At 37.9% G+C, this 144,179-nt stretch overlaps 6 protein-coding genes and 1 pseudogene across 14 annotated transcripts; 3 read left to right on the top strand and 4 right to left on the bottom strand.

Moving 5' to 3' along the window:
* Positions 1–4,584, bottom strand: part of LOC109106368 — a 142,162-nt pseudogene extending 137,578 nt beyond the window's left edge.
* Positions 4,585–13,061: 8,477 nt separating this feature from the next.
* soga3a (SOGA family member 3a) lies at positions 13,062–24,413 on the bottom strand. Its single transcript, XM_042740434.1, has 7 exons — positions 23,408–24,413; positions 23,137–23,304; positions 19,040–19,294; positions 17,445–17,903; positions 17,099–17,178; positions 15,513–17,010; positions 13,062–13,778 (listed from the first exon to the last, which is right to left on the bottom strand). The coding sequence occupies exons 1-7, from the start codon at positions 23,732–23,734 to the stop codon at positions 13,569–13,571; spliced, it is 2,997 nt and encodes a 998-aa protein (XP_042596368.1). The 5' UTR covers positions 23,735–24,413; the 3' UTR covers positions 13,062–13,568.
* A 1,310-nt stretch (positions 24,414–25,723) lies between these two features.
* LOC109078048 (protein SOGA3-like) lies at positions 25,724–40,233 on the bottom strand. Of its 2 annotated transcripts, none has more exons than XM_042740436.1 (7): positions 40,123–40,233; positions 37,586–38,266; positions 30,261–30,485; positions 29,909–30,067; positions 29,519–29,587; positions 27,023–28,210; positions 25,724–25,838 (listed from the first exon to the last, which is right to left on the bottom strand). In XM_042740436.1, exons 2-7 carry the CDS (start codon positions 38,231–38,233, stop codon positions 25,749–25,751), a joined length of 2,379 nt encoding a protein of 792 aa, XP_042596370.1. In that variant the 5' UTR covers positions 38,234–38,266; positions 40,123–40,233; the 3' UTR covers positions 25,724–25,748. The 2 variants fall into 2 exon arrangements, with proteins under 2 accessions (XP_042596370.1, XP_042596369.1); XM_042740435.1 differs by lacking the exon at positions 25,724–25,838 and adding an exon at positions 25,911–26,049.
* A 5,512-nt stretch (positions 40,234–45,745) lies between these two features.
* Positions 45,746–56,218, bottom strand: LOC109078047 (elongation of very long chain fatty acids protein 4-like). 3 transcript variants are annotated; one of them, XM_042740429.1, is made up of 8 exons: positions 56,157–56,218; positions 54,816–55,075; positions 54,478–54,665; positions 51,916–52,103; positions 50,772–50,852; positions 47,650–47,821; positions 47,430–47,557; positions 45,746–46,454 (listed from the first exon to the last, which is right to left on the bottom strand). In XM_042740429.1, the coding sequence occupies exons 3-8, from the start codon at positions 54,542–54,544 to the stop codon at positions 46,158–46,160; spliced, it is 933 nt and encodes a 310-aa protein (XP_042596363.1). In that variant the 5' UTR covers positions 54,545–54,665; positions 54,816–55,075; positions 56,157–56,218; the 3' UTR covers positions 45,746–46,157. The 3 variants fall into 3 exon arrangements, with proteins under 3 accessions (XP_042596363.1, XP_042596362.1, XP_042596365.1); XM_042740428.1 differs by having other exon boundaries at positions 54,478–54,568; XM_042740431.1 differs by lacking the exon at positions 54,816–55,075 and having other exon boundaries at positions 54,478–54,568; positions 56,157–56,199.
* A 22-nt stretch (positions 56,219–56,240) lies between these two features.
* Positions 56,241–59,263, top strand: LOC109078052 (dynactin subunit 3-like). Of its 2 annotated transcripts, none has more exons than XM_042740433.1 (7): positions 56,241–56,371; positions 57,462–57,546; positions 57,624–57,710; positions 58,347–58,430; positions 58,521–58,576; positions 58,666–58,725; positions 58,848–59,263. In XM_042740433.1, the coding sequence occupies exons 1-7, from the start codon at positions 56,270–56,272 to the stop codon at positions 58,932–58,934; spliced, it is 561 nt and encodes a 186-aa protein (XP_042596367.1). In that variant the 5' UTR covers positions 56,241–56,269; the 3' UTR covers positions 58,935–59,263. The 2 variants fall into 2 exon arrangements, with proteins under 2 accessions (XP_042596367.1, XP_042596366.1); XM_042740432.1 differs by having other exon boundaries at positions 58,518–58,576.
* Positions 59,264–59,925: 662 nt separating this feature from the next.
* Positions 59,926–73,805, top strand: LOC109048509 (dual specificity protein kinase Ttk-like). Of its 5 annotated transcripts, none has more exons than XM_042740426.1 (25): positions 59,926–60,071; positions 60,607–60,703; positions 60,964–61,186; positions 61,452–61,558; positions 61,650–61,793; positions 62,016–62,112; positions 62,623–62,704; positions 62,789–62,898; positions 64,750–64,846; positions 64,974–65,079; positions 65,233–65,452; positions 65,531–65,637; positions 65,988–66,131; positions 67,005–67,144; positions 67,242–67,372; positions 67,455–67,584; positions 69,120–69,212; positions 69,286–69,443; positions 69,522–69,673; positions 70,718–70,842; positions 70,926–70,997; positions 71,086–71,262; positions 72,920–73,010; positions 73,116–73,198; positions 73,376–73,805. In XM_042740426.1, exons 2-25 carry the CDS (start codon positions 60,616–60,618, stop codon positions 73,457–73,459), a joined length of 2,961 nt encoding a protein of 986 aa, XP_042596360.1. In that variant the 5' UTR covers positions 59,926–60,071; positions 60,607–60,615; the 3' UTR covers positions 73,460–73,805. The 5 variants fall into 5 exon arrangements, with proteins under 5 accessions (XP_042596360.1, XP_042596359.1, XP_042596358.1 ...); XM_042740425.1 differs by having other exon boundaries at positions 73,113–73,198; XM_042740424.1 differs by having other exon boundaries at positions 62,605–62,704.
* A 723-nt stretch (positions 73,806–74,528) lies between these two features.
* On the top strand, positions 74,529–143,410 carry bckdhb (branched chain keto acid dehydrogenase E1 subunit beta). The gene is made up of 11 exons (XM_042740427.1): positions 74,529–74,766; positions 75,531–75,608; positions 75,692–75,760; positions 80,078–80,211; positions 80,620–80,775; positions 83,319–83,427; positions 96,918–97,015; positions 100,808–100,918; positions 135,274–135,360; positions 141,353–141,500; positions 143,110–143,410. The coding sequence occupies exons 1-10, from the start codon at positions 74,574–74,576 to the stop codon at positions 141,491–141,493; spliced, it is 1,176 nt and encodes a 391-aa protein (XP_042596361.1). The 5' UTR covers positions 74,529–74,573; the 3' UTR covers positions 141,494–141,500; positions 143,110–143,410.
* Positions 143,411–144,179: the final 769 nt, after the last annotated feature.

Here is a 144,179-nt window from a genome sequence, read left to right as displayed (position 1 = left end):
TCAGGTTTATAATTAGATATGCAATCATAGGAAATAAAGAACATACAGTAAGTGTTTATCATCTGAATCAGCACATTCTCTGTAATCCTAATGTCCAAAACAAAAAATGATGTGTGAGACACATTACGTTGTACTGTATTTTTGTTTCCAATTTGTTTGCTCAGGTATGTTTTTGAATTGAAACCATTTTGAATTCAAATGTTTAAAATTAGTGGGTGCAAATGGAAATGAATGGGATTTTGTTTTTTGCAGATTTACTAATTTATTCAAAAATGGAAAACATACAAGGACTTTATACAAATTCTATAATAAATAAAATTTCAGTCAAAAAATAGGCATAACTCAAAAATACCAGGGCCCGGTTCCCCAAAACGTTCTTATCGCTAAGTAGTTCTTAACCTATTCCTTAACCTCTCTCTTAACGTTATGGCACGATTCCCGATACGTTCGTTCGCTAAGTATATCTTCTGTAAGTCACACTTTCGTAAGGTTGGTCCAGACCATTACGCTGTAATGTCATTTGTAATGACATTAAAGCGTTTAAATTGGCAATCACTTTTGATAATTAAAATCTGGCAAACAATTTGGCTCTAAATGGCTAAGATCTATAAATGGGTAAGCATGGTGGTGTCCAGTAAGTGACTAACTATGGCAGCGATCCAACGCGTCCTTGTACTGAATCAAAGACGGCGCCGGCCGCGGAGCTGTTTAGTCCATGTCAATTTCTTTTATTCGCCAAAACTTAAGCCCTTTTGACATTTTGCCTGACGTGGCTATATTAAAAAAATTTCGCCTCCCAAGACAACTCATTATGGAGCTGCTGGACCTTCTCAGACCTGTGCTTGCCAGGCTAACGCGGCGGAATTTGCTTTAAGCCCTGAAGTCCAGCTGCTTGCAACGCTAAGGTTTTTTGCTACAGGGATCTTCATCGAGGTCGTGGGAGAGGGCTATGGCCTAAGCAAGACCTCGGTGTGGAGGTGCGTCCACACTGCCACCAACGCCCTTCTGCGCCATGCCGGGGATTACATCCGGCTGCCGGCAACACGTCAGGAGGTCCAGGAGGTGCACCAGGGCTGTCATGCCATTGCTGGCATCCCCAGAGTCTTGGGCCTGGTGGATGGCACACTCATCCCTATCGCCAATCCATCAGTGATTGATCAGGCGTACATATCGCGAAAGGGATACGCGGCCATAAACGTGCAGGTTATAGTGGACCATAGGGGTGTGATCTCCGACCTGTTGGGAAGGTGGCCAGGCAGCACCCACGACAGTTTTGTCTGGGCCAATTCTGCCATGGGTGAACAAGCGGAGAGAGAGGGGTTTGGTCAGAGCCTGTTCCTCGGGGATAGTGGATACCCTCTGAGAACATACTTATTCACACAAGTGGCACAACGGGATAAGGAGGGTGGATGATTAGCGAGGGATACCCGTCACAACATATCATGTGAACATATTACTGAAAATTTGATAATTTAATTAATAGTCTATATTTTACGGATAACTTAAACTATGTTAAAATAAATGTTACTGTAATAATTTGAGGAATGTTTCATTTGCATAGAACGTGTTGTCTTTCTTAACGCCGTAATGCACCTTCGCGTGAAGTTGAAAATCTATTCCTGAGCAATCGATGCCAACTAATTCAGCACCTTCACTTGGGACAGCGCCTTTGTAACGTCGGACGTAAGAGGCAGCGTGTTAAGAAGCTTCCTAAGGGACACGTCAGGGAACACACTTAGGAACATAAACAACTTTGGTATGATATATCTTTTGAGTCTTCTTAGCGCGCTAAGAGTGAGCGTTATCAGGGAACCGGGCCCAGGTTCGTAAAACCCTCCTAGTTGCTGAAAGGAGTATTGAGGAGTTTGGCATAATCAGAGCAAATAAGCGTTTCATTTTTTTATTTTTTATTTTTTTTAATAGATAAACAAATCTGCCAAATCAAACAATGGTTGGTGCTGTACAAGCATGCAGGGGGGGAAAACGTGAATTATTGAATGATATCAGAGAGATGACCTCTGAAGGTTGTGTCACGGTCAGTAAGTCTCTAAAAATGTCCAATAATTTGACCTTTTTCTGACAAGGCAAGGAACCACATGACATTCAGCTACTGCTACTGAAGGTCAATCAAGACAAAAAATGCATCAGCAACCACTGAATATCATGGAGGGAAAACAAACTGCAGAAAACATATTGAAAGCAGAGTGAATTCATCCTCCTGCTTGATAAGAAACCCTGACACAATCACAATGTTTCTGACCTTTAAAGGAAAGTGAACTCCTCACATTACTCAGATGGGTTAGTCAACTGACCTGTGTGTTAAAGTTAGGCTAACCGAGAGTAAATGATTAACCACAGCACTGGCCAAGCCTGTCAGCAATATCTAACACATTTTCATAACAGCTGCATTATAATGTAGAACTATGTAAAACCAGTGTGAGATAAAACTTCATCCCTGTCATGTACATACTGTAGAGCACCAGTTCAATGAGAAATAAACCTCAATGTTTAACAAAACACCACTAACACCAGCTCTAGATATCGCAAAAGCTCCAGTTTAGGGCAAATCCACATGCAAACAAACACACGGTGAGATATGATGCTTGCGTAAACATGAAGATGCGTCATATAAAGACCTGTCTTTGTTTAAAGACCATGAAGGACTGAAAACGCTGAGGAAATGAGATGTAAATGAGCTCTAGCTCCCTATTACCCTGAGACCAGTCATCCCAAAAGTCTTGCAATGAATATTCACGTCATTGAACTCATAACAAGCTATTTTTAATATGAACAAGACTTAATACAGTATGTTGTCATAAGAACAAACAATTGTAGAAGTTAAGTATGAGCACAAAGCCATTCATTCTGGTTTACATGAATAAGTGTATAGTCAGAAATGTGCATAAAGCTGAAAGGCCCAGTTCACATAACAGCTATGAAAACGTCATTAGTGATAGATCGATCTTATCATGGATCATAGTGCACACGCTTCTTACCTTCAAGAATTGACTTACTGGACCTCAGTCAACATGAAAATGATAGCTGGTGTAAAGATAGTTCCTACTAATTATAGTTAAGGCAGGCCTACGTAGCAGTCCAGGGTGCACAGATGTATATCTGATATAGAGCAGGAACTCTTTACCTACTGGTTACTTATATGGATGTTAACTGAGTCATCAGGTGTCTCATAATCTGAGTTATGACAGCCCCACCGTCTCATCACAGCAGATAGTGATGCATGACTGACAGAAGTATATAAGATGAATTCAGACTCACACTTAACGGATTTGAGGAGCGAGATGTTTCTACTAACACACACATATGGAACAGAACGTAGCATAATATTATTTTGAGTGACTGGTATTCTGACACGTTCCTCTGATTTTTCAATTATTTATATTGTATTGCAATGCAATTATTACATGATGCAAGCTAAACAAACAATAAAATACAACTATTTTAATATTTATTGTGTGAAAATGATTCATATAAATATTGCACAAATTATGTCCCACGGACATGTCATCATTTTCAGCATAGACAAAAATGTAGCTCTTTGTAACTGTTTGTCTTGTTAGCATCACTTACTTGTTTAGCAAGGACGAAACAAAATATGACATATTATGCATTAAGAAAACAGAACAATTAAGGTTAATATGAATTTAAGAGTTTGCCACAGCAACTCTAATTTAGTCAAATTATCCAAAAGTGTGGTTTTCAATATTGTTAAGAATATATACTGTATATATATGTATGTATATATATATAAACTAGCAAGAATGTAAAAAAAATAATAATAATAATTATTAAAATGTCATTTCCAAAACCATTATTTCCAATGTTGGAAATGAGATTGCAATGTTCATGGTGGCACAAAGACTTCTTTTATGGTGTGTTTATGAATTGATGGACAGTGTTAGTGGACAAATCAACTAGTGAGAGTATGAAAAGTGAATTTTAAGGGTGTTTCTAAAGGTCCACAGGACCAAAAGTGCCCATTCCTGGTAATGCAGATGCGCTGATGCATGAAGGCAACACTGATGTATCACATCTGAAATAAAACAATCTGAGAATAAGAATTATGCCTCTGACTGATGAGAGCTGAAGGAAACCATCCGCAATATTTGTAACACAGACAATTAAGAAATTACAGCTATGCACTCGTATTTTCGTATTTACGTCACTACATTTAAGCCAGTTATAATTCAAGTCACTGAGCCCTTAATAACTTTTCGAATAGCTTTGATTATTAGGACATAGCCTACAATAGCTTTGTAGACAATATGCATCAGCTGACTAAACCACTGCAGAACAGACCAGACTGAACATCTGTCCGTGAACACGCACCACTCTGTCTTCGTCCGTCATCGAAACATGATGTGCAAAAAAAACATTAAACATCACATGAACTGAATCACAATAAAGATATTTTGTAATGTAATCTACCGTATGTGCGGCTGCAGCTCCCGCGGCACTGACGCTCGCGCTTTACCGGGAATTACCGAGATCCATGCGCGGTAACAACAGTCAGTCTGGCGCAGAAAGAAGAGCTGAAACACAGAAACTGCAGTGCTGTGCGGCGTCCACACACACACACACCAGCACACACACACACACAGCCGCTGTAACGTCAGCGATCAATGATTAACCCGAGGAAAACAGCGACCCGCTGCGCCAGAAGCGCTGCCGTGTGGGTGAACGGTACCGGTTCGATTCCGCTGCAGTGGACTCAGACCTTCTCATGATGACCAGCCACTTCAGTCCATTGTCCAGATCGGACGGGGTTTAACGACAAATGGTTGCATTAAAGAGACACGAGGAGAGAGGGACTGCAGGTGTGTGACTGGTGTAAGTTTGAGTTAACAAAATAATATCAAACACGAAATATCAGTAAATGAGGTGTTCTCTGAGTCATTTATCTGTGATGTATTATGCTTTCTGTTTTACAACACGCGTCTGTTCATGTTCATCTGCTCAAGCAAGATGTCACCATACTGTAACAATTATTTGGCTATGAATTGTATATTAACAGACAGACAGACTCTGAATTGAATAGATAGATAGATAGATAGATAGATAGATAGATAGATAGATAGATAGATAGATAGATAGATAGATAGATAGATAGATAGATAGATAGATAGATAGATAGATAGATAGATAGATAGATAGAACAGAGTCCACAAGCTGGGGGCCGGTTGCATAAACTGTTTATATTCTTAAAAAGTTAGTCATCTAATTTGTTTTCTTAAAGACTGGTTCATAACTGTTTAAAGTTTACATTTAATTACCCCTTCACAGATTTTGACTCACATATGAAACACCTGCAATTCACAGTTAGCTGCTAATGCACTCACATTCGTGTAAATTAGCCTTTTTGACAAGTTTGTGTGAGTCAGATCAAAACTCACAAGATCTAGTACCTTCAGTGTGCTGATATCACTTCTTTTACAGCAGAAATAAACTGCGCCGGATAAAGTTATGTGCCATGCTAAATGTAACGAGTGACTGCATTACTCATCACAGATGTACTGGAGTATAGAGTACATACTTATTCAAGAAGAGAGTAAAAGTTACCAATATATTTGATACTCAGTAAAACTACAGAGTAGCCAAAAAGATACTTAAGTACAGTAACTATTTACTTTTACTAAAAAAACTTTACACCACTGTAATGTGGACAAATTGGATTAAGAGGTTAAGAATGTTAGGGGAATAATTTATTAACTTAAATTTAACTTAAAATCTTAAAAAGTATGTAAACGTAACAGAACATTCTAGTCTCATAAAAGAAAACTTTACTGGCTAAACGAAAGTAAACCTTAAAATGTGTGATTTGGAAATGTTCTGGGAACCAAAAAGTAACATTTCCAGAACCAGATGGGTATCTGAATGGTACATTCATACAAATGTATCCTGGGACACTTTTAAACCCTATTGGAGGTGTTGCTGTACATTTTAAGTTTTTCCGCTCAATCGGCTCACATTTAAAAATAATAATAATAATAATAATTTCGTTTGTAAAGTTTTTTTTTTTTTTTTTTTTTTTTTTTTTTTTATTCGTTTTGTAAAGAAATGGATATGTAAGCACTAGGCACAATACTTTACAATACCTTATTACCACGGTGACGGGCCAAGTTTCTGATCACCCAATAGGATGAGGCCAATCACACGAAGCACGGTTCTTCACTGAATATCATTATGAAAAATATGAAGACTTTAAAAACAATTACACGGCTATGAAAGCTCGGTAGGACTGCTGGAAAGAATAAAAAAACATCTGACAGTATCAATGCAAGTGAGTTCATAATGAGACATGGTGATGCTCACCTTCAAATGCTAAACATCATGGATACAGGACAACTGAAAACGTGAACATTGTGTTTGATTCACCTTTGATTAGCCAATATTGCTTTATTTTATCCTCAGGTTTATGCAGAAATAAGATAAAATTGTACACTATGGCAAAGGATGCCATTAATAAACGGACTGCAAGACTGTGCAGAAATTCTTGCAATGACAAAACTCAAAAAAATTATATTAATTTAGTAATATGTGCGTGTGACATAAACTCCGCAAAACATGCAGTCTGGCTGCCAATACTAACTAGTCTTGCAACTCCTCTCCATCCAGGAACCAAACCCCTGTGTTTACGGACAAACTGGATAACACCATCAGACGTCATCAACCTGGAAATGGAAATAAAATGTGACATTCTGCTATTAAAGTACAATTTAAAGGGGTAATTTCATCAGGAATTTTCTTTGATATTTTGAAATAAAATGATTTGTTGAAACGCACTGTAGCGTTCAGGATACAAACCTCAAACAGACAAAAAAATATTTTCTAACATTATCCCAGGCGGGGAAAAAAGTGCACTCCCATAATGTACTTAAATTTTCCCACACTAATTTTGCATTGAATATACTAGAAATTATTCTTAAGAACATCTAAGTGTACTCAAATGTGCTATTTTGAGACACCGTGAATTAAAAAAAAATGTATTTAGTTCCCACTTGTAGTACACTTGAACCCACTAATGTACGAAAGATGGGTTCAAGTGTTAAAAGCACATTTTAGTTCATATTCACGGTCTCAAAATAGCACATTTGAGTACACTTACATGTTCTTAAGAAGTACTAAAGAATCATTTTTAGTATATTTAGTACAAAATCAGTGCATGAAAATAGAGCACTTTAAGTGCATTATGGAAGTGCACTTTTTTCCACCTGGGATGGACTGCAAGGAGTAAAAATAACAATAATATGACTCCTTTAAACAATTCAGTAAGTCAAAACTGGTGTTGTCTTTGAACCTGAAGTCGCAGGCAGTGGTGCGCTCTGCTCCTCCACTAGTGCTGCTGAGATGAGTGGCAGCCTACCTGGAAAAACACCACACAACACGGGAGAAATCAATGGATCTGCACAGGTGTGAAATTGGATGATCGTGTTTTCTTCGTGTAATGGAAGTAATTACAGCCACAGTTTTGAACATGTCCATTTTAACTCATCATTTGATCAGACTGACATCTTTACACAAAACTGAAATAAAACAGAAAATTAGACATTTATTTTCAGAATGGTAATTAGACACCTCTCACATGGTCACATTAATAACAATGCAGCATACTAGCCTTTAAAATATGCATCTTTCTAAAGGAGGGACAGGAGCTGAATTTCATGGTGTGGCAAAGATTCTCTACTTTCTTTAAATTTTGCTCAAAAATATTTTTACAGTATTGACCCCTGGTGTCTTGATTGCTCTGATCTGCTCTTTTCTTCAGAAAGACTCTCACTGTGACCCTATGATAGTAAAGTTAGACAAGGTTTTATTTTTGTGCAAATGCGGGCATAATATACAGTAGTTTGCCTGAGTTTGTTAGTTCTAAAAGTTGCAATATGTTCTCGTGGTACAATTACATTTTGTATCTCAGCTGATAGTGTAATGAAAATGTAACTTTATCTGTTCACTGTATAACAGGTGTTCTCACGTGTGGGTTTGCTATAGCTCTGACTGCATTGAGATCCGATCCAGAGCAGAAGGTTCCAGCAGCTCCCTGCACAATCACAGCTTTCCCTTCTGTGCAGGTCTCCAGTTCACACACCCGCTGCTCCAGTTCATGCATCATGCTGCCTGGAAAAACACATGTGAAACCAATACAACTGCCAAACAACAAATCATCTCAAATCAACTTTAGCCACTTTTATGTCCCATGGGCCTTTTTTACATTTACAAATTGAATTTTCTTTTAAGAAGATATGAAGGTTTCATTATAGCTGCGCTGGAAACTTTTCTTGAAACCATGCTTTTCATAAATGCATTCACTTTTTTTCAGATGTCCAGATTTATGTACAGATTTTATTTGATCATTTAACTCCAGATCCAGATTATCAATCTTAAAAAATGAAAGTTCAGAAAAACATGAATTACTACATTTAAATGATATGATAATATGATAAATATGATAATCTCACAAAAAGAATGAAATAAACATAAACCAAGTTTCACAGATTTTAATTTATAGAGTGTAAAAATATGGTGTCATATCCACCACATCCATAGTTTTTCCCAAACAATATTTTTTTTCGAATTCAAAATTTGAGATGAAAAATGAAATATATCATGAATGAAGAAAATATTAAAATATGATTAAATATTATTGTCACAAGTCGGTCAGGTTCATCACCCTCAGCGCACTCCCTCACTCAAGCACTCATCTCCTGCACCTGTACACCATTCAATCACCAATCTTCCCCAGCACTATATAAGCACACACCTCGGATCATCAGTGGTCCGATCTCGTGACTGATCAGCGGAACATTTCCCTGCTAAGTTACTTGAATTGACTCATACTAATACTTACCTCTTGTGGTTACCTTCTCTCCAAGCGATCTGCTTCTCTTCCCCGTGACTCCTGTTACTCTCCTGTGTTGCTTCGATCAAGTACCTCTACTACTCACCATCGCTGAGGTGTGTGCTTACCATCCTCCACTCTGGTCATCCCATCCGGCAAGGGTCTTTCTTGTAGGATCTTTTATATTGGTTTATTTTAATGCATGTATTTAAATGTTTGCCATCATTTCAGAAGTGAGGGGGACGGAAATGTTATAAATATATATAAACATTCCAATATAACATTTCTGTAATCTATATAACCTTATCAGTCAACAATTTTTGAACAGTAAGATTTTTGATGTTTTATAAAGTCTCTTCTGCTTACCAAACCTGCATTTATTTGATCCAAAGTACAGCACAAGCAGTAATGTTGTGAAATATTTTTTAAAATAACTGCTTTCTATGTGAATATATTGTAAAATGTAATTTTATTCCTGTGATGCGCAGCTGAATTTTCAGCATCATTACCCCAGTCTTCAGTGTCACATGTTCTTCAGAAATCAATCTAATATGCTGATTTGCTGCCCAAGAAACCTTTTTAAATTATTATTATTATTATTATTATTATTATTATTATCATCAATATTTAAAACAGTTGATTACACTTTTTTCAGGATCAATAGAAAAACATAAATATACAAATAACAAAATATACCTTAAATTAAAAGAATTCATAACATTATAAACTATAAAATATGAAAGCTTAGAGTCAGTATAATTTTTTTTTTTTTAAATAGATTACAGAAATTAATACTTTTATTTAGAAAGGATGCTTAAAAATTTATCCAAAAGTTATGATAAAGACATTTATAATGTTACAAAAGATTTCTATTTCAGATAAATGCTGTTCTTCTAAACTTTCTATTCTTCAAAAGAAACCTGAAAAAACATCTAATCTGTTTTCAAAATAATAACATCATAATAAATGTTTTTTGAGCAGTAAATCAGAATATCAGAATGATTTCTGAAGGTTCATGTGACTGGAGTAATAATGCTAAAAATTAGCTTTGAAATCACAATAAATTGCATTTTAAATGTGCAGAGACCGCAAGTGCGGGTATTTGGACAAGGCATATCTGTTTTGAGAACTTTAAAAACGGTCCTGAAAGAAACAAAGTATTGAAATATAGACCCGCCTTATTGTAGCCTCACATTCCTGAATAAAGCTACTGCTATTTGCACTGAGACTGTTGAAGAAAATCACAAATATATAAAAGCAGACGAAATATCCACCAAAGACACCGATAGGTTTATTCAAACTCTTTTTCTAAGAAATGCTTTAAATGACCACAAGGGAGCGCTGTTCCTCAATGCACCACCTACATAGACAGAGAATATACTGTACAGCAGCTGAACTACAGGTCAGAAGATTTTTAAAGTTCTGCTCAACAAGAATGCATTTATTTGATCCAAAATACAGCAAAAGCAGTGACATTGTGGAATATTTTCTATTGAAAATAACTGCTTTGTGTTTGAATATATTTTAAAATGTAATTCATTACTCCAGTCTTCAGAGTCACATGATCTTCAGAAATCATTCTAATATGCTGATTTACTTTTCGAGAAACATTTTTATTGTTATCAATATTAAAAACAGTTGAGTATTTTTTTCAGGACTCTTTGATGAATAGAAAGATCCAAAAATCAGCGTTTCTTAAATAAAAAGCTTTGGTAACATACACTATACAATTCAAAAGCTTGGAGTCAGTATATATATATATATATAAAATAAATTATAGAGGTAATACTTTTATATAGCAAGAATGATTTAAATTGATTAAAAAAATGATGATAAAGACATTAATAATGTTACAAAGATTTCTATTAACTGCTGTTCTTCTGAACTTTCTATTCATTAAAGAAACCTGAAAAAAAAAAATCTACTCAGCTGTTTTCAACAATAATAATAATAATAAATAAATGTATTTTGAGCAGCAAATCATCATATTAGAATGATTTCTGAAAATCATGTGACTGAAGACTGGAGTAATGATGCAGAAAATACAGCTGCACATCACAGAAATAAATTACACTTTAACTGATATTCAAATAGAAAACAGTTATTTTAAATAGTAAAAATATTTTACAATAATACACCTTATCATAAAATACCTATCAAATAAATGCAGGCTTGGTGACCAGAAGAGAATTCTTAAAAAACAAACAAACAAAAAAAAACATTAAAAATCTTACTGTTCAAAAACTTTTGGTAGTGTATATGCACATTTAATTAAAAGGGTAGAATACATAAAAAAAGATATAACTATTAACATCAATGGTATAAGATGTTAAAATCGCATATTGCATGCTGTTACAGGTCTGAAGACCATAAACATGTCATGGTATATGGTACTGTAAGGTTAATGTGGTATTAAATTAAGATATTCCAACAACTGATCTGTTTTATAGCCTGAAATTGAATGTCATGTCATATGTCTGTTGTCAGTTTTGTGCATTTTAAAGTTGAAGTTGACATTACAAACAATTAACCATATGATGCTAGCTAAGTTGGACGTTTCTGCAGTGAGATATGACATTTGATATGACAAAAACTACAAAAATTAGATGTTTACTTTTAGATGTTTTAGGCTAGATGAAAAATACTTTTAGATGTTTTAGGCTAGATGAAAATATCAACATTGCACCATGTTTGACTTGTAAGTGCCGAAATAAATAGCTTTAGCCCCCTTAACAACATCAGACCAATCAGATTCACTCTGCTGTGATTGGACACTAACTTTGTAAGACACGTAACCTTATCTGACCTTTCACCTGATGACCCAAACTAACACCCTACAACATCACTAATTTATGATTACAGTTTTATCTCTAATTCTGCATTCTATACAGTTCTACACCACAGCCTGGTTGACATTACGGTTTTAATTTTTTATCAGATAATATTTATAGGTTATAGCCCTTTAAGGTTTTAGGTTACAGCGTCACCGCGGGACAGACTTCGCGCGTATTTTTATCTGGCGCCAAACAGACTCTCACGAAGAGTGCTTCGTCTGAGGAGACAAACATAGCAAGAGTAAGCTGTCATTATTATTATTCACTTCATTTTATCTTTACACACCTTTAAAAAAGCTGGCGTTTTGTTTAAAAAGATTGCGCGTTTTAAGATGTTGTCACTGACTGTCTTTCCACAGATTGTTGCCGGTTCAAGTTCGCTACACTTAAAATCGCATTCATTCATTTACTTATGTATGTGTTTAAAAAGTACCTCCAACATAAAATATACAATATATATATATATACACCCTGCCAAGGCATTATGTACATATTATAACCAGAAACAATGGTACAATATAAAATAATGTCTAGTCAAAGTAGTAAACCCAAAAGAGCGCAGGAACAAACACGTGGAGCCTTTCTTTGAGAGTCAAGCATCATCATATTTCAGATTTCTCAGTGACAGGTCGACAGATGCTCCATCTTTCTGTGTCGGGCCTCTGGCTTCCTGTCGGGGAAGATCATGTTCGAGTGAAGCGGAATAAATGTGGACAAGGATGAGCTGATTTGCGCCAGGGGAAGGTGATCTTTGTCCTGGCATGCCGGCTAAGGTTTTCTGATGCTGCAGCTGAGAAAACATTTTCTGACTCAATTCTGTATGTGACTAAAGACAGCAAGGTTGGAGTCTAAATGTCTACACTAGCTGACTAAAATAGAGTTTCAGATCCAGGAATGTGAGGTACAAGGCATGCAAAATGAACTGTACTTTGGACGTTGTATTCAAAGTGGTGTTTTTAGGGGCACATTTAGCCCTCGTGGCTACTGGGACAAGATTTAGCAGAACAGCGGGTTTAGTCCTCAGTGTATTGCTAGTGTTTGTGCCTTTAATCCAAAGCATTCTTCTGCTTTTATTTACAAAATCGTAGATGTTGTAGACAGGGTTTTGTCTTGCTGTGTTATTTCATGATATCACATAGAAATAAGGAGAAATGTTTACCTTTTTTTACAGCCAGGGGTTACTGCTGTCAGTGTCCATTGTGTCTTCATTCATTCTTAAGATCATGAATACTTCTTCAAAGCAAGACATTTACTTAAAATAATAAAGTCATTTAATTAAATGCAAAAACAAACAAACACACAACATCCAAAACACCAGTTTTGAAAAGAAAAGACCAAATAGATTATGAATAAAACACATCTACATCTAGAAATGAGTGTCAATATTTTATTCTATAAATGCTGTATACAGTTTCATTCATGATATTAATTATCAAGAGAAAGGACTGCAAAGGCATTGTCTAAATGATATGTCTCAGATCAGATAAGCACGTAAACTGAGCGCAGTTAGTTTCTGTAATAACACTAACTACAATAAGTCAGTGGTTTTGGTAAAGTTGGTAAAAGATATTCTCAATCAGACATCAGACCTCACACACGAACGAGGCCACATATGAACCACGGACAGAAAACAGGTCTACGTTCGCAGCTTTAAAATATGACCACAGATTAATACTGGTTTAAGAAAACAACAAGTCACATTGTAAGTCACGCTGGCAGAAATGAAATGTACATGTAAACCAGTCTTTGAGAAAAAAATAAAATGAAAAGGCAGTTTGATTTCATGGTTATAGAAATGTAAACAACAAAAGTGGACAGTCATTGTTGGTATTTACACAGGTAATCAGGCAACATGTACAGCTGTAAAGGCATTGGGCCGTTTAGATGACGGTCTCTGTGTGAAAGGTGGAGTAGGTGAGTGTTTGTCTCTGGGTGAAGACTGTGGGTGGTGTTGTAGTTGGTGGCGGTGAGGGAGTCGATGCAGATGATACGGACGAGCGGCTAGCCCAACGAGAGGGCAAACGTCTCTTTGCCGGACATGCAGGTCGTGAAAAGCTCTTCTTGATCGCTACAGAGGACTCTTTGCATTGCTGTCGAGACAAATATTTTAATGAAATCTCACTGGATTTAAATATTCCTGGCAACAGCACAATAACCTACATTAGCTCGGTGTGCTTGCATGTAAGGATCTATCGCAGAGCGTGTGCGTGAATCTCACAAGAACTGTTACGATGTTTATATCATATACTATTCAAATCAAATTATACTTCGCATTAATAAAAGAGAAGCCTAATTGGAATTATTCTCATTTATGTAATTCAATCTATGATGCAAACCTATAGTCTATAATAGAAAGAAATTATAGATTATTTAAATTGGGATGTAAGCTGATTAAACTTAATTTGATACAACAGGATGATTTTTATAAATGCAAAAAAAAAAAAAGCAAAATATAGTTTATTGTATTTTTCTTTCAATGCCATTGCGTTTAAAGGCAATGACTGAACTTTTGTCTCCTGCACATGTTCTCCATTTTAGAAGTAAGTGAAATAAAAGAACTGATTCAATCTCTCTAATGCTTTCTGACTCATCTGACAATCATTTTGAGTCATTTTGTTGTGTAATTTACAAAGCAGGCAGTCCGTGCAGAGGACTAGTTTCACTAGACTCCTGGCCACGCTACATGTTTCTGTAATTACACCACATACCTTGGCCTCCTATAAAGAACAGTTAATTTAGTTTTTCTAAAGAGCTAGACATGAAAGATGCAAATTAAACTTTGGTGCCACTATTTTTTATTTATTTTTTTATTTCAAGCCTTAATCCAACAATAAGAAGCTTCTGGGCTCCTCGCTTTGAGCAATCTGCCAATATTTTCTGACAGAAATTCAACTTAAGGAATTTTAATTGTGTTGCTTAGATGGTTTTGTGGGAATGAGGTATTTTAACAATAAATTCTAAATATTTCCAGAATCTTTCTAAGCAATGTCTAATGTTACTGTTATTTAGCACTGAGAAAAATCTCAGATCACACACATTCACTAGTTACTGTGTGTAAGAGCACTTATAGAGACAACCTATTAATTTATGTCTAACATAAAATGTTTTAATGAAAATTAGTGCTCTTAATATTTTTATTATACAGCCACAATTTTTACCTGTATGTCACAGCTGAAGAAGTTTGCAAGTGCTCCAGCACTCTTTAACCATGTGTATATTCACAATACAACACAGGCTCTCAGACATTTTAGCAAATGCATTGGGAACAAAGTGACCTCTTGTATTATATAAAATGCTACTTAAGACCAAAGTATACTATACTTTACTTTTTACATGTACGCGTGGGAAAGCGTACAGTGCACAACATCAAATTGAGTCAAATGGAGTTTTGCACACGTACAAAAACGAAGTATAGCTTCTTTGGGCTTTAAAGTGATAGTTCACCCAAAAATTAAAATCTGTTGTCATTTACTCACTCTCCACTGGACGGTAGCCACGGACTTCCATAGTATGAAAGAAAATACTACGGAAGTCAATGGCTACCGTCACATGTTTGGTTACCAGTATTCTTCACAATATATTCTTTTGTGTTCAACAGAAGAAAGAAATTCATACAGGTTTGAGGATGTGTAAATGATGACCGAGTTTTCATGTTTGGGTGAACTATCCCTTTAATACACCGCACTCATCTACACTTGCACCTCATACACTTCTCCGACTGAGTCATTTAGCATGTACTTGAATGTTTGCAGTTCGGGTGAAAGTGTGTGCTTTTGTGGCTTGAATGGTGTGGGTCTATGTTCGGGAGTGTCCGCAGTACTGACCTGCACTGTTACATGTGTTTCTTTGTGGGCTATGGCCTGGTGGTGCGGTGTGTGTGCTAGTCTCTGACTGGATCTAGGCTCATGTTGCATATCCAACATTTTCAAGAGGTCCACGAGGTCTTCCTTCTTTCCTGGACTGAGCTGTGACTGCTGATGCTGCTCATGAGATCTCTCCAAATCCTCGTAATTTTTGAGAATCCTCTCAACAGCTCCATAGTTGGACCTAGACTCCATCGGACGAGGATAGGCCGCTAGCGTAGACGGCTTCCATGGATTTTCATCTAGAATCCGAGACCTGGTGCAACATGTGTCCTTTTTTGTCTGTTTGGGTTTTTTGTCTGCTTGCTGTTGGTCTGCACCAACGTCCAGAACTTTGCTGGACCTTTCCAACTGGGTTTGCCGTTGTGGTGGACTTACACTCAGTTCAAAGCGTTTTTCTCCAACTCTTGTGACAAGATGGTCAACTGAAATTGGTGAAGCCGATAGAGGCTTAACTTCACTGTCTTGCTTTAGACTAAATTCCTGCTGCAGAGATGAAGACTTCGTGACTAGGTCTTTTGTTTCCTTCCTTCTTCCCTCCTCTTTTGGGCACTGTGCCACAAGATCCGAGAGCAAATCGTTTGGATTGTCTTCAATGTGCCTCGAAGGACTGTCTATAAACATGTCCTTTGATATGACCTCTGGAAGACTGTGAAAAGAATCAGTGGATACATTCATGGAAATGTCCTCATCACACCGAACGCCCATCCCTGCCTGGAAGAGTGCACGGTTGAACTCTGCAGTTTTCTGCTCAAGTCTCTCGTTTCTGGGAGTTGCTGTAGCACTGGGATATGGCTGAATAAAGTCTAGCGATGCAACAGAATCGGTAGGCATGCTCATGGGATGATATGAACCCTTGTTTTGTTCATCTATTTGGTTTAGACTGCGATCTGAGGCTGCAGCTACAATGTCCACGTTTGAGAGACATCTCTTAACAGGTACGTATCTGGATGACTTGTTGCTGCCAAATCTACTTCCATCGCAGGACCAGCGGCTCTGGCAGCAGCTGATATTGCACTTGGAATCAACAGACACGGTGCAGGCTACATTCCCAGAGTCTGTCAGAATTTTCCCCTCATTTTCTTGAAGCATTGCTTCAAATTTTCGTACAATTGCGGGGCTTGTGTACTTTCTGTCTGGGTGGGTTCCTGGCCGTTGACACCCTTGCTCTGTACAAGTGGACTCTGTTTCTGAAGCTGAAGGACTGCTTAGGTACCAAGATGTACTTCGGGCCGGTATGGGTGGGGCTTGTTGTCTTATGTTGTATTGTGGCTTAGCCTCACTTTGCCGCGATTCCATTTTACAACCTTCCCAATTTGTCCAGTATTGCTCATCGAGGGATTTAAGGTCTTCACTCATGTTTTTTAAGAACAAAACTGTGTCTTCCATTTCCAAATTGTCCTTTACCCTCTCCACCAACTCATCCTCTCTTGGAAAAAACATTGACTCACTGCGGCTTCTAAGAAGGAAAACCAAACAAAGTGATTATAAAGCACTGATCTGATTTGTTTGTGATGCATGCAGCAACTGTTTGCAGCAAGGTTTACCTCTTAATATCAGGCCACTTCCTTGTTTCATCCTGGTAGCTACAGAGTTCTTCACTCACACAAGCAATTTCCTTAAGTGCCTACAAAATGTTGATGAATAAGAGGACTTAGATGCAAACCTCAGATCATACAATAAAATAAAGCACATCTCTAGACCCACATAGCAGCCTAACCTGGAATATAATGGATTATAAGTAAATGTACTGTGGATTTACAGCTACCTAGTTTTTGTGTTTCCATTAAGGAATAGTTGGCAAAAATGTATAGCAAGAGTAAAATAGTAAATCCTGAAAGATGACCTAGTATTTGTACCACTGTTAGAGTGGTATGAACAACAAATTCTCACCGCATTAAGGGCAGTACTGTTCTTCTTTTTGTCACTTCCACACCATATTTCCATGCTCTGAAATCTTTTGAAAGGGTTAAGGAGGTCATCTTGTCCAGTGAAGCATGACTTGTTCCCAGTTTTCTTTTTCAAACAGCTTTCCAGGATTTCTTCCAGCTCTGCAGTGTCTATAGCCTGTTGTTCAGCAGCACCTTGCTGATTTAATAGTTCGCTTTGATCGCTGTTGCACTGGTCGCTGGAATCACTGGCGTGACTGAGTTGACTTGGTTGGGAGTCGATGCTGACATTGCTTTGCTGGGTTAAACCCTCAGAATATTCATTGCTCTGGGCATCTGAGGTATAGGTTACAGCACTCGACAACGTGCTGGCAGAACATGAGCTGAGCCTTAGTGCATTTTGTCCATCAGTAATTGGTCTCAGAGAACTTCCCGTACGGTGGGCCCTCACTTCATTGTACAACTAGAAAAGACAAAACAATTATGTAGTCCTTGGTACATCTTCCAAAACTAAGACATCTGTCACTTGACAAGAGTAGGGTTGTTCAATCCTGCTCCTGGAGGGTCAACGTCCTGCAGATTTTAGCTCCAACACACTTGCCTGAAAGTTTCTAGTGAGTCTGAAGACCTTGATTAACTGGTTCAGGTGTATTTAATTAGGGTTGGTGCTAAACTCTGCAGGACGTTGACCCTCCAGGAGCAGGTTGGGCCATCCCTGCAGTACAGCATTTCGCTCGCAATGGCAATATTGTGGGTTCAATTCCCAGATAATGCATGAAATTATAAAATATATACTACGAATATGGCATAAATTGTTTTGGATAAAAGTGTCTGCCAAAATGCATATGTAACCACATACCAAAAATCTAAGTCATGGTTCAAGCCCTCAATGCAGCCCTAGAGGGCCATTGCCTTGTTGAGTTTAGCTGCAGGCCTAATCAAAGACACGTGAACAAGCTAATCAAGGTGTTCAGAGTTACTTGTAACTAAAATCACAGGTTTGATCAGGGTTTGAGCCAAGCTCTGCATGCCAGTGGTCCTCCAGGGCTGAATTAGAGGAATCCTGGTCTAGAACTAAGCATTTGGAAGTCAAGCTGTATGGGATTACACTTTGACAGACTTGGATGGAAAAGAATGGATGGAAAAGGTTAGTTTATGGAAAGGTTCACAATTGGACCTAAGAAATACAGCTCAAACGGTAGAGAATAGAACAATAGCAACACCTAGGTTCTTGGTTTGATTTTGAAGGATTGCCCATACTGATAAGATGTATAGCTTAAATGCACTTTTATTGAAACATCGGCCAAGTGCATACATGTTTGCACTTTCACTGCCACTAACTTCAAACTTTCAGCTTCTGTCTGATGATTTCCAGTCACCACCGAGCTAAACTTCCTTTGGCAGTCACTTGCAATTCCAAGGTTTATATAATGTGACTTCACCGCTTCCAATTTTAGGTGTTACCATTATCCATCAAGGCTTACTTGCAGAGCGCTCATTTAGCATGGAAGTAAACAGGAGTACTTAGGGAATCAGTCTGAAACAAGATACCGTTCTCTCAGCTGAGCTGTGGGGAGTGGCGCACATCCGCAGACTCACCTCCTCAATCCTCCGCTGCATGTCCATGAGCTGGTTCTCCCACTCCTTCCTCTCAGCCTCAAAGCGTTCCAGCAGCTCAGATTTCTCCTTCACCCAGCCCTTCTCACTGTTCTCCAGCCTGCAGCAGAGGTCCATGGCTGTACTGTGAGTGTCTGCCAGCAGCTTCTTTTGTTCTGCTCTCTCCCGTTTTAGAGTGTCCCCTAGTTCTGGACTTCTCACGGTCTCCACCACCAAACTACATCCCCGGGCTTCTAACTGTGGGGGAAGAGAGGCAGGGATTTGCTGACCACCAATTAGGAAATGAGTGTATAGGACAGATGTACAGAGAAAAGCAAGCATTTGAACAGGAAAGAGGAGTTTAGGGAAACCTATCGCCAATAGTCCTCACCAAGGCCTCATCGGATGCCCAACCTAAGCCTACTCACACAAACAGCTCAGACTAGTGCCGAGAGTTTTGTATGTAATGGAGAAGCCACGTCGGTATGCTGACCCCCCGATGATCCTGGAGAGAGAGCTCACTAGACAGCAGACACTAAAACCATATTTATCACTGAGCTTGATTGAACCCTGCAGCTGACAGATGCTGTTGATGTCATTGAGACCTACATATAATTTAGCTTGTTGTGTTTCATGATTTTTTTTTTCATGCTATACACTACAGTTTAAAAGTTTTTTAAGAACACTTTTAGCTAGGATGCATTCAATTGGTCGAAGGTGAGAGTAAAGGCATTTATAATGTTGCAAAAGCTTTCTCTTTCAAATAAATGCTGTTCTTTTGCTCTTTCTATTCATTAAAGAATCTTGAAAATAAAATGCATCACAGTTTCCACAAAAACATGAAGCAGCACGACTGTTTCCAACATTGATAATCAGAAATGTTTCTTGATCAGCAAATCAGAATATTATAATGATTTCTAAAGATCATGTGACACTGAAGACTGGAGTAATGATGCTGAAAATACAGCTGCAGATCACAGAAATAAATTACAGTTTAATAGATATTCACATAGAAAACAGTTATTTTAAATTGTAATAATATTTCACAATATTACTGCTTTTACTGTATTTTTTATCAAATCAATGCAGTCTTGCTGAGCATAAGAAATATTTCAAGAGCATTAAAAAAAAAATCGTACCCACCCCAAACTTTCAAATGATAGTGTATATTAAAAATCTCTTCTCTTTTAAAATAGATGATAACTCAGTTGTGATGTTTTAAAGTCTTGCTTGGACTAAACCTGCAAGTGCCACTATCTGTGCAACCGCCAAGACAAAAATAGGTGAATCATATTTATGCTTCTCATAGCAACGAACCAGAGTGAAGCAGTGTTTGCATAAACAGCACGCTCCTATAGCACTAAAATGTGCTGGCGCAGTCATTGAACCTATGCGTTCTCCTGGGTGCGCTAGCAGTCTGTGTTTACAAGCAGAGGGCATGTGAAACACTGATGTGCCATGTAACCATAGCTGACAGTGGTTGGGTGCTGCTGTAGTTTTAAGACTAAAATATAATGACCGCGGTTGCTGTGCACTCTGTGTCTGGGTAACAATGTCACAGAAACAGCTCTCTATTAATAGACAGCAAGACCAATCCTTTAGCATCTCACATTCCTGAGGATGGGGCCCTGGAGGAACTCATCTCTGTTTTAAAGATCACAAATATGCTCAGAAATATGCTGGCACATACCCTGCTGTGAATGCCTAGCGGTAAACCTAAGAAATCCACTGGGACAAAAGTATGTGTTGTGGTAGGATGTGGAAGGCAAAGAAAACCAGTTTTTACAGTCTAGCTTGACCCCTCCCTGAATTCTGTTCTCTGCACCAACTAATACTTTGGGTGGATTTGTGTGGCTAAACCCAAATTGTTTTCTGAATTCAAACAAGTGCAGTTGCGGTGAAGTCCGCAGAGTCACTAAACAGCGGCACACCATTATAAGGCCATTCTTTTGTAAGTCTTTATAGTTTTTTTAACTTAGACCAAGCATGATGGCGTCTCGTCTGTCTAATAATGCTTTGTGTGTAGTATAATGTCCTGAGGTGCAGTTCGTCACAAGATACGGCATCACACAACCATTCAAAGCTCCTCTACTCTTCATCTCATGTGCAATGCTGTCTGTGCTACTGTATTGGAAGATGTGTCCGATGCACTCATTCACACTCACAATAATGTATAAAACCCTAATCTTCTCTCACCGTGGACCGTGAACACAAGACGATCTGGACTGTGTCTTTATAAGGATGTCATAAACATAAACCATTCGAGAGGAAGAATGCGCTAAGGTGAAAACTAATCAGAAGTGGGTGCTATTTTTAGTTTGGTAACATAGTTTCCACACATTACTCCTACATCTTACCGTGAAATGTCAAATTACTTTTCCGTTCTTTGTAGATAGGATCTAATAGCTGGTCTTGTGTGGCTGCTTACCCACAAAGCTGCTGTTGACAGGATATATTTGCACTTGATCGTGTTTGTGTTACACAAAGCCTATACAGTCTCCGAGTTATGCTTAATGACAAGCATTTGAAAACCAGCAAATAATTAAAGCATCTGTGTGCATTATCCACATGCCAGCGGAGACTGGTGTCCTTTTTAGCATTTTAATTTTTAAACAAAAACTTAAAAACAAGGAGTTTTTTCCATAAATGTGTCATTTTTTTACTTTTTTATGTGCTGTTATTTTGTTTATTGAATGACATGTTATTTGTGTTTCTGTCGGCCAAAACTAAAATGTAAAAAAAAAAAATAATAATAATTATATATATATATATAAAATAGTATATATATATATATATATATATATATATACTCTTTTTTTTTCTAAATTGGTTTGTGCTTTATAATGGTTCTTTTTTTTCTGAAAAACATTAAATATTGTATAATGCATGCAGTGGAATACTAATACTATATATATATATAATATATATATATTACCTTATATTTATTTTATACAATAGCTTTATTGCATATGCCATATTTAACTTAAATCAATTCACATCAAGTTCACATTGTGACAACTTACCGCACATAGTGTGACAACATGCCTATAGTCTGTGTTCAATTAACAGTATTTTTTTCCCCTGGGAAATTACCGTTCACATATTGAATAGCTTTTATGTTTCCATCCAAAGATTCGAATTAAACTTATGCGCAAAACTGGAATATCGCATAAAACATGCGAATAAAGCACCGTTTCCCTCCAACGAGTCAAAAAAGAGAACAAAATCGTCACTTCCTGGTAAACGGTGGCACTAAATATCACTAAGAATATAGGAGAAGCCACTGAATATAATACTTTTATATATATAATGAATTACTTGCACCTCAGAGCTAGCAGACGAAACACAGTGAATGCGGTCGATGCTTTCGGAGGTGGATGCTGCTGTTTGGGAACGCAGTTCTGGGAGGCAATTATACAGAAATACTTTGATAACAGACTTTGCTCAGGCATTTCCAAATGACCATAACAACATTTCAGATGCTGTGGAACAAGATCGGTCTGCTGGTTAGTCAGGATTTACCATCCCAGAGCGCAAAGTCACATGACTTTTTGATGCGCTTGGAGGAATTTATTCGCACAATGCATTTCCATCTCCCGTTATTCGCACAAGTCAAAAACCACCTCAAGCGAGCGTAAAAACTTTTCAGCGTTTCCATCACCTCGATTCTGATGCGATACTTCAAAATGCGCATAAAAGCAGGGTGATGAAACCCAGCTATAGATGCTGTGAACGACATCGGTCCGCTGCTAGTCAGGTTATCCGTCTCATAGCGCAAAGTCACATGGCTTTTTCGATGCGCGTGGAGGAATTTATTCGGTAAATGTGTTTCCATCGTAGTTTATGCTCATTTTTCTTAACGGATAAAAAGTTTATCCTTCTCAAATGTGTTGTTTTTATGCGCATTTTTAGAATTTATGCGCATCTTTGCGTTTCCATGTAGCGTTTTTTATGCAATATTCCAAAATGCGCATAAAAATAAGTGGATGGAAACTGACTTTCACAAATAAACCCACTCTGAGAAGCACTCACTGGAGTAAAACTGCTATCAAAGACGGCAGGCCTATCAATACATCATAAAAAGATGTGCATTTTCATACCTGAGTAATGCGACTTTTCAGCTCCGACCTCTCCAGTTCCCACGCGCATCGATCCTTCATGTACTGCAGCTCCAGCTCACCCCGTTTACTCTCTTCACGCTTCACCCCCGACTGCACCTCCTCTAAAACACACTTCAGATCCAACAGCATCCTCCTGTTCTCTCCACCCTGCAAATACAACGCAGAATAAGATAGACGACGTCGGCATTTTATTGCACACCGTTGTTTGGTCAAATCCACTCAGTTTTCGCACGCATGCATCTGTTTGTACTTGTATATCAGCCACTTGTCTCAAAAGCATTTCCTTCTCCATTCTCCACTCCTCCTTCTCCTGGTCGAAGCGCTTCTTTAATTCCTCGAGTTTCTTTTTTGTGCGCGTGTGTGGCTCCTGATTTGGAGTTTGTCCTCCAGTCGCATCGGATGCAGGAGCAGCAGAAGGTCCAGGTGGAAGCTCCAGAAGGTGGCTCGGGAAAGACCGAACCCTGGCGGGACTCTGGAGCTTCTTCCCGGGCCTCTCCAGACGCGAGCACGGGAGGAACTCCCAGCCTTGCGCCTTGCTCACATACCCGCCCGATCCATTTCCAAACGCATTCCACATCTTTCAGTCACAACTAAACACGAATCACAGGCTCTTTTTAACTATTTGCAGTTGCAGTCCCCTTATAACATACACTCATTATTATCCGAACCCAGCCATCTCTGCCCTCTCCTCCGCTGCGCTCTCTGCGCCGCGCGCATTTGTTGCTTCCATGTCAATAAAGGACGACAAGGTCAGCCTGCCATTCTCTGGCGCCGACTTCACAGTTTAAATAGTATGGTCCTCTCAGTCTATAAATTCTCAACTTACATTATTGTATCCTTAATGAAATAATCTAGTGAACTGCAGAATGAAGTTGTCCATTAGCTTACTCTGCTTCAGACTGAAAACGACACCGATATACTCCGAGTCAAGAGCCCAAAATACTCTGAGATCACCGATGTAAGAGTTCACATGTATTTTTACCTCTGTCACTAGGCCTGTCTGTTGGACACGAGTCACTCACAATCCTATGCACATGGAAACTTCAACTTTAACTTATGCATTGACACCTTACAGTGATTTCACATTTTACAGTAGGCTATGGTGTGTTTAAAAAATCTTTAAAATGACCATAACGTAATAGTAATAAAACAATAGTAAAAATGAGTAACACTTTATTTTGAGCCCACTTTAGATATTCTACTAACTGAGTAACTTTGCAACTACATGTCAGCTATCAGTCATTAGAGTATTAGTAGACTGTCTGCTTAATATCACTTTATTTTGTTGCATCCACAACATACAACATACTGACTATGAGAAACTTTGCAAGTATATCTCAACTTATTCTACTAACCCTAAACCTAACAGTCTACTCACAGTTAGCAGACATGTAGTTGAAAAGTTACTTAGTAGAATACTAAGAATATGGTATGCATCCATATTTTAGTTAAATATATATTTTTTTAAACGGCAATATTACACTCCATGTTCAATATATTTTTACATTTATTTCTAATCAGAATTAACAAGTAGCATTTTAGCCAAGTTCATCAACATACGGTGGCGATCGACTTTGCTTTATTTTAAAATGTGGCCTACATTCCCGGTTTCAGATGTTTAGAAAAAAAAAAGTTAAATAAATATAAATAAAATGTGTAAATATGAATAAATATGAAGTATGTCATTTCTGCACCACTGGTGCCACCGAACAGGATTGTAAGTAAAATCAAATAGCTTTCCAAATACAATTATACTCCTCCACCAACCAGTCCCGTCAGATTAGAGTCGCTCAAAACAAATTGGGGAATTTTCATAGCAACGCGTGCAAATATGATAACTCTCCAGAAGATTAGACTATGAATGGCTTACTTATCGCCCTGATTAGGTCACACTAACAAAGTTACATTTCAAAGGTTAGGTCAGGTAGAAGAGATCCTAAAAATAAAAACTGCACATATCCGCTTTTAGAGTGTATTTTACACTTTTCACTAGATTTGTACAGTTTAAAATACTTATGCGCTCCATTCACTCGTGTCATACTGACAATAACTATGAGAATCAGAACAAACATCTCAACAAAAACAGTCAAAAAGCCACATTTTGGAGTAGTGCACAAACCAGTGTTATAAAAGAAGAAAATAAAACAGCTGCCAGTATTCACAGTTTTCAGTGTAAAGCAGATCATCAACCTTTAAAACTAAATGTTATATATACACACCACACATTCTTTATTTTGAAAGTGCAGTCTTCATAATGAAGGTTTTAAATGGGTTTTACATCCTGATTTTTAAATCTCCAAATAACCACATGGCCAACTGGGTTCTTGAATGAACAAGGAGAATATAAATAAGATAACATTCAGCAGAAATCAATGACTTATTATTTTTTCTTTAATGTACAATGCACATATTGTATTATTGTTTGCAAAACATGTTTTACAGTCAATAAAAAGAAGTTTTCATGTTCTGTATAAATATTCAAATAATTCGGACTTAATGCAAAAGCATAATATAAACTATATTAATTGTTACACGCTAATGAAATACACACAAATACTCACCAAATGTATGCAATCAGTGAAGCGCAGCCGTCATCGCTGTTTTTGAACGGAAGCTCGTGTTTGATTGTGTGACTGTATTCTGTGCCTGAAACGATGATCACTTCCTGTACCTTTCGTAACCTTAATGACATGTCCAAAATCAATATGATAAATTAAGAAAGCAGAAAAAAAGAAAAGGAGGAAATCAACAAAACTGTAAGTGTAAATTAAAAATGAACGTTTACAGAACAAAGAAAAGAGTGAAAAGAAAGACTAGTTTGAAAATAGTGGCATATGATAAAGATGAAAATAAGACGAGGATGAGAATAAGCAAAATAATAGGTTGAAACATCTGGGTTGATATCAGAATGGAGGAGTGAATATAAGAGAGAAAGGAACAATTAGTCTAAAGAGAAGCAGAACAGTGAAATATTCATTACATTTGTTCAAGATTAGAAAATATCAAATTTATCCAAGCAACAAACCATAAGATATTAAAGGAAAAGTCCATATTTACTCACGCTTGCTCCAAACCCATATGCTGTTTTGGTAACACTTTAGTTTAGGGACCAATTCTCACTATTAACTAGTCACTTATTAGCATGCATATTGCTAGCATATTGGCTGTTTATTAGAAATTATAAAGCACATAGTAATACTTTATTCTGCATGACCATAATCTGGATCCCTTTATCCTAACCTAACCCTCACTAACTATTAATAAATATCAAATTAGAATCTCACTGAGGCAAACATCATAGTTTATTGTGAGAATGGGTTCCCAAACTAAAGATTAACCGCTGGTTTTATTTTATTTATTTTTATTTTAAGAGTTAATAAATGTTTATACAGTCGTTCCAAGCCTTCTGAAGTCATACAATGGCCTATCTGACAAACAGACCAAAACGGAAGCCATTGTTTTCTAAAAATTCTCTATTCTCCACCATAGCTGTCCAATCAAAATGCCATGTTCAATATCAATGACATCCGCAAACATCATGCAATTTGCAAACAATATCCCTGAGGTCAAACCTGATGCTATATTTCATTTCATGGCCGAATGCAAAGATTTGCAGTGAATATGAACTACTTAAATTCAGTCTGTTCACAAAATTACTTAAAAATGAATATGAATACTCAAGTTACTCATTTTTAGTGTAATTGTAATGCGATGAAAACAAACCTTTAGTATTATTCTTAAAAATATCTCCTTTATTGAAAAAAAAAAGCCATTTAGGGCCACAATGAGAATTGTTAAATAAAGACTGAATGTTCATTTCAGGTCAACTATTTCTTGGGTAAGTCTTGCGTTTATTTGCACTTACTGACAGAGGCTCTTCAGTTTCTCGGTCTTCTGGTTTCGGGACTTCCAGGCGGTCGATGAAGTTCTGCAGCTCCTTCCTGAAGGCTTTCATCTGAGCATTGATGCGGTAAAGCAGCTCGTGCTCTCGTATCCGACCGCCCTCGTCATCGTCATCCATTCTTCCGAACAGCTCTCCGTTGGTGGCGTAGACACGAGCCTCTGCGATGATGGTGCTGGTATCAGCGATGAGTCTGTCGATGGTCCTGCTCAATCTCTCCGCCTCCATGCGGATATCGATCATCTGCTGGCGGTCTTTGAAACCTCTGGATAAAAACCGTCCCTCTGGGGTGTAAAGCGTGCGAGTGGGAGTCAGGCACCGGATGTTGAGGACTTCATCGGAGTCGCTTTCTCCGCCGACGGGACCTTCACGTTTGCGATGCGGCGTAAGCCGAGAGCAGTCGTCGTCACTTTCCCTGCGGCCGCAGTCGCTCTCTGCGTCGCTGTCTCTCGGGCTGCTGCGGATGCCGAGATGAGACGCCAGATCGTATCGCTGCATGTTGGACAGCAGCACACGGTTTTCATACTGCAGCTGCATCACTTTCCCGCTCAGTTCGTTGATCTGCAGCCTAGCGGCTTTCAGCTCTTCCTGCAGCGCTTCAGATTTCGCTCCATCTACCGCTCCGCTGCTAAAGCGCGATCCCTCGTGTGACCCGGCCTTGAATTTGAGCTTGTTGAGCTCGTTGGTCATCTTCTTATTCTGCTCTTCCACGTCAGCCAAATTGCGGCGCAGAAGCTCAGCCTCGTCCTCCACTAACTGCAGCTGCTGCCGGAGTTCGGACAGTGCCTCGCTCTGCTCTCTGGACGAGGGGTCCACCGTTCCTCCAGACAGCTCATCCCCGCGCATGTTGTCCAGCTCCGCCTTCAGCCCACGGTTTTCCACTTCCAGCTCCACGATTTTGCGGCCTAATATATTGGCTTCTTCTTCCACCAGCCGCAGACGCAGCTTCAGCTCGGACTCTCTGGTGGTTGGAGGACCTCCAGCCTCACCTTTAGGGAGAGGACTGTCTACATCACCGTAAAAGGAGCGGTACTTCTGCAGCTCCTGCTCTAAACGGTCCTTCTCTTTGTCTATCTTAGCCATCTTCTTCCGCATTAAGATAGCCTCCTCTTTGATGAAGGCCAACTGGCATTTCAGATCCTCATTTTCCTCCTATGGAAGAAAACATGGTTTTGAAATGGTGTTTAATTTACTTTCAAGCAACCAAAGTGTTGAAGCAAACCAAAGAGTGCTATGCTCATTTACAATTACGCATTTGCTGCCAAGTCTGCGGTTTTCCTGCAGAACTGGGCTACTTTAACACTGTTGCTGCGGGTTGTTTTTCTTGTCAGTGGGTTTAAGCGACCCCAATAACGTGATATTTAGCCCCTAAAATGTGAATTTTACCCCACCTCGAAACACGATTGAGCTAGTTTTGGGCTAGGTTTGAGTAGCAATTGGACAGGTTTTGTTATAAAAATCTGGCAACCCTGCTTACACTGCATCCAAGGTCAGCATTGCCAGATTGGGAGGATTTCCACCCAAATGGGCCGTTTTGAATTTGATTGTGCTGGTCAAAATTGCTTTGGTTGGGTGGACAAAATTTGGGGTTACATAATACGATTACTTTTCCAAGTAACCAATAAAGTAACGCATTACTTTTAAAGTTACTTCTTCAAATAAGTAAGGCCAGTTACTTTGTTTTCCAGTTAATTCAGTGACAGCTCTCCTGTCCCCATGTTGAGAGGAATTGGGAGTAAGAGGCAGAGACACCCACTTCACAAAGAAACACAAAAATAACACAATCAATTAAAAAGGGCCTTTACAGATGCCAAAAATATAACTTTTTTTTTTTTTTTTTATGCATTACTTTCCATTAAAGTAACTAAATTACGCAAATAGTTACTTTTTAATGGAGTAACGCAATATTGTAAAGCATTACTTTTAAAAGTAACTTCACCCAAACAGTGGTTTTAAAATTTACACTAACGAACCGACTATGCTAAAGTGGCATAAATATAAGTTGTACTACAAAGTGGAGAGTGAACCCAACTTTTGTTCTGTTTGAAGTTAAAGCGCAACATGAAGGTAAGACTATTATTATTGTTGTTGTTAATTTTTTTTAAACACAAATGAGACACATATTCAGCACTTTTGGTGTGTGCATGACCCAAAAAGTTAGCTTGTTGCACTAATTATGTTGCTTATTCCAATCACTTATACTGAGCTTTTTTGTCTTCATTTGATTTGGCTTGATTTTGCTGTTGAAAACGATGCAGGTGTGTTTAGAAGAGTTAAGGTCTGTGAACGCTTTGGGCTGGAAATGGTCAACCTAGTGTGTCAACACTGTTCAAGGTACACACATGTTGTCAGTCCTTGCGTTCCCTGGGAATCAAACCCATGACCTCGGCGTGGCTACAGCACCGTGCTCTACTGTTTGAGCTACAGAAAGGCTCTGGATGCAAACAGCATTGCTCTTACCTCTGATGGTGTTTGTGGAGTCCTCTTCTCTGATTTCTGTGCATCTTTTCCTCTTCGTTTCAGAGAGAGCTGACAGAAATATGATTGCATGTTCAGAATTTGCAATATACTGGAAATACAAACGATGGAACTTCATTATTTATTCAGAAAGTGTCTGTATCCTCAAAACAAATGATGCTTGATGTGTCTGTGCATATGTTAAATGAGTATACAGAGAAGTTTTTTTGAAGTTGTAAATAAAACAAAGAAAATACTATGTCAGTCTTTCTGCTAAAAGATGTCATAATTCAGTAATCAGTATTTGTAATTTTAATGTGAAAATTGTTTAAAAAGGCTCATTCAATACCATTTTTCTCACAGTGCACTGAAAGTTTTTCGAGATGCTCTCACCTCTTTGGTCTTTTCCAGCTCATTTTGTAAAGCCTGTTTGGTCACCTCCACTTCAATCAGCTGTTGCCTCAGTCTTTCATTCTCTTCTTCTGTTTTCGTTCGTTTCTCCTCCACATTCTCCAGTTCATTGTGCAGACGCACAGACACATCCTTGGCCACCTGGCAGAGGAATGAACATTACAGAGATGTTGTAGTCTGTTTACTGTCACTGTCTCATTCATTCTTGTTTTGTGATTGTGGTTTTTAGACTTTTTTGACACTAATTTGTACAGTCTAGCATCAAAGTGTCATATCTGACCTGTGCATTATTTGTTTACATGCATTATAGTTTGCCTTAAGGATTTGACTCTACCTTTAGGTCTTGCTCCAGGTATCTCAGGAGTTCCTCGTCAAATTCACCGGTTTCTGCGTATCGCATTCTCTTCCTCTCTGCCTTTCGCAGGCGATACTGAAGGATCCTGCAGTTCTTATTGGCTCTCTCCAGCTCACGCCGCATGTCCTGCAGCTGACAGGCGTCTTCCTCGTAGAACGTGTCCCTCATTTCATCCATCTCTGCTCGCATTTCTTCAATTTCATGCTAATAAATCACAAGTTCACGTCAGTCAGGTTTGCTTACAAAAATATGCATAACTATATTTAATACGTATAATGTTATGTTGGTCAGTGACAAATAATGGTGGAACATTTAAAAATCTAGTTAAATTGCCAATGTTTGCAGTGTTCCTGCATGGCTTTGACCAACAGATGTCACTAGCGTGCTGTCACTCTTGCATTGTGCCTATTTATAAGCCTATTAGCATAAAAACAATGAACTATAAGCCTGTGATTAAAATATAAACACTGCAGTCATCAATAAAAATCAATGAAATAAAAAGCTTTCGCCCATTTCAAGCACCGACTTTCAGAAGCAACCTGTTTAACAGGAAATACGTTTCTTCTCTCTCCTTTTTTTTTTTTCTTCATGATATATGGGCTACCATAGGTGGAGCGTGTGTAAGGCTGGGCAAGCGTCTGGAAGTTAAATGCTTAGTCAGGAGGCCAATTACACAGCAGCCTTTATGGTTACAGAACCATAGGTTACAGGGGAAACAAACACTTTGTCCATTGTTAGATGCTAGTTTAATGATGCTATGGCGTGACATGGCGTACGTAAAAATGTATGTAAGCCAAGATTTAAAAAAAAGCTTTAAAAGTATTATGTATAAGCTAACATTTTGTGACACCAGGGGCATAGCCATCATTTCAGAAGTGACAGAAATTTCAAATACAATAATGTATGTATGTATTATTGTAATTATTATTTTACATTTTTTTTTACAAGGAATTATTTTTCTTATCTATTACTTTGAATTTGCTATAAGAAATCAAATACACTGCTGGACAATAATCAATCATTTGTAATCTATAATTGTTTCCTAATGGCAATTTTATGATTGTATATATCAATTAGCACGGCATCATTCATAAATTTTATTTAATTATTGTGTTTTTTTCTTAACGTTTCATCAGTTCATTCTGCTTTTTATTCAGCTTAGCTGCAGATATCTGGCTCGTCTAAGATCACTGCAAAAACATCTTTATCTCATTTTCATAAAATAAAATGCTATAGTATTTAACTTTTCCTCTCCATCAGTGAATGATGATTCTGGAAGAAAATGCGCCTGATGTCTGTTTCTATAACAACGAATGCTACTTTCATGCATGCATTGTTAAAACACATTTATCATTCAATGGAACTGTGCGTATGCTTTAAACATATTTTTGCTCCGTCCATGCAATAAATGCGCAGCCTTCGATTACTCGGGTAATTACATCAATGAAGCCTTTCTTTTCACTGTTCAAGGTCTCCATTAATTCATGCTTGTAGTAATTTAATGTGTATATATTTTGAAAGCATTGAATTCATTAGATTCTTAGCGTTTTAAATCGATTACTGAAATCGGCGATTCACAATTCAAAAATCATGTTTCAAGATCAATGCATCGATAAAACGAGTGAATCGTTACATCCCTACTGTTTGAATAACCGTGAAAATGAAAGCTTTATAATTAGTAACTTACAATGTTTTAATTAAATTATATCACATTATATACAAATTCAGTCGTATTAAAACTATTTTGAGACATGACGCCCATATCTGGTATTTATAGAAGCCTTTTTACACCACTGTCACTGAATTAAAAAAGTCATTGGACAGATTAGTCAGGATTATCTGAGATATAAACTCACGATTGTGATTGTCATTGATATGATCGAAACGGTTTCAAAATGGCACCGAAGAAGTTAAGTGATGTGGCTGAGGAAATTGATGACTCTAAAGTTACGTTGGACTTCCTCAAAACACAGCTCACGGAGGTGAAGGAGCAACAGATCCGTATTTTGGATTTGGTGAAGGAGGTCCGGTCTCTTTGCATCCAGAATACGGAGAAGGACACGAAAAAGCTCAAAGAAACAAATGTTTATATCAATGAGCACCTCACAGAGTACAATGCAGACATCGCAAAGAAAGCCAGGTACTTGAGAAAAATGAAGAAAATACAACATACATGGATTGCCAACTGTAAAGTGTTTATAAAATTAAATGGAAGCCCAGAAGATGCGAAGGTATTGGTGGTGAGGAGTATGGAAGAATTGACTGAGTATGAGTAATCAAGGTTGTCAGGCTACTGGAATACGAGGTAAGCCGACGGACACACATACTCAAATAAGACATTCATCTGAAGCAGAAGATATAACCAGTTGGGAGTTGCAAATATTTGAATATACTGATTACATAAGTTTCGATATGGAACATGATATTGATCCGGACAAGAATTTTTTTACTTGTGCAAACAAAAACTGTGGCTACTATACAGATGAAATGCACAATCAAATCAATAAAGATGGTAGACTCTCCGTCATACACTCATCTGAAAGGATTATTAGGAACACCTGTTCAATTTCTCATTAATGCAATTATCTAATCAACCAATCACATGGCAGTTGCTTCAATGCATTTAGGGGTGTGGTCCTGGTCAAGACAATCTCCTGAACTCCAAACTGAATGTCAGAATGGGAAAGAAAGGTGATTTAAGCAATTTTGAGCGTGGCATGGTTGTTGGTGCCAGACGGGCCGGTCTGAGTATTTCACAATCTGCTCAGTTTCTGGGATTTTCACGCACAACCATTTCTAGGGTTTACAAAGAATGGTGTGAAAAGGGAAAACATCCAGTATGCGGCAGTCCTGTGGGCGAAAATGCCTTGTTGATGCTAGAGGTCAGAGGACAATGGGCCGACTGATTCAAGCTGATAGAAGAGCAACTTTGACTGAAATAACCACTCGTTACAACCGAGGTATGCAGCAAAGCATTTGTGAAGCCACAACACGCACAACCTTGAGGCGGATGGGCTACAACAGCAGAAGACCCCACCGGGTACCACTCATCTCCACTACAAATAGGAAAAAAGAGGCTATAATTTGCACGAGCTCACCAAAATTGGACAGTTGAAGACTGGAAAAATGTTGCCTGGTCTGATGAGTCTCGATTTCTGTTAAGACATTCAGATGGTAGAGTCAGAATTTGGCGTAAACAGAATGAGAACATGGATCCATCATGCCTTGTTACCACTGTGCAGGCTGATGGTGGTGGTGTAATGGTCTGGGGGATGTTTTCTTGGCACACTTCAGGCCCCTTAGTGCCAATTGGGCATCGTTTAAATGCCACGGCCTACCTGAGCATTGTTTCTGACCATGTCCATCCCTTTATGACCACCATGTACCCATCCTCTGATGGCTACTTCCAGCAGGATAATGCACCATGTCACAAAGCTCGAATCATTTCAAATTGGTTTCTTGAACATGACAATGAGTTCACTGTACTAAAATGGCCCCCACAGTCACCAGATCTCAACCCAATAGAGTATCTTTGGGATGTGGTGGAACGGGAGCTTCGTGCCCTGGATGTGCATCCCACAAATCTCCATAAACTGCAAGATGCTATCCTATCAATATGGGCCAACGTTTCTAAAGAATGCTTTCAGCACCTTGTTGAATCAATGCCACGTAGAATTAAGGCAGTTCTGAAGGCGAAAGGGGGTCAAACACAGTATTAGAATGGTGTTCCTAATAATCCTTTAGGTGAGTGTACATATAAATAGTAGAAGTCTCTATGCAAACTTTGAAAACATTAAGAACTATTTGCATAGTTTGGCACAACCATTCAGTATAATTGCTTTATCTGAAACATGGATGCATAAGGAAAAAAAAGAAAATTTTGAGTTGGATGGATATGATTTTGTACACATGGACCGAAAGCATGAAGCAGGAGGAGGTGTTACATTATTTGTGGACACTAACTTGAGATACAGTATAATGTTGATGTGTGGAGGATATGAGTTTCATTGTTGAAAATATATTTGAATGTTTAACAATTGAGTTTCACAGAGAACATAGGAATAATGTGATTCTAAGTTGTATTTATAGAAAACCAGGCTCATGTGTTGAAAAATTTAGTGATTATATGGAGGACATGTATACCAAAAAAGCTAGTAAAACAATCATTGTTTGTGGTGACTTCAACATAGACATGCTAAATCCAAATAACCATAAATTGACAGACAATTTCATTAACACAATCTAGTGTTTGTACCCTAAAATCACTAGACCGACGAGGATAACGACCCATAGTGCCACATTAATTGATAATATTCTAACAAATGAATCTTTAGTGATGCAATAAGTGGAATATTAATAAGTGATATTAGTGATCATTTGCCTGTATTTACAGTGTTTGAGAGCGATTGTAAGCCTCATCAGGAACAATTAAGCAAATTCAAAAGATTAAGATCAGAAGAATCCTTGAATGTTTTTAAGAACGATTTATTGGTACAAAATTGGGATGGTGTATATGATAAGAGCAATGTACATGATGCCTATGATGAGTTTATGAGAATATTTAAAAAACTACATGATAAAAATTGCCCATTGAAGAAAATATGTACAAGTTCAAAGAAAAAAGGACATCCCTGGATTACAAGGGGACTGAAAAATGCAATTAAAAAGAAGAATTTGCTTTATAAGGAGAAATAAAAAAAAAGAACCAAAAAATAAGAAAAATAAATACAAAAAAAAAAAAAATAAAATTACTAATAAAACTAAAAAAGATTAAAAAAGATTGTTACAATAAATTAATGGAAAGTAAGAAATCCTGATGTGAGGGAAATGTGGAAAATATTGAATAAAGTAATAAAAAAATCTTCTGGTCAGTTAAGTTATCCTAAATATTTTAATATGGGAGACAAAGACACTTATAATATGACAGAGGTGGCAAATACTTTCAGTGCATTTTTTTTTAATATTGGGGAAAAGCTGGCTTATGGTTATTGTTTCATTGAAAGAAATGTAAATTCAATGTTCCTTTCTCCGGTAGAGAAAAATTGAGATAATTCAAATTGTTTTAAAATGTAAGAATTAAACTTCAAATGATTGTAACAATGTTGATATGGAGGTGGTAAGAAGTGTTATTGAGGCCATTTCAAAACCTCTTACCTATATTTACAATTCATCATTTCAATCCGGCACATTTCCTAATCAAATGAAAACAGCAAAATTTACATCAATTTACAAACTATAGACTGGTTTCTCTGCTTCCACAATTTTCAAAAATTCTAGAAAAACTTTTTATCACTCATCTTGACAACTTTTTGGAAAAAAAGTAATATATTAAATGAATGCCAGTATGGATTTAGAGCAAAAAGGGCAACATCACTTGCATTATTAGACTTTATGGAAGAAATAATAAGTTCAGTAGATAATAAAATGCATACTATAGGAATATTTATTGATCTATATAAGGCATTTGATACCATCAATCATGAAATTTTGTTAGGAAAATTAGAGCGATATGGGATCCGAGGAAAGGTATTACATTGGATAAAAAGTTATTTGACTCAGAGAAAGCAGTTTGTGAAACTGGGAGATTATTTTTCTGATTGTCTGGAAATTTCTTGTGGAGTCCCACAGGGGGCTGTGTTAGGCCCGAAATTGTTTCTTATTTACATTAATGATTTATATCAAGTGTCAGAAGCACTGAAATTGGTGTTCGCTGATGACACTAATATTTGTTGTTCAAGCAGTGATCTTCAGTTGCTAGTGCAGGAGATGAATAAGGAATTAGAGAAGATTAAATTATGGTTTGATACAAACAAACAAACTATCACTAAATTAAAAAAAAAAAAAAAAATTATGATGTTTGGTAATGGTTGAAATAATTTGCAAATTGAAATAAAGCTGGATGGAGTGAACACTGGAAAGGTTAATGAAATACATTTTTTAGGAGTCATAATTGACAATAAAGTGAATTGGAAACCTCACATTCGTCATGTTAGGAGTATAGCAATCATTGGTAGAGCGAGGCAAGTTTTATATCAGAAGTCTTTACGTATGCTCTATTGTTCATTAGTTTTGCCATATTTTACTTATTGTGTAGAAATGTGGGGAAACAATTATACAACAACAGTTCAGCCACTTGTCATTCTACAGAAGAGAGTTTTAAGGATCATTCATGGGGCGGGTTATAGGGAACATACCAATATATTTTTTATGGAGTCCAAATTATTAAAATGAAAGATTTGGTGGATTTACAGACTGTGCAAATTCCATATAGGGCAAAGTGTAATGATTTACCTCAAAATGTACAAAAGTTATTTACTCGGAGAGAAGGAGGGTATGTGTTGAGAGGAAAACTAAATTTCATATTACCAATGGTACACAGCAGGAAGAAAAGTGTTTCCATACAAGGGGTGAAACTGTGGAACAATTTAAATGAGAAACTTAAGGAATGTTCAAAAATAAAACAATTCAGAAAAAAGATTTAAATAAATTATTTTTGAACGTTATAAAGAAGAAGGGAAATGAGTTGGTTAAGCAAGAAATTTTGTTGCTAACAGATTGTATAAATGTACGAAGATATATGTGCTTGTGTTTTGGAAAAAAAGTGGATAATACTAAAGGAAGTAAACTAATGTATTAAGAAGTTTGAAAGAGGGGGTGGGAATAAACAAGTGTTAAACTTCATCGCACTCCTTTTCAAGCAGAGGTGAATTTTAGTTGTTTGATTATCAATTTTCTTTCAATTATTGTATTATGTTCTACATATTGTACACTTTTTATTGTATGCTTGAAATAAATTTAAAAAAAAAGAAGTGATAAAAAGTCACAATTACTGTGTATTATTTTTATTCAGTAGGTAGGCCTACCATATGTGCTTGCCTTAAAGACATGCATGTTAATAGGATTACACTAACATTAGGCAAATTTTAGCCTTGCCCTGGAGTTGTTTAACCCTTCGCCAATGCGGGCTACAATAGAAATATTTAGGGAATAAATTAAAACAGTCAGGTGTATACTGTTATCAGCATACGTTGAAGTAGATTGGTCTCTCGTCGTCTCTGAGAGGATATGCACATCAGATGCTGAAAGCTCCGTCATTCTGTTTTTACTTTCACTTTCTGCAGTTGACTGAGATTAAGACATTCACTTAGGCCTACGTGATATCCATTGGCTCGCCTTCATTGTTTAAAACAGAACGTAAGCAATTACCCCCCCGCCCCCCGTATCGAAAACATACCGAACTGTGATAACCCCTTTGTCTTATCGAACCGTGAACTTTGTGAACCATTAACACCCCTACATCCTACCTTCAGGTATTCATTCTCGTCCTCCAGTCTCTCGATCTCCTCCTGCAGCTCCAGGTTTGGTGGAGGTGAGGCCTCTGGGGGCCGGTTTGCGTCGGCGGGCGTCAGCTGCGGCTCTGTTAGCGGTGAGCTCTGCGTCTTTGCCGGCAGGCCGCTTTCTTTCTTCAGGCTCTTGTTCATGTGAAACTGTATGAGCTCAGACTGCAAGCATCCCTCCCTCCAGAAGCCCGGGCCGCAGCCTACAGCGCTCTTGGCCGTCTTGCCTCCATCGGCTCTCGCCGTCTCTCTCTTGCCCTGAGAGGATTTGGTGGAGCTCGGCTGATCGGACACCACCCCCAGGCCCGGCTCGTCGGTGGCGTAGGGCTCCTCGGAGGAGCTGCTGCGCTCCTCGATGCTCTTGCTCTTCTCCGCGCGTCTCAGAGTCGGGCTTTCGGCTCCGCTGCCGTGGACAGCTGCCGCGCCTCGGGCCGTATGCCGGTCTTTGCTGGTGACCGGAGAATTACTGCGGCTGCTCTTACCGCCGCTCTTTGACGCGCCGCCGGAGGCTTTGCCAGACGTGCTTTTAGAAGCCGCTTTGGATGGCGACTCTTTGGATCCGGCTGGCGAGGACGCACGCTGCTGCTTCATGCTGTTGTTTTCCACAGAGTCCATTCTGTCATCTGTGCGAATAATCCATCTGTGACCCTGGAGCACAAAAGCCGTTATAAGTAGCACAGGTATATTTGCAGCAATAGCCAACAACACATTGTACGGGTCAAAATTATCGATTCTTCTTTTATGGCAAAAATTATTAGGATATTAAAGGGTTAGTTCACCCAAAAATGAAGATTCTGTCATTAATTACTCACCCTCGTGTCGTTCCAAACCCGTAAGACCTTCGTTCATCTTTAGAACACAAATTAAGATATTTTTGATGAAATCCGAGAGCTTTGTGGTGCTCTTGATAGTGTCAGAAGATGGGATTTAGAGAAGAATTGTTGAATAAAGAATAAAGTTATTTTTGTTTTCTTTGTGCACAAAAAGTATCCTCATAGCTTCGTAAACTATGGTTGAACCACTGATATCGCGTGGAATATTTCATCCTTACTACGTTTCTGGGTCTGGGAACATTCCAGTTGTGTTGCAGTCTATGGAGGGTCACAGAGCTCTCGGATTTCATCAAAAATATCTTAATTTGTGTTCTGAAGATGAACAAAGGTCTTACGGGTTTGGAACGACACGAGGGTGAGTAATTAATGACAGAATCTTCATTTTTGGGTGAACTAACCCTTTAAGTAAAGATCATGTTACATGAAGATATTTTGTACATTTTCTACCGTAAATATATCAAAACGTAATTTGTGATTAGAAATATACATTGCTAAGAACTTAATTTGGACAACTTTAAAGGTGATTTTCTCAATATTTAGATTTTTTTGCACCCTCAGATTCCAGATTTTCAAATAGTTGTATCTCAGACAAATATTGTGCTCTCCTAACAAACCATACATCAATGGAGAGATTATTTATTATGTTTAATAATCAATTAAAAAATCGTGCATGCAGCTGAGAGGGAAAACGTCTCAGTATTTTAATCATTATAATGGATAGCCGCGTAACAACCAAAATGGAATTTTATTTCATTATTAACTTAAAACTGTTCTTCCAGATACAATGACCAGCATGGAGCAGGTACAGAAGAAACCAGCTATAACGGATTTCCCAGCAGTGGGCCCAACCCATCACCCAACAGCCTAATCCACTTTAATACAGACATTAATGGGGATATGTCTTTGTCTCGTATTATTTTGTTCAAAAAAGGTTTGAAGAATGTCACTGCGTCTGATTGCCCTCACGAAAATTAACCATGGTTTCACTGCAAATTAAACCAAAAAGAAAAACATGGTTACTATAATAAAACCAAAAAACATGGTTACTACACTTTTACTACAATAAAACCATGGTTAATTTAAGGTAATTTAAGGGTGATTCAGGATGATATGATGGCATCATTCAGTGATGGTGGGGCTCAGACAGGCCTAGTGTTTTTCACCTGAACATTTACAGTAAGTATGATAAAATCAAGACTATTATATCAGCTCCTCGTCTTTTTAATAAACAATTTCTTTCACTGTTCCGATTATCTTCCTATGGGCCCGATAACGAGTCATGGACGGGAAAATTAATATAAAATAAAGACATCGATCATGTGGCAGCAGATGAGATTCAAATATAAGTGAGAAGCATCATATTTTATTATATGCAGAGACAACGCAAAGCAGCGGACTCATTCATTACTGTTACATTAATTCAGTTAGCCTAAGGCTATTGTTGAAATTTTCATTTTAAGATTCCACAGCCTCGTGTCCATGTAAACAAGACTTTATTTCTGTCATTCTTACACCGGCCGGGTTTTAACGTTGTCGTCGCGGCGAGGTGTTTTCTTATAACCTTTGCAAGGTGAATGAATCTTTGAAGCCTTTCTTTGTAACCAGCCGAGCAACAGACGCGCTGACAACATGCTTAACCATCCCATAATAACAGACGAACACCAGTCTTACCTTTTAACATCTCATCTTCTCATCCTCATGATGCGGGGAAAAAATAATGGCAGCGAAGAGCGTCTAAAACCACCATGAAACCTGATCAATAGTCACACGGTGACGTCACCGCGGGGCGGGGCCTGGAGCATCAGCGGCGTTTGACGCTACAGCAGCGCGTGCTTATCTATCTATCTATCTATATGTCTGTCTATCTATCTTTCTATATGTCTGTCTGTCTAGATCCTGTTGTTTGTTCACCTTAAAAAAGTAAATGTAATGTTTTAAATAACAGGCCTAAGAAAAGGCTAATTGTATTTAGCTCAATTTCTGATAGTAAGTAATTAGATGATGTCTTAAACTTTAAGGCTGGTATTACAGACAGGGCTTAGACTAAACCAGGATTAGACCATAGTTCAGTTATTGTTTTTTTGAGATCAATCAGTGCAAGTTTCTTTCAGTTGAAACAGCTCAGACTTATATTTTAGTCTGGGATTAGGCTTAAGCCTTGTCTGTGAAACTGGGGGTATATGTATAACCTTAAATTTAAACCCAGCTGCAAAATTTTAGCTTCTGATCTACATTCATTATTAGGGTTTGGTATATAGAAAATACCACTTGTGTGTGTGTGTGTGTATGTGCAGGGTGTGCGTGCGTGTTAGTGTGCAGGTCGGGGTGGACAGACGTGACCCTCTCTGTCCAGCTGGTATCTGAATGCAGGCCCTGCAGCAGCTGGGAAATGTAAGGCAAGGTTTCTAATTGCTGCCATTAGCAGAACGCATCAGCGACGAGTCTATTCAGTGTAGTGGATGGGTGTTACACAGCTGGGAGTCTGTAATGATGAAGTGTGTAAGCATATGACAGAGAATAGTGTATTTAATTTGGGCATAAAGTCACCTATATGGACTGAAACAAACCCCAGCCTTAAAGGGATAGTGTCACTGTTTACTCACCCATGAATTTCTTTCTTCTGATGAACACAAAAGAAGATTTTTTGTTACCAAATAGTTTCTGGTCCCCATTTATTTCCATTCATTTTTTCCATACTATGAAAGTCAGTGGGGACCATCAAATGTTTGGTTACTGACATTTCTTAATATATCTTCTTCTGCGCACAGCAGACGACAGAAACTCATACAGGTTTAAAACGAACTGATGGTTAGTAAATGAGTTTTCACTGTTTTTTTTTGGAGAAGTATTGTAACTTGTCCTGCACTGTTTCTGCTACAGACATGAGCGATTCACATCAGATCACAGCAACACCCTGGGTTATGTGTCACTTCCGTTTCAATGTTTAAAAAAAACAGTAACATTGTTTTCTATATGAATATACAGTATGTTAAACTGTAATTTATTTCTGTGATGCACAGCTGTATTTTCAGCATCATTACTCCAGTCTTCAGTGTCACATGATCTTCAGAAATCATAATAATATGATCAATATCCTCACAATAAAAAATTCTGATTATTATCAGTTGAAAACAGATGTACTGCTTCATATTTTTCTGAAAACTGTGGAACATTTTATTTTTCGGGATTCTTTGATAAATAGAACGTTCAAAAGAATAGCATTTATTTGAAATAACAATCTTTTGTAACATAACTGTGTTTACTGTTGATTTCGATTAATGTGAAGCAACCTTGCTAAATGAAAATATCAATTTACTTTAATAAAATCTCACTGACCCCACAGTAGAGCATTTTTACTTTATGTCTGTATACATGTGTGTGTGTGATCTTCTTCTCTCTTTGTTTTCTGCATCCTGCAGTAGTTTGCTGGCTGAACTGAACGAGGTCTTTCTGATGGGAGGAATAAAAAACAAAGATGATCTGAGTGTCCGGCAGGCAGGAAGATGATTGCATTAGTGGGCTCCGTGGAGAATCAGAGCGAGAGCTGCAGGGAAGAGCTTCCTCAGTCACATGAGGAGCCAGCTCTGATAGAGTCCAGACGCTTGGCTTGCCTTCTAGACAGTGCTTATGTTTTGTCTGTGAAATGGGTGTTTGTTTGGAAAGGGGACATTTCCATGATTTTAAAAATTCTGTCAGACAAGAATCTTTAATTCTGTAAATCATAATAAATGTCATTGCTCTTCCTTGTTCCTCCTATATTTAGTCAGTATAGAACTGTCTCGTCACGTGTCATAATCCCTTCTTCTGACTGCAGCTGAATGAAATGTGTCACATTAAAGCATCAGACACTCGTTAGGAAGAGCAGATGGTGAATCCCATCAGTCAGAGAGCAGGTGTGTACCGTTACCATGGAAACCTTTGTCTTTGCCGTGGAGGAGGAGAGGCTGCGCTCTGATTGGTCCTCTGTGAATGAATGAGCGAGGGGGCGGAGCTCACACCGGAAACAGCAGAGGCCTCTGCGCTGCTGCGGCTGAACAGAAGAGGCCTCCTCATGGGACAAAACAACAAAAATAAAGAACTCATAGAAACACACTGATCTTTCTACTGAGAGTGTTTATGATTATCATATGTGGGTTGATAATATACATAAACTTGCTTTGAAAAGAAATGTGTTTGCATATATATATATATATATATATATATATATATATATATATATATATACACACACACACACACACACATATAGCCTATATATTATACTCTACTCACTAGACTAAGATTTCTTAAAGAGATACTCCACCCCAAAATGAAGATTTAGTCACTAATTATGTCGTTCCAAACCCGTAAAAGCTCCATTTGTCTTCGGAACACAATTTAAGATATTTTGGATGAAAACCTGGAGGCTTGTGACTGTCCCATAGACTGCCAAATAAATAACAGTGTCAAGGTCCAGGAAAGATATGAAAGTCGTCTTCAGAATACTCCATGTAACATCAGACGTGCAATCTGGGTTATATGAAGCGACGGGAACACTTTTTGTAAGCGAAGAAACCAAAAATAATGACTTTATTCAACAATTCCTTTGTCAACTGTCTCCTCTGTGTCTCTCCATATCACTGTGTGCTGCATATGCTCTTCTGAATCATCCGCGCCACAGTGCATCCTTGTGGCACGGATGATTCAGAAGAGCATATGCAGCATACGGTGATATGGACAGACACAGAAGTGTTCCCGTCGCTTCATATATTCTGATGACGACTTTAATACTTTTCTGGACCTTGACACTGTTATTTATTTGGCAGTCTATGGGACAGTAACAAGCCTCCCGGTTTTCATCCAAAATATCTTAAATTGTGTTCTGAAGACGAACAAAGCTTTTACGGGTTTGGAACGACATGGAGATAAGTGATTAATGACAACATTTTCATTTCGGGGTGGAGTATCCCTTTAACAGTAATACTGTGAAATAGTCTTACAGTTTAATACAGCTGTTTTCTATGTGAATCTCTGTTAAACTGTAATTTATTTCTGTGATGCGCAGCTGTATTTTCAGCATCATTACTCCAGTCTTCAGTGTCACATGATCTTCAGAAATCATTCTAATGTGCTAAATTCTAAATTTGCTGCTCAAGAAACATTTCTGATTATTATCAATGTTTAAAACAGTTGTGCTGCACAATATTTATTTCTGGGAAATGACGCGTCTGATAACAGTGACTACGCATTGGCATTTAGTTTATTTTTATATACAGCACTGTTTATCTGTCATTTGAAAAGAAAAAATGAGCAGTTGATGATCAATGCGTTTTCCAAAAGCACAATGTACAAAACTGCACCGAATATACAACATTATAAAAATTCAAGACAAAACACATGATATATTTCAGGAACTATTCGAAACGAAACACAACAGCGTGGAGCTTAAGACTTTATTTATACACAATACAGTACGGTAGCTACAAACATATTTCCCAACCCTGTTCAGTTCAGTTTATGAGATGTAGTCATTTCCCAATCAAACTAAAAGCCTTTTTATCCTGTGAGACACTTGATCATTCAAATGCTGATGCATGATGCATCCGTCCTAGCCAATATCAGTTGCTAAATGATCGGTTCTGGTCTGATTCATCCGATAATGGAAGCAGATATTTGATCCGTTTCAAAGCCACAGAACTGATGTTCATCTTTCCATCATTCACACTGGAGCTTTGACTGATTCTGAACACTGTTTCTGAAACAACAGACAACACAACAGAACTGTATATTCTCAGTGATTGGTCTCGGACAGTTGCATCCCTAATTCTGAGAGAAGCTGGAGCTGCATGATGTGTGTTTTAAAGCACAGGACCGATGGTAATACATCCCGCCAGCAGCTGAACAACTGACATGAAACATGAACGCTTCAAATAAACAGACACTTAAATATGCTTTACAAGATATTGACATACAGTGAGGTCCAAAAGTCTGTAAAATGAAGATGAAACATTTCAGACTGTGCACTATTTCTATGTGACTACTCAAATGTAAGTAAACGAGTGTCACTGATCATGTGACTCTTTGTACAGATGGCCAGATCTTCTTCTTCCAAAAGCGTTTGGATCTCAAATCATGCTGGAGACACTTTTTCATAATAGAATCAGTGAAGAAATCTCACTAGTTGACTTTTGGATCCCACCGTAATAAATGAGGAAAAACCCATTGATATCATGAATTCTTTCTCTATAATCATCGAACACTGACGAGACGCGGGTCTTTTCTGGCATTCGGACAGCAATGTAAAAAGGGCAGACACTTAAAATAATGTGCCAAACTTAAAGGGACAGTCCACCAAAAATGACAACTCTTTTATCATTTACTCTCCTCAACCGGTCGACGGTAGCCATTGACTTCCACATAGGGCTGCATGATAAGTCACGATAAATCACAATCGATATTAGGCAAAAGCAGCGATATCCATGCGTGCATCTTGTCAGTGAAGCACGGTTCTGTGATCAGTAGGAAATCTCCATCCGAAGACAGAAGATTCAACTGCTTTCACTGATTTAACATGAATAATAAACACAGGAGTGTTTTCTTGTAATAAATTATATTTGTCCCTGGAGCACAAAACCAGTGTTAAGTCTCTGGGGTATATTTGTAGCAATAGCCAAAAATACATTGTATGAGTCAAAATCATCAGTTTTTCTTTTATGCCAAAAATCATTAGGATATTAAGTAAAGATCATGTTCCATGATGATATTTTGTACATTTCCTACCGTAAATATATCAAAACTTAATTTTTGATTAGTAATATGCATTGCTAAGAACTTCATTTGGACAACTTTAAAGATGATTTTCTCAGTGTTTAGATTTTTTTGCTCCCTCAGATTCCAGATTTTCAAATAGTTGTATCTCAGACAAATATTGTCCTCCTAACAAACCATACATCAATAGAAAGATTATTTATTTATTCAGCTTTCAGATGATGTATCAATCTCAATTTCAAAATTGACACTTAAGACAGGTTTTGTGGTCCAGGGTCACATATAACAATGCAGTGTCTTTATCATACTATGAAATATGTTGCATGCTTTATTCTGTGTAAGACGTCACATCATCTCACAGAAGGGTTTATTTCAAACACTCGACTGACGTTACAAAGTGAGTTAAGAGTAAAAACATGTTATTAAATGTGGTATTTTCAGATGAAGCAGCATTTACTACAGAGCCATGGTTCACTGAGAAGCTACGCAAACAGCTGTCATTATCACAGAATGGTTTCATAATTTCGATGTATTATTTTTATTTTTGTTTTTGCATAGCTCTGTGTATTAAATGCTGCTCCATCTGAAAGCATGTGATGGAGATTTACTACTAATCACAGAACCGGTTCTACTGACAATAATCACATGCGATTTATCGCGCAGCACTACTTCTGTAGTATTTGTTTCCATATTATGGAAGTCAATGGCTACCGTCAGTTGTTTGTTTTAATAACATTCTTCAAAACATCTTTTTTTTTTGTGTAACGTAAGAAAGAAACTCGTACAGGTTTGGAACAACTTGAGGGTGAGTAAATGATTTTAAGGTGAATTGTCCCTTTAAGGAGGACGGAAAGGAAAGATATTGTTCAGTCTCTCTACATCTAGGCTCGTTTCTCTCTCTCTCTGCAGTCATACTGTTTGTTTGTCAACAGCTCCTGACCTTTAACCTGTCAGCCGTTTTAATCGCGCTTCGCTCGGCCCTTCCTCTTTCTCCTGCCGCTCTCGGCCGGTTTCTCGTCCGTCTTTCCGTTACTGGAGCTCAGGGCTCCGTTGGCGGCTCCGTTATGAAGGGCTTTGCCGGGTTTGGCCGTGGTCTCGCGGCGGGGCTGGCGGCGGTACGTCTGGTAATAGAAATTCCCGAAGAGGATGATGAAGGTGAGGGCGTATCCGATCAGACACCAGTGCATCCACTTGGGGAACGGACAGTCGGAGTACAGCGACAGAGCCGTGTGGCCGATGGTGACGTGAAACTGGATCTGAGGAAGAACATAACCGATCAGCTCTCAGAGAAATTAAACGTATTCAGCATACACTACCATTAAACAGCTTGGGGATGGTTTGTGTTTAAGGCTCGTCTATCAAATCAAAAATACAGTGAAAACAATAACAGTAAAATCTAAAATAACTGTTTTCTATGTGGATCTACTGCAAACTGTTCCAGCATCATTACTGCAGTCTTCAGTGTCACATGATTGTTCAGAAATCATTCTCATATGCTGCTCAAGAAACATTTCTGATTATTATTAATGTTGAAAACAGTTGTGCTGCACAATATTTTTGTGCAAATTGTTATACTTTTTTTTTATTCACTCATTTCATTCTTCAATGAATAGAAAGTTCAGCATTTATTTGGAATATATATTTTTTGTAACATTATAAATGTCTTTATAACAATTTAAATATAAAAAAAATCCATAAATTAAAAAATAAATACTAATTTCTAAACTGTTAGTTCTGAATGAATGATTAGTAACATGTCAAATATAATAAAGCTGGTTAAATTAAATTATTATTTCTGATGTTTAAACTGTTATTCTGCATAAATGTTTTTGGGAAAACAGAATTGTTTCATACAATTCTTTATAGTACGATGCTAATGACAGCAGTATTGAAGACAGCAGTGTTTTTCTGTTTTTAATATGCATACTCTAAATACCAAATAAATGGAAAATATGTATTTTATGTTGTGCAAAGACAACACCTTTTATAAAACACTTTTTATAAATGTGTTATCTGGTTGGCAGAAAATCAAAAAATAGAGAGATTCTGGAAATTGATAAAGTAGACATTTTGATATAATTGATATAACACTTTGAAATAAAAGGTTACTTTAAAATCGGAATCATATTTATTTCTAAAGTTCCCCTGTCTGCAGAATCACCCTTTAATTCCACATCATTCTCAATTTTGCTCTTTTTTTTCACAAATGCTTGTAAAACGTCAGCATTTACCATTTGGATGATGGTCAGATACTTCTTCCACCACAGATATTTCTGTATTTTCGGGCCGAATGCGGCCAGCCCATAATACAAGTACATCAGGACATGGATGGCTGCATTCATATGAGCCCCGAAGAAGGCTGCGGAAGAGAGAGTGTGTTTCTGTATCAGTCTGAAGGGGAGTATGACAGAATTCATTCCTGTGCTCAGTGTTCATGTATTTGATACATACACTGTCCCCCGGCGACCCATTTGATGCCGATCCACCACAGAGTGAACATGGTGCAGTGGTGATAGACGTGCAGGAAGCTGATCTGGCTGAACTTCTTGCGTAAGATGAAGAACACAGTGTCGAGGTACTCCACACCTTTAGAAATAAAGTACCACCACAGAGCTGCTGCCACCTGCCATCACAAGAGGATATAAACGTCTCTTTATTCCAGTCTGTTTCAGACTTGTAGATTCACTTGTAGATAAAAACACTGAAAGAAATTATACGTTTAGACCTCTGAACTTACATACTTTAAACTTAAAATTATTACAATCAAATGCATTGGTTTTTCTAAAAAAAATAAAAAAAAAAAAAGTTTCAAACCCTACATTTTAATTTAATATTAATAAAAAAAAAAATTCTAGTAGATTTTACATTTTAGAGAATTCCATTAATTAAAAGCAAAGAAATCAAGTTTAGAAGAGAAACACAATTTTGTTGTGTAGATCACAAATAATATGATTGATCAGACAATAAATCTGTAAATCACACAATCTGTTTTCCCATTTTTAATTGTAACTTTTTTAGACCCAAGCCATAATGTCACTTAATACATACATACATACATACACACACACACACACACACACACACACACACACACATATATATATATATATATATATATATATATATATATATATATATATATATATATATATATATATGGGTCAAAGACGAAAAAGTGTTTAAGCATAAAAAAGTGTAATACTGCTTTAAACTGTTGTAGTTTTTCCCCAAAAAATGCAAAAAGTTTTCTGTTTTATTTAATTGCAATTTTGTTTTTGTTTTTCTGAGCAAAAAATAAATATCATACATTTTCCCCAGAATACAACAAGAAAAATACCAAACAGTCAAACAATCTAACAATCCAAACATACAAAAAAAATCAATTTATGACATATTAAAAAAATAAAAAGACTAATTACTAATGAGTTGTAATTTTACATTTTTAACATTCGCCACTATCCTAGGTTTTGCCCATTTGTCAGTAAGAATTTTTTACTAATTTAAAACAAATAAAATTTAGCATGCTCCATTATTCTTTTAGGTATTTTAATATGTGCTCATCAGAATAAGCATGTTGTTTGAATTTTTGCATAAATATTGTGTTACACTGAATGACAATGTAACATTATTTCAACCAAATTTTGACATTTTATTCTACAAAAACTTATCTGAAACCTTAAAAGTAGACATTTTACTTACATTTAATGTGCTTTCTATGGACACAAAATCACTTTTGTACATTTCTTTTCATTTACACATCAAAAAAACCTCAACCCACACACACACACTCACACTTAATTTCACAATAAATAAAAGCTAAATTAACTATAATATGGAAGTAGAATTTTCACTTGAAATAAATCTCATTGTCTGATTTAGGTAACTTACTATAAACAAAGACAACGACGAAACACCTTAACAGTTTATTTTTAAACTTTCTTTTTAAAATATGCACCATATTTTCTATTATATACTAAGCAATAACAATCATAAATTAATATTAATATTATATATTTTTTTTTTTTTTTTTTCTGTGGGGAGAAGACAGTTCAGTTAGACTGATATAAAAATGCACTTTAAGGTGGTCATGAACTGCATTTATTATTGTTATTTTTTTAATATTTCATAATGTTTCCTGTGGTGCACTTATAATGTTAGCATGACTTTTCCATCTAAAACTGGCAAATAAATAAATAAAAGCTGTTTTTGGACTAATGAGGAGGTTTTGCGTTCTGAAACGTACAGGAAGTGTTTATAGGAAACTGACCTCTTACATGTCCAAAGATCAAGGTTCATTCGATTTCTCAAGTTATGACCCCTTTAAACACATGACACAGTCATTAGACTTTTTTCAGTGCATATGGCTGAAGATTCCGCTGTTTTCAATCATCTGTGTCCTCACGCAATTATGAATTAATATTTGCACATTGAGATTGAAATCAGAACGTAAGAACTAGCTCGCTCTCAGTTCATGCATGTGTTTCAATGATGTAGTATCAAACTAAAAAAAGAATTAGGCTGCATAAATGCATCTTAATTAAAAAAAAATCACCACTCATGTTCAGTATTAGGATTTTCCTATAAAGTTATTGTAGTGTTGTACTAATTTTGACATGTAGGCGATTTAGAAAGTATAGTTTTGTTAAATCTTGAGTATTATAGTCATGAGAGAGAGAGATATCAGGGCAAAATAAAGAGACTGAGAAGGAAAATGGAAGTGAAGGTGCAGTTCAGGAGAGAACTTTTAATTATTTTTCATGTCCCGAACATAAAGATTTAACCCTTTTTTATGTGAGGTCCATACAAAAAATAGGGTTATCCATGTTTCAGAATTTGCTGTGGGTGTATGAGTGTGAGATTTCCCGGCCTGAGATTATTTCCCAGTGCGGCCCTCGTGGAAATCAGTGGTGCCTCAATATATGAGTACATGAACACATACACATAATCTCTAGAACTGCTCTGAGGCACTTCATGAGCATTTTACTTGTTTTGAGAAAACTATTGTCCATGTTTCAAAAAGACACCAATGTTTCAGGAGTTTAGTACACAGAATAAAACGTATGCTTATTAGATAACCGTATTTAAGTTGATGTATATGCTTTTATTTAGCATTATTTTTTATTTAACAATTTTTTTTCCAAACCATTGTTAGATGCAGTGTTTCCTTTGGTTTCAAAAACAGTATCAGTAAACAATTTCTTATGATTTTAAATCTGCACTGAACTTCAGATCAATCTCAAAGTAAAAGGCGGTACTAAAGTCTGGTTTTGTGGTGGATGTGTTCAGATTTGATCATCTTAATTCAGGTGATGAAGGATTGTGAAAGTCTGACAGTGTTGAGCTCTACTGTGAGGTTAACCCTGCGTGGTGCAAATGTTTGAAAATTATTAACAGTTGCAAATAAACATTATTTAGAAATTTAGAAAAGTAACCAAAAAGTAATCAGTAGTAATCAGTTAAATTACTTTAATAAAGTAATTGAAAAAGTTACACTACTATTACATTTTAGATAGGGTAACTTGTGACCTGTAAGCTGTTCAGCACTGCTCTCAGTCTGTGACCGGCTCACTCACCCTCACTTCATTAGGATCGTCTGAGTAGTCCACAGGCTGACAGATGTAGCTGTAGTTGGCCGCTCGGGCTGCGAGGAAGAGCTGAAACACAGAGACGTTTGGACGATTTATATGGTTGGTATAAAGAACAATCCCTCATCATTAGCTTCTTCATCTTATGCATAAAACAGACAGCAACTCTGCCATATGGAAAGATAAAGACTATCACTGAAAAAAGATGCATGTTGAAGGAATGGTCACCAAAAAATTTTAATTTGCAGACAATGTCCTCACTCTCAGGATCATCTGAGATTAGGATGAGTTTGTTTCTTCATCAGATTTGGAGAAAAGTAGCATTGCATCATTGTCTCATCAATGGATGCTCTGCAGTGAATGGGTGCCGTCAGAATGAGAGTCCAAACAGCTGATAAAAACAGCACAATAATCCGTTTGTTAACAGATGTTAACTGATGGACTGGAGTGCTGTGGATTATTGTGATGTTTTTATCAGCTGTTTGGACTCTCATTCTGACGGCACCCATTCACTGCAGAGCATCCATTGATGAGACAATGATGCAATGCTACATTTCCACAAACCTGATGAAGAAACACACTCACCTACTTTATATAGTTGGCTAGAATGATTTCATTCATTTCTCAGTTCTGACTTCTGTCCAAATGAAGTCGATGTTGCTGAATCATAAATACCCGGACTGATGGCTGCTTCAGCTTACTGCTAAATATAGCAGCAGTGGTGTATTTATAGCACATTTAATGGACAGCACTGTGCTGAAGTTATCTGCTGTGGATTTTGATTATAGACAGATATAGGAGATGAAAACTTACAGGCTACACTGAAAAAAATGGTCAAGTCAAGTCATCTTTATTTGTACAGCGCTTTTACCAACGCAGATTGAATCAAAGCAGCTGTACAGCATTAAATGGACACAAACAGTGCGTCAATAACGCAAAAGAACAATAGTAAACACTCAATTTTCAGTGACGTCATCGTCCAGGTCAGCATTTAGACGGTAAGATCTAAATGCACTGTTTTTATTTATGATAAAAGAAATAACTTAAATGTTTATATGAGCTATAAAAACTAGGAAAACCTAGGTGGGATTTAAAAAGACAAGAACTAGTGCCATGTCCAGGGTGCGCTCACCTCTTTGAATATGAAGAAGTTAAGGACGAGCATGCTGAAGTTGTAGAGGATGAGGGTCTTCCTCAGCTGGAGGGGCTCCCGGCCCTGCATGTACTTGGGCCCCAGCCAGAGGAACAGCAGGTACGAGGAGCTGATGGCCAGCGTGGGGAGCGGAGAGTCCATCAACGGCCATTTCTCCACTCGCTTGTCTACACACACACATCATCACGCTTTCTACTGGATTCTACAAACGCACTTTCATTGCACTGGCTTCAGTATATCCTGGCAAAACATTTCAGATGATGTTCTTCAAGTACAGTAAGCATAAATCAACACAGTGCTTTCAGAAAGTTTTTGTTGTTTTTTTAATTTGTGCAGATCCAGATCCAGAATCCATCCTGCTTTAGAGAGCTTTTAATGCGGCGGACATCAAAACAGAACGTTATCATCTGTCGGACGCTAATATAGTTATCATTATGAGTTTATTTGACATAATGAGAGCAATACAGCTGCATCTTTACATCTTCTGTGTCAAGTTGCTTTAACTTATTTCCATCGTGGTCCTTGATTTTAGAAACTGTTTGCATGTATCTCTTTAACAGTAGTTCACAAAATTCACACAAAATAAAATAACTTGACGATTATGCACATACACAACCAAAAATGGAAAATCAATTCTATTCAGACAACCTACCTAAAAACAGTATAAATAATAGCAGGCGCGCAAAAAAACCAACACTTAAAATATAGACCCCTTAATCGCCTACGTCACTGTGACGTCACCGCTCTAGCTGGAGGCAAAACATAATGAAGAACTCATAGCAGGCGCGCTAAAAGTTTAAGGTTTTGACTTTAAAATGTCGTCTTGTTGTGTTTTTGGCTGCCAGAATAGAAGGAACAGCACTTTTGGTTCAAAACTAAAGTTTCACCGGATCCCGGCCGACATTCCTTCACAGAAATCAAGAAGACAATTGTGGTTGAATGCAATACGGCGTACAGACTAGACAGAGACGATCATAAATAATGCTCGTGTTTGCAGTGCACACTTCATATTAGGTAAAATAATCTATGCATATGTACTGGTGTGTTGGTTTTATCTAGTACAAATCAGCAAGTTTATGTTTTATAGGTGAAAAGTCGCCAACCTTCAGCGCACTAGCTAGCTTAAATGTTAAACAAACATACAGCGATAGATGTGTGTGCCATCCTTTGAATGGTCTCTTAAAATAATCCACATTGCTAATCATAGTTAGCCCAGCCATAGGTTACATTAGACAATAAGCCTTGACAAAATTCCCCAAACCACCCGAAAGTAATTCATATGTTGTCTAGGAAATATCCAAAACCTGGTTAAAATGTTTCCAATGAAAACAAGATACAAGAACTACACCAGGCTTAGCTAAAAATAAATAAATAAATACATTAGGCTACTGTAATGTTATCCACTCGTCATTATATTTTGGTCAGATAACCAGTTTGGTCAGTGAACTGAGTGATCAACTGAATTAATTGATAAATGTATGCTAACTCCCACTTTTTTTACTATTATTTTTTTTTTGTCACGGTCCCGCAGAGTCAGTGACTGTACATATTCGGACAGTTCCGAACCTTCTTCTGCATCCATGTTTAATAAATCCCTCCTAAAACGTGCTAGTTTACGCTTGTCAACATTGCATCCGCGTCTAAAGGAAAAAATAAAATAAAAATAATAATAATAGGATATAACATGAACTCTCGCTATCATTACTGATCAAAACAAAACCAACACTGAATATATACAGTATTGTTATCATCCTCAGTGTGAACCTGCCTCAAGATTATATTGTTATCATCCTCAGTGTGAACCTGCCTCAAGATTTGGATTTATAAAGCAGTAAAAATTAAAAAATGTATTTGTTGGCTTTACATAATAATTAAAAATAAATCAATATTAATTGAAAAGGGACACTTTTATCCAAATAGAGCATGAAGTATTGTGATTTTTAAGTTCTTGATTAGAGACTGTGTTTAGGATGATAAACAGCAACCAGATATTAGTCTAATAACTCCTGATTATCGTGTATTACTGTAATAGTAGGTAGAGGCTAAGTTTAGGTGTTGGGTTTAAAGATTAAGAGATCTAAAACATGCTCATGCAGAATAAAGGGCATGCATTTACTGAGATGTAAACATGAACAGGTTGCACATCAGTGAACACAACAATAGCACTCATCATGTCTGGAAAAAGGGCTTATTTTTTATTTTTTGGAGTCTTTTTCTTCTTCATCATGTTCTAGACGCAAAGTCGAACGAACGTCACGAAAAGTGCTTTATAAGTACTAATAAACAGCCAATCTGCTAGTTATATACGTGCTCATAAACAACTAGTTAATACTGAGATTCGGCCCCTAAACTAAACTGATCTGGGCTCCTCATCGAACAGTTTTTTTTCTTAATGTGAAGAACATTTCAATCATCTAAAGAACCTTTATCCGCTCATAAAGAGCGTATTGTGGACCGGAGAGGTTCTGTGAATGTTAAAGGCTCCATCAGTGATAGAAACCAAAACAGATGTTATCAGGACACGGGGTCAAGAGCAGTTACCTGCGATGCTGAGACTCCATCTGTAGAGATCGACTGTGTGGCTGAGTGTGTGCTTTATAATCTCCATCACCGAGACTCAAACCCTGAGGGTCTGAGAAGAAGAGGAGAGAATAAGAAGAGAGAAGAGAAGAAGAAGAGAGAAGAGAAGAGAGGTGAGGGGTCAGGTGCTGTGACAGAGGGATGGTGGGCTTGAGGAGGAGACAGCACAGCACAAATCTGAATTATGATCATATTACTGATGAAGGGATGCTCTCACAGCCAGCATCAGAAGAGCACAGTCCTCACACAATATCACAGACGTAGCGTTAAACTCGACACAGCGACGATTCCATTCTTACCGTAGCGCGATTGAAACCCGTTTCTAATGACATTCAGCGCAAGGTCGCGGGATCCGTTACTCCGCGCTGAGGAAACACCTTCGTCCCGGACTGAACCGGATCCGCTCACAGGCCCGGGGCTGAAGCAGACGGTACTAAACCCATCCGTGTGTGGAGCGCGTTACAGGGACACTAGCATCACTGCGGCTGTCGGGTCGCGCCCTCAGCGATACTGCGCATGCGCCAGAACAGGTGCGCGCTCCCCTCCAAACCCGCGTGCCCTGCGCGGGACAAGACGCTGTAATAAATACTCTTTATCTTTTCCTGACTGTCATCCTTACAATTTTATATATATATATATATATATATATATATATATATATATATATATATATATATATATATATATATATATATATATATATTGTTTTTGAGTTTTCTTTCATTTTTGTGTAAAATAGTGTTCAGATGACTAATACAATGGTTTGTTTATGGATTGTTACACTGATCTGATGATGAAATTGACTCTCTATTTGGAAAAATCATGCATAAAGTAACATAAAATACATGTATAGGCCTATATAAGCGATACTGCGCATGCGCCAGAACAGGTGCGCGCTCCCCTCCAAACCCGCGTGCCCTGCGCGGGACAAGACGCTGTATTAAATACTCTTTATCTTTTCCTGACTGTCATCCTTACAATTATATATATATATATATATATATATATGTTTTTTTTTTGTTTTTTTTTTTTTACTAGTTACTTAGCAAATACTACTTAGGATGTAAGTTTCACATGTTTTTTCAGTAAAGCCTACATCATTCATTTTGCTTTTAAGTTTCATTTGTTTTTGAGTTTTCTTTCATTTTTGTGTACAATAGTGTTCAGATGACTAATACAATGGTTTGTTTATGGATTGTTACACTGATCTGAGGATGAAATTGACACTCTATTTGGAAATATCATGCATAAAGTAACATAAAATACATGTATAGGCCTATATAAGAATTCTAAGACTTCTAATTAGGCTGAAATATGACTGGTTTTTATTGTAAGATGTGAGAAGAATATCTATGAGAATATACATATAGGCTATTTGGATTTTTTTTTTTTTTTTAACTGCTGGAGCCTCAGTAAAAAAAGCAAATTAAGGCATTAAAGACTCCGAGACTGAATCAGAATATTAAAAATATTAGGTGACGTAATGCTTTGTTTTCTTTAAGTGTCAAAATAGCGTAATATGAACATTCTGTTTGTGAAACAATACCGTGAGTAAAACACTTTCTAACATTAAAACCAGCATCCAGTGTAAAAAGGACTTTGATATGTGATGATCTCTGCTCAAGTGTAAAATATTTCACCGTTTTAGTCGAATGTTGGTGGAGCTGGAGGACCGTGGCAGCGGACGCGCAGAAGAAGACGCTCTCCGAGGCGTCACTTCCGGTTTAGAGGAGAGCCACCGGAGACAACAACAATGGAAGGGAGGAACAGTGTCGATGATCTGGACACTCGCCTTCAGCTTCTCGAACAACGCGTTTATGGCGAAAGAGGAGGAAAACCCAATAAACCAGTGAAGGTGATTCGCCTTCTGTGTGTGTGTGTGTGTGTGTGTGTGCGCGCGCGTGTGTGCGCGTGTGTGTGCGCGTGTGTGCGTGTGTATGCGTGTGTGAGAGTGTGTGCGTGTGTAAGAGTGTGTGTGTGGTTTATTGATGTTGATTTGACAGACAGATGATATTTATATGATGACATCAGTGAGTGTGCTGTTCTTCTAGTGTGCACTAGCTGTGTCTGAAGCTGCTGGTGTTTGAGGCAGTACCGCGGGTGTGGCAGCAGCGCTCGTGACACACAGACTCTGTTATCTAACCAGTACACTAACTAGTGCACATTAAACGTCTCTGAGTTCCTTTAATCACATGTGCATGAGTTAAATTTTAATTGTGAAGATTGTAATAAATTGTAGCACTTATTTGTGTGTGTGTGTGTAATTATAAGTGACATAAATACATGATTTGATTGTGTGTGTGTGTGTGAATGAATGAATGCCTGATGGAAACAACTGCTCTAATTATAATCACTAACATGAATAGAATACTTGCTAATTATAAGTGACATAAATACATGATTTGATTATGGATTGCAATATAATCATAAGTGCATGCACAATCATTTTCATGAGTTTGCACAATCATTTTTGTGCTTAAAAGTAGTATATTCAGTAATGAACAGATCAGACTTATCCTTTTTAACGATTAATCGCCTACAAAAATATTTTATATTATATTTTTATTATATTTATATATAATATTTTTGTCTACATAATATTTGTGTGTTCTGTGTATATTTATTATGTATGTTAATACACACACAGTTTATATTTTGAAAATATTTACATGTTTGTTTATATTCATAAATAAATATATTTAATATATGAACATAACATATTTTTCTGAAATGTGTACATGCGTGTGTGTGTGTGTGTGTGTGTGTTTATACATACATAATAAATCTAAACAGCATACATGCATATATTGTGTGAACAAAAACTGTTATTTTAGATGTGATTAATCGTTTGACAGCACTACTGAAATCTCTTCCAACATCTTTATGTTAGTTTAGCAGTGTGTGTATGTTTTGCTGGATTTGTGATCTGTGTTTCCGTCCCTCAGTGTGCTGAGTCCCTCACGAGGATCAGTGCTGCTCTGGCAAACACCGCAAACAAGAGAGAGCGAGTCAAGATCCTTCACAAGAAAAGTGAGCGCCTCCCAGTTTACTTTTGGTATCAAAATACTGCTGATGTTTTAATGTTTCCTCATTTTTTTTTCCGTCAGTTGAAGATTTGCTGAAGTATTTGGACCCCCAGTTCACAGACTTCATCTGTGTGCCGGACGCAATGAAACTAGAGTTCATTCTAGCGGGTCAGTGCTCTGATTTCCACACGTGTCGACACTGATCAAATCAGTCCTGAAGATCAAACTATTAACTACACAGGCCCAACAATATAGTTATTAACATGACATAGGATGAGAAAGTCTGCAATAATCCACTGCACAAAACATGTTATATTTGACACAAACCATCATAGCAGTCGAACCTCTATTTAGTCTGAATTGTGTTTTTTTTTTTCTATCTTTTATAACCTCGTGTAGTTTTGTTCATGGTTTGTAAGAATAAGATAACATGCTGGCAAGCAGCAGATGAATCTGCACAAAAACACACACTTTTTCTTGCAATTGCATGTTATAAACTAATTGTGAGTTTACATTTCACAGTTCAGTTCACAATTCACAATGCTTTTATTTCTGTCACAGTCTAAAAAAGGTATTCTGACTTAAGAGAATTAAGGACTTAATCAGGATTGCATGGAAAAAAAATGCAGAACTGTGAGATAAATAGTCAAAGATATCAGAAAAAAAGTTTCTATAGTAAAGAACTGCATGCAACCCATTATTTAGATTCATTTATTTATTTTTGAGCTGTGCTTCACCAGTTGAGAACCACTACAACACATCCTGATCTAAACAGTGCATAAGCTCCTCACTCTTTATCCACAGAGGAAGACTTTCTGCGGTCTCAGGCCACGTTACTGGAGCAGGTGCACAATCTGCAGCCTCTTCTGGACAGCAGCCACATTAAAGGTCAAACACGGACTCAAACGAGCCTTTTCTTTACTTATGACTGCAGTTATCTGGTTATAACAACACTGCTTTTCCCTCACATCACAGCGGTTCCAGAGCTGAGCACTAAAGTGCAGCGGTTGTCACAGATTCACATTCAACAGCAGGTGACACAAATACTGCTAATAAACACTCTCACTTGATGAGAACGTGTCCTGAAGCTCTCTGACTTGTCTTCCTGTATAAACTTCCGCAGGACCAGAATGAAGAGTTATCTGCTGAAGTGAAGAAGCTGTTTGAAGAATACAACAAAATGGTATCCTTGCTTGCGGTGAACGACTCGTATTTAATTCTTGCGCTGCTTGCCATGTGTTGAGAGCTCCCTGCGGCTGAAATGTGTTCACATGAATGCCTTACTGTCCTTAACGTCCTCCACAGATGTTTCTCTTATCAAAGCAGTTTTCTCAGTGGGATGAAGCTCTCCGGAAGCTGGAAGGACCCAAGCAAGGCCAGCAGATAGACTAGGATGCTAATGCTTAGATTCGTCATCGCAGATATGATTAATAAGACAGCACTGTCATTCATAAACACACCTGGTTTATACTGTAAGTTAGTGTTGTTAAAGGTCTTCGATCTGCCGTTGATCTAAATTATGTACCAGTATGGTCAATATTTTAAGTGATTATATACTCATTACATTTCTCTGATTGGAAAATGTATTCTAATCATTCAGTAAACTCATTTTGCTTTTTAATTTATGTATTCCAGCTATTGTAAGGAATGATGTGTATGAGGTTGTTTTTGTTTACTGTCTTTAGAAAACTCACAACACCAAAAAAAAACAAAAAAAAAAGCCCCTCTATATTTTGTTCTCCTCTTATATTATATATATATATTTACAAAAAAAAAACTAGTCTAGTTTTTACATTTTTATGGGTGACTGCTAAACATAACTAAACCTTTTTTTAACAATATTACAGCACCAATATTACTGGAGACATCTTTTAGACCAAGTTTTTATGGTAAACTAAAATAAAAAATATATATATATTTTTTTATCAGTGTTTAAAAACTACATTTAAATGGATTGAATCAAGCTTATTTTATGGTACGTATGTGTAACTCTACATAATAATAATAATAATAATAATATTAATTATATAAAAAATGCTTTATATTGTCCACATCTCATTTAAACTGAAAAACAGCCTGTCATTATATTAATTCCAGTTTTTTTTTAATATCCTATCAGTTCTACACATCTTTACATCTACATAGGAAGTATTGAACTACTAGTCTAAAACATGAATTCTGTTATTATATATGACACGTTTTGTTACGTCATCCGCGGTTCTTTATTTATTTATTTATTTATTTAATTCAAAAATAGGACATACAGCAGGAAAACAACATCTTCTGTACATCAATAAAGTCTATGGACAGTCATCCGCGGTTCTCCAAATCTCTCCGAGAGAAGGAATGACGAATGAAAGTAAGAAGCTGCCGGGAAGCCCCGCCCCTTAAATGCGAACTGGTCACGTGAAATACAAATGGACCAATAGGAACGCGCGTCTTGGCGGAAGTCGCGGATTTTGAAACGGTTTTTCAACAAAACATACGATCGATCCCAGCGTCACATTTACCTGCTTTCTCCCTCTCTCTGTAAGTATACTGCTTTAAAATACTCTGTAACATCTTCCAAAATGCAAACGATGCGATTTAGTGCGTCACTGTTTAGATTGGCAATGCTTAAATTAAAAATACACGATTGTCAACGAGGAATTTTCTGCTGTGAAGTGAGTTTAGCCGGATGGCTAACTGAAGTTAGCAAGAATCCGGCCACGGTGGATCTGTTAGCTTAATAATCTCAGCAAGTTAACAAATATCCCGTCATATGATACATCTGATGAGAGTTAAGCTCTAACGTTAGTTAGGTGGATAAACAACTAGCTCAGATGCTGAAAGGGCCCCAGACATTTACATTCAGGTTAAGTTAGTGTAATATCATCAAAACAAGCTTTGAATGTTGTCTTGGCAAAGCCTGGGCCTAACGTTAGCTGTTTAGGTTTGTGCACTTTAAATATATTTTAGGACCTATTAAGAATTAAGTGTTCTGTGAGACATGGACTGAACTATTCTGTCATCTTTCCAGAGAGGTCATTGCAGTACAGTAACTGAAGTGTGTTGTGTTGTTCAGTGTGCAGAGATGGATGAAGAAGAGAGCACAGAGCGACAGATGCAGATCGCCATGCTGTGTCAGCGGCTGGCCAAGATGAAGAAGTTATACACCGATGGTAAGAACTTCCAGATTTGGGTTATACATACACTAACTCGTATCCCGCACTTTGATAAATCAGGGAACTCCAGACCTGGGAATGTTACGGAAATGCATACAATCTTGAAAAGACACGAGCATTCCCGTAGCTCCGATATAAATGTTTGTCTGAAATCTTAATCTTCTAGTGATCAATCTCTGAAACAGTCCTGATGCAGTAATCAGTCCTGTGTTGTTAGTCGAGCAGAGCAGAACATCTTCATCTTTTCTTCCGCACAGATGATACAGACTACATCAACAAGGCCATCAGCTCGAACTCACCAGACACCTGCCGGACGCTCCTGACCAGTCTGGAGAGGAAGGGCAATCCTCAGACGGACCCCGGCCTGCTCTCTAAACTCATCGACGGCTACACGCTTGTCTTCTCCAGCATGCCGCTGGGCAAGTACGGTCAGAGTGAGAGCTACGCCAAGATGCTGGTCAGATTTGCAGAGTTAAAAGCGTAAGTCTCTGTTTCACTGCGATTCGAAGTGATTTCTAACAGTCTTGCATCATCATGGAAATTCTGTAAATAATGATCTATACAGAATAGTTCACCTAAGTTAATATCACTATTATATGCTACTTTTTTATCCATTATGAAATATACTTAATATGCTTTGAAATCTTGTGAGGGGGAGAAAACAAACAGATTTTAGGTGAACTTTATTAAATCAACTGCTAAATATTTGAATGCATTATTTAATTTAGTTTCTCTTTGTCAACAGCATCCAAGATGTAAATGATGCACAGGCTAGTTTTGACATCGCGAGATCCCACTGTAAGGATTTTGCCTTTGTTCACATTGCTTATGCTCAGTTTGAGCTTTTGCAAGGTAAGGAGACTTCAAAATCTAAGGCATGTAATCAGAGATGTTTGCTGATTGAGAAGAGCACAAAGTCATTGGTTGCTTTCATTCTCTCCAGGGAACATTAAGAAGTGCACTTCGATTCTTCAGAAGGCTTTTGAAATGAATGCTAAACCCAGGCGCGTTCTGGAGGCTGCCGTGAGGAATCTCAACGCAGGCAAAGGCCAGCTCCTCTCGCATGAAGATAAGGAGAACTTAACAGGTTAGTTCACATCATGTCGGCTACTGAAAAGTGAAAAAATTAGTAAAAAAAAACGTGACAGTAGAGAGTCAGTAATAGAGGTTGGAACTTGGAACAACATGAGGGTGCATAAATCATAATTTGAAGGTTTTCTGTAAATGTGTTCGTTATATTTTATTGAAATCATTTAATGTATACATTTTGCTTTTCATTAATTAAACGCGTCTTTTAAATGCCTTGTAGTGTCTGCACATGACGATGCACACGAGTCTGTGAGAAGCGGCTCCAGAAGATCTGATGGAGCATGTGACCCGCAGAGCAGCAGCACTTTTCACCTCGGGTATGATGAGTCCTGTTCTTTCATCGGGAATTCATGACAAGTTTGCAGGGCAGATCAAATCAAGCAAATATATTGAATATCATTAAAGGCTAAGACTAACCACATATAGTTCAAAAAATAAGGTTAGGTCAGTACAATTGTTTTCTTTTCTTCAGAAAGGATGCATTAAATTAATCAAAAGTAACATTTATAATGTTACAAAAGATTTCTATTTGAAAAAAATTATGAAGTATGAAGCAGCGTGACTGTTTTCGGCATTGATGATAATAATAATCAGGAATGTTTCTTGAGCAGAAAACCAGCAATTTATTTGCTTTATGCTCACATAGAAGTTATTTTAAATTGTAATAGTATTTCACAACATTACTGTATTTTTGAACGAGTAGCCCCAGGCTTGGTGAGCAGAAGAGTGATTCAAAAAATCCACCACAAACTTTAAACCGTTTTATATATAGCCCTAATGCACAGTATTTACAGTCTGTTGTGTGTAAGGAATATTCTGCATTCCAGGAGTGATCAGAAGTTCAGTCCACCAGAGAACATGAACATGCCTGTGTGGAGAGCTGGGTCACAACAAAGAAGAACAGCCACGGTAAGAGGAGAGAGGACGCCAGTCCATCAGCAAACCACACTCCAGAGTGGAAATTGATGTGTTTGCTTGTGCTCCTTGCTGCAGGCAGAAAGAGTTCCCATGGTGCCTCTCTCTATCCCTGAAAACGAGAGCAGTGACTGGGACGGTGCTCAGAGACCAGAAGCTCCTGCTGCACACGGCAGTGGTTTCTCCAGGTGAGAGATGGGGACCTGTGCAGGGCCGAAAATAAATCTCAGTCATTTGAGTTACACTGAACAAAATTATAAACGCAACAATTTTCTTTTTGCTCCCTTTTCTCATGAGCTGAACTCAGAGATCTAAGACTTTTTTTATGTACACAAAAGGCCTATTTCTCTCAAATATTGTTCACAAATCTGTCTAAATCTGTGTTAGTGAGCCGAGATAATCCATCCACCTCACAGGTGTGGCGTATCAAGATGCTGATTAGACAGCATGATTATTGCACAGGTGTGCCTTAGGCTGTCCACAATAAAAGGCCACTCTAATAATGTGCAGTTTTATCACACAGTACAATGCCACAGATGTTGCAAGTTTTGAGGGAGCGTGCAATTGGCATGCTGACTGCAGGAATGTCTACCAGAGCTGTTGCCCGTGAACTGAATGTTCGTTTCTCTACCATAAGCTGTCTCCAAAGGCATTTCAGAGAATTTGGCAGTACATCCAACCGGCCTCACAACCACAGACCACGTGTAACCACACCAGCCCAGGACCTCCACATCCAGCATCTTCACCTCCAAGATCGTCTGAGACCAGCCACCCAGACAGCTGCTGCAACAATCGGTTTGCATAACCAAAGAATTTCTGCACAAACTGTCAGAAACCGTCTCAGGGAAGCTCACCTGTATGCTCGTCGTCCTCATTGGGGTCTCGACCTGACTGTAGTTCATTCTCATAACCGACTTGAGTGGGCAATGCTCACATTGGTTGGCGTCTGGGACTTTGGAGAGGTGTTCTCTTCACAGATGAATCCCAGTTTTCACTGTACAGGGCAGATGGCAGACAGCGTGTATGGCATTGAGTGGGTGAGCGGTTTGCTGATGTCAGTGTTGTGGATCGAGTGGCCCATGGTGGCGGGGTTATGGTATGGACAGGCGTATGTTATGGACAATGAACAGAGGTGCATTTTATTGATGGCATTTTGAATGCACAGAGATACCGTGATGAGATCCTGAGGCCCATTGTTTTGCCATTCATCTACGACCATCACCTCATATTGCAGCATGATAATGCACGGCCCCATGTTGCAAGGATCTGTACACAATTCCTGGAAGCTGAAAACATCCCAGTTCTTGCATGGCCAGCACACTCACCGGACATGTCACCCACTGAGCATGTTTGGGATGCTCTGGATTGGCGTATACGACAGCGTGTTCCACTTCCTGCCAATATCCAGCAACTTTACACAGCCATTGAAGAGGAGTGGACCAACATCCCACAATCAACAACCTGATCAGCTCTATGTGAAGGAGATTTGACCCCCCAATACAGTAAAACTGCACATTTTAGAGTGGTCTTTTATTGTGGCCAGCCTAAGGCACACCTGTGCAATAATCATGCTGTCTAATCAGCATCTTGATATGCCACACCTGTGAGGTGGATGGATTATCTCGGCTCACTAACACAGATTTAGACAGGTTTGTGAACAATATTTGAGAGAAATAGGCCTTTTGTGTTCATAGAAAAAGTCTTAGATCTTTGAGTTCAGCTCATGAAAAATGGGAGCGAAAACAAAAGTGTTGCGTTTATAATTTTGTTTAGTGTAGTTAAGCACTCCAGGTATTTTTATGGATTTTCATATTTTCCTACAAGAAGCATGACCAACGTGAAATGCGTAAATACAAGAGAACAAAACGTTAGGTTTACAAATACTTCTAATATATGTATTTTACAAGTACAATATTATTGCAACAGCGATTTGTTTAATTAAACATTCTTTTCATTAATAGCAGTAATAATGTAAAAGTGTTTAACTGTTTGAATTTCTTTCGATTTGAAATCAAGCTTTAATGTTTGATTTTCTCCAGGCAAACAAGCGGTTCAAACATCCGCTCCACGCTCCCCATGTGTTCCTCTAAGAAAGGCACTCCAGATGGGGACTCCTACAGTCTATTAAACCTGAAGGTATGAGTGTCTTCCGGCCTTAAAATCAGCAGTTCTGAGAGTTGTGAGTCATAGCTACAACATTCAGCAAGTAAACGTTCACTATGTAAAGCTAATAATCCTGACTAGTGTTGTTCTGTTTGTTCAGCCTCCTGTGATCAGTCCAGATCATCTGAGAGGAAACACTGAAGAGGGTGACACCATCACAGCGCTCCTGCGAAGAGCAGAAAGAAGAGAAACGACTCGAACGGAAGGTCATTCTTAACTAATATTATATCAATTTTAGTCTGTTTTTTATTTTTTTTTATTTTATTTTTTTTACCCAAAACTATCGTAGGATGTTGGGTTTGCTTAAGTAACTATTTGTTGCAGTGCACTCTTTTCTGATATATTTAATTCTTTCATAGAAACCACTGATATCCAGCAGCTCATCAGCACAAACTCTCCTGAAAGCTGTCAGATCTTCCTGAAAAACCTGGAGAAGAGAGGAGACCCTGGTTCAGACGCGGCCTTTCTCTCCAAACTCCTGGACTGCTACTCTAAAGTGTTCGCCAGGTTTCCTTTGGCAAAGCACTGCAAAACGGAAAGCTATGCTCGTATGCTGGTGCGATATGCGGAGCTGAAAGGGTGAGTCAGGTGGATTGCACTAAGTCTCATGTCAGCAGCTGATAATCTTGAGTGATTTATTCTTGGCCACCTCGACAGGATTGAAGATCCAGAAGACGCTCCAGATCATTTCAGTATTGCCAGATCGCACAGTAAAGCTTTTGCTTTTGTGCATATCGCACACGCTCAGTTTGAGCTCTCTCAAGGTAATGCATGACATTTGTTGGTTTAGTAAGAATATAGTACATTAAAAAAAAACCATGCACTCAAAAATAGACCACTCAAGTCTTTTAGCTTTGAGGTCATCGCTTAGAATATTCACTTGTTGAATTCAGCATCTTGTTTTTATTCTGAGAAGATGTAGCAAATATATGGGTGGGTGCATCTGAATTTTATTTTATTTAATCTAATGCTGTCTGTTCGTTCTGTCCACAAAGTATTTGATTGTGGCAGGCTCATAACTGTGACATCAGAAATGTGAAGTGTCATTTCTTTGGCTTATTAACAGTAAAGGTGTGTTCAATGCCTGTATAAACACATTTTGATAATCTCTCAGGTAACTCTAGGAAGAGTAATCTGATTCTTCAGAAAGCGCTGAGCTCAAACGCACGGCCGGTTGAACTGCTGCGGACCGCCATCAGAAATCTCAACTCTGGTAAAACTCATCTGCTTCCTGCGGAGCATGAAGACAACGCTGCAGGTTAGTCTCAGACTCTTCTGTTAAAGAAGCCATTTTTCCCCCTCTGAGGTGCACGTTAGAGCTGTCTTTATTTTTATTTTGTTTTTGCTGTGAGCTCCAAAATACTTAAAAATCATTTTTACATTGAAATCCTATTCGTCAAGTGTCGGGACTGAATGTATTGCTGTGGAGTTAAAATGAAGAGACAACATAATGTTTTTTTTTTTTTTTTTTTAAATGCATAGAATAATACTTCCATAATTTATTGAAATCATACTATATGTGACCCTGGACCACAAGGTCCAGGCTGTGCGTCATAAGGGTCCATTTTTTTTTTCTGAAAGATGAATAAATCTCTCCATTGATGTGTGGTTTGTTAGGAGGACAATATTTGTCTGAGATACAACTATTTGAAAATCTGGAATCTGAGGGTGCAAAAAAATCAAAATACTGAGAAAATCACCTTTAAAGTTGTCCAAATGAAGTTCTTAGCAATGCATATTACTAATCAAAAATTAAGTTTTATTATATTTACATTTAAGAGTTCATTATTATGATTGTTTTTAATGATACATTTAGTCTGTGTACACATGCAGACTGACATCTTTTCAGTGTCTTTCTTTCTTTGAAGTTGAAACATTTTGGTCTTTCACATTTTTGTCTTAAACCCCCCCACCCCCCTTATTTATTTATTTTTTAATATATAAAGTTAAGGATGATTGTTACATAGTAATGCAACCCTAACCCTACACCTAATGAGACATTTAGCATTTTTAGCATTGTTTTGTTTTTATAAAAAAACAAACAAACATTGAGTTCCTTTGACTGTCTTCTAGAGTTAATGTGAAAAATGGTTGTACAAAAGAATAATGATACTCATGTTTGGTTTTGCAGAAAATGTGGAAGCACTAAGTAACAGAAAGGAAGAAGAAACTCCAGCGAAGGCTCCTGAGGAGCAGCAAAAGCCTCTTGCCAAGGAGACTTCATCCGAATGGAAGATCCCTGCTCTCATCAACAGACACGCGTCTCCGGAGGTCTGGTTACAGCTCACACTTTTGTGTTTGATATTTGAAATCAGAATGATTAGAGTGGGACTGGTTCATGATCGGTCTGTTTTGTGACTCCGTTCAGGATCATAAAGCTCCCGCAGTCCCTGTTTCCTCTTCATCCTCACTTCATGCTTTGAGAACACCTGCTCCTCCCAGAACACACCCCTCTCTCAGCTGTCAGACGCCCAACTACAAAGACCCCAATGCAAACAGGTAAAAACACAGCAGAGCTCGTGAATCAGACGTGGCCTTCATGCCTTCAGCTCAGCCATGCTCTCCCTTTGTTCTTCCGTAGTTTTGTCACTCCTGTGGTGAAGCAGCGGCCAGTGGTTGTGTCCGTTCCATCGACGGCTCAGAAGATGGGTCACGCTCCGCTGCCCTGCACCCCTCAGAGCCGGGTGTCCTGTGTCCCGCAGCCGTCACAGGTGAAGACATCACGTACATCAGGAACATGAGACAGACAGAGAAATGCATGATAGAGAGAAACAAAGCAGAGCAGATTAGGAAGTGTTTTATGTGTGTTTATATCATCAAAGCAGGGTTATTGTTGTTTTATAAAAACATTTTCCATTAAAAACAAGCATGAATTGAAATAATATTAAATATTAAAAACGTACACTTATTTAATTTCAGCTTGTTGCCGAGACTGAATTTCTCATTTTAGTTCAATTTAAGTTGATGTACTAAAAAAACTAAAACTAAATTAGCTTACTAAAAGAAATCCAATAAAAATGACAAAAAAAGGAAAAATACTAAAACTTTAACTGAAATGACAAGAAAACAGGAAAAAATAAGAAATTAAAATCTAATTCAAAATATTAAGAAAAACCAGGTTTATCAGAGATACTAAAATAACACTTTCTTAAAATCAATGTGATATGCCATGAGTAAATAATTACATTTTCTTTGTGAGCTGCTCTTTTCAGAGACCTCAAAATCTGTTTCCCCGCTGCATTTACTAATATTTTATGAGATATTTATATTATATTGCTTGCATTTTTTTCTGAATGCACTTTGACAGGGCATTCAATGTAGAAACACGTATGCTTGCATAATTGTGTATTTATGACGGTTACAAACGGGGATCCCGATGCATCTGAACCTGGACGACCTTCATTTTATTTCTGAATGAAAATGGCTAGTAGTTTGAACTTTACAGAGTTTGCATAATATGAAAGATCGATAATCCGTAATTCAGTTTTTATTTCTTAAAATGATCATTCTTGATAGCAGGAATTAAATGTTAGCTAGTAATTCTTGATTATAGTTCTTTATACCAAAAAATGACATCAGCTTTCAGCACTATTAACAACCGTTACACTTGATATCTGTAAAAGTTATATTTTACATTGATGTCATACCTTTGTAAGCTGATTTAAAATTTGCATGCCTGTTTGTCTGGACATTAATTTTTAATATCAGTTTTCACTTGTTAAAAATAGCAAATTAATAAAATCACAAAAGATAAAAACCTAAAAATTAACAATTAAATTGATAAAATGGCCTTATTAATAGTAACAGCAACAATGACAGATAACAGAAATTTATGTTGCTGAAAAATGAGAATTCTTTCTCATGATTCGTGTAAAACTGAAATTTGAACTAGTAAGAAATTATCGAAAATGCAGTTACAGATATCAAGAATTACACTTCTTACTGTTTCAAATTCAGTTGGTGTTAAGAATTAATATTTCTGAAAGTGATTGATTTTTGTTATTTTTGATTTCAATCATTCACATTTTTAGTAGTGGAAATGCAATCAATGATATTAAAAATATTTGTTTTTTTACTAGTAAAAAATCCATTCCTGATATTAAGAATTAACACGATATCATTATATCTGGGAATGATTCAAAATCAAATCTGACTTGATCCATCAAGAATTGATTGGATCGTGAAAAGTGGCTGCTGGAGTGTGAAATGTTAATTAAATGAACAGACTGTGATCTTTCTCTCTCAGACCCCTACCTCCGCTTTCTCAAACGAATCCATCACAATCAAGGGCAAACAGTTCTTCATTTTCAAGATGATTGGCAGAGGCGGCTCCAGTAAGGTATGAAATAAGACACATTCTCTGTATCCTTTTGCTTTTCCTTTGATCCAGAAATAATTCTGTTTGTATGCAGGTCTATCAGGTGTTTGACCAAAAGAAGCACGTGTATGCTTTGAAGTATGTGAATCTAGAGGAGGCCGACGCTCAGGCCGTGGAAAGCTACAAGAATGAGATCGAGCACTTGAATCATCTTCAGCAGTACAGTGACCAGATCATTAAACTCTATGACTAGTAAGTGTGTTGTGCTCGGAAACGCTGCACTAGCTGTTCTGTGTGCTCCTGATCACATGACTTCCTGTTGGCCTGCAGTGAGATCACCAGCAGCTACATCTACATGCTGATGGAGTGCGGTCACCTGGATCTCAACACCTGGCTGCGCAACCGCAAGTCCGTCAACCCTCTGGACAGGAAGTGCTACTGGAGGAACATGCTGGAGGCTGTGCACACCATCCACAAACACGGTGACCTTTCATCATGCATCATTTGAACAAAGCATCCTGGGGGGGTATTCCAGAAAGCAGGTTAAGTGACACACCTGGGTTTGTTTAAGGCATTGGTCTCAAACTCAGTTCCTGGAGGGAGAGCTCCAACCCTAATCAAACACACAGAATGCAATCTTGTGTTTACATGTGATACAGGACTAAGGAACGGAAAAGCACACAGCATCTTGAGAAGATCTGAACATGCGTGGTCAAAGATTCTTACATAGTAGACTGCAAAACAACTATAGTTTAAGTGTAGAGACAGCTTTGAGTTTATAACAGGAGTGATTTATAGTGTTTCTGCCAGACTTTGATGTTAATGTCTAAAATAGAGACTTGCAAGGGCCCTAACATTGGGATTGACTTTATTTTCCAGTACAAATATCTAAAACATCTTAAATCAAGATACATATACTTGAGAAGCAAAATGACTTAAGATGTGAAGTCGTGTTTTCTGACAAGAAAAATAATATCAAAATAAAGTTATTCTAAAAACAAAAAAAAAAAAAAATAATAATTATATATTTATACTCTTACCAAAATTACAGATTATTTTTTTAAACCAACTTTTAAAAAATTTTACACATTTAAAAAAAAAAAAATTTATATATTCAGAAATCAAAAAACAAAAGACGAAAATTGCAGGAATTTCATTCTAAAATATTTCTGACTTGTTTTCTTCACCGGTAAAATTATCGAAATATTCTTAAATCAAGACGTGTTCACTTTTGAAGCAAAGCAACATGTTGCTGCTTGTTTTCTGAAACATATCAAAATTGAGTTTATGCTTTAAGAAGAATAAACTTGTTTTCCATTTTATTTATTTATTGATTTTTACCCAACGTGTTTTTTATTTTTTTCTCATGTAGTAAAAAAATAAGAATGTTTAGATATTTGTACATAAAAAAAAAAAATTTTTAAATACTTATACAATAAAAAAAATAAATTACCACTTAATCTAGACCAGTTTATTTATGTACGTCTCTGTTTAAATGATGAATTTCTTTATTTTTGTCATTCGAGGTATCGTCCACAGTGATTTAAAGCCAGCTAATTTTGTGATTGTGGATGCGTCGCTGAAACTGATCGACTTTGGGATCGCTAACCGTATCCAGCCTGACGTGACCAGCATCATGAAGGACTCACAGGTTGGGACAGGACTCTACGGTTATAGAAGTTACATTTCTAGCCTGATCCGTGTTGATTTTCTCGTTCTTATAACATCCGTCAGGTGGGGACTCTGAACTACATGCCACCAGAGGCTATCAAAGACACGTCCTCCAATGGGAAGCCAGGGTCAAAGGTGAGAAGACTTCCTAATTTAGTGCCGGATCTCCTGTTAATATACTCCTTTCAGGAAGTGTGTATAACGGTACGATCCCATCGTTCAGATCAGTGCTAAAGGCGACGTGTGGTCTCTGGGATGTATCCTGTACTGCATGACTTACGGAAAGACTCCGTTCCAGAACATCACCAATCAGATCAGCAAGATCCACGCCATCATAGACCCGTCCCACGAGATCGACTTCCCCGATGTCCCAGAGAAGGACCTGCTGGATGTGCTGAAGGTGCGCAGGATGTTTGGCTGTGCTGATCAGTCGTATAATAACTAGGGATGTGCACGATGATTAATTTGACTGTCGTTTAAACGGAAGTTTTGTATCCGACTTATCTAGAAGCAAGAAACCCCCAAAAGATGGTAAAAAAAAAACGTTGTGCGTGTATATGTAATAGCCTGCATTTGAAATACTTAATCTATGAATCACACTGATAAATCCCTCAATGAGTTCTGCTAAAAATAGGTCACAATTATGCCGTACTCTTGCCTCGCGTTATCATCATTTAATATTAGGCGGACGTTAAAAAGAAAAAAGGAGAAAAAATAGAAGAGACTCAATGTCAGCCAATGCTTATTTATTAAAATCAGCTGGGGAAATGCAGAGCAATGAAAATCAGTCAGTAGCCTGACAGAATTCTTCATCTTCATATAACGTTAGCCAACATATTAAAACAAGACAAAAACAACAGGGAATTTTATCAAGGAATAGCATTACAACGGCTTTTAAAAACATACTTCGTCATGTAGACTATATCATCTAAAAACAAAACGAACAAAAAGAAAGACAGGACCTGAGGCGGTTAGGGTTTCCATCCAAAGTTGAGAATTTAACTTATGCGCAAAATTGTAATATCACATAAAACACTGTTTCCATCCAACACATCAAAGAGAACAAAATCATCACTTCCTGTTAAACTGGCACTAAATATCAGTAAGAAAACTAGGAGAACTGAATATAATAATTTTCATATATGATAAATGACTTGCGCCTCACAGCGAGCAGACGAAACACAATAAATGATGTCATTGCTTTCGGAGGCGGATGCATGCTGCTGTTTGGGAATGGGAAATACTTTGAGGACAGACTTTGCTCAGGCATTTCAGAATGACCATAACAACATTTCAGATGCTGTCCACTGCTAGTCAAGTTATCACACCTCATAGCGCAAAGACAAATATTTTTTATATGCGCTTAGAGGAATTTATTAGCAAAATGCATTTCCAGCTCCCATTATTCACATTAATCCTTTTTCGCACAAGTCAAAAACCACCTCAAGCGAGCGTAAAACTTTTTTTGCGAATTAAGGGATTTTTATTCTAAATTTGGCGCTTCTCATTCGATACTTCAAAATGCGCATTAAAACAGGGTGATGGAAACATAACACCACACATTACACAAAAAACCTTTAACTATTCTCCAAACTAGACGGCTACGTGCCTGTATTGAATATGATTATGCATCACTCCAGTAGAGATCCAATCTGACATCACACAGTTCACACAAAACTTTTCAGTTTTCTTCTAATTCAGAATAATCCCACACCTTGCTCGTCTTTCGCGTGGTCACGTTTGAGCTCGCCACAACTGACACGAAGAAAACTCATGCGAGGCATGCAATAAAAATGTTGTTTACATCCCGAAACGCTTTTAAAAATAATGTATTATTTTTCAAATGTTTTAAATGTAACAATGGGAATTTGATAGTAACATAAAATGATGGTAATTTTAATGATAATCAAGGTTTTTTTTTCTTTTTCTGTCGTGTAATGACTATTGTTTTCAGTGTCGACTAGTAGGGGCTGTACCGTTTAGTCCACTAGACCCGCACATCCCTAATAATAACTCCTACAGTTTCATATGTAGTGCTCACCGTCTCTCTGTTTCAGAGGTGTTTGGTACGCAATCCTAGAGAGAGGATTTCCATATCAGAGCTCCTGGATCATCCGTACCTGCAGCTGCAACCGCAACCCGAGCCAGGTACAGACTACAGTCTGCTTTCACTGAAAGCAATCACAAATCTAAAGGTGTATGAAACTGAATATGAATCTGATGGTGACTGTTATATCACCGTCACTTCAGCAGAAGCGTGTGCCGGTGATTTGAAGAGGATCCTCAATGAGCTGGCGGCTCTTCAGTCTCCCAACAGCATCGCCAGAGCTGCCAGTGTAAGTGAAGATCACCAGTGCTCAACAGAGAGAAGGCATGAAGTAGATTGTGTGCAACAGGTTTAACAGCAAAGTTTTGATCGTGTTTATCATTTTGCATATCAGATATGATGCAGTAGGCTTTTTAAGGTTGAAAAAAATAAATATTAAAATGTTGTTTTTAACATCTTGCTGCAGAACCTGGCCAGGATGTGCAACAGCGGGAGGAAGTTAGATGTCTCTGAATGTGTGAAGACATCCAGTCAGACGCTGTGGAAATGACGAGGATGGAGATGACTCAGAACCACTGTTACGCTCAGGACTCGCACCTTAAACAAGCTGTCAGTCAAAACAGCTTCCTTCTAGATGCTTTCAACAAATGCATGTTGTTTGTCTATTTCTCCCTATTTCTGATTTTATTTGACTACTAGATAAGTGCACATGACATACACATACCCTGTCAGGTAGACTGCAGATGTGCTATTCTTTTCTAACATACAATGCTGTTTTCTTGGATGTAACTTTTCACAGCTCTCTCATCATTCAGTGTATTGTCTTGATACCGTTTCATCAGAATGCATGATTGCTTTTCTGTGATCGTCAGTCGATTAAAATACTTTTTACAGTTTGTGTTCATGAGATATTATTGAAGGCTCCTCCCAGAATAAAATAATGTGCTTCCTGTGTGATGATGTCATCCAGGAATTGACTTTGGATTAAGATGCTGCCAAAAAAAAAAAAAAAGATGGGAAGGGAAATTGTGAGCACCGAAACCATATTGACTGAAACGAAAACGTGCTTTTTAAAACATTTTAGTTTGTGATATTATGATTAAAGAAAACGAATATGTTTGCTTGTATAGTATTTTATAATATATTAGTGCATGTGCATTAGTTTGCCCATCCTCTATTTGTTCCAAACCTGTATGGGTTTCTTTCTTCAAAATATCTTAATTTGTTGTCAACAGAAGAAAGAAACTCAAATGATAACGGAATTCAAATTTTTAGGTGAACTGTCTCTTTAAGGGGTTAAAAAGTACTGACTCGTAAACGTAATTTTTTAGATAAAGCCAAATATTCTGGATTTATTTGTGAATTGTAATATCCCAAGCTCAAATTGTTTAATACTCTGTTACGATGAACCAAAGTAAAACGATTAGTAGATTATGGTCGTGTCTCAAAATCTAGTGAGAGGACTAACTAGACAGCGTTTCTGTGCTGAAAATTTTCTTCCATACTTTTTTTCATGCGCCAAAATGCCGAAACACGGCCCGTTTGTTACGTACCTGACGTACGCTGTCAATCAAAGCTCCTCCCACGCGTCCAGCCAATCAGAGCAGCGCTGGTCCATGTGAGCGCTGACGTCAGAGCGCTCTTCCTGCTTGGTTTCCAGCGCAATGGCGGCGACGCGGCTGTTTCTGAGAGCTTCCCCCGTTAAGTGTTCGTTAACCGGGTTAACCGGTGGCGTGCACAGCAGTTTGGGCTTAACTCTGCTTAAACTGTCCCCTGCCTGCACAGCCAAGCCGCAGGCGCAGAGGAGACACGCAGCGCACTTCACCTATCACCCCGAGCCTGCGCCCTCTCAGTACGGTGAGTGCCCTTGTTTACATCTGAGACACTCATTCATCTACAAAGAGCTCATTCTCAACTATTCATCATACATTACAAGTGCTTGACAGTGTACTTAAACTAAAAATAACCTGTTTTATGAAAAGAATATTTAGTTGCCTTAAAAGTTATCCAGAAGTCTTTATAGTTACAAAAAAAAAAAAAAAAATAAAAACTTTTTAAATAAAGGAAACTATCGAAAAATATAAAAAATGTCATTTATCTGCCTCCATCAGCTAAAATTGTACTTAAATGAACTGATTTTTAAGACATTTTAATAAATCCCAATTACAATAAACAAATAAAATAATAATGAAATACTCATATTCATTAAAAAAATGAATAAATCATATTTGCATGCTTGTTTTTTTCCATAACTGCACATACGTGCATAATCACTGCACATCAATATAGTACTTGTTTTATTCCTGTTTGCTTGAAAGGAAAGTGCTACAGTTGCTAAAATTTCTAATTTAATACAATTAAATATATTTATATATTTATGCTATTTAAAAACAGAAGAAAAAAAAGATCAACATCTCAGTGGTTGGTAATTGTTAGACTTTTTTATAAAGTTTCATGTGTTCCTTGAGGTTCACTTCCAGTCTGAAGTATGGCGTGTGAGTGAACTGACATTATCTGTGATACCAGTGCATCTCTTTCATTCACCAGCAGTGAACTACAGTAGTGTTCATCTCTGTTCTGAGTGGAGAGACTGCTGTGTGATTGATTGAGTGTCTCCGCAGGCCCCACACAGAAGATGAATCTGTTCCAGTCTGTGACCAGTGCCTTGGACAACACGCTGGCCGGTGACCCCACCGCAGGTACGAGTGCAGCTTGACCTCTGGGTTCGTCCGGCTGACTCTAGCTGCTGTGAGAGAGATATTAACACATGTGTCTCCTGCAGTGATTTTCGGTGAGGACGTGGCGTTTGGTGGGGTGTTTCGATGCACAGTCGGCCTCAGAGATAAATACGGTGAGTGTTCATGCTCCGAGGTCACTTGAGGTGAAGTGTGCACTCACACTAGATGGCAGCACATGTTATAGAATCAAACACCTGCTCACTGTTCACTGTGTGCTGCATACTTCACAAATAAGAAGTACAAGATAAAGAGCGAGAAACTAGAGCGAGAGGTGTCAGTTATCAGCTGGGAAATATCAGTGTCAATTGATCTGAAATTTAGTTCTGAAATTTGAAACCAGTTTTGTGTAAAAAATGTTCTTTTTTTTTTTTTTTGGGGAGAATTATCAAATCCAAAATGAGATGTGCCTGAAATAGGGTTATTTATTAAATAAAACTACAACTCAAGCCACAAACAACATATTCATTACCTGAAATAAAATATAAAACACATATATTCCAGCCAAGGCAACATTTCTCACTTTAGGTTAATTAAAACTAAATACAAATTAATTGAAAACTATATATAGACATATTTTTAAATAAGCGAACAAAAATGATCAACAAAATAACTAAACCTTTAATTAGAATTTGACAACAGAAAATCACAAAATGTAATCTAAGTCAAAATATCAACAAAAGCTATAATAGTGCCTCAGTGCACTGCATTGTGTCTGTTGTATTCTGCATATTTGGCCATTTAGCGTCTGGTAATTATTTGCTTTTATGTTAATTGGTCATATTAAGAGGTGTTCACATTTGCAACTAAATCTTAAAGCTGAACCTACATCGAGGTCAGATCTTCATTTAAGTCCGGTGTCTCAATAAAGCAATTAAATTAAACCAATAACACAAAGCTTGTCTATTTCTTTATGGCTGTTTGTTAAGCAGAATGCTGCTGGAAGAAGCACATGACTCATATTTTGTGACTGAGCTGAATTGTTGAGCACAGATAACTGTAGATCAGTCCAGAACATTGGCTTTGTCTGACCCAGTCTTCCTCAGACGAGATTTAGCTCAGCGGTGCTTCTCTTTTCTGTTTGGTGTGACTTCGACTTAGCCATTAATCATTACATGTTTTCTGCTTTCACCGTTCACTTGTGGACCCACTCGTGTGTTCAGAGTCTTGCTGCAGGACAAAAGTTAAAGATTTATTATTATAATTATTTATTTTTTTATAAAGAGAGAGATTAAGACTTTTATTCATCGAGGATGCATTAAATTGATCTACAGTACCAGCAAACACATTAATAATGCTGTGAAAGATTTCTACTTCAAATAAATGCTGTTCTTTTGAACTTTTTTTCTATTCATCAAAGAATCCTGAAAAATAAAATGTCACAGTTTCCACAACAATATCGTGCAGCACAACTGTGTTCAACATTGATAATAATCAGAAATGTTTCTTGAGCAGCAAATCATCATATTAGAATGATTTCTGAAGATCATGTGACACTGAAGACTGGAGTAATGATGCTGAAAATACAGCTGCGCATCACAGAAATACATTACAGTTTAAGAAGTAATTAGAAAATTGTACAATAAGTTTAATAAATAAAAAAAAAAATAAAGTTTTTAAATGTTCAGAATCAGATAGAAAAGTTATTTTAAGCTGTAATAATATTTCAAAATATTGCTGTTTTTACTGTATTTTTGGTCAAATAAATGCATTCTTTCAAAAATGTAAATTTTTTTTTATAAAAATTGCCGAACAAAAAACCTTTTGAACTTCGGTGTAAATTCAAATTGTATTTGAAGGATGTGCGACTCTCAAAAGATGCATCATTTAAAAAAAGAAACATTATTAATGATGACATTCTTGTTTGTCTTCATCACTATATTCATCAAAGGGTTAATGAGGTGATTCTGAAAACACATCTAATACTTGTGTTGACTGTATACACTTCTTAAATATAAGCTGTTGTCTTGAATCCCGTCAGTTTTGATGTTTCATGTTTCATCTGTCTTGTTTAATATAGATACACCTGAAGCGGGTCATTTCCGTTGTTGTAACTAGCAGCTTTTCTAATCTGGTGTGATAAGCGTTTAACATTTTGATTATTTGTGTTTTCCGCTAAACATTCGTGAACAGATTGCTGTCAGAGCTCCTCTAAATCAAATTTAAAATGTGCTTTCAGTGCGTTTGTGCGTCTGAGCTCAGTGTCATTCATTTGGTTGCACTTCATCAATTATGCAGGAATAAATGAAGTAGATTCAGATCGAACAGAACACCCTCTACAGGTTTCACAAGCAATAAATAGTTAAATTATGCGGCCGCAGGAAAGAGGAGAAAAACAGACTAATGATTAAGAAAAAAAAAGCCATCTGCTGTTTGCCACTTGTTTTGGACAGAAGCGCTATATATAGAGGCACTCGGTGATGTTTTGAAATAAACACAGATCCACGTCTCCAGTATGACTCCCGCCGCGTGGGTGCCTTTTGTTTGTTATTGACGTCAGAGGTGTTGACCTTTGAGAGGGATCATTATTTTCCGTGCCGTCTCGTTAGACGGGAACGGGGTTTTCATGGCACTCATTTGAGAGAGTCTCTGCCCTCTTTCCGGCGTGCAGGTCCACGTGAAAGACTGAGTAATGCACGGCTCCTTCTGTCTGCTTTACATCGCTCTCTGTGAAGAGTTGATCACGGCCAGTAAACACTGGGTTATCTCTGAAATGCCCATCAGCAGCCCCTCGAATGCATGCCTTGTGCAACAAAGACGCTTTTGCATTTCAAGGACAGTGAGTGATTTCTGAGTCCACTGACGCTTTTTGAAATAACCTGCAAATTCTTCTTCTTCTGCGTTATTTCCTAAGGTGTCGTTTCAGGTTTGAAATTGGAAAAGCTTGATGGACCGCGTCAGTTACCACACAGAATCATTTTGACTTGTTTCTGTGTTTGTAGAAGTGTTTGCATTGGAGCTCAAGGCACCTCGTGCTTAATGTACGAAGCGTCCGTCATGGGAAAACAACACATGATGTTGTGAATAATTAAGCAAAGATTTTCCACAAAAAATCTGACTTATATCCTAAACCTAAAATAAAAAAATTGCTCAGTACTAACACTAAAATAAAACGATGACAACTCCACAAAATGAAATGGGTAACACTCCAGTTAAAATGAACGGGTGCCAGTGTTGTCTTCTGTGATGTGCAACACAAACACTCAGATAAAGCACGACTCTTTAAGATAATACCTTGACAGTTTGTGTGATATTTTGACATCCAGCCACAAAACTAAGCGAGCGCAGTCAGAACAAACGCACACAAAGCGAACCTGAGCGTTTGAAAGCAGACATCGGTCAGTAAGTGGGTTTTGTGTATTAAATTTATCCTGCATTTCAAATGGCAGAAGTTCTCTTCATTGAGTATTTGGAAGGGAAAATACTGAAATACCAGCACCTTTCTCACAGTGCAGAGAAACCTGATATTGCTCTTGTATTCCTCTTCGACCTTTGAACCTTTTGCCAGTTTATGTACTTGTTCAGTGTTGCGTGTGCATGTGTTTGTGTGGAACTGGCAGCAAGCAGAAAGTCATCGTGTCTCATCAGCCTGCGTCTCTGCGAGATGTTGAGCCGGACTGGACGCCCCCCCCCCCCCTGTCTTAAAGAACCATTTGTTTCTTATTGCGAGGAACATTTAAAAAATCTAAAGAAGTTATTTTCCACTGTAAACAAGCTTTTGTGGAATTGAAAGTTTCCGTGAATGTTAAAGGATCTTCCTGGAACTGTCAATGGCAATAATCCCTTTATTTTTTTTAAGAGGGAAGGATCCTCGAAATGTGTCTCGGTAGGCAAAATCGTGCAGTGTGCACTGAATCACTTTGCCACTTTGACATTGTAGCTTTATTACCGTGAAACCCAATTTTCACTTGTTTTCAAAAATCGAGAGCGTCTGTGATTTTGTGGTAATCGGCTGCATGTGTCCATAGACATGAACTTGAACTGAACCCAGAACAGTCCATTAACGGCGTTCCCTCTGTGTTGTGTAGAGACGGTTTCTTCAGTATTTTTCATGTGTCGGCGGAAGAGCCGTTCATGTGCTCTAGCATGAATAAAAATAACTTCCCGCTCTGAATATAGGGACTATTTCGTGTGGTTCTTTACAGGCTCGTATTTGTGTTTCCTGATGTCGTGTGTGCTTATCCTGATTTGTTTTGTAATATAATTTAATCATGAAGGGGGAAGAAGTGGTTTATGGTTTGAGAATACTTCCTGCTTTATACTACATAACATAAAAACCATAAAAGTCTGTATATTAAACGGTCTGCAGCTGCATCACGGCCCATGTTTGCGTTCGTTCCTGACAGCTTGCTTCGGATGAACACATCAGAGGTTGTACCTGTTGTGAAGATGCTGATTAAAAGCCCGCTCATTTTTAGAGGTTCTCTCCTCAGGTAAGGACCGTGTGTTTAACACCCCGCTGTGTGAGCAAGGCATCGTGGGTTTCGGGATCGGCGCAGCTGCTGCGGGAGCCACCGCTATTGCAGAGATTCAGTTTGCCGACTACATTTACCCAGCGTTTGATCAGGTGAGCTTGCTTTTCTTTAGAAACATCACCATGCACATTTTTTTTATAACATATGTTTACCCTCAGCTGTTCGTTTTTTAGTGTAAGTTCACCCAGAAATAAAGAAAATCATCACTTACTTGTTATAAAACAAGTATATTAATAATTAATTAATTAAGAATATTTTCATCTTGGAAACAGAGATTCCTGTTCCTCTATTCTGTCTATTACATCTAATCTTTGACGGATCAGAAAGTTCATGAAGGCATAGTAAAACTAGCCCTAGTGTTAGTAAATCTGGTCCTAAACTAAAAAGCATTTTATGAGAGGAGTTGTGGACATGGAGTCCGTCTTTTCTTGCTCACAGGTGTGAGTTGTAAATGTAAAGTCCTGTTTCTGTGTCTGTTTTATCTTCTGATGCTGCTGAAGATCGTGAACGAAGCGGCCAAGTACCGGTACCGCTCCGGGAACATGTTCGACTGCGGGAAGCTGACCATCAGGTCTCCGTGGGGCTGCGTGGGTCACGGCTCCATCTATCACTCCCAGTGTCCCGAGGCCTTCTTCACACACTGTCCTGGAATCAAGGTGAATCTCATCAGGTTTAACTCCCTTTGCAAAGAAAACTAGATTACTAGTCAGTAAGGTAGTTGTTAAGAGATCTTAAATATGGTCATGCAGAATCAGGCATTAATGAACAGCCAGTATGTTAGTTATATGCATGCTAATATGCAACTAGTTAATAGTGAGTAAACACACTAAAGTGTTACCAAATTAGAAATGATATTTTGATGACAGAATGAAGCCTGTTTTTTGGGCGATTGAGGTGACGATTTTGGATGATTTGACTTTTGTTTGTAGTCTTCCTCTTAAAATGCTCCTTATGTGATTTTAGACATTGAACATTTATATTTTTAATGAAGGAAAGTCCTAAACCAAACCACTGAAATTCTTGTATTCAGTCAGTAAATGGCTTCATCTATCAGATGCACCATGCATGTGTTTTTGAATGAAGTCTCTTCTCTGTTAAAATGTAATTTATTTCTGTGATGCGCAGCTGTATTTTCAGCATCATTACTCCAGTCTTCAGTGTCACATGATCTTTAGAAATCATTCTAATATGCTGATCTGCTGCTCAAGAAACATTTCTGATTAGTGTTGGCATAAGTACTGACTGTGATATGAATTATGACTGTGATTGGCTACAATGACCATGGCTTCTGCTCTTCACCGAGCGTGTCTTTCGCTTGTTCAGAGTGCAGAGGAGCACAGGAGTTTGTCACAGCTCACTCACACATACTGTACATGCATATATACACTTTATATACTGTATGTACTGAGCTTTAGAATAACACTATTGGCTTGTTAGATCTGCTTTACAGCAGAATATGAACTTGATTCTATCGTGAAGCTGCTGTGAAACGATCTATATTGTATAGGGTTGGGTATCGAAAACCGGTTCCATTTTAGAACCGGTTCCAAATTTCCAAGAACCGGGTATTCGATGAGACACATGCATTTCGATTCTGCTTAACGATTCCTGCGTTCGCTTTTCAATTTGATTAAAAACGATTAAGTGCAGGAACGGAAGGAATCTGCGCCCTGTTGGTGTGCAGCGCCGTTCCGTGTATTTCCACTGTAGAAAAGGTTGTTCCGAGCCGAAACTGACTTTTCATATTTGTCGACCAATATACAGAAAACTACATCAGTATATCATCAGAAACACAGCCGTTTTTGTCTTACGTGAACGTAAACAGATGAGAAAGAAAACACACACGTACAGTATTTTTTGCTTAAAGAGAGAACAGCTGCCTGTCATTAATGTTAATCAAAGAACAAAAGAAAATCATTCACTGATCTTGACTGCATATATTTAATAACTTTAATTGATTAATCTTTGTTTTATTTAAAAAAAGAAAACGATGCAGTGTTTTTAAACTTTTAATTACAGTTTCTGTACCTGAAATTGTGTAGTTGTATTTATTTATGATATTGCTAATTGATTTGTTTGTCCCTATCTTATTACTGACTGTTTACTTGTACTTTAATATTAGAAATTTATATTAATCTAGTTGTTTTTGCTATGGTATTTTTTTTTTAAAGCACAGGCAAAATTCCTCTTGCAGTGTTTTGTAGGCTGCTGATTTTTGCTCATGTTATTCAGCTGCAACAGAATTCTTTGTAAAAAGAAAGAATACATGTTTGACATATAAATGTTTGACTTAATTTTTTTTTTATATTGGATTTTCTATCTTATTGGAATCGGAATCGATAAAATTCAAACAATATCCAACCCTAATATTGTATAAAGACCTTTAGAAATAAAGTTGACTTTCTGACTTGGCTTGTATGCATATTCTAGATAGACAGACGGATGGATAGTTCTTTGAATAAAACGGGGCACGCACTGACACCTGACAGTCATCCCGTTGCTCAAAAACACCTCTGAATAGATGGATTTTAATTTCTCCTTCAAATTATCTGCTAGTAACAGAGATTCACATACTTTGTAATATTGGATCATTTTCCTGAATAAATAGTTGTCTAATTTGTGTCATTGTATTTTTATTGCCTACTTTAAGGAATTGTGTGAAAATCTGATGATGTTTTTTGGTGACATTTATGCAGAAATATAGACAATTCAAAAGGTTTCACAAACAACACTGTGTTCTGTGCTGTATGTGCTAATCATTTGCATCCGTGTGATGTAGATTAAGCAGCGGCTCTTTACTCCTCTCACTTGTACTAGAACACAATTCTCAAGCTGCATAGAAACGCTCAGAAAATGGGAGTTTGCATCAAATTCAAAGCAGGTGGACGTTTGAGTCTCCGCAGGCTCGTCTGGATTTACCATCTGAGCAGTCTTTGTTGTTGTGTGGCAGATCTTTTACTGCGTCTTCATCTGTGATGGTCTGTTGGGTTAGAGCGGGTCACTTGGAAAACCAGTGTTGCTGCTGGTGACAGTGAATCACTCTTTCCATCTCGAGGCATCTTTAAAATGAGCCCAATGGGGAGACACTGCGTCGCCTTTGGAGTCTTATGTGTCCTTATAAATGTGTAAACGACAAGTTTATCTGTTTTCCTTTTTCTGAAACCAATAATAGCTTTCTTCCCCATTCTGTGTCTGTTAGATTGTTGTGCCGAGAGGTCCGGTCCAGGCCAAGGGTCTGCTTCTGTCCTGCATCGCTGATCAGAACCCCTGCATCTTCTTTGAGCCCAAAATCCTGTACAGAGCAGCAGGTGAGAGCTCATAAAACACTCACAGCGGGATTATGGGTATCTGACATTAGTTGACCTATCCTTCAGCACAACATGCTGTATAGTAAATGCTTTTAAAGCAACATTTTCCTTCTGCACATTATTTGCATGTAGCTTTTCTGAACTCGTATTAATTGAGATGCTACATGGGTTATTAAGTTATTATCACAGATTGTTATATTGTGTGTTGGGTGTAATGGAATATGTTAGCATGCTTTAATGTTCAAAAAACATCATTTCACATACTGTACCTTATTGTAGCTGCTCTCTGCATTCTTTTATTTATCTGTTTTACTGAAGAGACCTTTTTGAAGTATATAGTTTAGTGTTTTTTTTCCAGTTTCCTCTTTCTTGTTTTTGTTGCATGTTCTCTGTGACTTGTCTTGGACTTTTTGTCACTTCCTGTCTCCCGTGGTGTTTGTAGTCAGGTTGTAGTCCATTTGTTCCCTTGATTAGTCTCCCCAGGTGTGTCTTGTTATCTTGTTAATCCCTGTGTGTGTGTATATATAGCCCCAGTGTTTCTTTAGTTCCTTGTGTTTTTGAATGTAATGATTATCATTCTGTTCTTTGTTCCCTGTGGTTTTTGGTTTATTGTTTGCTCTAGTTTTTCAATTAAATACCAGCACATAGATCCTTGCCTCTGCTTGTTTCCCCAGCTTCTCCACAACATTTTTCACTGGCGTAGTGCATCTTTGAACCTATATTTAGTACAAGAACAATTCTTGACTTTTACCAGTTGTTTTGGAATTGGTTACTTGTAACTTGTAGTGGAGTAAATGTCACTCAAGTATGGTTTTGAGCTACTCTTAACACCTCTGATTTCATGTATGTGAGTTGTGAGAAAGAGAACACTTAATTCTTTTTGTGTGTGTGTGTGTGTGTGTGTGTGTGTGTGTGTGTGTGTGTGTGTGTGTGTGTGTGTGTCATGTGAACACTGAATGCTTTTTTTTATGCCATTTCCTGATGTAAATTTTAAGTGGCCGAAAATTCAGTGCATCCCTAGTTCTATACAGTTTATGTTCTGTATTATAAATTTTGGGTTCATTCATAGGTTTTGTTTTCAGCGCTTTTATGCACAAAGAAAACTAGTGATAAACACTACATAAATACATATATACACAGGTAGACTGGCTCAGGCACAGTTATTGGCCAGATTAGACTGCCTTGTGTCTGCTGTGAGCTGTAATGTTCCTGTGGTTCAGTGGTAAAGCATTGCGCTAGCAGTGCAAAAGGTTATGGGTTCGATTCCCAGGGAACACATGTTAGGTAGAAAATGTTAGCCTGAATGAACTGTAAGTCGCTTTGGATAAAAGCATCTGCTAAATGCATAAATGTAATGCATGCATTATACTGGCCATTGGAAACCCTGCTCTCTATTTATAAAACTGTCATCATTGGCCATTGAAAAAACAAAATGTTTCATCTGCTAATGAAAACATACGAATAAAAACACAAAAACACAAAAAACAGCTATAGACCCGTCAAATACGAAAATGAAGAATGAGCTGCAATTGATATTAGCCAGAAAGATCTGGACTTTTTTACTCTGAAGAAGTATGCAATTTAAGAAGAACATAGTTAGTAGTATCACATTACCTGTTCAGTCAGCCTGTGGTGTTTATTGATCTCCTGAACGGTTGTTTCAGCTCCCATTTTACCTGCTCATAAATCAGTGTGGTCCACTGAGTGTTTTGATCTTTCAGACAGATCATTGAGAGTCTTGAATGCTCTTAATATTGCTTGATTCTTTGCAGCTGTTGAGTAAAGACATGCTGTTTCTCAATTCTCGCTCTCATTGCTTTACACTGTACATGTTTCACTGAGGTACGGCTCTGTTTCTGTCAAACGCTTCAGCGCAGAATGGTTCTCCAGTTCAATCACGAGAGGAATGTGTCATTCAAATGTGATTCAGTCATGAGAGGAATGTGAAGGGGAGTCATCGAAGTCACTGTTTAATCTATATAATGTTCAATCTTCTGGTGAATGACAGACTTCTTCAATCATTAAGTCTGCTCAAACTCCGCCTCTTCATTTGCATACACTTTGGAGTGCCACACCCACATCTCAACATCCAGTCAGTAACCATTGCATAGACCAAAGTCCCGCCCTACACCTTTTTCTTTTTTGGTAATTCAATACACTTAGAGTTTCTTCACAGTATGTAAGAAAAGATCTGACACTGTTTTCGCTACATTATGACATTATGATCATTTTATTACCATAATACAAGATATTACATTAGACTCGAGATCGTCTAGCTGTAAAGAAGTCAGATCAGACACCATCTCGCTCTTGGTTTGTTCAATTTTATTTTATTTTTTAAATTGCATTAAACTTTTTTTTTTTTTTTTTTTTTTTTGTTACATTTATTAAAAATATATAAATTTAAATTTCATGCATATTATTTATTTTTAATCATTTATTCATTTATTTATTTATTTTTCTGTTTTTTTTCACCTATAGCCCAAACAGTGCATGGCATTAGTAAAAATCAAGGTCATAGGTTTGATTCCCAGTGAATGCATGAACTGATGAAATGTGTATCGAAACATAAGTCGCTTCAGGTCTTGCATGCATGAATGTAAATGGAGAAACAGTCTTTTCTTCCACAAATGGTGTAGTTGCACCATCTCAAACCAGAGGCGAAAGTAACCACTGCCAAAATCTAACCAACCACAATTTGAGCCTTTGGTTATAAGAAGAATATTTGGTGCAGTTTAAACTTGCACAAGTACAAACACAATTCTCATATCCATAAAACTGGTTTATTAATGAAATGAATGAAGAATGGAAAAGGAAATGAATGCACTTTTAAGGAAGCCAATGCGAGTGTGGTTTGCCATGAGGATTAGAACATATTCATCTCCTGCATTAGATCTGCTCTCTGTCTGCTGCTACTCAGACTTATGTGTCTCTCAAGAATTTTGCTGAATGAGTTTAATTTCCTGACTGAACATTGGAGCTTGTTTTAGGATCTTTGGCTCGTTATCATTATTTGGTTTTAATTTTACAGCGGTGCTTTTCTTTTTTTATGCAGTTATTCTTACAAGATGGGAATAAATCATTCGGCATTGAGTTTGTATAGTTCTTAATTTGAAAAAAAAAAAAAAACACTTATTTGATGGTAATGTGGAATTTTCCAATTTCCACTTTGTCTTTTTTTAATCTGCCATTGCCAACATTGAAAGTAATGTCATAAATTGTAACTCTGGCAGGTTTAGTTGGCCGTAAATAAGGTGTTGATTTATTACATGATATTTAGAAGTTCACAGCACCTTCTGTGTTGAATTTGGTAGAATTTTCTGAAATATATGTTAGCGGTTTATAAATCATTCATGTGGAGGCGAACTTTGCTGTGCTGTGTTTTTTGTTGGTTGCTAGGTTGCTGCTGTGTAGTTGCTAATGTGTTTTTAAAGGTGCAGTAAGTGATTTCTGAGAAACAATATTGAAAGTCGATTGGACCGAGCACCAAAACACACTTCTAGCCAATCAGCATTAACCTGTTAACCTGCACCCAGACGCCGGCGTCCTCAACTCGCCTTGTTTGCACGTGTGAATATTTACGAATAGATTAAATGAAACGGGACAAATTTAATCTTGACAAACTATATATCATTATAAAGATCTAAGCATCAAGCGTCGACGACAGATCACTGTTTTTCAATGGAAAGCTTATAAAGAATGTATTTGGTAAATTTGTGTAAGCAGTACACATCAAAACATGAAGAATGAAAACGCAGTACATACCAGATTCGTCGTAATAACGAGTCATAAACACGTCCACAGCTGTAAATCCCAGTTTGGTTAGAATGGTAAGGGTCCACTGAACGACATCTCATGGAGCACGTTTAGTACAACGAAGCAATAAAGTTGTAATATGGATGATAATTCCTTTGTTTACATTTCAGTTCTTCAGGGACAGTATTGTTTGTGTCCGTTATGGAATAACTCATGCTCAGAAACTGTGTCTTGGTAGTAAAAAACGGCATGGTTTTGTAGCGTACAGTGTCACAAAAGGAACGAGACAATCCACCAAAATAAAAGTGAAAGATAAGCAGAAGATTGTTTATTTTAATTCTGGCGCTCTCTCGTGACGGCTCGTGACCCGCGCTCTGAAGCACCTGTCATCTGATGGAAGCGGAACTTAGCGATCGCCTTTTTCTTAATTTTTTTTATTTTTCAACATTTTTCTTATATGTGTGAGTGTGTTTTATGTTGAATGTGCCTGTATCTGCATGATTACAATCTGTTTGAGCGCAAATCAGCTCGCTATTACTGTGTAATCCCAGCTATCGACGTGAACGCCGTCTATATGAATAGAGTGTGATTTATTGACTTTATGGCGCATTTGGCCATCAGCACGTATTTTCACTGTAATTCATTGTAAATGCTGCATTTCTAGCAATCTCAGGATGTTCTGTAATTGGCATACAAAGTTAAATCTTTTTTATTTTTCTTACTCAAATTATTCTTATTGTATTTTTCTAGTGCTCAAATAAATCACTTATATCACTTATATTAGATGTCTAAGTTTCTGTCTAATGTTTTATAATTGAAAAAAATATGCAGTGGTATGTTTAATGACTAAAATAGTTTGTAGAACCCTTCAATACAGTTAAAGGTAAAGGTAAATATTTTTTATATTTGGGGGCTGGAGGGGACTAGACATAGTCTCAGAAAAATGGTTGCAGGAATCTCATTTTTCATGGTATCTCCTTCAGATTTGAAATAGAAACTCATGAGACTTGTGACTTTCAACCCATTACTTTTCTAGATTGCTCCAGGACTGATTTCATGTATTTTTATATCAAATAAAAAAATTAAATGTGGTAAAAAAAAATTCAAGGCATTTCAGTGTCTATAACTTTTAATATTTTTGAGCATTATCAACTCTGGTTGAACAAAAGTACAGCCCAAAGGGTCTTCTTTCCAAAGACACCAAAATTATGTGTGTAACACACTGAAGTAAGGAACTGTTACAATTTTAAGTTAGGTAGCGCACTTTCAGCTGTGAGTCCCATAATGGGGGTGCTGGCTAACAGGTTAAGGGGCGTGTCCCATTGTGATGGGGGAGGAGAGTGTGTCTATAGCATGCATAGACAAAAATAATGTGAACACCCATTTTTACAATTGCATAATTACTCTCCCTCATGTCCTTCCAAACCCATAAGATCTTCGTTCACCTTCAGAATGAAGGTTAAGATATTTTTGATGAATTCCGAGAGCTCTCTGACCCTCTATAGACAGCGACGCAACTATCTCGTCTATGTAGGGTCCGGAAGCTCTAGGATTTCAACAAAAATATCTTAATTTGTGTTCCTAAGACGAACGAAGGTCTTACGGGTTTGGAACGACATGAGGGTGAGTAATTAATGACAGCTTTCATTTTTGGGTGAGCCATCCCTTTAACAGTCCATTTATTTGGTGTTTTAAGCGCAACAGTCTTTATGATCAGGACTGTGAACATGAAGCATGTCAAGACTTCATCAGTAAAGAAGATATACGATAGAAAACCAAACGTGACAGGAACAGTCAAATACTTAGAAGAATTGAGACCAAACACCACAGAATCGCTGCAAATGTCAATATCCACCTTGAAGATCCTGTTTCCACAAAAACCGAGCACAATAAAAGCAGCATCCACGAAAGAGCTGACTTCAATCAGAGACACCAATGCTAAAATGAGAAAAAGATGGAGTGATGATTATAAAACCTGGACAGTTGGAGCAACAAGATGAACTTCATCATCTGCCCTGGCCAGACAAATCACCTGACCACTGTAGACAGTTTTGAAGAGAAGAGTTAGACGCAGATTCCCTTACATTCAACGTTTCTGAAACAAGATGACATTCAGCTGGAGAATATTCCAAAGCCCTATGAATCTATTCTGAGACGGCCAAAGGTTGTATTAAATGCAAATGGTGGTAAAACACCTTAGTTATGAAATACTGCCTGTTCCGCAGGTTTTCACATTGTTTTGTTCAAGCCTTGTATGTTTCCCCGTCTCTGAATTATCTTTTTATTAAAGAGTGGTTTAATCATTAGTTCCTGCAGTATTTTTTAAATGACAGAGCACTTGTCAGCTGAAAACACACATCAGGCATCCAACGGTCTACCGCTAGCAAGAGTCTGGAGCATTAGTGATGCGTTTTTACTAGACTTCATCAATCACTCGAACCCTGGGGTGAAACCTCTGAACCACACACTAGTGAGCTCAGCCTGAACCGCTTTCCAGTCAGTGTGGTGTGTAGCTTTATTAATTTTATTTTTGGCTGCAAGAATCTTGCTGGTGTTGGAATCCAGAAACAGGCTGTGAATGAACAGTAGGTTACTCGGAGTTGCATTTTATTAGGGCTGTCCCTCTAATAGTCGACTAAACGTTAGTTGATGAGAAGGGGCCAAAACTGACCAAATTTGTATTAGTCGGGTAGTCACAGAAAAAAACACCTGTCAGTTTCTGTAATGGACAGATCGCTAACGGTTGGTCATTGTGGTAATTACAGTATATTGGGCAGGAAATCCAAACTTTCACACCGTTTACCGAGTAGCAACTTATTAGGTTCATATCCAAGTGTTTGTGCAGATTGTCGAAGCTGTTAGTGCAGTCACTGGCACTGATAACAATGGAAACAATAAAAAAATAAAAATTAAAATTAAATGCTGCCAATTTTGCGCATTCAGATTGGAGTAAGACATCATTCGAAACTATAAAGGGTCTACTTTTAATTGTATACTCTCACAATATCAACAAATCATTGTGCTCAAAGAAAACAAACTGGATGTGCTTTCTGCCGTCTCGGTCTCATTGAACTGGAGCGCATCACAAAAATGAACTGAAACTCTGTGTATAGGCTTCCCTCAAGCACCATGTGTGCACTTGAGTGCATAATAGGCTGTATATTAAAGGCTCATTAGTTCCCCCAGTACATATTTGAGTTATAAATTGTAAATAAGCATGCAATTAGATGAATAACGGAAATCGCTTAAATGAACATCTACAAGTTTGCTAGAAAAATTGTTAGTTTGGGACAGCCCTAAATTTTACACTCTAGTAGTTGTAATGTTGTGCACATGAGAGATGGGTGTCTAAAACATTCTAGGCATGGTGTGCTGTGCATGTTTGGGTCAGATGTTGTGTAGACCTTCAGCTTCACAGTCCACCAGTTCTGGTAATTGAGGGCAGTAGTAAAGTTTAAGCAGACCTTTCATTCTCTTCAGTTACAATTCACAACATCTTGGCAGTGTTTCATGTCTGTTCCATTTCTTGCTCTTGACCAGTATGTAAAAAGTTTTATTACTTTACTGGTTTATGTTTTTAGAGGTTGTTATTATCAGATGTGCCGCAGGCAAACTGCAGTAAAATCCTGGAGTGGTTTGCTATATGTGTAGCTGCTAAACATTACTTAAGGGTTCAGAGACGGTTCAAAGAATACGATGGTTTCTATAACCCTGTGGGCCAAAATTCTGCGATCTGGTAAAATTCTCACTATCGTGACATACGAACTGAATTGCTGCTAAGTTCAGTGCAATGTAAAGAATAATTATACGTTAAATCTTTCAAAATATTGCCAAAATAATTGAATACTTTTCCAAAAATATAGCATTGAAACTTCTATAGTTTTTAATAAATTTTTTGAATTGCCTTTTTTTTTTTTTTTAATGCTCAGTATTATTATTATTATTTTTTTTTAATTTTAAGTGTTTTAATATTTTTACATTGTATTTTTTATTTTTAAATAATACTATTTAGATCTTTTTTTTTTTTCTTTTTTTTTTCAGTTTTAGTTTACGTTTTGATGCATTTTATTTCCAGTTAGCAATTTTCAGCTTAAAAACGTAAAAATGTTTCTTTGGCAATGAACTGATATAAATTTTTTCATCTAATATTTTTATTTTATTAGCTTCTTCAGTTAAAGGAGCCGTATGTAGGATTGTGGCTTAAACTGGTATTGCAATCACTATAAAAATACTGTAGAGCGGTGTATCCCCTCCCCCCACCCCCTGACTCGAGGTTGCCAGATGAGCTGCATCCAATGGCAAGTGACGAACAGACGTACACAGTAAGTTTTTTTTTCTCTGTTAATTGTTTATGCTTCATGAGAGATATTTTGATAAGTAATTATGTATTTAAAAAATGTACTAATTGTCATTAGTTAAATATAATCGTAAAGATGTATGCTCGTATGTGACAGTATAATCGTAAAGATTTATGCTCGTACGTGACAGACAGAACGGTAACTGTTAGTCTAGGCCAGTGCTTCCCAAACCTGTCCTGGAGGCCCCCCTGCCCTGCACTTTTTGTATGTCTCTCTTATCAAACACACCTGTTTCCACTCATCAGCTCATTAGTAGAGACTGCAAGAACTAAACTGGGTGTGTCTGATTGGGAGACATATAAAATGTGCAGGGCAGGGGGGCCTCCAGGACAGGTTTGGGAAGCGTTAGTCTTAACTACTGTCTCAATTACGTTTCAAATTGCCAAAATGGGCGTGCTATTGTTGTTGTTTTCCTCAGCGTCTCAGCATAATGACAGAGAAACGGGCTTCTGTAATGCATCGCTAATGTTAGCATACGTCCATGTGAGCTAACGTTGTTACTTTGCACAAACATGCATAACTTTGTTCGACTGTCATGAATATATGAAATGTCCATTGACATCAAGTACAAGTTAGCCAAGCATGATGAATCTTACCTGTCCAGGAGAAAATTAGCAACGTTGGCGTCTGTGTTGTTCAAATTCTTCTCCGTTTTCAGCCGTCTCCATCTTTCAAAAGCATCTCCAATACAAATTCTGGTTTTATTTCGGACTTTGTCATGACGAATTTCTGAATTATAAACGAGGTCTTTTTGATTTAGTAACATTAGACATTTTTATCCGACTGGAGTTAGGGTAGGTTACAGCAAAGCTGGCAACACGGATCCCGAAACACTACTGACTTCGTGATTGGTAGATAGGTGGAGGGAGGCGCGTCAGGCCAAAACACAAAATGACAACATCAACATCAGTTGAGGGCTGCAAGTCCACTTTTTAAATGACAATATCCTGGCCAGACTACTGTTGTCAGTGATATGAGTATTTGAAATGAACATGATTTCTTAATGTCTAGCGACACATCAGGGCCATTTTATGATTAATTGAAATAGATTTCTTACATACAGCTCCTTTAATAAAAATGTTAGTTAACAATAATAACCCTGCTACTGACATTGCCAAATAGAAAAAGTAACTGTTAGGATCATAAGATGCATTAAAAACAAACTTTCTCAAGGAAGCTGTGACCATCTGGATCTGTGCTAGATGAGCATTAGCTTTAATACTTATGTTTTTATTTATCCAGATCTGCAGTCAACAAATTAATATGGCAGAAAAATGCCAGAAAATGCTACTGTACATGTGAAACCTTAAAAGCACACAGTTTCCGCTCCCGCTGGTTTTCCAAAGAAAGTTTTTACTTCTAGTACAGGCCAAAAATAAATGCATGCTGGTATAGAAAAGATCATAAAGAGTTTTCACAAGCTTCTGTTTCTAATTCAAAAATACATTCCTAACATCAACTTCAATGATTTTCGGCTAAATTACTTTAAAACCTCATTGTCAGAACATTCAGATTTCCCAGAAGACCACAAAGACTATGACTTCAATGAGCGTATAAACTGGGATGAGGAAAATGGCTCTAATTAAACATAATGTAACCGTAAAGATAATTCAGCATTTAGGATCAAAAACAATGACACGAGAGGTGACAGCTGTGAAAAGTTATTTCTTCACTTGTGCTTTATTTAGCTAGTTTCTTTATCTTGTGTCTTACAAAACTGGATGCAAATCCTTACTTTTTCAGTACTGCCAGTATGAACAGATCTGATGGACAGGAAGGGTTTCAACTGACGTGTCCAAAAACATCATGCATTCATTTTGTTTCATGTGCTTTCCCCTTTTTGCATACAGTAGCTGAGCAATACAACAGTTCCCCCCACAGCTTATAGATTTAATCTTGTAAAGCCTACTGTATTTGATGCACACATTTCTAAGGCCTCTTAATGAGCAACATGTTCAAAACTTAGCTGTTAAACCCATCACACACAATCTGCTGTGTATCTTCTGATGTCTGATTGATAGTTTAGAGATCTTTATCAAGTAAAAGCTCATTTAGTGTACTCCTTCAAACTTCTGCTTCCAGCTGGTGCTTCATTTGTCTTTCTGCTGTCAAATCTGTACTGATTTATATCAAGTAGATGCAAGAATAACTTCAGTAATATTTCCAGATGAACACTTACTGGACTGAAGCTTGATTCTCCATCAATCAGTTTGTAGAAAAGTCAAATGAGTTCCAAATCTGATCATCAGTTTGTTTATCTCTCAATCATCATTGGATGTCATTGCATTATTTGTTTTGATCATCAAACTAAGCATTTAAATATCATCATAACTCATGTTATTGGAGATATAGAGTGACAACTGATATTTTTATTATTTCATGTAAGTATCTGCTGTACTTTAATAAAGATCTCTTTGATTTAGATTCCAAGCATCAGAATTTCCTCTTGCTTTCTTGATCATATAAATATCAGCATCTGCACCAAATTCCACCATATTTGTGACCTGAGATATTTTTTTTATTCTTACTGTATCACACTATTTGACCCATAAAACCTGATGTATCAAATATGATATTCAACAAAAAAAAAGCATAATTCTCTCTCCTGTTTTTTTTTTTTTTTTTTTTTTTTTTTGGTGAAAGGTGTGATAAATTGTTCTATTTCCTAATTAAATTAAAAGAAAGTTTATAAAGAAAAAGTAAACAATTACTGGGAAAAGATATTATGACTTTATGAAAGAAATGTTGGCTACACTTTAGAAAAGTGAACATATATTCACTATTAATTAATAGTTTTCCCTAAAAAAAAAAAAAAGCTTATTAATAGTTTGTAGGTAGTTGTTAAGTTTAGATCTGCAGTTTAAGGATTAATGGATCTAAAATATGGTCATGCAGAATAAAACATTAATATGTGCTTTATAAGTACTAATAAACAGCCAATAGTTTAGAAGTATGCATGCTAATAAGCAGCTAGTTAATAGTGAGAATTGGTCCCTAAACTAAAGTGTTACCAAAAATTTTATTTGTGTAATGTATAAAATGAACAGTGGTGGACAGTAACGGATTAGCTTTACTTCGTTACTGTACTTAAGTACATTTTTCAAGTATCTGTACTTTACTGGAGTAGTTTTATTTTAAGTAACTTTTACTTTTACTTAACTACATTCCAAAGCATAAGATCGTACTTTTTACTTCACTACATTTCATAAAACATATCGTTACTCCTTATAATAAATCACGTGCTCTGAGACGCAGAAGCGGTGTCTGATTTACGAACTAACTGATTCTTTTCAATGAACCTTTTAAATCGGTTCGCAAATCGCAACAAACGATTCATTCACGAATTAGAATGATCTGATTGCAGCTGTTCTCGAGTCTACAACTCACTGATTCAAATGAAACCGTTTAGTGCGAGTCTCCAGTGAAATGAATTCAGAACTGGGAGATCTTGTGAGCGCGCGCGACTGATGCTGCCAAAAGTAAGTTAATAATGTTGAATTTTGAGATTAATTATTGTAACTGAAAATCATATTTAGGTCAAAATTGTCAGTTGTTTGTGAACTAAATCTTCTGTAAAGGGTGATTTATTTAAGCCCACTGAAATGCTTGAATGCAAACACATCAGCATCTGTGCCTCTTAGGTCAAAAAAACAAAACATTAAATTAACAAGGATTAAATAAAATAACTAATGCACGTTCAAATTCCCCGCTGCCATAACATTAACAGTTCTATTAAAATGCTACGCATTTAGCCCTATGTGACGTCTGTTTTTATATTGTTTATCAACAGTATAAACGTTTATATTGTTTGAATTAACCACCCAAGTAAACAGATATGAATGTTTATTCATAACCATACTGAAAATAAGTAAATATTGGAAGCTGATGCTATCTGTCTAGCTAACAAGCTTGCTGGTGCTAAGTTGAGGTTATTTTTAAAAATAAAGTCCAAATATTTTTATTCAACCACCTAGATATATTATATCTGGGGGAAAAAGAAAGCATGTGATGTTCAGAACATGGTAACTACAGTAATTATCAAAGTGGGAAGTGATGCCCTCTGGGAGTATTTGACCAGGAGTGTTTTTACACCACAAGGTTTGAGAAAAGGTTCTTCCCAACTTCAGGCCTTATTCTCATGTCATATATAACTGTGATGTTCTGCAGAACAACAAACTTTAAAACACTTTTTTTCTTACTGGTGAAAATCTGATGATCAAATGTGACCCTGGAGCACAAAAACAGTCTGAAGTCTCTGGGGTTTATTTGTAGCAATAGCCAAAAATACATTGTATGGGGTCAAAATGATTAAGTTTTTTTTTTTATGGCAAAAATCATTAGAATATTAAGAAAAGATCATGTTCCATGAAGAAATTATCTAAAAATAATACTCAAAATAAATAAAAATCTTATTTTTTGATTAGTAATATGCATTGCTAAGAATTCATTTAGACAAGTTTAAAGGGGATTTTCTCAGTGTTTAGATTTTTTTGCACCCTCAGATTCCAGATTTTCCAATAGATATCATCCTTTCCTAACAAACAAAACATCAATGGTAAGCTTATTTAATCAGCTTTCGGATGATGCCTAAATCTCAATTTCAAAAAATGTACCCTTATGGTTTTGTGGTCCAGGGTCACAAATCTGTTTTCTCTCAGGTACATCGCAGTGTAAGCTTCACAGTGAACATTACTAGATCACTCTTGTCAGCGTAGTCCATATCAACAACAAAAATATATCTTGACTCCATGTAGTGGTTATGTAGTAGGTATTTTGAGCAGTAGGATTATAAAAAAAAATATGTGCTAATATAAAATTAAGTAGCCAGCCTATATAAAATTGCAAAATAAATCTATCTATCGGTACTTTTTTACTTAAGTACATAAAAAATCGAGTACTTTTGTGCTTTCACTCAAGTAAAATTGAAAAAGGAGTACTTTTACTTTTACTGGAGTATTATTTTATTATACGTATCTGTACTTTTACTCAAGTACTTGATTTGTGTACTTCGTCCACCACTGAAAATGAATGAATGGAAAGACATAATAAAGTATAAATAAATTACCAATTTTTTATATATATATAAAAAAAAAAAAAGATTTTTCAGTGACACTATTAACTAGTTGCTTATTAGAATGCATATTAGTAGCTGTTGATTAGTACTTATAGAGCACATATTAGTGTCTTATTCTGCATGACCATATTTTAGATACTTAATCCTTAAACCCCAGACCTCAACTCAATAACTGCCTTACTAACTATTAATAAGCAGCACATTAGGAGTTTGAGGTCTCTTAGTTAATAGTCAGTGTGTGTTCCCTAATCTAATATTTTCTGACGATGTTTAATATGCCAGGCTTTGGTTGTGTGTTGCAGTGGAGCAGGTGCCCACAGAAGCCTATCAGATCCCGCTCTCGCAGGCCGAGGTGCTGCAGGAGGGCAGTGACCTCACGCTGGTGGCCTGGGGAACACAGGTACGTCTGTGAGAACAGCTGCTCCTCCGGTGTTCATCATCGGATTAGGATCTCAAAAGACCAGTTACAGGTCAGGGGGAGTTCACAAATAGGCTTGTTTCTAATGAACAGTGCTCTCCAGTTTCTTTTCATTCATGCCATCGAGACTTCTTACATGAGCGACACAAACCAGGCCTTCAAGATGAGAAATTAATACTTATGATGTATGCTACAGTTAAAAACATTTTATTTTTTTAATACAGAAACAGGTATTGAACTGCCAATGTACTGCCTTATGTACTGTTCTCTGTGCTCCACTTATAATGCTATCAAGATTTTTGCATAAAAAAACGTCGTAATTTAGAAGTAATAAGCTATTTTCTGTCCTGTTTTAACCCCCTCATCAGAACGCTGTGTGAATAGGAGGATCATAGACTCAGAAGTAAATGCCCACTGATATGATTGGCTAACGGTTTTGTATGTTTAACAGCCTTAATAGCTGGACTCTGAACAGAAAAAGCAATAGTGATCACATAAAGAAAATTAAAACACACACTTGTGTTGAGACATGACTGTCGGATTCAATATAATCAGCACAGCATCAATTTTTAATTTTCAGTTTTTCTGAAAATCCTGTCAATTTGTGCCGTGTTTGTAAACGAATCCGCGGTAACATGAATTGAACAAAGGACCGAGTTCTTACTGACGCGTTAAAAATACTATTTTTCCACAACTTGACACTACACAGCTGAGGTTCAGAGTTCAGTGGTGCATGGGGGTAAAGAGGGGAGGTGGGGCAAGTTCGGGAGCGAGTTCAGCTTCCTCACAGCCGGATGAATGAAGCTGTCCTTCAGTCTGCTGGTCCTGGCCTGGAGACTCCGCAGTCTCCTCCCTGATGGTAGCAGGCTGAAGAAGCTGTGTGACGGGTGAGTGGGATCACCTGCGATGCAGAGGGCTTTTCGAGTGAGACGGGTTCCATAAATGTCCTGGAGGGAGGGGAGAGAGACACCAATGATCTTCTCAGCTGCTCTCACTATGCGTTGAAGAGTCTTCCGGTAGGACGCGTTGCAGGCGCCATACCACACAGTGATGCAGCTCGTCAGGATGCCTCTATAGAAGGTGCACATGATGGGGGCCAGGGCTCTAGCTCTTTCTTAGTTTGCGGAGGACGTAGAGACGCTGCTGTGCTCACTCTCTCCACAGTTGCACCGTTGATGGACCGTCAACAACAATCTCCTTCGTCTTCTCCACGTTCAGAGAGAGATTGTTGTCACTGCACCACCCGGCCAGGTGGCTCACTTCTCTGTTGCTAATGAGACCCACCACAGTCGTGTCATCCGCAAACTTAATGAAGAGGTTGGAGTTGAGTGACAGTGTGCAGTCGTGGGTCAGCAGAGTGAAGAGGAGGGGGCTCAGCACACATCCTTTGGGGGCCCCAGTGTTCAGTGTGATGGTGCTGGATGTGTTGCTGCCGACCCGTACTGCCTGAGGTCTTCCAGTCAGAAAGTCCAACAGAAATGAAAATCTGAAATCTATGAACAGCATTCTGACGTACGAGTCTTTTTTTTTCTCTAGATGTGTGAGTGCTGAGTGGAGGGTAGTTGAGATGGCATCATCGGTCGACCGGTTGGACCGATATGCAAACTGGAAGGGGTCCTGGAAGGGGTCCAGGGAGGGGGGGGGGGGGGGGCAGACTTGATGTGGTGCATGACTAGCTGTTCAAAGCACTTCATGAGAATGGGGTAAGTGCAACAGGACGGTAGTCATTGAAGCAGGATGGAGACGGCTTCTTCGGGACTGGAATGATGGTGGTAATTTTGAAGCATGTGAGAACAACAGCCTGACTAAGTGAGATGTTGAAAATGTCTGTGAAGACATCAGTGAGTTCTGCTGCACAGTCTCTCAGTACATGTCCAGGAATGTTGTCAGGACTTGGAGCTTTGCATGCATTGATCCTGCTGAAGGATCTCCTCACGCTGTCCGGGGTCAGCGTCATCACCTGGTCACCGGGAGGAGGTGGAGTCTTCTGTGCAGTGGTGCTGTTTTGTGCCTCAAAGCGAGCTAAGAAGGCGTTCAGCTCGTTCAGCAGAGAGATGTTGCTGTCACAGGTCCGCTGTGGGGGCTTGTAGTCCGTAATGGTCTGTATCCCCTGCAACAGGCTCCGAGTGTCTCTGCTGTCGCTGAATTGATGGGCTATCCTCCTGGAGTACTGTCTCTTAGCCTGATGCTGTCTCTTAGGTCTGTATGCAGGCATTAGCATGACAGTGATGTGGTCTGAGGCTCCGAGGTGGGGGAGGGGGAGGGCTTTGTAAGCTCCTCTCTGTGTGGTGTAAACACAATCCAAAATGTTTTTACCTCATGTTGGAAATTTAATGTGTTGGTGTATTTTTGGGAACACATTCTAAGTCTGCATGGTTGAAATCCCCAGCTATGATGAGAAAAGCATCAGGGTGGTCTGTCTGCTGCTCACTGATGTGCTGGTACAGTTCATTCAGTGCCTCACTCCTGTTGTTGCTGTTGGAGCAGGGATGAATGTATACAGCAACGAGCAGTATGGCTGAATATTCCCTCGGTAGATAGAACGGCCGGCACTTAATAATCATAAACTCCACCAGGGGTGAGCAGTGTTTGCAGACCAGGATCGCGGCACCACGCATCACTGATGTAAACACAAAGCCCGCCACCGCGTGATTTACCTCCTGCGATGAGGACTCTGTCCACTCGATATCATGTCAGCTGATCAAGCTGAATAGCGCATTCTGGAACGCTGTTGCTGAGCCATGTTTCCGTGAACACAAAAACACAACAGTCTCTTACAGTCCTCTGAGTTGAGCGTAGTTATCGGATTTAGTCCAGTTTATTGTCCAAAGAGTGTATGTTAGCCAGTACGATGGTGGGGATAGCTGGCTTGTGTGGGTTAGCCGTTAGCCTAGCCTGGATACCTCCATGCTTACCCCTCTTCTGCTTCCTCTCACGCCGCTTGTGTTGCCTCCGCTGAGGGTGAGGTGCAGCAGTAGGGGTCGGTGATGGTGAAGGCCTCCGGAGCAGACCAAGATCTCGCAGCTCTTTTGCGTTCGTGGAGTTTAACTCTAAAAAAGTGGTTCTGCGCACATCGAGCAGAAACTCACGGCTGTATGCGTGCTTAAAGACAGGTAGACGTGATGAAGCAAACAAAAACACTGCGACTCACAGGACAAAAACACGAAAGCACCGCTCTGACGGGACAGAGAGAAGCCGCTGCGTGTGGACGTGCCGCCATCATCAGTGTGTAGCTATGACTTTTGCCTCAATAAACTCCTAATTTGCTGCTTATTAATAGTTAGTAAGGTAGTATTTAAGTTAAATTAGGGATTTAGAATATGATCATGCAGAATATGTGCTAATTAACTAATAAACCAAGCCATGCCAATATGTTAATAATTGGCATTCTAATAAGCAACTAGCTAATAGAGAGAATTGGTCTCTATACTAAAGTGTTACCAAAAAATTGTACCTTGAACTTTTGCAGTGTTCTGCTAAGAAAATTAAAACTGAGGATGAATGACACATACAAACTCGATCAAACATTCATGAAAAATGTTTTAGCCAGTGTAAATGTTATTGTTTATTACTTTGTTTTTTTTATTTATGCAAAAAAAAAAAATATATATATGAATGTATGTGTATTTTTTTTATTTTGGATGTGTATCATATTCAGCCACGTTTGTAAGTCTGATCTGAACATCATTCTGAAACAGCAGCAAACAGTAGAACTAAATGTGGGATGTTAGTCTTCACCATTAACTGAGTTCACCTTTGACCTTTGGCTTGCAGGTGCATGTGCTGAGGGAAGTGGCTGCCATGGCACAGGAGAAGCTGGGCGTCTCCTGTGAGCTCATCGACCTACAGACCATTTTGCCTTGGGACACAGAGACGGTTTGCAAGGTATGACACGAACACACATGTTCTCTGGGGGATAGTTCAGACCAAAGTTAGGATGCTCATTTACTTGCTGTACAAACGTATGACCTTCTTTCATGAAGCACAGAAATAAAAGTTAAAGAGAATGAACAAATCACAGATTCTTGATTTTATTGCATTTTACAAAACGTCCCAACTTCTCTAGAATCGGGGTTGTACAGTATATGCTTCATTCGACGCTCAGAGTGCCGGTAGCTGCCGACTTGACTTCTTATAAGTTGCCATGTAATGTGCTTTTCACCTTGTGGTATTTTCCCCAATGGGGCTGGCGGTTCAGTGTAATAGAGTAGCAGGTCTTACTGAGTCTGTGCTGTAGCTGATTGTTCTGGCAGCGTGGTCAGGGAGGAGATGCAGATTCTCATGGGTTGTTTGTTGGAAAGCAGCTTCTTAAATAAACATGAAAGCCATTAAACTGCCCGCATGAAACTCAATAGTGTGTTTACAGTAGAGCACTACACAGTGTTCACCAGACTGCTGGGAAACCACGTGCTAGAATTTCACCCTTGAAAAGATATTTTTGACTTTTCTCCATCAGTTTGAACCTTATCTCCTCTATTTGCTCCACACGTACAGTACAGACCAAAAGTTTGGAAAAATTACTATTTTTAATGTTTTTGAAAGAAGTCTCTTCTGCTCATCAAGCCTGCATTTATTTGATCAAAAATACAGAAAAAACAGTAATATTGTGAAATATTATTACAACTTAAAATAATAGTTTTCTATTTGAATATACTTTAAAAAAATAATTTATTCCTGTGATGCCAAGCTGAATTTTCAGCATCATTACTCCAGCCTTCAGTGTCACATGTAACATCCAGTCTATCACATGATCATTTAGAAATCATTCTAATATTCTGATCTATTATGAGTGTTGGAAACAGTTCTGCTGTCTAATATATTTGATGAATAAAAGGTTCAAAAGAACTGCATTAATTCAAAAATAAATAAAAAAAAAATTCTAATAATATATATTCTAATAATATATTTTTTCTTTACTATCACTTTTTATCACTTTAACACATCCTTGCTGAATAAAAGTATTGATTTTTATTTAAAAAAAAAGAAGAAAGAAAAAAAAAACAAATTACTGACCCCAAATTACTGACCAGTAGTGTATATTGTTATTACCAAAATATTTATATTTCTAAAAACATAGCTTCTTTTTTTTTTTACTTTTTATTCATCAAAGTATCCTAAAAAAGTATCCCATGTTCTGAAAAAATATTAAGCAGCAGAACTGTTTTCCAACTTTGATAATGAATCATCATATAAGAATGATTTCTAAAGGATCATGTGATAATGATCCTAAAAATTCAGCTTTGCATCACAGAAATAAATGATAAATTTAAAATATAAATACATTTAAAAACAATTATTTTAAATTGTAATAATATATCACAATATTACTGTTTTTTCTGTATTTTTGATCAAATAAATGCAGGCTTGATGAGCAGAAGAAACTTCTTTCAAAAACATTAAAAATAGTAATGTTTCCAAACTTTTGGTCTGTACTGTACGTCTGCGCTTACAATGTTTGGAAATGTAAGTTAAACGTGATATAAGAATGTCTTTGTGTTAGATTAACAATATCAACTTGAGTGTTTGTCTCAAATGCAGCATCTTTGACTTTTACTTCACTGTTCTTCATTTTCAGCTGGTATTTTTGTGGTTTTTAATGAATGAATGAACTACATGTGTAATTCATCACATTAACTACAGACATGATCTGCCAACAACAAACAAATGCCAACTGTGCCAACTTTGTTGTTTAAAAGTCTGCTTTTTGATTTATTTCAAATAAACACAATTTTGTCTGCTAATCTAATGCAGTGATATTCATATGTGGCTTAACATATGTGTCCCAATGCAAATTTTGCTGTACATTACACACATGTGCCTTTATTTGGTAGCAGCTTAGAGTGACTTTGTAATTAAGCATTTTGCCCTGAACTGGAACAACTGGAACAATTGTGGAATATGGTTGTTTGTTCATGACCCAAGAAAATACAGTTGTGTTCTATTAACTTTTATAAAGTCAGTATCAAAGTGCAGAGCAGAAACATTTTGAATCCAGATGTGCACCGAGCTTCACTGAACGAAGCAGACAAACATGCAGATCTCTGAATGCTCAGCGCGGTTGTTGTTGTTGTTGTTGTTGTGGGACCAAAAGATGAACACATTGACCATTTCAGTAAATAACAGGAGACATAAAACTCAGAGCAGCATTTGAAGATTGATGAGAACTTTAAAATGCACTTATAAAAGGAAAAATGCACAAAACAAAACTGTCTTTGTACCATGTTTGTTCATTCACTGTCATTATACTAAAATGCAGAATGTGCTTTAAAAGTTTCCTTTAGTGAACAGAGAGCATATGGCTTTGGAGCAAGTAACTTTTCCTTGAAGACAGTTTTAAAGTTATTACACTATGCAGCTACATAATATTATTATTATTATAGCAAAAGTCTATAGGTTTTTGCAAGAATTAAAAAAAACACATTTTATGTTAGTGGAGTGCAAAATCAAATGATTTGCTGCTCAAGAAACATTCCTGATTATTATAAATGTTGAAAACCATTATGCTACCCAATATTGTTTTTGGAAACTGTGATGCATTTTAATTTTCAGGATCCTTTGACGAATACAAAGTTCAAAAGAACAGTGTTTGTTTGAAATAGAAATTATTCGTAACATTATTCATGTCTTTACTCTCGCTTTTGATCAATTTAATGCATCCTTGCAGAATAAAGCTGATGATAAAAATCAAAAAGAAGTTAACACCCTACACTTTTGAGCCCTTGTGTATATCTATGACACAGATACCCATAAACACCACTAGATGTCCTAATAAGTTTCAGGTTTAAGTTCAGGACTCCTCACAAGCTTTAGAAATCATTTGAAGAGACAAGAGCCTTTGGAATCACTAATGGACTGTGATTTATCTGTTACTCTGTTGATTTATGTGATGAATACTGTTTGGATGAATATGAATAAATACTTGGGCCTTATTTCAACCCTGAACTCAAAAAAGGAAATTTAAGTAGTCTTGCAAAAAAGATGACCTATTTTATTTTAGTGCCATAGAACTTTTTGCAAAAACAAAACAAAACAAAAATCTCATTCTCATGATGAATCTCAATGATTCTGTTTGAATGCAGTGTGTGTTTTGTTTTTTAGCACAGACATCTTTACACACTGAGCACAAACCTGCTGTGATACATGACAGCTCCATAAATCTGTCACTTTATAAACACTATTTTAAAAATGTTAATTGTAGCTTATTTCTTCCGTGGTCCCAGTTTTCTTCCTCCGTGTGCGCCGTTCTTTCGTTGTGAAGCTGAATATCGTCTGCGTCTGCTGGACTGTCGGTGGAAAGAGGTGCTCACAAACGATATGCTGTTTGAAGTGTTACTGACGGCTCACACTTGATGTACGTCATCTCAGAAAGTGTCATTTCAGCTGGCCGGAAGTCTAGACTGGGTTCAGCAGTCCTTAAGGTCTCGTATAAGTCACATAGACCACTTCATGAACTTTTTGTACAGTGAATTTCTTTTGATTGCAAATGGGATTTAAAAAATCATTATCTAGAGAGCAATTTCTAGGCAGTGAAATATACATTTGACAAAACTTCATTAAATTCCAGGACAATTTTGCATTTCTTTTTACTCTCTCTCTGCTCTCTCGCTCTCTCTCTCTCTTTCTCTCTCCTCTCTCTCTCTCTCTCTCTCCCCTCTCTCTCATCTATCTCTCTCTATATCTCTATATTATCTCTCTCTCTCTCTTCCGTCTATCTATATATATTATATATCTCTCTCTCTATCTATATTATATATATATTATATATATCTATATAGATATATATATAATAATATATATATATATATACACATCCATATATTTAGGCTAAAGTGTAGGATTTATGTATTTGAATTGCATATACAATTTTCATTCATTTGGATTACACACATAAACAAACTACAAGACTTAATGTGATAAATAAATGAAACGGGAAAATTAAAAAAAAAAAAAAAAACATGGCATAGTTTAACTATATAACAGATTATTGTCTTTACAGGAAAATACTATTTCAGCCATTCTTTATCAAAATTTCATATTTAATTCAATGTGTTACTTGTGCTACTTTAATAAATTTTTACTTGCCATTTGTGTAATTTTTTATCTATCTATCTATTTGTATTTCTACTTAAAAATGTCACATTTAATTTAATGTTTGACTTGTCATTTCTTTGTAATCATTTTTTAAAATTTATTCACAATTTCTGAGTGAAATTTGTTTTACTGCCATTTTTTTCGGTGTTGCTTAGTATTGCATAAATCTGTTAATTGTGAAAACAAATACATCTTATCAGTTAAAAGTATGAATATGGTTATATGAATATGGCTAGCTATGAAACAAGTGATATACTAAAATGTATGAGAAATGTATGACTGACAAATATGCATCACATTACGTTTATTAGTTGATGTTAAACCGGTGTAATCCAGGCCAATGGAAATTGTATTTAGGTCTCATTATTTTGTGAGTGTATCAAACAGCCAGTGAAATACGTTTGGCTGCGTGTGTCTCATACATATTCATCACGGCTCCTGTCTGTGGTCATTAAAGCAACACGTATCTAGAACATGTTGTTTTCGGTTTCCTGTTACTTTCTCTGGACGATCTGCAGAACTGCTAATCAACAACTATGAGATCTATATATACACATGCTGCTTGTTGACACAGGGAATCGGCTGAGAGTGCAGTTAAACTGAAAGCTGTGTGTGTGTGTGTGTGTGTGTGTGTGTTTTATTCCCTTTTGGGGTCTGGAACCATTCAGTAAATGTAATAGACGTTCATTTAAAGGATAAACAAAATGGCCAGTTTGCCCCTGCCAGACCAGCAGCCTAGATGATATAATGTGGAAAGTGTTTTTTCCTTCCGTTCGTTCAGAATTAGGAGGCCGGGACATGTTTTGAAAATATTATAATGCGTGTCCTATGGTGAGCACAAATGGTTACTATAGTAAAATTATTATGAGTTTCCTTCTTGGCCGTAAAGGGTTAGATTCACATTCACCTTCATGATGTTTCAAACCTACAAAGATTCAAATCTGAAAATCTTCATGCGGCTCTTTTGCATATGATGATGTACAGATCCATAGATCATATCTGTCAAGCTCCAAAAATGGCAATCAATCAATACACACGTGCATGCATACATTCAGCAGCACGGCAGTAGTCCATATGACTCATGCTCTGTATTCCTGTCTTATTGTCTTCTGAAGAGCAAATTTAAGTCACTAGTTGCTGATAATTTTGCTTTTCACTAAAGTTCTGGAATGCATGTGCATTCAGATTCATGATCAAGGCAGTTTTGACATCATTTGACTCTAGAATTTTAGAATAGAGAATGACTGAAGAAGACCTGAAATATAATGCAGAAGTGGACATAACTAACAAACTATAGATACATGCATGCTTTAGCAATGATAGATCTTCAATTCATCAAAAATGACAGTTAAGATATTTATAATGTCACAAAAGATTTATTTTTCAAATAAACGCTGTTCTTTTAAAATCTCTATTTATTAAAGAATCCTGAATAATAAAACTTGTCACAGTTTGCACAAAAATATTGTGCAGCACAACTGTTTTAACATTGATAATAATCAGAAATGTTTCTTGAGCAGCAAATCAGCATATTAGAATGATTTCTGAAGATCATGTGACACTGAAGACTGGAGTAATGATGCTGAAAATACAGCTGCGCATCACAGAAATAAATTACACTTTTACAACATATTCACATAGAAAACAGCTATTTTAAATTGTATTAATATTTCACCTTTATACTTTGTTTTAATGAAATAAATGCAGCCTTGTAGAAAACATCTGCTGACCCCAAACCTTTTAACGGTAGTGCATAATAACTTCATGGATATTTGGCTAAACCTTGATTTAAATTCAGCCCTATAAATCACAAGTGTCTGTGTGAGAGGTGCCCTACTCTTGGTTGAGGTGGTGTTTCTCATTCCTGCTTCTCATCCTAAATCAGAGTTGGCCTGCCAGGTCAGTTACAGGCGCTCAGGTCTCAGGCTTCAGTCCAGATTCAGATGCATGTTCTTTTGTCTGGACTCCTAGTGTGTGACCCAGTCTGCGGTCCGCTCTTCTTCACGGGCTGAGATTGGAGTGTGCTAAGGCCAGTGGTCAGCAGACCTTGGAAAGGCCGAATCCTCATTACAATGGGAGTCTTGTTTCCATACGGGTTCAGCTCTGTATTTAAAGGATATTTTGACTTGCTCCGCTCTCTGGACGTCTCGGCAGCACAGCTGATGTTCCGAAGCAAACGGCACTGCCTCGTCTGGATAACATGATCAAGATGTGCCCTGAGGCCTGCGGTTCGCTGCTCTTGCCTTTGCACCTAGTTAAATGCATGTTGAGATGTGCTGCGTGTTTGCGCAGTGTTTCTGAATGTTACTTTTAACGTGAAGGTTGGAGTTCCTGGAGCTCCTCTGCCTCGGCGGTGGTCCTGGACATCTAGTTTTCCTGTTAATCTTAGTGAAGATGCTGAGGCGACACAAATGCATGTTATGCATATGAACTTAGTGTTGTCCACAGAACCAGACCTGGTGTGTTTTGATCGCTGTCTTTGTTTTAAACGCACATGAATTCACATGCAGCAAAGGCCTTGGTTCCCCAAAAACAAGCCATGCATCACGAAGGACCTGCCAAAGCTGAATGAATAGTCACTATTTTATTTTTCTGCACCATTCTGTGCTTTTCAACTCTCAAACTGGTTTCATCAAAGAGACTTTAAAAAGGCATATATGGTGTGAATTAAAAGTGGAATGAGAGTCTGATTAAAATGGACCAAAAGTTGATCTCAGTTCGCTTTCAAATTCAAGCACAGTGTGAATGTAAAGTGAACTTCTGTTGTAGTTTCCCTGTTTAATTTACTAAGAATTTTATTTTCTTTTACTCTACATCCTCAAAGGTGCTCCTGTCTTTCTCTTCTGGGAAAATAGACCAAAAATGTTTAGGACTCTTGCAGCAAACTGATTTTTAATGCTCTTTAGAGTGAGAATGTCATATTAGCCACCCCATATTAAGTACATCCCAAAAGATGAAGTCATTGTATTTAATGAGAAAGATAGTTTTAAAAAGAAATATTTTGATTCAATGTAGAATTTATTACACATTTTAAGGCTACAGTGTGGCCATAACATTGTTTTCAGAAGCTGTTCAGAGGTGGAATGAATGCATTTACACTGGAATTAGAATTGTTTAAAAATGCTAAGAGATAAATGTTTAGAAATAGGTATTACGGTGTTTTTTTTTTTTAATGAATATTGAACTATGAAATGGGGTGGGTTGTATAATTAATGTGTTAAATCGACAGTCCTACTTAAGACATGTTTATGGAGATATTTCATTGTGTATTTGATCATTTAAGCACAAAAAACTATATTTAGCCTGAAAACAGAAACCAAAAATAGTTTAACTAAATATATTTAATGATAATCAACTCTCAATTAAAAAAAATAAAAAATAAGTTGTATATAAGCGTTTAAATTACGCATACGGTTGTTTTATATCAACTTTTTAATCTAATCTGATCTAGCAACGAAACAAACAAGCAAACAAACAAACAAACAAAAACAAAAAAACAACCTCAATTCAGTACTCAAACAACTATATGTTTGCATATATTTAGAAAACATGCTAAGTTTACATACTTGTTTTTCTTAAAAAAAAAAAAAAAAGCCAGTTATTTTGCTTTGAAATGTGCGTTCCCTGTCGAAATTTTACCCAATAGTATTTTGACACTCCGGGTTGCCAGTTGGTGAAAAAAACAGCATACGAACTGGGTCAGGGATCACAGATTCTACCTGACCTAAAAATCCTCTGCATCCATCTATAATGCTCTGTGACCACAGGCATATTAAAACACGGATAAGTCGCCAACCTACAGTGTGTAAGGCTCGTCACCTTCCATCGTCAGTTGCGTGTCCTCAATCTGGCAACCCTTGTGAGCGTCCACTCTGAGAAATAGCTGGTGGAAGAAACATCTCTCTCCAATATTTTGAATTTGGACTGCAGTTCCCATTTCAACCACTAACTATCAATATTACATTTTGGACCTTTATGCTGACAAGGCTTTAAACATGCATGCAAACAATAAACCTTGTTGTCGCCGCAGCTCTTTAACATCAGACAAGCGTAACTGTGAAAGTGTCGACAGAACACGTGTTCCCTAGAAACAATCCCACAAGCTTAGTGTTGCTAGACAGTTACAAGAACACTTCTGCAGTTTATTAATTACGCAAGGTCATGAAAACCACACAATAGAGTTTTGTAATGCACAGCAGTTAATAAAACACTGTTCCGGTTTCCACCTTTCACAAACGCTCGCATTCAAGAGCGCAGAATGAGACGTGTTAAAGCTCTCTGTCTTTGGAGGGTTTTGTGCAGTGCGTGTGTTGCTGTTAAAGACTCTGTTTGGAGCACAACTGTTCCCTTGGCTTCAGGGAATGAGTTTCCTGATGGAGGCTACTCGAGGAGATAATGCTGTTCATCTGAGGTCATGCATCATCTGCGCTCTCGGTGACCTGAGGCCCGTGGAGCCGCCGTGATACCTGATGGATCCGCACACAGATGAATAGAGGAGAGACCCGCTGATCTTAATGGGATTGTTTGCTCTGTACAGTGAGACGGCGCATGCGTGCTGTAGAATTCCGGAGCGTATTCCATGTGGAGACGGAGCGCTGTTGGCTGAACCTGTTGAACCCCACAACGAAAGTGCACGTCATTACATGTCTCATTTCACAGCAAACACAGGCTCGACGGTGTTGGTGCAGTGACTCTCTAAAGATAATGAATCAGCTTGTGTGCGGCGTGTTTTTGACTTTGGATGTGGAATTGCGTGCTTGTGTGTTTGACGTGGTGTGATGATTACTGGAAGAGTGTTGGAGCTGCGAGCCTGACTTGCTTTCATCTGCTGGAGAGAAACACTCCAGATGAATCAATCGGCCTCATTTGCTAAGTGCCACGCTCTCTAATGCAGATCTAATTAAAAAAACCTCATGATTCAGACCGGTGTGTTTCTCTGAAAGCCGGATGGATGTTCTGTTTCAATTATTTATTCATTTAGATGCAGCTGTACAAGCCAAAGCAGCGCTTCTCGTAAAGTTTAAAGGGTTAGTTCACCAAAAACCAACGACAATTCTTTCATTTAATCACTTTGTTCCTTAACGTCTTGTTATTCAGTGGAACACGAACGTAGAGATGCACTAAAATCCGAAAAGTTTTCATTTAGCCGAAAACAGAAACCAAAATAGTTATTCAGAGATCAAATAATTACATTTATTTAATAATCAACACTCAAAATTCAAAATGCAAAACTGAGATGTACAGTATATAAGCATGTAAATTGTGTGAATAAGGCAGTCTTAATATTTGACATTTTTAGTGATATAATTGCTTCTACACCAGTGTGTTGTTGAAATATAAACATTTAAACTGTGGCTGTAATAAAAAGCATGTTTTCATGACCGATTTATTCAAACATACATTGAATGATGAAGACTGTAGGGTAAATAATATAATAATAATGACTGTGTAATATAGTGGAGTTTAACATTGTTTACAAGCATCTTTGAAATCTAGAAATGTTCAGTCAATGATTTCAGCCATCCAAAACAGATAATCAGCGCTGCACTGATGGAACGTTTTGAGATTTTTAGTTCGGTCACACTTTATTTTAAAGTCCAATTCTTGCTATTACTAAACCATTAACTGCGACTTTTGCCTCAATATACTCCTTATTAGCTGCTTATATATAATTAGTAAGGATATGGTCATGCAGAATATCTGGGATTAGGGATGTAGAATATGGTCATGCAGAATACGTGCTTTATTAGTACTAATAAACAGCCCATATGTAAATAATTGGCATGCTAATGAGCGACTAGTTAATAGTGAGAATTGGTCCCTATAGTAAAGTGTTACCGAATGTTCATGCTGCTCTGGTGAAAGAAAAGTGGATGGATGCTGCTCAAAACATGACATGAGTGCCATAAAAGCAGTTCACATTATTCATGCACAATATAGTCCAACTCATATGTTGTCTTTGTGTGAGAAAGAGACCCTCATTTAAGCTAAAAATCCTCTCTTTCACCATAGCTTTGAAAAATCTGTGGAAGCCCATTTCTGCCATAAGAAGTCATCCTTTGGATAGTCAATTTTAATACTTAAAATAAATAACTTTTTATCTCATGATTAGACTTTTTATGCCATAATTAGACATTTTATCTCATTTTATGTCGTTATGATTTACCGAGAAGGTTTTTCTTTTTTTCCCCTCATGTGATAGAAAATAGGATTTTATGCAAATTTCTTTTCTTTTTTTTTTCGTCAGCATATTTCAACTTTGTGTTATTTGTTCCTTATTAATGAGTGATGACTTGTAATTTTGGGATTGTCTGAATTTACAAAATGTAGTTCTGAAGCCTACAGATCCTCTTTATTATAGGGTAGCCTGACTTTTGGTATTACTGGGTTATTTTGGATTTCCCCTATTAGAACATCTGATCTAGCCAGTCAGGATGGAAAACTGAAGACATGTTCTGCCAAGACTGTCTTGTTATGCAACCAGAAAGTGACCCAGTATATTTCAGCAGCTTCCAGTGTAATTTAGTGGTGCCGCTTAGCTTGAACTCACCGTGTCTGGTGAAGTTATGATGGACATGTGAACAGGTTAATGGTGTTGTGATCCCATCAGGCACTGAAGCCTTCATTCAGTGCCGCTTCATTCTGCTGTCATGTAAGGCTTTGCACAGTTATCTAATACTCCGCAGACCTTGATCTTTCAGGATGAGTTCACTGAGTTTGGAAATCATACTGTAATGTTCAGAACTTTCTGCACAGTCTAAAAAGAGCATTCACTGAAACTGCAGGAACGACTTGTTCTGAACTTTCTGATGCCAGACAGATGGATGCATTATGACCGTCCATATGTTTATGTCCACAGCGCATGTTCAGTGATTTCAGCATTAATGAATGCAACAGAGAAACTTGCCTGCATTTGTAAGTGACCCATTTATTCATTTATAGTGAAGTGAAACAACTCACATATGTGAAAAGTAGACACTCAGAGATTCACACAAAATACACAAAAACACACACACACTTTAAAATACACACAACATTTTTAAAAACACCTCTTTTTAAAACAAAATTAAAAAATATTTAATAATAATTAATCATAACAACAAATCAATATCAATTCCTAAATCCCAACATCGAGCTTTCAGTCTAGTCGGTTGTCAAATCTATCTGCTGTAAATTATATAGGGAGCCATATTACTGCACATTGCTATAATATTGAAGGATACAATTAACATCACAAAACTCTTTATTTTTCTAGATATAATAAACACTCAAATTAAAAAAGAAATTGTATACCAACATGTAAATTGCACAAGGAAGTTTTACATTAACATAAACAGCATTCCTGATCAAATGGAGAGAATTTGAAAAATGAGACTTTGCTTCTTATTGAAAGCGACAAAACTCAATGCTTACTGTGCGATTGGATGGGATAAGCCTTGTGAAAATATACGTATTAGTGTGTATATAATGTCTAGTGAAGTTTTATTCATACATCAACCGATATGGGTTTAAATCGGATGGTTCGTCACGATACGATACGATATCGATTCTCATACCCAGCGATACGATATTTTCCGATACCTCAAAAAATTATACGATACGATTACGATTCGATTCGATACAGTAGTATATCGATCGATATATCGATATTTTGATATTTATATCTATTTTAAACAACCATTTACATTATTATTAACTCACAAATGCAACCAAAATATATAACAAGAACATTTATCTGAAAATTTTACATTCTGTACCTCAGTTGGGACATTCACAACAAAAAAAATAGGCCTACACATTTTTTTTAAATAAAGAAAATAAACAATTGGATATACAATTCTGGCTGCTACTATGGGCTCAGTGCTAAAAATCTTTTCTACAGATAACCAAATTACAAGCAATAGCAGAAAATAACTACAATACAACAAAGAAACAAGTTCAATAAACAGTGCTTTTCAGGTTTTTCAGCTCAGTCAAAAATACATTTTCAGGTACGCTACAGAAATGTAAAAGGCTAATCACATGTAAAATAACTGCACAGTCTTCACTCTATAAATTAAATATACATTAATCATTTCTGATGTTATAACGGTTATTTAGTCAGGAGCAGCATTAGATTTATTATTAGTTTGCTTTCACTTTAAGAACAAGGCACGGATTTAATATACTGATACACACGCATTTTCTTTCTCAACTGTTTACGTTAAGACATATGCCTAACGACTGTGTTTACTAGGTCAAAATGCGCATTTTGATTTAATTTTGTCTGTATTTATTCATCCATGCACAAAAAAGCGGAAGAGAGCTCGATTTAGTATTCACACGGTCTAGACGCGGCTGTCTGTGTGCGTGCATGCGCTTCAGATGTGTGCGCTGAAAACTTCTCACACAGCGCTCGACTGTTCCACAAACAATCCCGAGCGCCTTTTATGCTTCACCTTGTGCCCTCGGGCAAGGGCAGTCCTTATATGGAGTCCTGATACGCGAGTTTGAGCGAGAATGCACGCGTGAAAATGTGGACAGTGCCAAATAAGCTGCCTATTTATACTACAGATATCGATATTTTACGTGTGGCATCGATACATCGTATCGTCAGACATCGTATCGATGAATCGTTACACCCCTATTTGTTAACCTTAAGAACATTTAAATCATAATTGAATTTGTTCAGAAAGAGAGACCTGTTTGTTCAGTAAAGCACTATTTAATCACATGAGGAATTTTGTTTATTTTCCCATCTGCTGTACTGAAAACATACCAAACCGTGACTTAAAATCCAGTCATTCTGTGCATCATTACACCCCTAATATTCTCTGTAAAACTGTCCAATAATCTTGCAGTTCCTTGAGCTAAAGGAACACTAAAACAGTCACATGTCTTGAACAGGAAGTGGTGCAGCGCTGTGCTTCACAGGGCTAAGGACTGTTTGATGACGACCACAGCACGAGAATATTGTTGGCAGGTTGTGTTTGTAAGTCTCTGGGAATGACTCTGGTGGAGATGGCAGAGGAAGAAAGGCTGGTGGCTTGGTTTGCGTCCTGCATATTTATGACCGACTCTTACACATATAATTACATTATTAACAGGCATCACTTTAGTTTGCAGCCGCTGGATGTTCTGAGACTCGGTGGTTCACACATATTGGTCAGGAGATGGTGTCATAACTCTGTCATGTGTGGCCATTGTTTCAGAGCTTTATTTGTGGAAAAGCAGTGGAAAGTTAGTCACGACTGATCCGAATCCAGCGCTTTATGCTTCCCTTCAGGTTGGACCGTGGCCTAACCCGGCACCCATCAGGCCCTGGATCCGCTCTGTTCTCATGTGGCCCACAGACCTTTCTGTCTGTTTTTCAAGGTTCTGCCTGGGGTTCGAAGGAGAGGGTTAGTGTAGCATAATGCTGAGCAGTGAGTGATCTGATTAACATGCTGTTTGAGCGCATGCGACAGCCATCCCTCAGGGGTCCATATTAATGAACTACAAATACTGTACTGCTACCGTAATTCGTTTGTTTTGGAACAGTGCTTCTTTTGCACAAATATATACAGAATGTTTCTTATGGCTTTCTACTGGTCCTTGAAAGTGTTTGAAGTTTTACTCCTAGATTCAAGAACTGTAAAGTCCTTGAAAATGCTTGAATGTTATTCTGAAGACCTGTGTTATTTAAGTTTATGTTAGGCCTTCATGTACTTCATGTATACTGGAATGTGATTTTTAATAGGTTCTGAGTTTTAAATGAATCCATTATATATCTATAAGTCATGAAACACTATAAGATGCAGGTTGTTTACATGCAGCAATCAGATCATTTGCACAGTAAGCTGATGGAGTAGCTTGCTCAATGTTTAAATAATCTGATTCGGTGTTCACTGTCAGCTGGTCCTGCAGCGCATTCCTCTGAATAATAGAAACCCTCCACCTCCCCCAGCACCACCTGCCTAGATCTGCTGTGGGATGCTAATAGCAATGTGTCTGTATTTGTTGGCGGTATCGAGTCCATACTTGCTCTGTAGCAGCAGCATGCGTAGCAGATGTAGTAGGCCAAGACTAAATACATTAACAATGTCATATCAAATCGAAAAACATGCTAAAACTAGTTGTTGTGATTGAAATTAATTAGTGGTCTAAATCATCAAGTTGTTGTTCATCTGGCACATACAGGCTACAATGCACATATCAGCCCAGATTAGACCAAAATTTGAGCATATTGGTTGAAAATGTATATTTAATTTTACATAGTGATTTCTACTATTTTTACATTTAGATTACTTGTTCCATCATCATGCATTTAAACACGTATAAATTAATAGGACTGTCAAAATAGATGAGAAACTTTTCATAATGTACAATACAGTAATAGTGGTGCCTAAATGTACTTGTAACATTTAAAACCATTGATTTTAGTGATTTATTATTTATTTTTATGGCAACAAGTTAACAAGTTTTCTTTCAATAAATTCAATATTTGCTTTCCTTTCATCCAACTTCAGGTCAGCTGTTCTTGTGACTAATGATTCCAGAGCTGCCGGAAATAATAATAATAATAATAATAATAATAACCCTGATTTCACATGACTTTGTTAAATGTAGGGATGCACCGATCATGATTTTTCATGGCCGACTCCGATACCGATTTTTTACAAGCAAACTGGCCGATTCCGATACCGATTTCCGATTTTTTTTTTTCTTTAAGCAACGAACAAGAAAGAAGGAAAATATACCTAAACAAGATGTTTATTTGGTATTTAATAGGCCAAACTGGCTTTTGGCTATTGAAAACGATAACCGTAACCATCTGAAATTAACGGCAGTAACTGCACAGTAAGTTGCCTACATTCAATACAAACATAGATGTTACAGACATCAGCATTTAGCTTTTGTTTTTGAATTGGGTTGAAACTACATAGAACTGGCCTTAAATTAAAAGATTAACTGTAACCATGTGAAATTAAAGGCAACAACTGCATATTCTACAATCCAAACAACACAATCAACACACATTCAAGAAGATGTTTCTTAATCAGCATTCAGTATGTTTTAGTTTTTAAATTTGGTTTTAAATAAAAAAAGGTCTTTACCAGTGAGACTAAATAAAAGTATGCTATATAAATAAATTATTCCAAAATGTTAAAATCATGTTGGTGCGAATAAAACAAAGAGGCAAAGTGTTTCATTCGTCCAATTAAAAAAAAAAAAAAATAGGGTAATGATTCACATCTATATTTTTTTTACTTGAGCCAATAATAAATAACTATTGGCTTAAATTAAAAAAATATAGATGTGAATCATTACCCTAAAAAAATTTAATTGGATGAAACACTTTTTTCAGTGTGCTACAGCAGGTGAATTTTAAATCAAATTAAGTCGATGTAATTTTAAGGTAAAATAAAAATAATCATCCTATACAGAACTGACATTTACTTCTGGCTTCTCAAACGTGTATGCAAAAATTTATGGCCGGTCAACCGGTGCATCCCTAGTTAAATGCTCCATCTGGAGTTGATTTCTAAATAGATGACCTGTGAAGAGGATCTTTACTTCTGTACGCGTGCTGGAGTGTTTCTCCTGTGAGTTGAGTAGAGTACAGGTGCGTTTCTGTAAGAGTACTGCCTGGAGTCCTGAAGATTGACTCTTGAAGATTACAAAAGATTTACTGTGGTTGGTTATGTGCTCCTCTAGTTGTCTTTGCAGTCACCACCTTCCTTTTATTTACGAGTAGCCTACTCCTCTTTCTTTTTCTTCTCCTTTTTAATCATGCTTTATTTACTGCCCTCATCAGATCTGCTTTTCCGCTCGATCCTGCGAGATTGCATTCCTCGGCTCGACACTCGTGAGATTTCCAGAATTCCTCTCTGTCTCTGTGTCATTGCTTGGATGAGAGCAGAAGATATCCACTCAGGCTCATAAAAAGACAGAGAGGGATAAGTGGCTTTTATTCACTCAAAGCTGTTGTTTTTTCCCCTCAGTTATTCTTTAGAGTGCCTCCAGCCAATGACTTCAGTATATTGTTGTGGTGCATACATGTAGCTTTTAAAATTGATATTTTTTTATTGAGATATATATATATATATATATATATATATATATATATATATATATGTGTGTATATATATATACACTCACACTCACACACACACACACATATATACACACACACACACACACACATATATATGCACACACACACACACACACACACACACACACACACACACACACACATATATATATATTTATATATATATATATATATATATATATTTACACACGCACATATATATATATATATATATATATATATATATATATATATATATATATATATATATACATATACATATACACACACACACACACACTTTTATTACATCCCAGTAACACACACACACAAACACACACACACACACACATATAAAAACCCAGAAGGGAATAAAGGGCATTTATCAGTAACTTGAAAGTTATTATCAACTTATTGGAACCAGCCATAGAATTTTAATGTTCTTGAGACAATTATTTAATTATTTAGCCAATAAAAAAAATAAGTCCTTAAGTAAATAGATACATAAAATAACGGAACCATTATTGGTTCATTGGAACCAATAAACCAAATTTCTGACAAACATTTCACAAATTCTGAACACAAATAGCCATTATTTTCAGATTTCATTACCATTCGTTTTGATGCTTTAATGAGATTATTGCTTGAATACTGAAAAGGGAATGTTAGGAGAAGTCAGTGGGGTCTAAAACTGTTTGGACCCCAGCACTCTTCACTATGGCTTACACAGAATTGTGGATATTGATTGCTCAGCGGCTCTGAGTGCTGATGGAGGAAATGAGCGGCTCATGGGCCAGCAGCGCTCCAGTGGCAGCGTTATGTAATTGAATGGAGGTTTGGGTCTCCAGAGTGGACCGGAGTTAGTTCTGGTTAGTGCAGTGAGGTCTGGGTTGGCTCTGCTCGAGTGTAATCATGTGGCTCAGTGATTTGCAGTCCAGGTCACGCAGACTCTAGAGCTAAAAGTGTCCCACAGGGCCACCCTCCAAGTCTTTAGGAGATGTTTTTGTTCAAGTTTTACAGTTTTAAAATGAGTATGACTGATTTCTCTGTTTCACACCAGCAGATTAACTCGTGTTAATACCGTGCAGAATGGCAGCAAACGACGTTGTGTTGATGGTCGTTTAGTGATCCCGCCGCAGAAGGAAACTCTTGAGAGGTTTCACCCATAGCATGAAACCATCATTTACTCACCCTGATGTCGTTTTAATGTGAAAAAGCATTACTCAAACTAAAGGCTTCTCTTTTCCGTGCAATATAAATTAGAAGATGGTTTATACTCTCAAACTCCAACATGGACAGAATCGTAGAAGTACAACAAAAGTAGTCCAAGACTTGGACACTATATTCCAGTCCTTCTGAGATGCAAGTATTGGCTGTTGTTCTTCCAAAGTGGATATTCATTTAGTGTTCTTTTGGAAAATGATATCGGTTTGCATGGAATTATTGGCTTTAATTTAATGTAATGTTGTTTTATTCTTTTCCATGCATTTACGAAGAATGGAGGCTGAAACATTCACGCTTTTAAGGGGATGTAAAAGCACCAAAAAGAATCATTAACCCTTTAACTGTCACCCCCCATTTTTTAAAATAGGCATTAAAGTGCACTATCCAAACTTCAGTTGTTGTAATTTATGAACACTTTGGAATATAGACCTAAGGTTGGTCTCTTTTAAAGAAGAAAATAAGCAGATTTTGGCAAAAGTTTTTTTCTTCAAAAAAAAATAAAGTATCAAAAAGTTATAGAAGTTTAAATGTACTGTAAATAAAATGTACTATATTGATTTTATTTTATTTATTATAAATATTTTACATAACAGGTTTTACCCTAAAATGTCTAGATTTCTCTGTCAATATTAATTTTATCTCAAAAACCACCAAATATGGAATCCTGAGACTCAGACCTTTCCAATGATATGTTTGTTGCCAAGATTATAAAAAGTTTTGATTCTAAAAGACTGTAATGCATTTTGTAATATGACACTTGACACTGCCCACTAAAGGGGGAGGAGACCACCATAAGATTTTAAAGTACCATTTCCATGGTAATGTAATGTCCGATTTCAAAATGGTTTACAAAAGATGATTCTTCTAAGCTTTCAAATGATATATAATTTTTGATGATTGCTAAAAGATTTGATAGAGAAAAGGGACAACAAAAAAAAGGTGGGACAGTGACAGTAGTCTGTAAAGTAGATGCTTGGATTGACCACAGGGTTGGAATGACCTATCAGTGAGTAAATTATGACAAAATGCAAATTTTTGAGTTCTTTTATATAAATATCAGTTTGATGCACGTACAATACATACACGGCTCTTACAATGCTTCCCAGGGAAAACAAGACCTGACTAAATGTGCATCTTGAAAGCAGTGTAAGTCACTTTGGATATAAGCATCTGCCAAAAGTGTAAATGTATGCAGTGGTTTGATGGTGAAGTGCTAATAACTGAATGCCAAAAAAGATAAAAAGTTTTTTTATTTTTTTTTATCATCTTAAAAATGCTGTAAATTACATTAAAGTGAAAGTTATATAATGCAATTTATGTCAAGCAACACATGCGTTCTGCGCTAAACTGAACATCCAATCAGAGTTCTCACTTGCACAGATGGCACTGACGCAAACAGATGCCGACGTGTGGTACACACCAAACAAACTAGCCCCACAGATACTCGCCTTGGCAGGGCTCCAAACAAAAAAATCGAGTAAGGAGCCATTGGCTCCTATAAGAAAAAAACTTAGGAGCCAAATCATTTTTTTAGGTGCCACAGAATAAACGTGTTTTATTTATTTTACGATTATTATTATTTATTAATTTACATTTCAACATCTCAATCATACTGTCATGTGTTTATGTCTCATCTTTCTTGACTTTATCAGCATTTTAATCCATCTTGTAGATGACCTGGGAACTAAGGTTCACTTAAAGTGGGAACTAAATGTCTTTTCCAGCTTGAAATATACAGTCACAAAGAATTGTTCATTACACAGAATCTGTACCAGTGTCATGGAGCATAAGCATCACTTGGCCACTGAGTGTAGCTTGGGCTCCTCCTACATGAGACATTTCAGTAAGCTGTACTGTAGGATCTCTTATAAAATAGCCTATCTTTCGATGTTAATTCATGTTCACTATGTACTATATTAGTAAAGAGAAAGATTAAATGGGTTCACTTGCCCTTGAACTGAGGCACTAAAGCGACCGCGCCTGCCGCATTAAGGAGCGCCAAAACTGTATTCGTTATGAATTCGGAATAATTTTAAAGCTGGTACTTTTTATTAAAAAGTGACAAAGCACAGAGCTTTTTGCGATTACTGGACGGCAGTTGCACTTCAAATAATGAAGTTCACGCATTAAAAGAACACAGACCAAGATCTTGTTTAGAAGAAGCCATATTAGTAATTATTATAAACGAGAATTGTTAACAATATTGCCAATATCCACACAGCTGACAGCTTTACCTGTTCTAGTTTGTTCAAGTTGTGCACGAAAGAGATGCTGTATTTTCTGTACTTTCCCTTCTTACGTCTCCGTCATTTCTCTCTCGCTGCACAGCGGAGCTGCGTTTATCAGACTGTGTGCGTCAGCACTGATGTGCGGCAGAGATGAGGACTGTCTGAAACTCTCTTTTTCCACTAAAACTTTAATGCGCCTCGTCCCAGTTTAATACGTGAACATAACAAAAGATTTGATCGCAAAACAATTAGGAAAAAAGACATTACATTCAAATTTTTAAGTTATAACATGTATATACCCAGATAGCAATAACACTCGGGCTGATTCTGGCTGAAATGCGTCTCTGTCGGTTCAGTCTCGGCATCGGTGAGAAGATAATGGACCAGAGCCGCGCCGACTCTACAAAACACTTCTTGCTGACAGACGGCTTTTTCTCTATGGGCCGATCTCGGCTGAAAGCTGTTGTACACGCGGCAGCTCCACACTCGGTGTAGTTGTGTGTATTAACCTTCGGCCCGAGCTCGTTTTATCACAGACGGACGCTGCTAGAATGAAGCAAATCATCCGCCTGAGAAAACTTTTTTAGTGGTTAAATCCTGAGGAGCTTTCGGCGGGTAATCGCCAGTGGCGACCTCAGCAAAACATCACTCGAAAATTAATATTTATGGTCGCAAATGCGACTGTTTTAGTCGCAGTTTGGAGCCCTGCTTGGTGTTTCCCGGATTTAAAGTAATTCAGTCAGGACCACTTGTTAATGTCAGAATATTGTAGAGGTCTTGAACTTATGTTTGGTGGCAGGCTTCGCTCTGAAGGGTTCAGATTCTGAGCTATCTGCAGGCAAAACCTCACTGAGATTTGAACCCCCGAAGCCCAATCAATTTCCAGATATTTCTATATGCACAGTTATATACCATATATATAACTCCGTACTGTGAAAATATTGAACAATCTGAGCAACATGAGCTGGATAGATGATATATCTCCGTGGGCGAGCAGTTAGGTGACCATGTATCTGCGTAGGAGGAGTTGGGGATGGAGGAGGGTAAGTGCGTGTCTGTGCGACACACTATGGCAAGCGTGAGTACGGATGGTCTTATATAACTTATTAATTGTTGTGAGAGGAGTTACAATCAGCTCACCAACAACGCTTGAGCTTGTAAACTCGAACTACGCTTGAGCTTTAATCGTCGTCTAAGGAACTAAAATGGCTTTTATTCTCTCAACAATGCAATTTATTTTATTTTCTTGCAATCACTTACATTGATCACACCAAAAATAAAGGTCCAGTTTGAATGTGTGTGTGTGTGCATGTTTTAAACATTGATGTACCAAGTAAATATACGGCTGGAAAAAAATGCAGCAAGGACTTAACCTGTTTATTGACATGAATGAAGCATTCTGCCTGAAGCGGTATGTTTGCCCTTGTGCTTCTGTTTTCTCTTCCTTCAGCTCTTAAGTGTGAGAAACTGAAGGTGTTTATGGCGTGTTTTTATCTTTTTTACTGCTCTGGGTTGGTTGCCTGTTTTTAAGGGATAAAGGCAGGTCATGTCAGGCCTTCCTGAGTTTGCAGAATTGGGTTTAATTGGGCTTTCTGGAGCTATTTCGGTCTGAGGTCTCCCCTGGCATTCAGGCTTCATGTCGGGCAGGCCTGTGCGAGGACAATGTCGCTTTGATATGCATGTGCATGAATTACTCTCCAGCCTTCCGTTTCCCATGCGTGTTAATAACGCTCTGACATGTTAAAGAGCTGATTAGGAATTCAGGCTGCGCTTGAAGACCATTCGTCATGGAGATCACATGGTGTTTGTGACTTATGTCCATGTGGTTGCCTCCGATTAAAGGTTCACAAGGCATTTTAAAAAATAACAACGTCTACAGTATATTGTGGGCAGGATGTGTAAATGTTCTCTTCCTGTAATGTCTTAACAGACTAGATATTTGGTTAGGCAGTTTGTGGGCTGCTATTTTCATCCCGCTTTTGCCGTTTATAGAACAAGTGCAGCTTAAGACTAGTGGCGGGGCTAATCAACTAGTCTCCTGCTTTCTCACTGAAACCCGTTGACCTCAAACGCAGTGATTGTCCAGCGGGATCCCTGGCACAGAGCGGGCCTTATTATGCAGGGTGTGTATGGGAACGGCAGTAAACCTGACATTTCCCTCCAGCGAGCGGCCCGTCCTAATCACAGCCCTGCTGCACAATATGCAGTAAACCGTCGCCACCGCGGACACTGAGACCGGGGCAGAGAGGATGTTAACCCCTCATTCCCTCCGTCTGTAAGTGTAGCTGTCCTTTATTGCACAAAAAGCACAATATTGCATGCAGTGTTGGTGAAAGTTACTTTGAAAAGTAATGCATTACAATATTGCGTTATGCCATAAAGTGATTAATTGCATTACTTTTTATGGAAAGTAATGCATTACTTTTGCGTTTTTTACTATGATTTCTTATTTGTTTTTGTTTTTTTTAATAACAAAAATCTAAAAGTTATAAATTTTTGGCGACTGTAAAGGCCCTTTCACACCAAATGTGCAACTTGAAAGTTACTTGAAATGCGTTGTTACCGACATCTGGTGAAAATGTCAAGCACCTTATTAACTGAGAAAAATAGTGATGTGTTCAATACTCATTTTACCAGCTGTAGTTGAATAGTTTGTTTTTTTATTATTTTATTTCACTGAATGTTTATTTTATTTCAAGCAGCAGAAATGTTTATGGTTTTAGTTAACTATAATAACACTGGACACATGATGGAAGTAAAATGTGCTGTGAATGTCGTTTCATGTTGACTTTATTATATGACAGAATACGGTAATGGTGTATAATTGTCTCTAATGGTAAATCTTCAGTGTGAACTGTAATATCTTTCTCTAGTGCTTTTACTCCGTGCTTCATGTCAGGAGCTTCTCTGATCTTTCTGTAGCCGTGTAATATCCTTTTCAAATGCACTGCTAATAAAAACCATTTCATCATCATTATGATCTCTTGTGTAGTATGAGGGCTCTGTTACGGCAGGGCTTTGACATAAAGACCTCAGACGTTGTGTGTAATTTTTGCTCCCTGAGTAACATGTAATTATTTTGGGCTATTGTATGGCTGTTGTGCAACCTATATTTGAGACTGTATTGCTGTCACTGCGGTCATTTTACATCATGGAGCCCATTTAGGAGACAAAGATGATGAAGGGACTGCTAAAGCAGCGGTTGTCAACTGGTTTTGCTTCAGGACCCAGAAAAATCTTGGGCATCTAAATATGATACCAGAATAATTTGTCATAGAAAAGTTCACAAAAAAAAAAAACATGACTTTTTTTAGGACTACCATGAGCTGTAAAGACAAAGCAATACAAAAAACTATTGGCGTGATTAAAACTGTAATGAAAATTGACTCACACTCAGGCCATCCAAGATGTAGATGAGTTTGTTTCTTCATCAGATTTGGAGAAATGTAGCATTGCATCAGTGTCTCATCAATGGATGCTCTGCAGTGAATGGGTGCCGTCAGAATGAGAGTCCAAACAGCTGATAAAAAAATCACAATAATCCACAAGTAATCCACAGCACTTCAGTCCATCAGTTAACATCTGGAGAAGACAAAAGCTGCATGTTTGTGAGAAACAAAACCATCATTAACGTATTTGATAAGTTTAAACTGTTGCATATATGCAAATAGTCCATAATCAGTAATATTTGAATCAGGATAGAAATCAAGCACCGTTTACAAGCCAAAAACAGCTCTAAACAAATTTTGCATGAAGATTTTGATGTGAGAGACAACACTCCTTCACTGAAGGAAGCATTATTATGGATCATGAACTCATATTTTAGTCAGAAACAATGGACTGAAGTTAAAAACTGTTTCTTACAAACCATGCAGCGTTTGTCTTCTCCAGATGTTAACTGATGGACTGGAGTGCTGTGGATTACTTGTGGATTATTGTGATCAGCTGTTTGGACTCTCATTCTGACGGCACCCATTCACTGCAGAGCATACATTGATGCAATGACACATTTCTCCAAACCTGTTGAAGAAACAAACTCGTCTACATCTTAGATGTTCAGAAGGCGAGGACATTTCCAGTAAATTTTCATAATTGGGTTAACTATACATTTAAAGTCATGTTTAAGAATGAAAACGAATGGCGTGTCCCGTGTAAAGAGAGAGTCTGAGCGTCCCAGAAAAGCCTGCTCTCTGTATTCATCATGTGTCGCGTCTCGGGTCAGGCTGTGTTTGTAATGAGTGCATTGAACTGCTGGTGTTGAGAGGTCAGCTGTAAATAAGCAGTTAGATGACAGCGCTGACCACTAGCTCAGTCCTTTTTAGAAGGACAGCGTTCTTTATCCGAGAGCCAGTGAGAAACATTCATCCGTCTGGGAGACATATGCACGGCACATTGAACAATAAAATCGTCATCCGCGCCGCAGGCCGTAGTTAATGTCAACACATTAGCTTCTCATTAAGTTGTCTCTTCAGTTCATGAAGACAGAGACATGTGTTTTAAAATGCCACTGGAACCTCATAAAGACAAAATTGGATGACTTCATTCTGGACCTGCGTTTGTGCTCCTAGTTTTTCTTCCTTGAGTTGTTTTTGCTGGTCAGTCGAAGGCTGTTTTGACAGACGGGGTGTGTGAGAGAGCAGGTGGCAGTGGGATACTAAAGGGTGGTTTGTGCAGCTAACAAGACAAACCAACACATGCATTACTGTTCAGAGGTTTGGGGTTAATTAATACTTAATAATTTGCATTCAATTGATCAAAAGTGACAGAAAATAAAAAAAACTAATTGTGTTACAAACTATTAATTAAAGAACACTGATTTTTTTTTAAATATAGCATGTTTTCTTAAAAATAGGAAGCAGCACGATTGTTTTCAACATTGATAATAATCAGAAATGTTTCTTGAGCAGCAAATCATCATATCAGAATGATTTCTGAAGATCATGTGACACTGAAGACTGGAGTAATGATGCTGAAAATACAGCTGCGCATCACAGAAATACATTACAGTTTAAAACATAACCACACAGAAATCAGCTCTTTTAAATTGTAATAATATTTCAGAATATTACTGTATTTTGCAGCCTTGGTGAGAATAAGACTTCTTTCAAAATAATTAAAAATCTTACTGAGGTCAAACACTCATATTTTCTAAATGGCCCAATGAAGTAAAAGTGTTGTGTGGCTGTTATTAGCTGGTTTGCTCTGAGGCATCTACAGCGGCCCTGAGAAGTGTTTGCAGACTTACGTCACAAGTAAATGGGTCACAACACACTGTTGTTGTATTATTTTCCTTGTTTTACTGTTTTATAAGTCTACTCATAATTTCAGTCATTTGAATCCACACCCACTGCTGTGATTGGCTAATATCACTGCAGTAGGAAAGCACCTCTGCCGTGATCTGTCGCACCGTGATAATATTCCACCTCAGAGCATCCATTAATGCAGTCATTTGTCATTAGCGTTTCCAGTACGTTACAGTGGCATTTCTGGAAAACCACCAGGCGTTTCTCCAGCCAGTCATTGACTCAGTGACGTTCTGTCCTGGGAGACAGTAATAACAGTCGCTTGTTTGTGTCTGAACTATCTGCGGTATGTGCTGTGCCTCTTCAGGATTTTCCTTGACGCTGTGTTAACTCTGCTGATGACCGGGTTGATGGGGTTAGGTAGTGCCACATCACTTCGACCGGACTCTTTTAACTCAGTGGCCGGTGTATATGAAGCTACACTACCTCTTGTGCTGCCTGGTGAACTTTCATTTTGGATGTTGACCTTTTTATTTTCTTGACCTTATTTTGTCAAAATAACAGCTGGTGATGTGAGATCTGCCAGCATCCAAAGAAAGCTAAATCAATAGCAAGAGTCTCATTCCCAAAACATCAAATTATCAACACGGCTTCAAATAAAAATGGGCTATAAAATAAGAAAGTAAATTGAAAAGCATATTCAGCTGTAAAATAAACAAATATAATACCAAAAATAACATATTTGAAAGGTTAACATTAGTGCTATCAATCGATTTAAAATAACTAATCAATCACACATTTTTTTTATGTAATTAATTACGATTAATTGCATTTTTTATATTGAACCTCCAAATTAATGAAGAAATAATATAAATATGGTATATTTTAAATATGGTTTAATGACATCATTTGATTAAGTAGCCTACTATTAATGAAGGCCAGTATCATTGATACCAGTAATGTTACTGATATCTCTATTAAATTCATTTTCCCTCAATTTTAGCCAATAATTAAAGCCTTTCAACTTTACAGTATAATTGAAAGCCATTATTATCAACTTTAAATTTAAGTGAACTTAAAACAGTCTTCACATAAACTATAAACTGTATATGTATAAACTATAAAATGAATATAAATAATCTTTATTCAAACTACAAAAGTTAATCAGCGACTAGAGCAGTGGAGTGATTTCTCCTTTTCTTTTGTTCTTTGATTTACATCAATGACAGACTTCATCAGGTTTCACTTTAAAAGCAGCGATATCTCTTTAAATCCTGATGCACATGACGCGGATCTGAAATAGCCAATTGAATAGCAATTCCTAAATTATTTAAGAGAGCTGGAGAGGTCTTCTTAACTAGTTAGGAGTAACAAGAAGGCAGCAAAAAGGAGGAGACAAACACTTCCCCCCAAAAAACGATGGATAACATTAAAAGGGACCTATTATGCCCCTTTTCACAAGATGTAAAATAAGTCTGTGATGTCCCCAGAGTGTGTATGTGAAGTTTTAACTCAAAATACCTTACAGATCATTTTTTATAGCTTGTTATATTGCCACATTTAGGGTATGAGCCAAAATGCACCATTTTCGTGTCTTTCCCTTTAAATGCAAATGAGCTGGTGCTCCGGGGAAGAGGGCGGAGCTTCAAGAGCTCAAGCTTCAGCAATACCAGTGCTAGCCTTTGCAAATAAACACTCCACTATTAGTACAAGCCTGTTATCTTTACAGAAAACGCACTCGGTTTAAAAGTCAGTCATCTGATTGTACTGTGCATAAAAAATGCACTTTATGGATTATACAGACGGGAACACGGCTCTATAAAAAATAACTCATGGTGCCGTACAAACTTTATAAGCCCCACTTGTGATTATGAGCTCCCACTTTCCTATTCACGATCATTCTGGTAGCACATGGAGGCAGCATCAGTGTAAACAGACAGACATTGGTAGCTTTAGCAACATTAGCCTACAAAGTGCCAAGAAGCTCTTTAGCACTGCTTCATCCTTCAGGAGCAACTTTTGTGCAAAACCTGCTTTATACTGACCCTCATTCACAAAGCAGTCCAGTGTAAATGATTCGCGCAGACATAAACGAATATTGGTAGAGTTGAGGGAGCATTTTCTTCAAAAACAAAATTAATCCACCTCAGTGGCTCAGATTCCGGGAGTAAATGGAGAGCAATGTGGATTCATACATACAGCTACAGAACACCTAAAGCGCTTGGGAGACTTTCTCATCAGTGCAGCAATGACAACTCGCTGTGAACTCGCTCAGGGTGGTTCTAAGTTAGAACGGCAGTGTCTGTCAACTTTCGTGGGCTGGGCCTGTGGCTAATGTGACATCACATTAACAGCAATGCTGAAAACAGGTAGTGGGGGGTCACTGCTTATTATGGGTAATGGGTGGATTTTTATCATTATATGGTGGTTGTGTACACACTGCCAACACACGTTTATGTCCAAACAACATGTGAAAGTGAATTTTGCATAATAGGTCCCCTTTAAAGAACATTAAAAATATTACAAATAAATATACCTAGCATTCACACGCTCCTCGGATGCTCTCATTTCCAGAGTTGTGCTTCCCTTACTCTAAGGCTAATACATGTGTTTCATGATCTGGGTCATTATTTAATTAAAAACACTATTTAATACAAAACCACACATAATGTTTCTGCTGTCTCTCTGTCAGTCACTCTGATATTTAGTTGAATGAATGAATTGACTGAGTGCTGTCTGTCACTGTCTGTAATCAGTTCTGTGAATGACTGTATGGTATGCCACATGCACTGTAATATGTTTTATATAAAATAAAAAATTTTAAAATGAAAATGGCAACATGATCATTTTCTAAAGTATGCGTTCATATGTGTTAAGGGCTAGATTTTCACTGGAGGAAACATCTGTGGTGTAATGAGAGGTAAACGGAGCGAAAACTTTACAGTAGATTGGAAACCGATTGCTCCCTCGTGACCTTTTGTAAACTATATTTATGACAAAGAACTGCACAGATATCATAACAGTCTATCGGTAAACACACACCGTGTGAGTCCGCTTGCGCTGCGCCGCCGCCGCCTGCGGATTGAAGAGCGCGCTGAAAAACTGGGAGAGACGAAGTCCGTTTTCATATGAATACTTTCATATGAAACTTAAAGGGGACTGACTCTGAGCCGTTCGTGAATTTGTGTACAGTTTATGGCGCTATAGCCCTGCTAAAAATGGCCTAGCAACGCTCATGTTTCTTACATCCATTTCGGAGAACCAGGACAAATATTTCAGGCAAGCACCAAAATGAAGCACAGGAATCTGTGTTCTGATTCGGTTCTAGTACATACCAGTTACATAGGTATGCCATATTGGCACTGGGTTTCGGTACCCAACCCTAATCAAAATATGAAGGGGGAAAAAAAACACTTCAGTTTAAAGAAGCTAAAACTGGTCACTTAATGTTGCTAGATGACCTTATAAAGGTGAGTTCACTGATTTATATTTATATTTATATTTATATTTATATTTATATTTATATTTATATTTACATTTCATGTCATGTGAGAGTCTCGGAATGTAGAGAAGGTTTATCCAAGAAATTGATTTTGATTTTGGAAGTCACTAAATCTAGTGACAAAATCACTAATTTGTCACATTGACTACAACATAGGTTATTCATATTTCATAGGTAATTTCTTTGGATAACAGCATGGCCAAAAATTATGACCGCACAATTTGGCGTGTTTCATTGCATTATTATCACAAATAAAACAACTGACTCTAAGCAACTATGCAATATGCATACAAAATCTTGCACTTTTTAATTTTTTTTTCTTTTTTATTAAGTAAGGGTAAAGATGTCAAATTTCATTTGTGCCACAATATGTAAGACCCTGCTTACTGTGTCATCACCAGTGCATTGCTGCATTTTTTTGATTTTTCAGCCCAAAAAATGTAATTACTACTTTCATTTCTGCAGTTTGAGCATTGACTTGTAGAGTTTGGTTAATATTTTGAATTGACTTGTGTTTATTTTCAGTTTTCATTTTAATTTTATTTAATTTGCATTAATTTTATGTGTTTGTCATTTTTTTAATTATACTGTTTAGGTTTAATTCATTTTTATTTTAGTTTAAGTTCAGTTTAGTTTCAGTATTCAGTAGTGTTCAGTATTTTAATAACACATTTTAAAATATAGTACAGTAGAAAAGACTTACTGTAATTTTCAAACAAATACATGCAGCCTTGGTGAAAAGAATAGACATCTGTCAAAAAACATGAAAGAAATTGTACTGACCACAAACTTTGAACGCTAGTTTATTTCAAGGTTTGAAACATTCTAGTATATAAACACACAGATTGAGATTTACAACACAACACCGTTATCTTCATCAGCATTGCCACAAGAATGCGTGTTGTAAACATTATTGTATATTGTATCTGTCACACGAGTTGGTGTGCTAAGTAAAGCGCACGAAGAAGAAGGTATATATAAAGAGTTCTTTTAATGATTCCCAGGAGAAAAGGGCACATCCAAACACAAATCCCAATAATCGAACATTCAACATCAAACATTAAACCTTAATAGCGGAACAAAAAGGAACTGAACAGACAGGGTTTTTAAACACAAGGAAAGTAATGAGGGGAGTGGAAACAGGTGGGGAGTAATCAATTAACAAAACGAGGAATGGAACGGAACATGACCAAATAGGGATAACAGAAAAAGGAACAGAAAGTCCATGACTGTGACAGTTCGCCCCCTCCCGGAACCGGTGCGTCCTCGCACCGAAAGAGATAGTCCAGCGGAGGGAGGGTGGGGGTTCAGGAGGTGGGCGTGGGGCAGGCAAGGGGCAGGCAATGGAGAAGGAGCATGGAGCATGGTACCAGGGTGGAGTGGATGGAGGGAGGAGCCATGGAGGAGCCCGGAGCAGTAGGAGCCAGATGGATATCCAGAGGCCAGCCAGGAAAGCGGCCCATGGTGGAGTCGACGGTGGGAGGAGCCATGGTGGAGGAGGGGCCGACAACACCAGGGGGCCGACTGACGGAGACTGAGCCGATGGTAGAGGAGTCCAAGACGGAGCCGAGCAACCGCAGAGCCAGGGTGACCCCGAGGATCCGAAGGGCCAAGGCGGAGCAGAAGGCTCAGGCGACCAAGGCGGAGGCGGGGGCACCGGAAGACCGCTGCGGAGCCGGAGTGACTGAGGATGGAGGAGGAGCCGAAGGGAAGGAGGAGCCTGACAGAGCCGGAGGGATGGAGCGACGAGGCGAAGCCAGAGGAATGGAGTCCCGAGGCGGCGGATGGTCGACGACTGACCAAGGTGGAGCCGGAGGGACGAGGGAGCCCGGTGGAGCAGGTGGGATGCCGGGCCACGGTGGAGACGAGGGAGCTAGGAGCCAAGGCGGAGCCGCCGGGTCGAAGGACCGAGGAGGAGTCCAGGACTCGGAGGCTGGAGGCGGAGGCAGGGAATCCACACTCCCAGGTGGAGGTGGTGACTGGAAGTCCTGCGGCGAAACTCCGCGCCCAGATGGCGCGGACTGAGGGTGAGCTGCGGGACTGACTGGCACCAGCGGGGATGAGGTCGAGGAACTGGCTGGTCTAGGACGAGATGAGAGAGGGGAGGATGGGAGGAAACACAGGAGAATCTGAGCTGGGCGGAACCAGCGGAGAAACAGGAGGGTCAGGGCTGGGTGGAACCAGCGGAGAAACAGGAGGGTCAGGGCTGGACGGAACCAGCGGAAGAGGAGCAGAGGAGCTGACATGTCTAGGAGGAGGCGGGAGAGGGAGGTTGGGAGGGAACACAGGATTGTCAGGGCTGGGCGGAACCAGCGGAGAAACAGGAGGATCAGGGCTGGACGGAACCAGCGGAGAAACAGAAGGATCGAGGCTGGGCGGAACCAGCGGAGAAACAGGAGGGTCAGAGCTGGACGGAACCAGCGGAAAAACAGAAGGATCGAGGCTGGGCGGAACCAGCGGAGAAACAGGAGGGTCAGAGCTGGACGGAACCAGCGGAGAAACAGAAGGGTCGAGGCTGGGCGGAACCAGCGGAGAAACAGAAGGGTCGAGGCTGGGCGGAACCAGCGGAGAAACAGAAGAATCAGGGCTGGGCGGAACCAGCGGAAGAGGAGCAGAGGAACTGACAGGTCGAAGAGGAGGCGGGAGAGGGAGGATGGGAGGGAACACAGAAGGATCAGGGCTGGACAGAACCAGCGAAGGAACAGAAGGATCGGGAATAACCTCCCCAAACCAGTCTATTAGATCCATAATTTCTTCTGTATACTTCCCAGAAACCACATGCAGCTCACCCTCAGTCGCAGGAGTGTGGGCGGGGCGCTCCTCCACGCCCTCGATCTCCACCAATCGTCCCACGACGCACGGGGTTGCCGGCTCACACACCTGGTCAGTCGCACTCTCGAGTTCCTCCTCCCTGTCGACAATAGGCTCGGGCTCTGCGGCTGCGGCGGTCTCTAGTTCCGTGCAGTGGGGTGATGGCTGGCTGGTCTCTGGGTCGGGAGTGGGGCTGGAGATCTCCTCCTCAGCGGGGCAGACGGTGAACGGAGCTCCGTTTTGCTCCAGCACCCACTCCACGAACGCGGCGAAATCCTCTCTCGGGGACCGTTCGCTGGGAGGCGTGCCTTACACCGCTCGCTCAGGCCAGCATAGTAAAACGCACTAAAAACGCGCGGTCCGGGAAGTCTGTAAGGCACGCCAGATCGAAAAAGTCCCTGGTATGGTCCTCCAGCGAACGGTCCAGTTGCTCCAGGCATAGGAGTCGGACGCCAGGGATCTCCATTCCGAGAGGGGGCAAAACCAACAAAAAAAAAAAACACGAAAAGAAAAAACGCCGCTAAACTGTTTCGGTCGGCTATTCTGTCACACGCGTTGGTGTGCTAAGTAAAGCGCACGAGGAAGAAGATATATATAAAGAGTTCTTTTAATGATTCCCAGGAGAAAAGGGCACATCCAAACACAAATCCCAATAATCGAACATTCAACATCAAACATTAACAATAGCGGACAAAAAGGAACTGAACAGACAGGGTTTTTAAACACAAGGAAAGTAATCAGAGGAGTGGAAACAGGTGGGGAGTAATCAATTAACAAAACGAGGAATGGAACGGAACATGACCAAATAGGGATAACAGAAAAGGAACAGAAAGTCCATGACTGTGACAGTATCTTTTTCTGGTCAGTTTTCTCCATTTTTGCATGACATAGCAACAGTTTAAAGAATCGTGCTGAGCAAGATCATTAAACCCTCGACATGTTTGTATCTGTCTGCCTGAAGTACATCTGGTTTAAGAGGAAAGTCTATCACCCCCTCGAGTCCTGAGGTTTGTTACTGCCTCACTAATGCAAGTTAAATATGTTCAGCAAACAGATCACCTGCAGTGTGTTGGCCACGTGTTGTGCATTAATATACTTCAGACAAATATGTTCATGGTCTGAATCTAGTCACTGTATTTCCTCGCCAGGTCTGTCTTAAAAGACATTTATACGTCAATCCGACAGACCTGGTTAATAGCAATAAAAGGTGTGCAGTGTGGGACAGCCGTAGGAAAATGCCTCTGTCCGGTCACACCCCTGCATACTTGCTGTCTTATTGAAATCTCACACCCGTGTTAGCACACAGTCTCCAGATTCTGCCGCTGTGCCCGTCTCAGTCCGCTGGCATCTGAGGCATCAGAAGCAGTTTCTGACATAACACCAACTTGGTTATGAGGTGTGGAATTATTATTAAATCATTCATTATTCTTCGTTTAACTGTCAAGTCCAGAGTAACCGCAGGCAGTGTTTTACTCAGCACTCAAATACAGGTTCCACAGAGGTTTTTCTTTGCCAAATGAACCTTTTTTCACTATAAATAACCTTTTGGACTCCACTGATGGTGAAAGTTATTCAAAGAACCAGTAATGCTAATAGAGAAGCTTTATCTGAAGGAAGGACGCAGTGGTAGTCACACAGGGTTTCAGTTCTTTAAACCTACAACCTTTGGTTCACTAGATATTTACTCTCAAACACACCAACCCAAAGATGACTCCAGAGAGCCCTGACAAACCAGGAGGCCTCTGTCAGAGTGTTAATAAAAACCCCACAATGACCCTTGACCCTTCCAGAGCAGTTTCTCTGTCAGTAATACAATAAAAAAAGAAGAAAATAGAAGAGCAGTGAAGGATTATTTTGTTTTTTTATTAACAGCAGGTTTATTGGCTGCTGTCACTTTAAGACCAAATGCACTGATCTAATATAATGTCAAACATTTGATTACTTTCACGACTGTTTATGTTAACAAAATGAAACTAACTGCATTTAAATTAAAACGTGCCAATACGGACATTTTGACCATTTTTTTTTTTTTTTAAGCACATTTGTGAAACACAAAGTAGCTTGTACTCGCTCCGTCTTGGGTCGTGGCCTGGGGAGCAACGTCTCCTTCATCCCCAGGCTCACTGAAAATATGTGCCTCTACCTACAAGGTCTGTTGGGAAAGTGTCTGGCCATGTAATATAAAAAATAGAGACATTTATCGAAGAAGATATAAGAAACCTTGTATGTAGGACAATGATTCCTGAGTCCCCTTTAAAGGGGTCATGAACTGCCTCAGCTTTTTATTCTGCACTGTTCTCTGAGGTCCACTTGTAATGGTATGAAGATGTTTACATCAAAAAACATAATTTTGAAGTAATAAGCTATTTTCTGTCCTGTTTTAGCCCTCCTCATCAGGACGCTGTTTGAAAAGGCTTGGAGCATTGTAGACGCGGAAGTTAATGCCCAGGTTAAAACTGCATAAATACTCATATCAAACCATCTGTTTAACAGACACAGCAGTAGTGATCATGTAATAAAAACTGCTTTAAAAATAAAGTTCATCCACTCTTTCCTGACATTGGGATCAGAAGGAAGGCAATGCAAAGACTGTTTTTCCTTGTTGTTCTTGTTGTCTTCAGAGCATCAGTTTCTGCGTAGACCTGCGTGTTCGCCTCTTGTAAACACTACATGTGTGAATTGGTGGGCGGGGCTAAACAGGCAGCGCTGTAGAAGCAAGCGTTGATGATCTTCTGTAGAGGCGGTGCTTATCCACACTATTACATCATAGAGTAGAACATTCCCAAAGCTGTCGTTTTTGGCTGAGTTACTTAATTTGTGATTTGTGAAAAAAAAAAAAAAAACTTTGATGAATGTGTGTACTTTACTTTACAATGTGCTGCAGTCACGCCCAATTCAGCCTGTTTGGTATGAAATGTGAAAAATTCAGGGTTGTAAAAATGCTAAATTTTGATTTCATATTTAGTTTTTGGTTACAGGGGCTGGAATTCAGAGCCAGAATTACAATATTGCCTAGTAAAGATAAAATATTGAGGCTTGTGCATGTTTCCATGTCTCTCTTTGATCTGATGTCCTGTCTCTTCCAGTCGGTGGTGAAGACGGGGCGGCTGCTCATCAGTCATGAGGCTCCGGTCACCGGAGGATTCGCAGCTGAGATCAGCTCTACGGTTCAGGTGACGATCAGATGGAAATCAATACTCTTGTGGATGTCATGCTTTACAGATTGCATCTCATTACTGTTCATTTTCTGCATTTTGACACTATAACTAAATAATCTTTGGGCTTTAAGAATAAAAATTGTGCATTTTATTGTAGACCTGTGGCTAGTTTAATAAAATAAACCTACCCACACTAAAACAAAACTATGCTATAAGCCAGTAAGGAATCTGTGTGTTCTTGTACTCCGTCTACGTGTACTACTACTCAGGCATATAAAAATCTCTGGATGTGCTCTTGATATCAAGGATGCATCAAATTATTAATATTGTATTTTGCCCACTATTTATAATGTGCTCAGTTGAGCAACAAGATTGCATCACGTCTCAGTTCTCACAAAGATGTGTTTTGTGTCCTCTTGTCCTTCCTAGTTAGTTTTTTCCAGGTAACTTCACAACAACGTAAGTCCTTTCTTTGAATCCTTGAAATTCAGAAGCAGACTTTCTTAAGGACTAGTAGTTAGTCGAGGGGCAGTCTGCCTTATTTTTTGGATTCAAACTGAGAGTCGAAGTGTTTCAAAATCATTTCTTAATATTATTACTTCTAAAAACCGTTATAGTTTTGCATAAAGTATTCTTTGAATTGAAAGTTGAAAAGAACAGCATTCATTTAAAATCGAAATCTATTATAGATAGATGTCTTTATTCTCACTTTTGATCGATTTAATGCATCCTTGCTGAGTTCAAGTGCATGCTGACCTCAAGCTTTTGAACGGTCTTGTTCAGATTCATGAGCGTCTCGAGCCTCGGCGAGCTCGTGCTGATGGTGGAAATTTCCTCGAGAGATTGGTCCATGCATAGATGCAGGGCCGTCCTTTAAACACAAACCTCAGTCACGTTTCCATTGACGTCAGAGTTTGTTAAAGCACCTGTGAGCAGGGGTGGACACGCTGGGCGCTGGTGAGTCAGCCGGATGTGCACAGATAATGGCATTGAACAGAAAAGATGCTAAAAAAGGCTTTTAGCCTGAGCTGTGGTCAAGCTACTGACGTCTGCGATAACGGCGGCTAACGTATCTGCCCTTCACCTGAACGCCCAGGGCTCAGAATAACACACATCCCATTTCTGCAGTCTAGTGTTGTCACAATACCAACATTTCACTGAGCTTTATAAAGTGTTTTAAGGATTCTTTGCAAAAGATACACATGGTGCTGCCTTAGTAATGTTTAATTTTTTTTTTTTTTTTTTACAATACAATCTTATGGTATTTTGCATAATTTTTAAGTATAATAAAATGCAACCTATACACCGATGTGACTTGAGACTTACACACTTGAACACTTTTTCTCTCTCTTGCTAAAATGCAATTTTTACATAGCAACAACTTAGCAAACGCATAGGTTAGGTGTTAAAAATCACCCCAAACACCCTAGAAAGGGTAAGTGCATCGTAACATCCTGCTAGATGCCCTCAACAGCTTTTCAGAGGCAAACACCACTCAGGATTTCTGCAGAAATGATAAAAGTCTAGATGTGTTATTCTATCACAGTAGAGACACAGTCATACAGCAGAGAAGCTGAAATCAGTGAGCAGAGGATCTAACAGAAGCTGAGACTGTGACAGCGCACTGTTATTCCTGGAGCAGGATCTGGAACGGGGATATTTTTCACATTGATCTCTGTGTTCCTGGACAACTCCATGGAATAGTTGGAATTATATTCAATATCATCTGTCTCGCTCTGTGTGTATGAATAAAGCAGCCAGATTCCTCTGGAATGTAAGCGTGTGTGTGTGTGTGTGTGTGTGTGTGTGTGTGTGAGAGAGAGAGAGGTGTGAAGAGGTTTGTGACTAGTGTTCTCCTCTAGTGTAGAGTGCATTTATGATGCAAGCATGTTTCAGACAGCATCCGATCACGTGTGTCTTCAGAAGGGTTGATTTGGCTCTTTCCATATCATCGGTGTGGATTTGAATTCATTTGAAAGTGAATGAACACACAGGATTTGAATCGGAGTAACAGGAAGAATTTCCTGAATTGCAATTCACACAGAAGACGAGTTTCATTAGCTTTAAAACCCATCCTATTTCTAAATCATAAATAAATGCTCTTTTTCTGAATGTTATTGATGATCTTGTGAATGATTGATCCATGCATATGTTTAATTCGTTTAAATTCTAAGACCTCGAAATGTTTCATGAAAATGATTTTCCTGCGAATGATGACTCCTCCAGTCATTTAATCTACTTAAACCCCGCCCTTTTCTTACAATCAGCTGCATAGCTTGAATTCAGTAAGTGCCACGCCCACATCTCAACATCCAATCAATAACTGAAGCATTTTATTTATTTTCTTTAATAATCATTTCTAATTAGATGTCACAGATGAAAATGTATCAGTTACATTGCAACAATAACGCTTTTTAAATGTTCTTTTTTATGCCTATTTATTCTGTATTATATTGAATACAACACATTGTTCATGTAAAGTAACTAACATACTACTTCCACATGAATAAAGCAAAACATATGGACAGCAAAATCAGAGTTAATAGGAGCTAATGAAAGTTAATTAAATGTTTGTGGGTGTATGTGTATATATAATGAAATGAATTTCTTTCTTCCATTTTTAATTCAGCTTCGTTAAATTCATTTTACAGTTCTGCATTCTGATGGCTGCTTCAGCTCATATTCAGGGAATGTGATTTAAAAGGCAGACATAACAAATCATTTCTGATTCTGAATGTCTGAGTTGTGAAGTCTCCTGACATGCTCTAACGCTGACCCGGTTATCAAGCGAAAAATAGCATCAAGTTCGAAATGATTGTCTAAAAATGGGCTTTGAGATCAGCGTTTCATATCGGTGTGTCATGTGCAGCTTTTAAAGGGAACCGAAGGATCTGAGTGACTCAGAGGAGCTTCTGTAACAGTGTGACTCCTGCAGAAGATTTACTGCTTCTAGTGCTCCAGTTAACAGACAGGAAGTTACAGTATTTTATCAGTAATGACAGGTCATAAACAGCCTCATTGATATTGACTTGTATTTCATGTGGCATGATACGGGAAACATGATAAACTCATTGGCACTGAACCTCATGTCAGTGGATTTTCTGCTGTCTTTGACTGTGAATCTCTGAGTGTTTCTTCAGAGTATGTTAGTGTTTGAGAGTGTCTGACCTCATATGGCTTTGGGCTCAAATATGCACTTCACAATTGCCTTTTTTTGGCTCTCACGGTCGGTAATATTGGCATTTCCGTGTCACGCTAGTCTTTGAATACTCTCTAATCTGCGGCTGTTGCTGTTTCCACTCTGAAAGCCAAACATTTGTGTTTGTGAGGCAGTGTACATAAATACATATATATTTATAGATGCATGTGTATGTTTACCATGCAAAAGTTTGAGGTTTTATTTTTTTTACTTTAATGCAGAGATGTATTGATCAAAAGTGACAGTAAAAGACATTTGTAATGTTCTATTTCAAATAAAGGCTGTTCTTTTGAACTTTCTATTATTCAAAGAATCGCAAAAAAATAAATGCATCAGTTTCCATAAAACATTCAGCATTGATATAATATCAGAAATGTTTCTTGAGCAGCAAATCGGCATATTAGAATGATTTTTGAAGGAGCATATGGCACTGATGCTGAAAATTCAGCTTTGATCACAGGAATAAATTACATTTTTTATGTTTTTTCAAATAGAAAACGGTTATATTAAATTGTAATAATATTTCACAATATAACTGTTTTTACTGTATTTTTTATGACATCCATATGTGTACAGTGGCCCTAACAAGTATTTAGACACTTAAGACAGATGTACAAATATATGAATCCTCACATCCTATAACAAATTTAGAAAGCTCGTAGCATTTAACTCCTGTTTTTAATTTGAACTGTCCAGTTATCATTACACTGACAAGTTAATGATATAATGATGCTCTTCTCATATGTTTTTGAAGCTGAAGTAATCCGGTCGTGTTTGCAGTGCACATGCATTGGCTGCACTTCTCCTGATTTTCCAGTAAGAGTATTTAGAGGTTTCTATTCTTCTCGTGATCCAGGTTGGCAGGTGTACTCCTCCACTTTAGGACAAAAAATAAATAAAAAAAAGAATGATCCCAAATTACCCCACATCTATAAAACTGAGGGTAATTTACTAAATATGTATTGTGGTGATTCAGGCCGCCAAATGTGTTTTAACCGCTAAAATATAACACATTTTGTGATGCCTTGCTCTAGCTGGTTGTAGATTGGTTTGCTGTATGTTTACCTTCGTGGGCCACTACTAAACTAGTTATATGCTGCTCTAATATCCTAGCCATGATGGTGGAAGAGAGGATGGAAAACATGAGTGAACAAACATAAATGCCAAAAAGTTTGAGAGCACATTGTTCTCCTGCATTGCACAAACGTGTTGGAGTAGAGAGCGAACTGAAGCGGACGAACGTTTTGCATCTAATTTTAACAGCTGTCTATCAGCCGATGTCCTGACGTGTCCTTTCCTGGAGTCCATTTCCAGTCATTACAAACCACACGCTTCAGATTCAGATTCATCCCGTGTAGATAAAACTATTTCTGAGCAGCAGAAGCACTAGGTTGGTCGTGCCACATCAAATCCCAAAGCGGTGATTATGTGTAGCGGAGCAGCAGGATGCCAGGCTGGTTGAGACCGGACTGGACCGGACCGGACTCGAGCATCCAGGACCTGCAGAGCCTTTCCTGACATCTCTCCTCAGAGCTGGAACTGCCTCCCGATGCAAATCCAAAACACATTTTTGTGTTTAAACAGGCCGTCATGTGAGGCAAGCACAAAGCCCTTTTTAATGAAGCTTGACGCTCTTTTGTAGCCACTTCAGAAAACGCCAGCAGACGAAGGAGTTCGCCCAAATGTGACATGTTTCATGCATGGCTCATGCGTTTTCCGTGTTCGGATTTGGAGTTGGTGTCTTCACAGACAGTAGATTTCAGTGTTGGCTTTGTTTGAGGGGAAACATTAGGCTCTGCACTGCAACATTAGACACACAAGGTTCTGTGCAAATAAGTGTAGTGTTTTTAGTCTTCTGTCGTTTGGCTCTCAGGTTTGTTCAGCTTCCATTTGGGGCTTGATACTTTCTTTACAGTCCTCCAAAATCTGCAATAGAAGCCTAAATAGAAACCAACTGCTTTTTGGGGTCACGACTGAGGACAAAACTCCATCAGATTTTTCCATTCGTTGCTGTTGCTCGTGTTGTTTTTGATTTGGACACTGTAATTCATTTCTTGTTCCTCCATATTCAGGTCATGTTCTTTGGTTCAGCTTTGGCTATGTCTGGTTAAATCTTCCCTCGACCAAAACCCAGTAGGATTTTTCCACTGGCTTTGGATTATTGCAGAAAATAAACTCTTGTGGCCAACAAAAGTCTTAGAAGATAGTCTTCACAAATGAACACAAAGTTGGTTTGGAAGCCTAGATAAAATCACCAGAAGTGAAATGCTGAGCTAGACTACAGAACAAAATACGCTAAAGTCACATGACCTCAACATCACCACCATTAAGCTTCCCGCAATTATTTCAGTACACAAATGAAAACACAAATACAGTTATTTTTTATGAAACCTTCCATTGAAAAATCTAGTATTCCACAACTTTAAAGCTTCAAGATAAAAAAAGACATTTAATCAAGTGGTTTAATCAATATTTTGGTTCTTTCACATCAAACTAGCATGTTTGATGAGCTCTATATGTGTGTGCATTGGTCAAGGTGTATATGTGAATAAAAGCCTTAAATGAAAGCTCTTCACCATATGCGTAAAGAGTGATTGTTTGAATTTCATGATCTCTTTATGAACTTTTTGAGGCATCTGAGTTTTTTGTGGAATAGAATTTCAATTTCTGTGATGTCACAGTCAAATCAGATCTCTACGATGTGAAAATAAACGATTTCATAAGTATTGACACCCTTTTGTATAGGTTCTGAAAAGAGCATTTCTTTGTATGGTACAGTGTTAATGGAGCTGACTGTGTTCTTTGCAGGAGGAGTGTTTCCTTAACTTGGAGGCTCCCATCAGCAGGGTTTGTGGGTATGATACGCCCTTCCCTCACATCTTTGAGCCCTTCTACATCCCTGACAAGTGGAAGTGCTTCGAGGCGGTCAAGCGTATGATCAATTACTAAAGCAAAGGTAGGTTTGTTTTTTAATGTACCATTATTATTTAACCCTGTAGAGCCTGACATATGAAATACTACTGCTTTTATTTAAAATGGAACATTTTAACTCTTTCCTTGCTTGCTTTTTTTTTTATATATATAAACCTTGCCAGCATTTTTGATCATTTTCACAAAAGTTTAATGGCACTCAGAATATATCGTTGTATAAATATCTGAATATTCATTATGCCAAAGCAATGAACAGAGCCTTCCTGCATTTTTTTTTTTTTTAATCAACACTTGAATGTGGGTAAGTTTGAAGAAAAAAGGAACATTTTTGAACAAAAAGCTGAGAAAATAGTGTTTCTGCAAAAGACTATATCTGGATCAGATTCAGAAAGATGATCAAAACATTGATGGAGTCAATCATTTCAATCAACACATCCAAAACTTCATGTTCCTGTACCACTTTCTGGATCGTCATTTCATTCCGTAAAGATAGGCAGGTGTTTGATGATCAGGGTATTTAATATATGCATCTTGCTCAGTAATATGCAATCGCTTATTTATGCTGCTTATGCTGAGTTCTGATCCAGGCGTTCAGTAATCTTTCAGAAGATGCATAATAGCGCCCCCTACCGTATAACAGAGAAAACACAAAAAGCTGGAAAATTCCATTATTGGCAGGGAAGGAGTTAAACTGGTTCTTTAAAAAAAAAAAAAAAAAATTGCATATGTATTTTCTTTCAAATTTTTTTTTTGTATAATATTTCGTGCATCGGGAATTTATGGCTCATATATTATGATATAGTGAGGAACTCAATTCATTCAGAGAAATGAGCAAAAATAAGCAGTTTGGAGCAGATGCTGATATTTATCTCCCAATAACATGTCTTAGTACTACGATATTTAAATGATCAAAACTTATGTAATGCAGCACACATATGATGATTGAGAGATGATCAAATAAATGTTCCTCAGAACCCTGATGATCAGATTTGAGACTCACTGATTTTTCTTAAATAAATGTTGTCTGGATAATCAAGTAAGCCAAGCTGTTTCAGTCCAGTAGGAAATATTTCTAATAAAATCACAGCTATTCTTGCAGTACGTTTATTTTATAAAAAATCAGCAAAGATTTCAGAGCAAAAAGACACATACAGCAATTAGACTAAAATTAGACCTTTCACTTGCTAAAGAACTTTAAACTATCAGTCAGATGATAGAAGGCATGGAGTAGATTGTGTGTGAAAGGTTTTTCAAAGTTTTGATTACGCTGATCATTTAAAGGGATTAGAAATGCACATATGAGTTATGATACTGTTGGGTTTCTAGCATCAAGTACAGACTGATACATTCTCTTATACCTCAGATGTGTTCAGAAACTGTACAGTATCAGTGCTCTTTAATGTTTCTGGTAAGACCAGGGCTGAGTTGCCAGATTCATGCTGCATGGGTGCAGACTCCAGTTTCGGTTTATTTGCACTTCAGTGTAATTCCAAATATTTTTGGCTGTTATGGTTACTAGACAGTTGGGACAAAGTCACAAGCAAAACTGAAGTCGTGAGATCCACAACTACTGCACACAGACCCAGAACTCAACCACTACTGTAAACAGCATTTGCTGCTTTTCTCGTTCACAGGTGACACAGATCGAGAACTCGTCCTCCTCTACATCACTGAACAAACCTGTCCGCCACCATCACAGCTAACTAGGTGTCTACCTGTAGATGGGACCATGTTACCAGACGGGAACATCCTTGACCAAGTGCCTAGAGGATAGACGTGGTTCCTGAACACTAACATGTGGACTTCACACGGCTGCTGTGCTCTCCTGTTACCTGGATGTCACCATCTTCCGTTTAGTTTTTGGTTATTAAACTTAATTGAGGCCGGATCGTGTGTGTTACTGTTTTATTGAATAAATCTCTCTTCTAAAACCTTGCTGCAGCTTTACTGTGTGTTGTCGTCAGCAGAGACGGATGCCGAGCAAGACTTGAACCACAAAGCGTGGACAGAATATAAAGATAAATCGGCATCTTTCATTTTGGTGGTGTGTGACCGCAGCGGCTCGGTGCTGGGCGTGGTGCTCAGATGACCTCAGGTTGAGTGTATTCTAGCGTCCGGCGCACTCACACACTGTCATTACTCACTTAAGCATATTAAATCCGGCCCCAGTGATCTTCACACAGACGCTCGGCTGAGATCAGATCCACGCTCCCCTCTGAGTTTCATGTGAGGCGTTCTTCATTCACGGAGGAATGTGCAAAACGTCAAATACGTAGATGACTGATGCATGCTTGGGTGAACCTGTCAGCGATGGCTTTCCCAGACTGACAGATGTAATTAAGATCCATATGCAATACAAATTCACAATCAAGACATTGGCAGACACACTGTTAACAAAAAACCCTTTAAAGCACTTTGTCTGATCTTGCTCTTTACACGGCTGCTTATCAAATAAATACAATTGATTAATAAATAGCCAATAAATTGATTAATGTTCCGAGCAGGGTTGCCAAGCAGACCCCTGACGGAGGGGAAAACCATGGAAAAAAACATGATTGGGCTGGTTTTGGGCAAGTTTAATAGCAATTGGGCTGGTTTTGAATGCAGACCTGGCAACCATAGCGAGCAAATGCAGCAATTTTATTTTTATGGTAAACTGAAAATCATGCAATACAAGCCACCAAAGAAATGCTAACGAAATACA

This window comes from Cyprinus carpio, chromosome B16 (assembly GCF_018340385.1).
Source record: "Cyprinus carpio isolate SPL01 chromosome B16, ASM1834038v1, whole genome shotgun sequence".
Taxonomy (NCBI): Eukaryota; Metazoa; Chordata; class Actinopteri; order Cypriniformes; family Cyprinidae; genus Cyprinus; species Cyprinus carpio.
This window is presented reverse-complemented; position numbering and strand designations above follow the sequence as displayed.

What these genes read in the sequence shown, in the direction of transcription:
- soga3a (XM_042740434.1), bottom strand. Translation starts at nt 23,734, where the DNA reads ATGTGGAATGCGTTTGGAAATGGATCGGGCGGGTATGTGAGCAAGGCG. An exon ending in GACAAGTGGCTGATATACAA is followed by an intron (nt 23,305 to 23,407) that starts GTACAAACAGAT and finishes TTGTATTTGCAG; the next exon opens with GGTGGAGAGAACAGGAGGAT. An exon ending in TGAAAAGTCGCATTACTCAG is followed by an intron (nt 19,295 to 23,136) that starts GTATGAAAATGC and finishes CTTCCCCCACAG; the next exon opens with TTAGAAGCCCGGGGATGTAG.
- LOC109078048 (XM_042740435.1), bottom strand. Translation starts at nt 38,233, where the DNA reads ATGGACTCTGTGGAAAACAACAGCATGAAGCAGCAGCGTGCGTCCTCG. An exon ending in AGCTGGAAAAGACCAAAGAG is followed by an intron (nt 29,588 to 29,908) that starts GTGAGAGCATCT and finishes TATTTCTGTCAG; the next exon opens with CTCTCTCTGAAACGAAGAGG. An exon ending in CTCCACAAACACCATCAGAG is followed by an intron (nt 28,211 to 29,518) that starts GTAAGAGCAATG and finishes TTTCTTCCATAG; the next exon opens with GAGGAAAATGAGGATCTGAA.
- LOC109078047 (XM_042740429.1), bottom strand. Translation starts at nt 54,544, where the DNA reads ATGGAGATTATAAAGCACACACTCAGCCACACAGTCGATCTCTACAGA. An exon ending in ATGGAGTCTCAGCATCGCAG is followed by an intron (nt 52,104 to 54,477) that starts GTAACTGCTCTT and finishes GTGTGTGTGTAG; the next exon opens with ACAAGCGAGTGGAGAAATGG. An exon ending in ATGGGTCGCCGGGGGACAGT is followed by an intron (nt 47,558 to 47,649) that starts GTATGTATCAAA and finishes TCTCTTCCGCAG; the next exon opens with CCTTCTTCGGGGCTCATATG.
- LOC109078052 (XM_042740432.1), top strand. Translation starts at nt 56,270, where the DNA reads ATGGAAGGGAGGAACAGTGTCGATGATCTGGACACTCGCCTTCAGCTT. An exon ending in AACCCAATAAACCAGTGAAG is followed by an intron (nt 56,372 to 57,461) that starts GTGATTCGCCTT and finishes TCCGTCCCTCAG; the next exon opens with TGTGCTGAGTCCCTCACGAG. An exon ending in GGACAGCAGCCACATTAAAG is followed by an intron (nt 58,431 to 58,517) that starts GTCAAACACGGA and finishes CTCACATCACAG; the next exon opens with CGGTTCCAGAGCTGAGCACT.
- LOC109048509 (XM_042740422.1), top strand. Translation starts at nt 60,616, where the DNA reads ATGGATGAAGAAGAGAGCACAGAGCGACAGATGCAGATCGCCATGCTG. An exon ending in GCAACCGCAACCCGAGCCAG is followed by an intron (nt 73,011 to 73,112) that starts GTACAGACTACA and finishes CCGTCACTTCAG; the next exon opens with CAGAAGCGTGTGCCGGTGAT. An exon ending in GCATCGCCAGAGCTGCCAGT is followed by an intron (nt 73,199 to 73,375) that starts GTAAGTGAAGAT and finishes ATCTTGCTGCAG; the next exon opens with AACCTGGCCAGGATGTGCAA.
- bckdhb (XM_042740427.1), top strand. Translation starts at nt 74,574, where the DNA reads ATGGCGGCGACGCGGCTGTTTCTGAGAGCTTCCCCCGTTAAGTGTTCG. An exon ending in TTTACCCAGCGTTTGATCAG is followed by an intron (nt 80,212 to 80,619) that starts GTGAGCTTGCTT and finishes ATGCTGCTGAAG; the next exon opens with ATCGTGAACGAAGCGGCCAA. An exon ending in ACACAGAGACGGTTTGCAAG is followed by an intron (nt 100,919 to 135,273) that starts GTATGACACGAA and finishes TGTCTCTTCCAG; the next exon opens with TCGGTGGTGAAGACGGGGCG.